Source organism: Electrophorus electricus, chromosome 15 (assembly GCF_041902795.1).
Source record: "Electrophorus electricus isolate QZ-2024a chromosome 15, ASM4190279v1, whole genome shotgun sequence".
Classification (NCBI taxonomy): domain Eukaryota; kingdom Metazoa; phylum Chordata; class Actinopteri; order Gymnotiformes; family Gymnotidae; genus Electrophorus; species Electrophorus electricus.
This window is the reverse complement of record NC_137511.1, coordinates 22920646-23064824: the sequence shown is the minus strand read 5'-3', so window position 1 is coordinate 23064824 and position 144179 is coordinate 22920646.

The window sequence follows — 144179 nt, the reverse complement described above, 5'->3', positions numbered from 1 at the left end:
GCAGGGCAAGAGATTGTGTTTTAGACTAAAAGGGAATGCATTATAAGAAGAATCTTTACTTTGAAACTATGTTCTTTACCTTTTTGACACTATGAAACAGCTTTGTATTCACCTTAAACACTGTTGCAGGGCAAGAGATTGTGTTTTAGACTAAAAGGGAATGCATTATAAGAAGAATCTTTACTTTGAAACTCTGTTCTTTACCTTTTTAACACTATGAAACAGCTTTGTATTCACCTTAAACACTGTTTCAGGGCAAGAGATTGTGTTTTAGACTAAAAGGGAATGCATAATAAGAAGAATCTTTACTTTGAAACTCTTTTCTTTACCTTTTAAACACTATGAAGCAGCTTTGTATTCACCTTAAACACTGTTTCAGGGCAAGAGATTGTGTTTTAGACTAAAAGGGAATGCATTATAAGAAGAATCTTTACTTTGAAACTCTGTTCTTTACCTTTTTAACACTATGAAACAGCTTTGTATTCACCTTAAACACTGTTTCAGGGCAAGAGATTGTGTTTTAGACTAAAAGGGAATGCATTATAAGAAGAATCTTTACTTTGAAACTCTGTTCTTTACCTTTTTAACACTATGAAACAGCTTTGTATTCACCTTAAACACTGTTTCAGGGCAAGAGATTGTGTTTTAGACTAAAAGGGAATGCATTATAAGAAGAATCTTTACTTTGAAACTATGTTCTTTACCTTTTTCACACTATGAAACAGCTTTGTATTCACCATAAACACTATTGCAGGGCAAGAGATTGTGTTTTAGACTAAAAGGGAATGCATTATAAGAAGAATCTTTACTTTGAAACTCTGTTCTTTACCTTTTTAACACTATGAAACAGCTTTGTATTCACCTTAAACACTGTTTCAGGGCAAGAGATTGTGTTTTAGACAAAGGGAATGCATTATAAGAAGAATCTTTACTTTGAAACTATGTTCTTTACATTTTTCACACTATGAAACAGCTTTGTATTCACCTTAAACACTGTTTCAGGGCAAGAGATTGTGTTTTAGACTAAAAGGGAATGCATTATAAGAAGAATCTTTACTTTGAAACTATGTTCTTTACCTTTTTCACACTATGAAACAGCTTTGTATTCACCTTAAACACTGTTGCAGGGCAAGAGATTGTGTTTTAGACTAAAAGGGAATGCATTATAAGAAGAATCTTTACTTTGAAACTATGTTCTTTACCTTTTTGACACTATGAAACAGCTTTGTATTCACCTTAAACACTGTTTCAGGGCAAGACATCTTGTTTTTAACCAAACTGAATAACTTACAATATCCTAAGAAAACACATATTTCAAGTGAAAAGAGTTTATCCAGGGGAGAACAAGTTGTTTTAACATGGTTCTAATGTGACCCTTGAAAGTAATTGCAAGTCTTTTTTTACACCTCTAACCACAAGGAGGCAGCGTTTCCACGCATTATAATAGGCTTATACATAGTTTCAGAGCAAGAAATATTGTTTTTAACCAAACTGAACAACTTACAATATCCTAAGAAAACACATATTTCAAGTGAAAAGAGTTTATACAGGGGAGAAACAAGGTGTTTGTTATATGACAATTTAAAGTAATTGCAACTCTGTTTGTACACCTCTAACCACAAAGAAACAGGGCTTCTATGCATTGTAATCAGCTTATACACTGTTTCAGAGCAAGACATCTTGTTTTTAACCAAATTGAATAGCTTAAACACTGTTTCAGGGCAAGAGATTGTGTTTTAGACTAAAAGGGAATGCATAATAAGAAGAATCTTTACTTTGAAACTCTGTTCTTTACCTTTTTAACACTATGAAGCAGTTTTGTATTCACCTTAAACACTGTTTCAGGGCAAGAGATTGTGTTTTAGACTAAAAGGGAATGCATTATAAGAAGAATCTTTACTTTGAAACTATGTTCTTTACCTTTTTGACACTATGAAACAGCTTTGTATTCACCTTAAACACTGTTGCAGGGCAAGAGATTGTGTTTTAGACTAAAAGGGAATGCATTATAAGAAGAATCTTTACTTTGAAACTATGTTCTTTACCTTTTTGACACTATGAAACAGCTTTGTATTCACCTTAAACACTGTTGCAGGGCAAGAGATTGTGTTTTAGACTAAAAGGGAATGCATTATAAGAAGAATCTTTACTTTGAAACTCTGTTCTTTACCTTTTTAACACTATGAAACAGCTTTGTATTCACCTTAAACACTGTTTCAGGGCAAGAGATTGTGTTTTAGACTAAAAGGGAATGCATAATAAGAAGAATCTTTACTTTGAAACTCTTTTCTTTACCTTTTTAACACTATGAAGCAGCTTTGTATTCACCTTAAACACTGTTTCAGGGCAAGAGATTGTGTTTTAGACTAAAAGGGAATGCATTATAAGAAGAATCTTTACTTTGAAACTCTGTTCTTTACCTTTTTAACACTATGAAACAGCTTTGTATTCACCTTAAACACTGTTTCAGGGCAAGAGATTGTGTTTTAGACTAAAAGGGAATGCATTATAAGAAGAATCTTTACTTTGAAACTCTGTTCTTTACCTTTTTAACACTATGAAACAGCTTTGTATTCACCTTAAACACTGTTTCAGGGCAAGAGATTGTGTTTTAGACTAAAAGGGAATGCATTATAAGAAGAATCTTTACTTTGAAACTATGTTCTTTACCTTTTTCACACTATGAAACAGCTTTGTATTCACCATAAACACTATTGCAGGGCAAGAGATTGTGTTTTAGACTAAAAGGGAATGCATTATAAGAAGAATCTTTACTTTGAAACTCTGTTCTTTACCTTTTTAACACTATGAAACAGCTTTGTATTCACCTTAAACACTGTTTCAGGGCAAGAGATTGTGTTTTAGACAAAGGGAATGCATTATAAGAAGAATCTTTACTTTGAAACTATGTTCTTTACATTTTTCACACTATGAAACAGCTTTGTATTCACCTTAAACACTGTTTCAGGGCAAGAGATTGTGTTTTAGACTAAAAGGGAATGCATTATAAGAAGAATCTTTACTTTGAAACTATGTTCTTTACCTTTTTCACACTATGAAACAGCTTTGTATTCACCTTAAACACTGTTGCAGGGCAAGAGATTGTGTTTTAGACTAAAAGGGAATGCATTATAAGAAGAATCTTTACTTTGAAACTATGTTCTTTACCTTTTTGACACTATGAAACAGCTTTGTATTCACCTTAAACACTGTTTCAGGGCAAGACATCTTGTTTTTAACCAAACTGAATAACTTACAATATCCTAAGAAAACACATATTTCAAGTGAAAAGAGTTTATCCAGGGGAGAACAAGTTGTTTTAACATGGTTCTAATGTGACCCTTGAAAGTAATTGCAAGTCTTTTTTTACACCTCTAACCACAAGGAGGCAGCGTTTCCACGCATTATAATAGGCTTATACATAGTTTCAGAGCAAGAAATATTGTTTTTAACCAAACTGAACAACTTACAATATCCTAAGAAAACACATATTTCAAGTGAAAAGAGTTTATACAGGGGAGAAACAAGGTGTTTGTTATATGACAATTTAAAGTAATTGCAACTCTGTTTGTACACCTCTAACCACAAAGAAACAGGGCTTCTATGCATTGTAATCAGCTTATACACTGTTTCAGAGCAAGACATCTTGTTTTTAACCAAATTGAATAGCTTAAACACTGTTTCAGGGCAAGAGATTGTGTTTTAGACTAAAAGGGAATGCATAATAAGAAGAATCTTTACTTTGAAACTCTGTTCTTTACCTTTTTAACACTATGAAGCAGCTTTGTATTCACCTTAAACACTGTTTCAGGGCACGAGATTGTGTTTTAGACTAAAAGGGAATGCATTATAAGAAGAATCTTTACTGTGAAACTCTGTTCTTTACCTTTTTAACACTATGAAGCAGCTTTGTATTCACCTTAAACACTGTTTCAGGGCAAGAGATTGTGTTTTAGACTAAAAGGGAATGCATTATAAGAAGAATCTTTACTTTGAAACTATGTTCTTTACCTTTTTGACACTATGAAACAGCTTTGTATTCACCTTAAACACTGTTGCAGGGCAAGAGATTGTGTTTTAGACTAAAAGGGAATGCATTATAAGAAGAATCTTTACTTTGAAACTATGTTCTTTACCTTTTTGACACTATGAAACAGCTTTGTATTCACCTTAAACACTGTTGCAGGGCAAGAGATTGTGTTTTAGACTAAAAGGGAATGCATTATAAGAAGAATCTTTACTTTGAAACTCTGTTCTTTACCTTTTTAACACTATGAAACAGCTTTGTATTCACCTTAAACACTGTTTCAGGGCAAGAGATTGTGTTTTAGACTAAAAGGGAATGCATAATAAGAAGAATCTTTACTTTGAAACTCTTTTCTTTACCTTTTTAACACTATGAAGCAGCTTTGTATTCACCTTAAACACTGTTTCAGGGCAAGAGATTGTGTTTTAGACTAAAAGGGAATGCATTATAAGAAGAATCTTTACTTTGAAACTCTGTTCTTTACCTTTTTAACACTATGAAACAGCTTTGTATTCACCTTAAACACTGTTTCAGGGCAAGAGATTGTGTTTTAGACTAAAAGGGAATGCATTATAAGAAGAATCTTTACTTTGAAACTCTGTTCTTTACCTTTTTAACACTATGAAACAGCTTTGTATTCACCTTAAACACTGTTTCAGGGCAAGAGATTGTGTTTTAGACTAAAAGGGAATGCATTATAAGAAGAATCTTTACTTTGAAACTATGTTCTTTACCTTTTTCACACTATGAAACAGCTTTGTATTCACCATAAACACTATTGCAGGGCAAGAGATTGTGTTTTAGACTAAAAGGGAATGCATTATAAGAAGAATCTTTACTTTGAAACTCTGTTCTTTACCTTTTTAACACTATGAAACAGCTTTGTATTCACCTTAAACACTGTTTCAGGGCAAGAGATTGTGTTTTAGACAAAGGGAATGCATTATAAGAAGAATCTTTACTTTGAAACTATGTTCTTTACATTTTTCACACTATGAAACAGCTTTGTATTCACCTTAAACACTGTTTCAGGGCAAGAGATTGTGTTTTAGACTAAAAGGGAATGCATTATAAGAAGAATCTTTACTTTGAAACTATGTTCTTTACCTTTTTCACACTATGAAACAGCTTTGTATTCACCTTAAACACTGTTGCAGGGCAAGAGATTGTGTTTTAGACTAAAAGGGAATGCATTATAAGAAGAATCTTTACTTTGAAACTATGTTCTTTACCTTTTTGACACTATGAAACAGCTTTGTATTCACCTTAAACACTGTTTCAGGGCAAGACATCTTGTTTTTAACCAAACTGAATAACTTACAATATCCTAAGAAAACACATATTTCAAGTGAAAAGAGTTTATCCAGGGGAGAACAAGTTGTTTTAACATGGTTCTAATGTGACCCTTGAAAGTAATTGCAAGTCTTTTTTTACACCTCTAACCACAAGGAGGCAGCGTTTCCACGCATTATAATAGGCTTATACATAGTTTCAGAGCAAGAAATATTGTTTTTAACCAAACTGAACAACTTACAATATCCTAAGAAAACACATATTTCAAGTGAAAAGAGTTTATACAGGGGAGAAACAAGGTGTTTGTTATATGACAATTTAAAGTAATTGCAACTCTGTTTGTACACCTCTAACCACAAAGAAACAGGGCTTCTATGCATTGTAATCAGCTTATACACTGTTTCAGAGCAAGACATCTTGTTTTTAACCAAATTGAATAGCTTAAACACTGTTTCAGGGCAAGAGATTGTGTTTTAGACTAAAAGGGAATGCATAATAAGAAGAATCTTTACTTTGAAACTCTGTTCTTTACCTTTTTAACACTATGAAGCAGTTTTGTATTCACCTTAAACACTGTTTCAGGGCAAGAGATTGTGTTTTAGACTAAAAGGGAATGCATTATAAGAAGAATCTTTACTTTGAAACTCTGTTCTTTACCTTTTTAACACTATGAAACAGCTTTGTATTCACCTTAAACACTGTTTCAGGGCAAGAGATTGTGTTTTAGAATAAAAGGGAATGCATCATAAGAAGAATCTTTACTTTGAAACTCTGTTCTTTACCTTTTTTACACTATGAAACAGCTTTGTATTCACCTTAAACACTGTTTCAGGGCAAGAGATTGTGTTTTAGACTAAAAGGGAATGCATTATAAGAAGAATCTTTACTTTGAAACTATGTTCTTTACCTTTTTCACACTATGAAACAGCTTTGTATTCACCTTAAACACTATTGCAGGGCAAGAGATTGTGTTTTAGACTAAAAGGGAATGCATTATAAGAAGAATCTTTACTTTGAAACTATGTTCTTTACCTTTTTGACACTATGAAACAGCTTTGTATTCACCTTAAACACTGTTGCAGGGCAAGAGATTGTGTTTTAGACTAAAAGGGAATGCATTATAAGAAGAATCTTTACTTTGAAACTATGTTCTTTACCTTTTTGACACTATGAAACAGCTTTGTATTCACCTTAAACACTGTTGCAGGGCAAGAGATTGTGTTTTAGACTAAAAGGGAATGCATTATAAGAAGAATCCTTACTTTGAAACTCTGTTCTTTACCTTTTTAACACTATGAAACAGCTTTGTATTCACCTTAAACACTGTTTCAGGGCAAGAGATTGTGTTTTAGACTAAAAGGGAATGCATAATAAGAAGAATCTTTACTTTGAAACTCTGTTCTTTACCTTTTTAACACTATGAAGCTGCTTTGTATTCACCTTAAACACTGTTTCAGGGCAAGAGATTGTGTTTTAGACTAAAAGGGAATGCATTATAAGAAGAATCTTTACTTTGAAACTCTGTTCTTTACCTTTTTAACACTATGAAACAGCTTTGTATTCACCTTAAACACTGTTTCAGGGCAAGACATCTTGTTTTTAACCAAACTGAATAACTTACAATATCCTAAGAAAACACATATTTCAAGTGAAAAGAGTTTATCCAGGGGAGAACAAGTTGTTTTAACATGGTTCTAATGTGACCCTTGAAAGTAATTGCAAGTCTTTTTTTACACCTCTAACCACAAGGAGGCAGCGTTTCCACGCATTATAATAGGCTTATACATAGTTTCAGAGCAAGAAATATTGTTTTTAACCAAACTGAACAACTTACAATATCCTAAGAAAACACATATTTCAAGTGAAAAGAGTTTATACAGGGGAGAAACAAGGTGTTTGTTATATGACAATTTAAAGTAATTGCAACTCTGTTTGTACACCTCTAACCACAAAGAAACAGGGCTTCTATGCATTGTAATCAGCTTATACACTGTTTCAGAGCAAGACATCTTGTTTTTAACCAAATTGAATAGCTTAAACACTGTTTCAGGGCAAGAGATTGTGTTTTAGACTAAAAGGGAATGCATAATAAGAAGAATCTTTACTTTGAAACTCTGTTCTTTACCTTTTTAACACTATGAAGCAGCTTTGTATTCACCTTAAACACTGTTTCAGGGCAAGAGATTGTGTTTTAGACTAAAAGGGAATGCATTATAAGAAGAATCTTTACTTTGAAACTCTGTTCTTTACCTTTTTAACACTATGAAACAGCTTTGTATTCACCTTAAACACTGTTTCTGGGCAAGACATCTTGTTTTTAACCAAACTGAATAACTTACAATATCCTAAGAAAACACATATTTCAAGTGAAAAGAGTTTATCCAGGGGAGAACAAGTTGTTTTAACATGGTTCTACTGTGACCCTTGAAAGTAATTGCAAGTCTGTTTTTACACCTCTAACCACAAGGAGGCAGCGTTTCCACGCATTATAATAGGCTTATACATAGTTTCAGAGCAAGAAATATTGTTTTTAACCAAACTGAACAACTTACAATATCCTAAGAAAACACATATTTCAAGTGAAAAGAGTTTATACAGGGGAGAAACAAGGTGTTTGTTATATGACAATTTAAAGTAATTGCAACTCTGTTTGTACACCTCTAACCACAAAGAAACAGGGCTTCTATGCATTGTAATCAGCTTATACACTGTTTCAGAGCAAGACATCTTGTTTTTAACCAAATTGAATAGCTTAAACACTGTTTCAGGGCAAGAGATTGTGTTTTAGACTAAAAGGGAATGCATAATAAGAAGAATCTTTACTTTGAAACTCTGTTCTTTACCTTTTTAACACTATGAAGCAGCTTTGTATTCACCTTAAACACTGTTTCAGGGCACGAGATTGTGTTTTAGACTAAAAGGGAATGCATTATAAGAAGAATCTTTACTGTGAAACTCTGTTCTTTACCTTTTTAACAATATGAAGCAGCTTTGTATTCACCTTAAACACTGTTTCAGGGCAAGAGATTGTGTTTTAGACTAAAAGGGAATGCATTATAAGAAGAATCTTTACTTTGAAACTCTGTTCTTTACCTTTTTAACACTATGAAACAGCTTTGTATTCACCTTAAACACTGTTTCAGGGCAAGAGATTGTGTTTTAGACTAAAAGGGAATGCATTATAAGAAGAATCTTTACTTTGAAACTATGTTCTTTACCTTTTTCACACTATGAAACAGCTTTGTATTCACCATAAACACTATTGCAGGGCAAGAGATTGTGTTTTAGACTAAAAGGGAATGCATTATAAGAAGAATCTTTACTTTGAAACTCTGTTCTTTACCTTTTTAACACTATGAAACAGCTTTGTATTCACCTTAAACACTGTTTCAGGGCAAGAGATTGTGTTTTAGACAAAGGGAATGCATTATAAGAAGAATCTTTACTTTGAAACTATGTTCTTTACATTTTTCACACTATGAAACAGCTTTGTATTCACCTTAAACACTGTTTCAGGGCAAGAGATTGTGTTTTAGACTAAAAGGGAATGCATTATAAGAAGAATCTTTACTTTGAAACTCTGTTCTTTACCTTTTTAACACTATGAAACAGCTTTGTATTCACCTTAAACACTGTTTCAGGGCAAGAGATTGTGTTTTAGAATAAAAGGGAATGCATTATAAGAAGAATCTTTACTTTGAAACTCTGTTCTTTACCTTTTTTTACACTATGAAACAGCTTTGTATTCACCTTAAACACTGTTTCAGGGCAAGAGATTGTGTTTTAGACTAAAAGGGAATGCATTATAAGAAGAATCTTTACTTTGAAACTATGTTCTTTACCTTTTTCACACTATGAAACAGCTTTGTATTCACCTTAAACACTATTGCAGGGCAAGAGATTGTGTTTTAGAATAAAAGGGAATGCATTATAAGAAGAATCTTTACTTTGAAACTATGTTCTTTACCTTTTTGACACTATGAAACAGCTTTGTATTCACCTTAAACACTGTTGCAGGGCAAGAGATTGTGTTTTAGACTAAAAGGGAATGCATTATAAGAAGAATCTTTACTTTGAAACTATGTTCTTTACCTTTTTGACACTATGAAACAGCTTTGTATTCACCTTAAACACTGTTGCAGGGCAAGAGATTGTGTTTTAGACTAAAAGGGAATGCATTATAAGAAGAATCCTTACTTTGAAACTCTGTTCTTTACCTTTTTAACACTATGAAACAGCTTTGTATTCACCTTAAACACTGTTTCAGGGCAAGAGATTGTGTTTTAGACTAAAAGGGAATGCATAATAAGAAGAATCTTTACTTTGAAACTCTGTTCTTTACCTTTTTAACACTATGAAGCTGCTTTGTATTCACCTTAAACACTGTTTCAGGGCAAGAGATTGTGTTTTAGACTAAAAGGGAATGCATTATAAGAAGAATCTTTACTTTGAAACTCTGTTCTTTACCTTTTTAACACTATGAAACAGCTTTGTATTCACCTTAAACACTGTTTCAGGGCAAGACATCTTGTTTTTAACCAAACTGAATAACTTACAATATCCTAAGAAAACACATATTTCAAGTGAAAAGAGTTTATCCAGGGGAGAACAAGTTGTTTTAACATGGTTCTAATGTGACCCTTGAAAGTAATTGCAAGTCTTTTTTTACACCTCTAACCACAAGGAGGCAGCGTTTCCACGCATTATAATAGGCTTATACATAGTTTCAGAGCAAGAAATATTGTTTTTAACCAAACTGAACAACTTACAATATCCTAAGAAAACACATATTTCAAGTGAAAAGAGTTTATACAGGGGAGAAACAAGGTGTTTGTTATATGACAATTTAAAGTAATTGCAACTCTGTTTGTACACCTCTAACCACAAAGAAACAGGGCTTCTATGCATTGTAATCAGCTTATACACTGTTTCAGAGCAAGACATCTTGTTTTTAACCAAATTGAATAGCTTAAACACTGTTTCAGGGCAAGAGATTGTGTTTTAGACTAAAAGGGAATGCATAATAAGAAGAATCTTTACTTTGAAACTCTGTTCTTTACCTTTTTAACACTATGAAGCAGCTTTGTATTCACCTAAAACACTGTTTCAGGGCAAGAGATTGTGTTTTAGACTAAAAGGGAATGCATTATAAGAAGAATCTTTACTTTGAAACTCTGTTCTTTACCTTTTTAACACTATGAAACAGCTTTGTATTCACCTTAAACACTGTTTCTGGGCAAGACATCTTGTTTTTAACCAAACTGAATAACTTACAATATCCTAAGAAAACACATATTTCAAGTGAAAAGAGTTTATCCAGGGGAGAACAAGTTGTTTTAACATGGTTCTACTGTGACCCTTGAAAGTAATTGCAAGTCTGTTTTTACACCTCTAACCACAAGGAGGCAGCGTTTCCACGCATTATAATAGGCTTATACATAGTTTCAGAGCAAGAAATATTGTTTTTAACCAAACTGAACAACTTACAATATCCTAAGAAAACACATATTTCAAGTGAAAAGAGTTTATACAGGGGAGAAACAAGGTGTTTGTTATATGACAATTTAAAGTAATTGCAACTCTGTTTGTACACCTCTAACCACAAAGAAACAGGGCTTCTATGCATTGTAATCAGCTTATACACTGTTTCAGAGCAAGACATCTTGTTTTTAACCAAATTGAATAGCTTAAACACTGTTTCAGGGCAAGAGATTGTGTTTTAGACTAAAAGGGAATGCATAATAAGAAGAATCTTTACTTTGAAACTCTGTTCTTTACCTTTTTAACACTATGAAGCAGCTTTGTATTCACCTTAAACACTGTTTCAGGGCACGAGATTGTGTTTTAGACTAAAAGGGAATGCATTATAAGAAGAATCTTTACTGTGAAACTCTGTTCTTTACCTTTTTAACACTATGAAGCAGCTTTGTATTCACCTTAAACACTGTTTCAGGGCAAGAGATTGTGTTTTAGACTAAAAGGGAATGCATTATAAGAAGAATCTTTACTTTGAAACTCTGTTCTTTACCTTTTTAACACTATGAAACAGCTTTGTATTCACCTTAAACACTGTTTCAGGGCAAGACATTGTGTTTTAGACTAAAAGGGAATGCATTATAAGAAGAATCTTTACTTTGAAACTCTGTTCTTTACCTTTTTAACACTATGAAACAGCTTTGTATTCACCTTAAACACTGTTTCAGGGCAAGAGATTGTGTTTTAGACTAAAAGGGAATGCATTATAAGAAGAATCTTTACTTTGAAACTATGTTCTTTACCTTTTTCACACTATGAAACAGCTTTGTATTCACCATAAACACTATTGCAGGGCAAGAGATTGTGTTTTAGACTAAAAGGGAATGCATTATAAGAAGAATCTTTACTTTGAAACTCTGTTCTTTACCTTTTTAACACTATGAAACAGCTTTGTATTCACCTTAAACACTGTTTCAGGGCAAGAGATTGTGTTTTAGACAAAGGGAATGCATTATAAGAAGAATCTTTACTTTGAAACTATGTTCTTTACATTTTTCACACTATGAAACAGCTTTGTATTCACCTTAAACACTGTTTCAGGGCAAGAGATTGTGTTTTAGACTAAAAGGGAATGCATTATAAGAAGAATCTTTACTTTGAAACTATGTTCTTTACCTTTTTGACACTATAAAACAGCTTTGTATTCACCTTAAACACTGTTTCAGGGCAAGAGATTGTGTTTTAGACTAAAAGGGAATGCATTATAAGAAGAATCTTTACTTTGAAACTCTGTTCTTTACCTTTTTAACACTATGAAACAGCTTTGTATTCACCTTAAACACTGTTTCAGGGCAAGAGATTGTGTTTTAGAATAAAAGGGAATGCATTATAAGAAGAATCTTTACTTTGAAACTCTGTTCTTTACCTTTTTTACACTATGAAACAGCTTTGTATTCACCTTAAACACTGTTTCAGGGCAAGAGATTGTGTTTTAGACTAAAAGGGAATGCATTATAAGAAGAATCTTTACTTTGAAACTATGTTCTTTACCTTTTTCACACTATGAAACAGCTTTGTATTCACCTTAAACACTATTGCAGGGCAAGAGATTGTGTTTTAGAATAAAAGGGAATGCATTATAAGAAGAATCTTTACTTTGAAACTATGTTCTTTACCTTTTTGACACTATGAAACAGCTTTGTATTCACCTTAAACACTGTTGCAGGGCAAGAGATTGTGTTTTAGACTAAAAGGGAATGCATTATAAGAAGAATCTTTACTTTGAAACTATGTTCTTTACCTTTTTGACACTATGAAACAGCTTTGTATTCACCTTAAACACTGTTGCAGGGCAAGAGATTGTGTTTTAGACTAAAAGGGAATGCATTATAAGAAGAATCCTTACTTTGAAACTCTGTTCTTTACCTTTTTAACACTATGAAACAGCTTTGTATTCACCTTAAACACTGTTTCAGGGCAAGAGATTGTGTTTTAGACTAAAAGGGAATGCATAATAAGAAGAATCTTTACTTTGAAACTCTGTTCTTTACCTTTTTAACACTATGAAGCTGCTTTGTATTCACCTTAAACACTGTTTCAGGGCAAGACATCTTGTTTTTAACCAAACTGAATAACTTACAATATCCTAAGAAAACACATATTTCAAGTGAAAAGAGTTTATCCAGGGGAGAACAAGTTGTTTTAACATGGTTCTAATGTGACCCTTGAAAGTAATTGCAAGTCTTTTTTTACACCTCTAACCACAAGGAGGCAGCGTTTCCACGCATTATAATAGGCTTATACATAGTTTCAGAGCAAGAAATATTGTTTTTAACCAAACTGAACAACTTACAATATCCTAAGAAAACACATATTTCAAGTGAAAAGAGTTTATACAGGGGAGAAACAAGGTGTTTGTTATATGACAATTTAAAGTAATTGCAACTCTGTTTGTACACCTCTAACCACAAAGAAACAGGGCTTCTATGCATTGTAATCAGCTTATACACTGTTTCAGAGCAAGACATCTTGTTTTTAACCAAATTGAATAGCTTAAACACTGTTTCAGGGCAAGAGATTGTGTTTTAGACTAAAAGGGAATGCATAATAAGAAGAATCTTTACTTTGAAACTCTGTTCTTTACCTTTTTAACACTATGAAGCAGCTTTGTATTCACCTTAAACACTGTTTCAGGGCACGAGATTGTGTTTTAGACTAAAAGGGAATGCATTATAAGAAGAATCTTTACTGTGAAACTCTGTTCTTTACCTTTTTAACACTATGAAGCAGCTTTGTATTCACCTTAAACACTGTTTCAGGGCAAGAGATTGTGTTTTAGACTAAAAGGGAATGCATAATAAGAAGAATCTTTACTTTGAAACTCTGTTCTTTACCTTTTTAACACTATGAAGCAGCTTTGTATTCACCTTAAACACTGTTTCAGGGCAAGAGATTGTGTTTTAGACTAAAAGGGAATGCATTATAAGAAGAATCTTTACTTTGAAACTCTGTTCTTTACCTTTTTAACACTATGAAACAGCTTTGTATTCACCTTAAACACTGTTTCAGGGCAAGAGATTGTGTTTTAGACTAAAAGGGAATGCATTATAAGAAGAATCTTTACTTTGAAACTATGTTCTTTACATTTTTCACACTATGAAACAGCTTTGTATTCACCTTAAACACTGTTTCAGGGCAAGAGATTGTGTTTTAGACTAAAAGGGAATGCATTATAAGAAGAATCTTTACTTTGAAACTATGTTCTTTACCTTTTTGACACTATGAAACAGCTTTGTATTCACCTTAAACACTGTTGCAGGGCAAGAGATTGTGTTTTAGACTAAAAGGGAATGCATAATAAGAAGAATCTTTACTTTGAAACTATGTTCTTTACCTTTTTGACACTATGAAACAGCTTTGTATTCACCTTAAACACTGTTGCAGGGCAAGAGATTGTGTTTTAGACTAAAAGGGAATGCATTATAAGAAGAATCTTTACTTTGAAACTCTGTTCTTTACCTTTTTAACACTATGAAACAGCTTTGTATTCACCTTAAACACTGTTTCAGGGCAAGATATTGTGTTTTAGACTAAAAGGGAATGCATAATAAGAAGAATCTTTACTTTGAAACTCTGTTCTTTACCTTTTTAACACTATGAAGCAGCTTTGTATTCACCTTAAACACTGTTTCAGGGCAAGAGATTGTGTTTTAGACTAAAAGGGAATGCATTATAAGAAGAATCTTTACTTTGAAACTATGTTCTTTACCTTTTTGACACTATGAAACAGCTTTGTATTCACCTTAAACACTGTTGCAGGGCAAGAGATTGTGTTTTAGACTAAAAGGGAATGCATAATAAGAAGAATCTTTACTTTGAAACTCTGTTCTTTACCTTTTTAACACTATGAAGCAGCTTTGTATTCACCTTAAACACTGTTTCAGGGCAAGAGATTGTGTTTTAGACTAAAAGGGAATGCATTATAAGAAGAATCTTTACTTTGAAACTCTGTTCTTTACCTTTTTAACACTATGAAACAGCTTTGTATTCACCTTAAACACTGTTTCTGGGCAAGACATCTTGTTTTTAACCAAACTGAATAACTTACAATATCCTAAGAAAACACATATTTCAAGTGAAAAGAGTTTATCCAGGGGAGAACAAGTTGTTTTAACATGGTTCTACTGTGACCCTTGAAAGTAATTGCAAGTCTGTTTTTACACCTCTAACCACAAGGAGGCAGCGTTTCCACGCATTATAATAGGCTTATACATAGTTTCAGAGCAAGAAATATTGTTTTTAACCAAACTGAACAACTTACAATATCCTAAGAAAACACATATTTCAAGTGAAAAGAGTTTATACAGGGGAGAAACAAGGTGTTTGTTATATGACAATTTAAAGTAATTGCAACTCTGTTTGTACACCTCTAACCACAAAGAAACAGGGCTTCTATGCATTGTAATCAGCTTATACACTGTTTCAGAGCAAGACATCTTGTTTTTAACCAAATTGAATAGCTTAAACACTGTTTCAGGGCAAGAGATTGTGTTTTAGACTAAAAGGGAATGCATAATAAGAAGAATCTTTACTTTGAAACTCTGTTCTTTACCTTTTTAACACTATGAAGCAGCTTTGTATTCACCTTAAACACTGTTTCAGGGCACGAGATTGTGTTTTAGACTAAAAGGGAATGCATTATAAGAAGAATCTTTACTGTGAAACTCTGTTCTTTACCTTTTTAACACTATGAAGCAGCTTTGTATTCACCTTAAACACTGTTTCAGGGCAAGAGATTGTGTTTTAGACTAAAAGGGAATGCATTATAAGAAGAATCTTTACTTTGAAACTCTGTTCTTTACCTTTTTAACACTATGAAACAGCTTTGTATTCACCTTAAACACTGTTTCAGGGCAAGACATCTTGTTTTTAACCAAACTGAATAACTTACAATATCCTAAGAAAACACATATTTCAAGTGAAAAGAGTTTATCCAGGGGAGAACAAGTTGTTTTAACATGGTTCTAATGTGACCCTTGAAAGTAATTGCAAGTCTTTTTTTACACCTCTAACCACAAGGAGGCAGCGTTTCCACGCATTATAATAGGCTTATACATAGTTTCAGAGCAAGAAATATTGTTTTTAACCAAACTGAACAACTTACAATATCCTAAGAAAACACATATTTCAAGTGAAAAGAGTTTATACAGGGGAGAAACAAGGTGTTTGTTATATGACAATTTAAAGTAATTGCAACTCTGTTTGTACACCTCTAACCACAAAGAAACAGGGCTTCTATGCATTGTAATCAGCTTATACACTGTTTCAGAGCAAGACATCTTGTTTTTAACCAAATTGAATAGCTTAAACACTGTTTCAGGGCAAGAGATTGTGTTTTAGACTAAAAGGGAATGCATAATAAGAAGAATCTTTACTTTGAAACTCTGTTCTTTACCTTTTTAACACTATGAAGCAGCTTTGTATTCACCTTAAACACTGTTTCAGGGCACGAGATTGTGTTTTAGACTAAAAGGGAATGCATTATAAGAAGAATCTTTACTGTGAAACTCTGTTCTTTACCTTTTTAACACTATGAAGCAGCTTTGTATTCACCTTAAACACTGTTTCAGGGCAAGAGATTGTGTTTTAGACTAAAAGGGAATGCATTATAAGAAGAATCTTTACTTTGAAACTCTGTTCTTTACCTTTTTAACACTATGAAACAGCTTTGTATTCACCTTAAACACTGTTTCAGGGCAAGACATCTTGTTTTTAACCAAACTGAATAACTTACAATATCCTAAGAAAACACATATTTCAAGTGAAAAGAGTTTATCCAGGGGAGAACAAGTTGTTTTAACATGGTTCTAATGTGACCCTTGAAAGTAATTGCAAGTCTTTTTTTACACCTCTAACCACAAGGAGGCAGCGTTTCCACGCATTATAATAGGCTTATACATAGTTTCAGAGCAAGAAATATTGTTTTTAACCAAACTGAACAACTTACAATATCCTAAGAAAACACATATTTCAAGTGAAAAGAGTTTATACAGGGGAGAAACAAGGTGTTTGTTATATGACAATTTAAAGTAATTGCAACTCTGTTTGTACACCTCTAACCACAAAGAAACAGGGCTTCTATGCATTGTAATCAGCTTATACACTGTTTCAGAGCAAGACATCTTGTTTTTAACCAAATTGAATAGCTTAAACTCTGTTTCAGGGCAAGAGATTGTGTTTTAGACTAAAAGGGAATGCATAATAAGAAGAATCTTTACTTTGAAACTCTGTTCTTTACCTTTTTAACACTATGAAGCAGCTTTGTATTCACCTTAAACACTGTTTCAGGGCAAGAGATTGTGTTTTAGACTAAAAGGGAATGCATTATAAGAAGAATCTTTACTTTGAAACTCTGTTCTTTACCTTTTTAACACTATGAAACAGCTTTGTATTCACCTTAAACACTGTTTCTGGGCAAGACATCTTGTTTTTAACCAAACTGAATAACTTACAATATCCTAAGAAAACACATATTTCAAGTGAAAAGAGTTTATCCAGGGGAGAACAAGTTGTTTTAACATGGTTCTACTGTGACCCTTGAAAGTAATTGCAAGTCTGTTTTTACACCTCTAACCACAAGGAGGCAGCGTTTCCACGCATTATAATAGGCTTATACATAGTTTCAGAGCAAGAAATATTGTTTTTAACCAAACTGAACAACTTACAATATCCTAAGAAAACACATATTTCAAGTGAAAAGAGTTTATACAGGGGAGAAACAAGGTGTTTGTTATATGACAATTTAAAGTAATTGCAACTCTGTTTGTACACCTCTAACCACAAAGAAACAGGGCTTCTATGCATTGTAATCAGCTTATACACTGTTTCAGAGCAAGACATCTTGTTTTTAACCAAATTGAATAGCTTAAACACTGTTTCAGGGCAAGAGATTGTGTTTTAGACTAAAAGGGAATGCATAATAAGAAGAATCTTTACTTTGAAACTCTGTTCTTTACCTTTTTAACACTATGAAGCAGCTTTGTATTCACCTTAAACACTGTTTCAGGGCACGAGATTGTGTTTTAGACTAAAAGGGAATGCATTATAAGAAGAATCTTTACTGTGAAACTCTGTTCTTTACCTTTTTAACACTATGAAGCAGCTTTGTATTCACCTTAAACACTGTTTCAGGGCAAGAGATTGTGTTTTAGACTAAAAGGGAATGCATTATAAGAAGAATCTTTACTTTGAAACTCTGTTCTTTACCTTTTTAACACTATGAAACAGCTTTGTATTCACCTTAAACACTGTTTCAGGGCAAGACATCTTGTTTTTAACCAAACTGAATAACTTACAATATCCTAAGAAAACACATATTTCAAGTGAAAAGAGTTTATCCAGGGGAGAACAAGTTGTTTTAACATGGTTCTAATGTGACCCTTGAAAGTAATTGCAAGTCTTTTTTTACACCTCTAACCACAAGGAGGCAGCGTTTCCACGCATTATAATAGGCTTATACATAGTTTCAGAGCAAGAAATATTGTTTTTAACCAAACTGAACAACTTACAATATCCTAAGAAAACACATATTTCAAGTGAAAAGAGTTTATACAGGGGAGAAACAAGGTGTTTGTTATATGACAATTTAAAGTAATTGCAACTCTGTTTGTACATCTCTAACCACAAAGAAACAGGGCTTCTATGCATTGTAATCAGCTTATACACTGTTTCAGAGCAAGACATCTTGTTTTTAACCAAATTGAATAGCTTAAACACTGTTTCAGGGCAAGAGATTGTGTTTTAGACTAAAAGGGAATGCATAATAAGAAGAATCTTTACTTTGAAACTCTGTTCTTTACCTTTTTAACACTATGAAGCAGCTTTGTATTCACCTTAAACACTGTTTCAGGGCAAGAGATTGTGTTTTAGACTAAAAGGGAATGCATTATAAGAAGAATCTTTACTTTGAAACTCTGTTCTTTACCTTTTTAACACTATGAAACAGCTTTGTATTCACCTTAAACACTGTTTCTGGGCAAGACATCTTGTTTTTAACCAAACTGAATAACTTACAATATCCTAAGAAAACACATATTTCAAGTGAAAAGAGTTTATCCAGGGGAGAACAAGTTGTTTTAACATGGTTCTACTGTGACCCTTGAAAGTAATTGCAAGTCTGTTTTTACACCTCTAACCACAAGGAGGCAGCGTTTCCACGCATTATAATAGGCTTATACATAGTTTCAGAGCAAGAAATATTGTTTTTAACCAAACTGAACAACTTACAATATCCTAAGAAAACACATATTTCAAGTGAAAAGAGTTTATACAGGGGAGAAACAAGGTGTTTGTTATATGACAATTTAAAGTAATTGCAACTCTGTTTGTACACCTCTAACCACAAAGAAACAGGGCTTCTATGCATTGTAATCAGCTTATACACTGTTTCAGAGCAAGACATCTTGTTTTTAACCAAATTGAATAGCTTAAACACTGTTTCAGGGCAAGAGATTGTGTTTTAGACTAAAAGGGAATGCATAATAAGAAGAATCTTTACTTTGAAACTCTGTTCTTTACCTTTTTAACACTATGAAGCAGCTTTGTATTCACCTTAAACACTGTTTCAGGGCACGAGATTGTGTTTTAGACTAAAAGGGAATGCATTATAAGAAGAATCTTTACTGTGAAACTCTGTTCTTTACCTTTTTAACACTATGAAGCAGCTTTGTATTCACCTTAAACACTGTTTCAGGGCAAGAGATTGTGTTTTAGACTAAAAGGGAATGCATTATAAGAAGAATCTTTACTTTGAAACTCTGTTCTTTACCTTTTTAACACTATGAAACAGCTTTGTATTCACCTTAAACACTGTTTCAGGGCAAGAGATTGTGTTTTAGACTAAAAGGGAATGCATTATAAGAAGAATCTTTACTTTGAAACTCTGTTCTTTACCTTTTTAACACTATGAAACAGCTTTGTATTCACCTTAAACACTGTTTCAGGGCAAGAGATTGTGTTTTAGACTAAAAGGGAATGCATTATAAGAAGAATCTTTACTTTGAAACTATGTTCTTTACCTTTTTCACACTATGAAACAGCTTTGTATTCACCATAAACACTATTGCAGGGCAAGAGATTGTGTTTTAGACTAAAAGGGAATGCATTATAAGAAGAATCTTTACTTTGAAACTCTGTTCTTTACCTTTTTAACACTATGAAACAGCTTTGTATTCACCTTAAACACTGTTTCAGGGCAAGAGATTGTGTTTTAGACAAAGGGAATGCATTATAAGAAGAATCTTTACTTTGAAACTATGTTCTTTACATTTTTCACACTATGAAACAGCTTTGTATTCACCTTAAACACTGTTTCAGGGCAAGAGATTGTGTTTTAGACTAAAAGGGAATGCATTATAAGAAGAATCTTTACTTTGAAACTATGTTCTTTACCTTTTTGACACTATGAAACAGCTTTGTATTCACCTTAAACACTGTTGCAGGGCAAGAGATTGTGTTTTAGACTAAAAGGGAATGCATTATAAGAAGAATCTTTACTTTGAAACTTTGTTCTTTACCTTTTTAACACTATGAAGCAGTTTTGTATTCACCTTAAACACTGTTTCAGTGCAAGAGATTGTGTTTTAGACTAAAAGGGAATGCATTATAAGAAGAAGCTTTACTTTGAAACTCTGTTCTTTACCTTTTTAACACTATGAAACAGCTTTGTATTCACCTTAAACACTGTTTCAGGGCAAGAGATTGTGTTTTAGAATAAAAGGGAATGCATTATAAGAAGAATCTTTACTTTGAAACTCTGTTCTTTACCTTTTTAACACTATGAAACAGCTTTGTATTCACCTTAAACACTGTTTCAGGGCAAGAGATTGTGTTTTAGACTAAAAGGGAATGCATTATAAGAAGAATCTTTACTTTGAAACTATGTTCTTTACCTTTTTCACACTATGAAACAGCTTTGTATTCACCATAAACACTATTGCAGGGCAAGAGATTGTGTTTTAGACTAAAAGGGAATGCATTATAAGAAGAATCTTTACTTTGAAACTCTGTTCTTTACCTTTTTCACACTATGAAACAGCTTTGTATTCACCTTAAACACTGTTTCAGGGCAAGAGATTGTGTTTTAGACTAAAAGGGAATGCATTATAAGAAGAATCTTTACTTTGAAACTATGTTCTTTACCTTTTTGGCACTATGAAACAGCTTTGTATTCACCTTAAACACTGTTGCAGGGCAAGAGATTGTGTTTTAGACTAAAAGGGAATGCATTATAAGAAGAATCTTTACTTTGAAACTATGTTCTTTACCTTTTTGACACTATGAAACAGCTTTGTATTCACCTTAAACACTGTTGCAGGGCAAGAGATTGTGTTTTAGACTAAAAGGGAATGCATTATAAGAAGAATCTTTACTTTGAAACTCTGTTCTTTACCTTTTTAACACTATGAAACAGCTTTGTATTCACCTTAAACACTGTTTCAGGGCAAGAGATTGTGTTTTAGACTAAAAGGGAATGCATAATAAGAAGAATCTTTACTTTGAAACTCTGTTCTTTACCTTTTTAACACTATGAAGCAGCTTTGTATTCACCTTAAACACTGTTTCAGGGCAAGAGATTGTGTTTTAGACTAAAAGGGAATGCATTATAAGAAGAATCTTTACTTTGAAACTCTGTTCTTTACCTTTTTAACACTATGAAACAGCTTTGTATTCACCTTAAACACTGTTTCAGGGCAAGAGATTGTGTTTTAGACTAAAAGGGAATGCATTATAAGAAGAATCTTTACTTTGAAACTATGTTCTTTACATTTTTCACACTATGAAACAGCTTTGTATTCACCTTAAACACTGTTTCAGGGCAAGAGATTGTGTTTTAGACTAAAAGGGAATGCATTATAAGAAGAATCTTTACTTTGAAACTATGTTCTTTACCTTTTTGACACTATGAAACAGCTTTGTATTCACCTTAAACACTGTTGCAGGGCAAGAGATTGTGTTTTAGACTAAAAGGGAATGCATAATAAGAAGAATCTTTACTTTGAAACTATGTTCTTTACCTTTTTGACACTATGAAACAGCTTTGTATTCACCTTAAACACTGTTGCAGGGCAAGAGATTGTGTTTTAGACTAAAAGGGAATGCATTATAAGAAGAATCTTTACTTTGAAACTCTGTTCTTTACCTTTTTAACACTATGAAACAGCTTTGTATTCACCTTAAACACTGTTTCAGGGCAAGATATTGTGTTTTAGACTAAAAGGGAATGCATAATAAGAAGAATCTTTACTTTGAAACTCTGTTCTTTACCTTTTTAACACTATGAAGCAGCTTTGTATTCACCTTAAACACTGTTTCAGGGCAAGAGATTGTGTTTTAGACTAAAAGGGAATGCATTATAAGAAGAATCTTTACTTTGAAACTATGTTCTTTACCTTTTTGACACTATGAAACAGCTTTGTATTCACCTTAAACACTGTTGCAGGGCAAGAGATTGTGTTTTAGACTAAAAGGGAATGCATTATAAGAAGAATCTTTACTTTGAAACTCTGTTCTTTACCTTTTTAACACTATGAAGCAGTTTTGTATTCACCTTAAACACTGTTTCAGGGCAAGAGATTGTGTTTTAGACTAAAAGGGAATGCATTATAAGAAGAATCTTTACTTTGAAACTCTGTTCTTTACCTTTTTAACACTATGAAACAGCTTTGTATTCACCTTAAACACTGTTTCAGGGCAAGAGATTGTGTTTTAGAATAAAAGGGAATGCATTATAAGAAGAATCTTTACTTTGAAACTCTGTTCTTTACCTTTTTAACACTATGAAACAGCTTTGTATTCACCTTAAACACTGTTTCAGGGCAAGAGATTGTGTTTTAGACTAAAAGGGAATGCATTATAAGAAGAATCTTTACTTTGAAACTATGTTCTTTACCTTTTTCACACTATGAAACAGCTTTGTATTCACCATAAACACTATTGCAGGGCAAGAGATTGTGTTTTAGACTAAAAGGGAATGCATTATAAGAAGAATCTTTACTTTGAAACTCTGTTCTTTACCTTTTTAACACTATGAAACAGCTTTGTATTCACCTTAAACACTGTTTCAGGGCAAGAGATTGTGTTTTAGACAAAGGGAATGCATTATAAGAAGAATCTTTACTTTGAAACTATGTTCTTTACATTTTTCACACTATGAAACAGCTTTGTATTCACCTTAAACACTGTTTCAGGGCAAGAGATTGTGTTTTAGACTAAAAGGGAATGCATTATAAGAAGAATCTTTACTTTGAAACTATGTTCTTTACCTTTTTGACACTATGAAACAGCTTTGTATTCACCTTAAACACTGTTGCAGGGCAAGAGATTGTGTTTTAGACTAAAAGGGAATGCATTATAAGAAGAATCTTTACTTTGAAACTATGTTCTTTACCTTTTTCACACTATGAAACAGCTTTGTATTCACCATAAACACTATTGCAGGGCAAGAGATTGTGTTTTAGACTAAAAGGGAATGCATTATAAGAAGAATCTTTACTTTGAAACTCTGTTCTTTACCTTTTTAACACTATGAAACAGCTTTGTATTGACCTTAAACACTGTTTCAGGGCAAGAGATTGTGTTTTAGACAAAGGGAATGCATTATAAGAAGAATCTTTACTTTGAAACTATGTTCTTTACATTTTTCACACTATGAAACAGCTTTGTATTCACCTTAAACACTGTTTCAGGGCAAGAGATTGTGTTTTAGACTAAAAGGGAATGCATTATAAGAAGAATCTTTACTTTGAAACTATGTTCTTTACCTTTTTGACACTATGAAACAGCTTTGTATTCACCTTAAACACTGTTGCAGGGCAAGAGATTGTGTTTTAGACTAAAAGGGAATGCATTATAAGAAGAATCTTTACTTTGAAACTATGTTCTTTACCTTTTTGACACTATGAAACAGCTTTGTATTCACCTTAAACACTGTTGCAGGGCAAGAGATTGTGTTTTAGACTAAAAGGGAATGCATTATAAGAAGAATCTTTACTTTGAAACTCTGTTCTTTACCTTTTTAACACTATGAAACAGCTTTGTATTCACCTTAAACACTGTTTCAGGGCAAGAGATTGTGTTTTAGACTAAAAGGGAATGCATAATAAGAAGAATCTTTACTTTGAAACTCTGTTCTTTACCTTTTTAACACTATGAAGCAGCTTTGTATTCACCTTAAACACTGTTTCAGGGCAAGAGATTGTGTTTTAGACTAAAAGGGAATGCATTATAAGAAGAATCTTTACTTTGAAACTCTGTTCTTTACCTTTTTAACACTATGAAACAGCTTTGTATTCACCTTAAACACTGTTTCAGGGCAAGAGATTGTGTTTTAGACAAAGGGAATGCATTATAAGAAGAATCTTTACTTTGAAACTATGTTCTTTACATTTTTCACACTATGAAACAGCTTTGTATTCACCTTAAACACTGTTTCAGGGCAAGAGATTGTGTTTTAGACTAAAAGGGAATGCATTATAAGAAGAATCTTTACTTTGAAACTATGTTCTTTACCTTTTTGACACTATGAAACAGCTTTGTATTCACCTTAAACACTGTTGCAGGGCAAGAGATTGTGTTTTAGACTAAAAGGGAATGCATTATAAGAAGAATCTTTACTTTGAAACTATGTTCTTTACCTTTTTGACACTATGAAACAGCTTTGTATTCACCTTAAACACTGTTGCAGGGCAAGAGATTGTGTTTTAGACTAAAAGGGAATGCATTATAAGAAGAATCTTTACTTTGAAACTCTGTTCTTTACCTTTTTAACACTATGAAACAGCTTTGTATTCACCTTAAACACTGTTTCAGGGCAAGATATTGTGTTTTAGACTAAAAGGGAATGCATAATAAGAAGAATCTTTACTTTGAAACTCTGTTCTTTACCTTTTTAACACTATGAAGCAGCTTTGTATTCACCTTAAACACTGTTTCAGGGCAAGAGATTGTGTTTTAGACTAAAAGGGAATGCATTATAAGAAGAATCTTTACTTTGAAACTATGTTCTTTACCTTTTTGACACTATGAAACAGCTTTGTATTCACCTTAAACACTGTTGCAGGGCAAGAGATTGTGTTTTAGACTAAAAGGGAATGCATTATAAGAAGAATCTTTACTTTGAAACTCTGTTCTTTACCTTTTTAACACTATGAAGCAGTTTTGTATTCACCTTAAACACTGTTTCAGGGCAAGAGATTGTGTTTTAGACTAAAAGGGAATGCATTATAAGAAGAATCTTTACTTTGAAACTCTGTTCTTTACCTTTTTAACACTATGAAACAGCTTTGTATTCACCTTAAACACTGTTTCAGGGCAAGAGATTGTGTTTTAGACTAAAAGGGAATGCATTATAAGAAGAATCTTTACTTTGAAACTATGTTCTTTACCTTTTTCACACTATGAAACAGCTTTGTATTCACCATAAACACTATTGCAGGGCAAGAGATTGTGTTTTAGACTAAAAGGGAATGCATTATAAGAAGAATCTTTACTTTGAAACTCTGTTCTTTACCTTTTTAACACTATGAAACAGCTTTGTATTCACCTTAAACACTGTTTCAGGGCAAGAGATTGTGTTTTAGACAAAGGGAATGCATTATAAGAAGAATCTTTACTTTGAAACTATGTTCTTTACATTTTTCACACTATGAAACAGCTTAGTATTCACCTTAAACACTGTTTCAGGGCAAGAGATTGTGTTTTAGACTAAAAGGGAATGCATTATAAGAAGAATCTTTACTTTGAAACTATGTTCTTTACCTTTTTGACACTATGAAACAGCTTTGTATTCACCTTAAACACTGTTGCAGGGCAAGAGATTGTGTTTTAGACTAAAAGGGAATGCATTATAAGAAGAATCTTTACTTTGAAACTTTGTTCTTTACCTTTTTAACACTATGAAGCAGTTTTGTATTCACCTTAAACACTGTTTCAGTGCAAGAGATTGTGTTTTAGACTAAAAGGGAATGCATTATAAGAAGAATCTTTACTTTGAAACTGTTCTTTACCTTTTTAACACTATGAAACAGCTTTGTATTCACCTTAAACACTGTTTCAGGGCAAGAGATTGTGTTTTAGAATAAAAGGGAATGCATTATAAGAAGAATCTTTACTTTGAAACTCTGTTCTTTACCTTTTTAACACTATGAAACAGCTTTGTATTCACCTTAAACACTGTTTCAGGGCAAGAGATTGTGTTTTAGACTAAAAGGGAATGCATTATAAGAAGAATCTTTACTTTGAAACTATGTTCTTTACCTTTTTCACACTATGAAACAGCTTTGTATTCACCATAAACACTATTGCAGGGCAAGAGATTGTGTTTTAGACTAAAAGGGAATGCATTATAAGAAGAATCTTTACTTTGAAACTCTGTTCTTTACCTTTTTCACACTATGAAACAGCTTTGTATTCACCTTAAACACTGTTTCAGGGCAAGAGATTGTGTTTTAGACTAAAAGGGAATGCATTATAAGAAGAATCTTTACTTTGAAACTATGTTCTTTACCTTTTTGGCACTATGAAACAGCTTTGTATTCACCTTAAACACTGTTGCAGGGCAAGAGATTGTGTTTTAGACTAAAAGGGAATGCATTATAAGAAGAATCTTTACTTTGAAACTCTGTTCTTTACCTTTTTAACACTATGAAACAGCTTTGTATTCACCTTAAACACTGTTTCAGGGCAAGAGATTGTGTTTTAGACTAAAAGGGAATGCATAATAAGAAGAATCTTTACTTTGAAACTCTGTTCTTTACCTTTTTAACACTATGAAGCAGCTTTGTATTCACCTTAAACACTGTTTCAGGGCAAGAGATTGTGTTTTAGACTAAAAGGGAATGCATTATAAGAAGAATCTTTACTTTGAAACTCTGTTCTTTACCTTTTTAACACTATGAAACAGCTTTGTATTCACCTTAAACACTGTTTCAGGGCAAGAGATTGTGTTTTAGACTAAAAGGGAATGCATTATAAGAAGAATCTTTACTTTGAAACTATGTTCTTTACATTTTTCACACTATGAAACAGCTTTGTATTCACCTTAAACACTGTTTCAGGGCAAGAGATTGTGTTTTAGACTAAAAGGGAATGCATTATAAGAAGAATCTTTACTTTGAAACTATGTTCTTTACCTTTTTGACACTATGAAACAGCTTTGTATTCACCTTAAACACTGTTGCAGGGCAAGAGATTGTGTTTTAGACTAAAAGGGAATGCATTATAAGAAGAATCTTTACTTTGAAACTCTGTTCTTTACCTTTTTAACACTATGAAACAGCTTTGTATTCACCTTAAACACTGTTTCAGGGCAAGAGATTGTGTTTTAGACTAAAAGGGAATGCATAATAAGAAGAATCTTTACTTTGAAACTCTGTTCTTTACCTTTTTAACACTATGAAGCAGCTTTGTATTCACCTTAAACACTGTTTCAGGGCAAGAGATTGTGTTTTAGACTAAAAGGGAATGCATTATAAGAAGAATCTTTACTTTGAAACTCTGTTCTTTACCTTTTTAACACTATGAAACAGCTTTGTATTCACCTTAAACACTGTTTCAGGGCAAGAGATTGTGTTTTAGACAAAGGGAATGCATTATAAGAAGAATCTTTACTTTGAAACTATGTTCTTTACATTTTTCACACTATGAAACAGCTTTGTATTCACCTTAAACACTGTTTCAGGGCAAGAGATTGTGTTTTAGACTAAAAGGGAATGCATTATAAGAAGAATCTTTACTTTGAAACTATGTTCTTTACCTTTTTGACACTATGAAACAGCTTTGTATTCACCTTAAACACTGTTGCAGGGCAAGAGATTGTGTTTTAGACTAAAAGGGAATGCATTATAAGAAGAATCTTTACTTTGAAACTATGTTCTTTACCTTTTTGACACTATGAAACAGCTTTGTATTCACCTTAAACACTGTTGCAGGGCAAGAGATTGTGTTTTAGACTAAAAGGGAATGCATTATAAGAAGAATCTTTACTTTGAAACTCTGTTCTTTACCTTTTTAACACTATGAAACAGCTTTGTATTCACCTTAAACACTGTTTCAGGGCAAGATATTGTGTTTTAGACTAAAAGGGAATGCATAATAAGAAGAATCTTTACTTTGAAACTCTGTTCTTTACCTTTTTAACACTATGAAGCAGCTTTGTATTCACCTTAAACACTGTTTCAGGGCAAGAGATTGTGTTTTAGACTAAAAGGGAATGCATTATAAGAAGAATCTTTACTTTGAAACTATGTTCTTTACCTTTTTGACACTATGAAACAGCTTTGTATTCACCTTAAACACTGTTGCAGGGCAAGAGATTGTGTTTTAGACTAAAAGGGAATGCATTATAAGAAGAATCTTTACTTTGAAACTCTGTTCTTTACCTTTTTAACACTATGAAGCAGTTTTGTATTCACCTTAAACACTGTTTCAGGGCAAGAGATTGTGTTTTAGACTAAAAGGGAATGCATTATAAGAAGAATCTTTACTTTGAAACTCTGTTCTTTACCTTTTTAACACTATGAAACAGCTTTGTATTCACCTTAAACACTGTTTCAGGGCAAGAGATTGTGTTTTAGACTAAAAGGGAATGCATTATAAGAAGAATCTTTACTTTGAAACTATGTTCTTTACCTTTTTCACACTATGAAACAGCTTTGTATTCACCATAAACACTATTGCAGGGCAAGAGATTGTGTTTTAGACTAAAAGGGAATGCATTATAAGAAGAATCTTTACTTTGAAACTCTGTTCTTTACCTTTTTAACACTATGAAACAGCTTTGTATTCACCTTAAACACTGTTTCAGGGCAAGAGATTGTGTTTTAGACAAAGGGAATGCATTATAAGAAGAATCTTTACTTTGAAACTATGTTCTTTACATTTTTCACACTATGAAACAGCTTAGTATTCACCTTAAACACTGTTTCAGGGCAAGAGATTGTGTTTTAGACTAAAAGGGAATGCATTATAAGAAGAATCTTTACTTTGAAACTATGTTCTTTACCTTTTTGACACTATGAAACAGCTTTGTATTCACCTTAAACACTGTTGCAGGGCAAGAGATTGTGTTTTAGACTAAAAGGGAATGCATTATAAGAAGAATCTTTACTTTGAAACTTTGTTCTTTACCTTTTTAACACTATGAAGCAGTTTTGTATTCACCTTAAACACTGTTTCAGTGCAAGAGATTGTGTTTTAGACTAAAAGGGAATGCATTATAAGAAGAATCTTTACTTTGAAACTGTTCTTTACCTTTTTAACACTATGAAACAGCTTTGTATTCACCTTAAACACTGTTTCAGGGCAAGAGATTGTGTTTTAGAATAAAAGGGAATGCATTATAAGAAGAATCTTTACTTTGAAACTCTGTTCTTTACCTTTTTAACACTATGAAACAGCTTTGTATTCACCTTAAACACTGTTTCAGGGCAAGAGATTGTGTTTTAGACTAAAAGGGAATGCATTATAAGAAGAATCTTTACTTTGAAACTATGTTCTTTACCTTTTTCACACTATGAAACAGCTTTGTATTCACCATAAACACTATTGCAGGGCAAGAGATTGTGTTTTAGACTAAAAGGGAATGCATTATAAGAAGAATCTTTACTTTGAAACTCTGTTCTTTACCTTTTTCACACTATGAAACAGCTTTGTATTCACCTTAAACACTGTTTCAGGGCAAGAGATTGTGTTTTAGACTAAAAGGGAATGCATTATAAGAAGAATCTTTACTTTGAAACTATGTTCTTTACCTTTTTGGCACTATGAAACAGCTTTGTATTCACCTTAAACACTGTTGCAGGGCAAGAGATTGTGTTTTAGACTAAAAGGGAATGCATTATAAGAAGAATCTTTACTTTGAAACTCTGTTCTTTACCTTTTTAACACTATGAAACAGCTTTGTATTCACCTTAAACACTGTTTCAGGGCAAGAGATTGTGTTTTAGACTAAAAGGGAATGCATAATAAGAAGAATCTTTACTTTGAAACTCTGTTCTTTACCTTTTTAACACTATGAAGCAGCTTTGTATTCACCTTAAACACTGTTTCAGGGCAAGAGATTGTGTTTTAGACTAAAAGGGAATGCATTATAAGAAGAATCTTTACTTTGAAACTCTGTTCTTTACCTTTTTAACACTATGAAACAGCTTTGTATTCACCTTAAACACTGTTTCAGGGCAAGAGATTGTGTTTTAGACTAAAAGGGAATGCATTATAAGAAGAATCTTTACTTTGAAACTATGTTCTTTACATTTTTCACACTATGAAACAGCTTTGTATTCACCTTAAACACTGTTTCAGGGCAAGAGATTGTGTTTTAGACTAAAAGGGAATGCATTATAAGAAGAATCTTTACTTTGAAACTATGTTCTTTACCTTTTTGACACTATGAAACAGCTTTGTATTCACCTTAAACACTGTTGCAGGGCAAGAGATTGTGTTTTAGACTAAAAGGGAATGCATAATAAGAAGAATCTTTACTTTGAAACTATGTTCTTTACCTTTTTGACACTATGAAACAGCTTTGTATTCACCTTAAACACTGTTGCAGGGCAAGAGATTGTGTTTTAGACTAAAAGGGAATGCATTATAAGAAGAATCTTTACTTTGAAACTCTGTTCTTTACCTTTTTAACACTATGAAACAGCTTTGTATTCACCTTAAACACTGTTTCAGGGCAAGATATTGTGTTTTAGACTAAAAGGGAATGCATAATAAGAAGAATCTTTACTTTGAAACTCTGTTCTTTACCTTTTTAACACTATGAAGCAGCTTTGTATTCACCTTAAACACTGTTTCAGGGCAAGAGATTGTGTTTTAGACTAAAAGGGAATGCATTATAAGAAGAATCTTTACTTTGAAACTATGTTCTTTACCTTTTTGACACTATGAAACAGCTTTGTATTCACCTTAAACACTGTTGCAGGGCAAGAGATTGTGTTTTAGACTAAAAGGGAATGCATAATAAGAAGAATCTTTACTTTGAAACTCTGTTCTTTACCTTTTTAACACTATGAAGCAGCTTTGTATTCACCTTAAACACTGTTTCAGGGCAAGAGATTGTGTTTTAGACTAAAAGGGAATGCATTATAAGAAGAATCTTTACTTTGAAACTCTGTTCTTTACCTTTTTAACACTATGAAACAGCTTTGTATTCACCTTAAACACTGTTTCTGGGCAAGACATCTTGTTTTTAACCAAACTGAATAACTTACAATATCCTAAGAAAACACATATTTCAAGTGAAAAGAGTTTATCCAGGGGAGAACAAGTTGTTTTAACATGGTTCTACTGTGACCCTTGAAAGTAATTGCAAGTCTGTTTTTACACCTCTAACCACAAGGAGGCAGCGTTTCCACGCATTATAATAGGCTTATACATAGTTTCAGAGCAAGAAATATTGTTTTTAACCAAACTGAACAACTTACAATATCCTAAGAAAACACATATTTCAAGTGAAAAGAGTTTATACAGGGGAGAAACAAGGTGTTTGTTATATGACAATTTAAAGTAATTGCAACTCTGTTTGTACACCTCTAACCACAAAGAAACAGGGCTTCTATGCATTGTAATCAGCTTATACACTGTTTCAGAGCAAGACATCTTGTTTTTAACCAAATTGAATAGCTTAAACACTGTTTCAGGGCAAGAGATTGTGTTTTAGACTAAAAGGGAATGCATAATAAGAAGAATCTTTACTTTGAAACTCTGTTCTTTACCTTTTTAACACTATGAAGCAGCTTTGTATTCACCTTAAACACTGTTTCAGGGCACGAGATTGTGTTTTAGACTAAAAGGGAATGCATTATAAGAAGAATCTTTACTGTGAAACTCTGTTCTTTACCTTTTTAACACTATGAAGCAGCTTTGTATTCACCTTAAACACTGTTTCAGGGCAAGAGATTGTGTTTTAGACTAAAAGGGAATGCATTATAAGAAGAATCTTTACTTTGAAACTCTGTTCTTTACCTTTTTAACACTATGAAACAGCTTTGTATTCACCTTAAACACTGTTTCAGGGCAAGACATCTTGTTTTTAACCAAACTGAATAACTTACAATATCCTAAGAAAACACATATTTCAAGTGAAAAGAGTTTATCCAGGGGAGAACAAGTTGTTTTAACATGGTTCTAATGTGACCCTTGAAAGTAATTGCAAGTCTTTTTTTACACCTCTAACCACAAGGAGGCAGCGTTTCCACGCATTATAATAGGCTTATACATAGTTTCAGAGCAAGAAATATTGTTTTTAACCAAACTGAACAACTTACAATATCCTAAGAAAACACATATTTCAAGTGAAAAGAGTTTATACAGGGGAGAAACAAGGTGTTTGTTATATGACAATTTAAAGTAATTGCAACTCTGTTTGTACACCTCTAACCACAAAGAAACAGGGCTTCTATGCATTGTAATCAGCTTATACACTGTTTCAGAGCAAGACATCTTGTTTTTAACCAAATTGAATAGCTTAAACACTGTTTCAGGGCAAGAGATTGTGTTTTAGACTAAAAGGGAATGCATAATAAGAAGAATCTTTACTTTGAAACTCTGTTCTTTACCTTTTTAACACTATGAAGCAGCTTTGTATTCACCTTAAACACTGTTTCAGGGCACGAGATTGTGTTTTAGACTAAAAGGGAATGCATTATAAGAAGAATCTTTACTGTGAAACTCTGTTCTTTACCTTTTTAACACTATGAAGCAGCTTTGTATTCACCTTAAACACTGTTTCAGGGCAAGAGATTGTGTTTTAGACTAAAAGGGAATGCATTATAAGAAGAATCTTTACTTTGAAACTCTGTTCTTTACCTTTTTAACACTATGAAACAGCTTTGTATTCACCTTAAACACTGTTTCAGGGCAAGACATCTTGTTTTTAACCAAACTGAATAACTTACAATATCCTAAGAAAACACATATTTCAAGTGAAAAGAGTTTATCCAGGGGAGAACAAGTTGTTTTAACATGGTTCTAATGTGACCCTTGAAAGTAATTGCAAGTCTTTTTTTACACCTCTAACCACAAGGAGGCAGCGTTTCCACGCATTATAATAGGCTTATACATAGTTTCAGAGCAAGAAATATTGTTTTTAACCAAACTGAACAACTTACAATATCCTAAGAAAACACATATTTCAAGTGAAAAGAGTTTATACAGGGGAGAAACAAGGTGTTTGTTATATGACAATTTAAAGTAATTGCAACTCTGTTTGTACACCTCTAACCACAAAGAAACAGGGCTTCTATGCATTGTAATCAGCTTATACACTGTTTCAGAGCAAGACATCTTGTTTTTAACCAAATTGAATAGCTTAAACTCTGTTTCAGGGCAAGAGATTGTGTTTTAGACTAAAAGGGAATGCATAATAAGAAGAATCTTTACTTTGAAACTCTGTTCTTTACCTTTTTAACACTATGAAGCAGCTTTGTATTCACCTTAAACACTGTTTCAGGGCAAGAGATTGTGTTTTAGACTAAAAGGGAATGCATTATAAGAAGAATCTTTACTTTGAAACTCTGTTCTTTACCTTTTTAACACTATGAAACAGCTTTGTATTCACCTTAAACACTGTTTCTGGGCAAGACATCTTGTTTTTAACCAAACTGAATAACTTACAATATCCTAAGAAAACACATATTTCAAGTGAAAAGAGTTTATCCAGGGGAGAACAAGTTGTTTTAACATGGTTCTACTGTGACCCTTGAAAGTAATTGCAAGTCTGTTTTTACACCTCTAACCACAAGGAGGCAGCGTTTCCACGCATTATAATAGGCTTATACATAGTTTCAGAGCAAGAAATATTGTTTTTAACCAAACTGAACAACTTACAATATCCTAAGAAAACACATATTTCAAGTGAAAAGAGTTTATACAGGGGAGAAACAAGGTGTTTGTTATATGACAATTTAAAGTAATTGCAACTCTGTTTGTACACCTCTAACCACAAAGAAACAGGGCTTCTATGCATTGTAATCAGCTTATACACTGTTTCAGAGCAAGACATCTTGTTTTTAACCAAATTGAATAGCTTAAACACTGTTTCAGGGCAAGAGATTGTGTTTTAGACTAAAAGGGAATGCATAATAAGAAGAATCTTTACTTTGAAACTCTGTTCTTTACCTTTTTAACACTATGAAGCAGCTTTGTATTCACCTTAAACACTGTTTCAGGGCACGAGATTGTGTTTTAGACTAAAAGGGAATGCATTATAAGAAGAATCTTTACTGTGAAACTCTGTTCTTTACCTTTTTAACACTATGAAGCAGCTTTGTATTCACCTTAAACACTGTTTCAGGGCAAGAGATTGTGTTTTAGACTAAAAGGGAATGCATTATAAGAAGAATCTTTACTTTGAAACTCTGTTCTTTACCTTTTTAACACTATGAAACAGCTTTGTATTCACCTTAAACACTGTTTCAGGGCAAGACATCTTGTTTTTAACCAAACTGAATAACTTACAATATCCTAAGAAAACACATATTTCAAGTGAAAAGAGTTTATCCAGGGGAGAACAAGTTGTTTTAACATGGTTCTAATGTGACCCTTGAAAGTAATTGCAAGTCTTTTTTTACACCTCTAACCACAAGGAGGCAGCGTTTCCACGCATTATAATAGGCTTATACATAGTTTCAGAGCAAGAAATATTGTTTTTAACCAAACTGAACAACTTACAATATCCTAAGAAAACACATATTTCAAGTGAAAAGAGTTTATACAGGGGAGAAACAAGGTGTTTGTTATATGACAATTTAAAGTAATTGCAACTCTGTTTGTACATCTCTAACCACAAAGAAACAGGGCTTCTATGCATTGTAATCAGCTTATACACTGTTTCAGAGCAAGACATCTTGTTTTTAACCAAATTGAATAGCTTAAACACTGTTTCAGGGCAAGAGATTGTGTTTTAGACTAAAAGGGAATGCATAATAAGAAGAATCTTTACTTTGAAACTCTGTTCTTTACCTTTTTAACACTATGAAGCAGCTTTGTATTCACCTTAAACACTGTTTCAGGGCAAGAGATTGTGTTTTAGACTAAAAGGGAATGCATTATAAGAAGAATCTTTACTTTGAAACTCTGTTCTTTACCTTTTTAACACTATGAAACAGCTTTGTATTCACCTTAAACACTGTTTCTGGGCAAGACATCTTGTTTTTAACCAAACTGAATAACTTACAATATCCTAAGAAAACACATATTTCAAGTGAAAAGAGTTTATCCAGGGGAGAACAAGTTGTTTTAACATGGTTCTACTGTGACCCTTGAAAGTAATTGCAAGTCTGTTTTTACACCTCTAACCACAAGGAGGCAGCGTTTCCACGCATTATAATAGGCTTATACATAGTTTCAGAGCAAGAAATATTGTTTTTAACCAAACTGAACAACTTACAATATCCTAAGAAAACACATATTTCAAGTGAAAAGAGTTTATACAGGGGAGAAACAAGGTGTTTGTTATATGACAATTTAAAGTAATTGCAACTCTGTTTGTACACCTCTAACCACAAAGAAACAGGGCTTCTATGCATTGTAATCAGCTTATACACTGTTTCAGAGCAAGACATCTTGTTTTTAACCAAATTGAATAGCTTAAACACTGTTTCAGGGCAAGAGATTGTGTTTTAGACTAAAAGGGAATGCATAATAAGAAGAATCTTTACTTTGAAACTCTGTTCTTTACCTTTTTAACACTATGAAGCAGCTTTGTATTCACCTTAAACACTGTTTCAGGGCACGAGATTGTGTTTTAGACTAAAAGGGAATGCATTATAAGAAGAATCTTTACTGTGAAACTCTGTTCTTTACCTTTTTAACACTATGAAGCAGCTTTGTATTCACCTTAAACACTGTTTCAGGGCAAGAGATTGTGTTTTAGACTAAAAGGGAATGCATTATAAGAAGAATCTTTACTTTGAAACTCTGTTCTTTACCTTTTTAACACTATGAAACAGCTTTGTATTCACCTTAAACACTGTTTCAGGGCAAGAGATTGTGTTTTAGACTAAAAGGGAATGCATTATAAGAAGAATCTTTACTTTGAAACTCTGTTCTTTACCTTTTTAACACTATGAAACAGCTTTGTATTCACCTTAAACACTGTTTCAGGGCAAGAGATTGTGTTTTAGACTAAAAGGGAATGCATTATAAGAAGAATCTTTACTTTGAAACTATGTTCTTTACCTTTTTCACACTATGAAACAGCTTTGTATTCACCATAAACACTATTGCAGGGCAAGAGATTGTGTTTTAGACTAAAAGGGAATGCATTATAAGAAGAATCTTTACTTTGAAACTCTGTTCTTTACCTTTTTAACACTATGAAACAGCTTTGTATTCACCTTAAACACTGTTTCAGGGCAAGAGATTGTGTTTTAGACAAAGGGAATGCATTATAAGAAGAATCTTTACTTTGAAACTATGTTCTTTACATTTTTCACACTATGAAACAGCTTTGTATTCACCTTAAACACTGTTTCAGGGCAAGAGATTGTGTTTTAGACTAAAAGGGAATGCATTATAAGAAGAATCTTTACTTTGAAACTATGTTCTTTACCTTTTTGACACTATGAAACAGCTTTGTATTCACCTTAAACACTGTTGCAGGGCAAGAGATTGTGTTTTAGACTAAAAGGGAATGCATTATAAGAAGAATCTTTACTTTGAAACTTTGTTCTTTACCTTTTTAACACTATGAAGCAGTTTTGTATTCACCTTAAACACTGTTTCAGTGCAAGAGATTGTGTTTTAGACTAAAAGGGAATGCATTATAAGAAGAAGCTTTACTTTGAAACTCTGTTCTTTACCTTTTTAACACTATGAAACAGCTTTGTATTCACCTTAAACACTGTTTCAGGGCAAGAGATTGTGTTTTAGAATAAAAGGGAATGCATTATAAGAAGAATCTTTACTTTGAAACTCTGTTCTTTACCTTTTTAACACTATGAAACAGCTTTGTATTCACCTTAAACACTGTTTCAGGGCAAGAGATTGTGTTTTAGACTAAAAGGGAATGCATTATAAGAAGAATCTTTACTTTGAAACTATGTTCTTTACCTTTTTCACACTATGAAACAGCTTTGTATTCACCATAAACACTATTGCAGGGCAAGAGATTGTGTTTTAGACTAAAAGGGAATGCATTATAAGAAGAATCTTTACTTTGAAACTCTGTTCTTTACCTTTTTCACACTATGAAACAGCTTTGTATTCACCTTAAACACTGTTTCAGGGCAAGAGATTGTGTTTTAGACTAAAAGGGAATGCATTATAAGAAGAATCTTTACTTTGAAACTATGTTCTTTACCTTTTTGGCACTATGAAACAGCTTTGTATTCACCTTAAACACTGTTGCAGGGCAAGAGATTGTGTTTTAGACTAAAAGGGAATGCATTATAAGAAGAATCTTTACTTTGAAACTATGTTCTTTACCTTTTTGACACTATGAAACAGCTTTGTATTCACCTTAAACACTGTTGCAGGGCAAGAGATTGTGTTTTAGACTAAAAGGGAATGCATTATAAGAAGAATCTTTACTTTGAAACTCTGTTCTTTACCTTTTTAACACTATGAAACAGCTTTGTATTCACCTTAAACACTGTTTCAGGGCAAGAGATTGTGTTTTAGACTAAAAGGGAATGCATAATAAGAAGAATCTTTACTTTGAAACTCTGTTCTTTACCTTTTTAACACTATGAAGCAGCTTTGTATTCACCTTAAACACTGTTTCAGGGCAAGAGATTGTGTTTTAGACTAAAAGGGAATGCATTATAAGAAGAATCTTTACTTTGAAACTCTGTTCTTTACCTTTTTAACACTATGAAACAGCTTTGTATTCACCTTAAACACTGTTTCAGGGCAAGAGATTGTGTTTTAGACTAAAAGGGAATGCATTATAAGAAGAATCTTTACTTTGAAACTATGTTCTTTACATTTTTCACACTATGAAACAGCTTTGTATTCACCTTAAACACTGTTTCAGGGCAAGAGATTGTGTTTTAGACTAAAAGGGAATGCATTATAAGAAGAATCTTTACTTTGAAACTATGTTCTTTACCTTTTTGACACTATGAAACAGCTTTGTATTCACCTTAAACACTGTTGCAGGGCAAGAGATTGTGTTTTAGACTAAAAGGGAATGCATAATAAGAAGAATCTTTACTTTGAAACTATGTTCTTTACCTTTTTGACACTATGAAACAGCTTTGTATTCACCTTAAACACTGTTGCAGGGCAAGAGATTGTGTTTTAGACTAAAAGGGAATGCATTATAAGAAGAATCTTTACTTTGAAACTCTGTTCTTTACCTTTTTAACACTATGAAACAGCTTTGTATTCACCTTAAACACTGTTTCAGGGCAAGATATTGTGTTTTAGACTAAAAGGGAATGCATAATAAGAAGAATCTTTACTTTGAAACTCTGTTCTTTACCTTTTTAACACTATGAAGCAGCTTTGTATTCACCTTAAACACTGTTTCAGGGCAAGAGATTGTGTTTTAGACTAAAAGGGAATGCATTATAAGAAGAATCTTTACTTTGAAACTATGTTCTTTACCTTTTTGACACTATGAAACAGCTTTGTATTCACCTTAAACACTGTTGCAGGGCAAGAGATTGTGTTTTAGACTAAAAGGGAATGCATTATAAGAAGAATCTTTACTTTGAAACTCTGTTCTTTACCTTTTTAACACTATGAAGCAGTTTTGTATTCACCTTAAACACTGTTTCAGGGCAAGAGATTGTGTTTTAGACTAAAAGGGAATGCATTATAAGAAGAATCTTTACTTTGAAACTCTGTTCTTTACCTTTTTAACACTATGAAACAGCTTTGTATTCACCTTAAACACTGTTTCAGGGCAAGAGATTGTGTTTTAGAATAAAAGGGAATGCATTATAAGAAGAATCTTTACTTTGAAACTCTGTTCTTTACCTTTTTAACACTATGAAACAGCTTTGTATTCACCTTAAACACTGTTTCAGGGCAAGAGATTGTGTTTTAGACTAAAAGGGAATGCATTATAAGAAGAATCTTTACTTTGAAACTATGTTCTTTACCTTTTTCACACTATGAAACAGCTTTGTATTCACCATAAACACTATTGCAGGGCAAGAGATTGTGTTTTAGACTAAAAGGGAATGCATTATAAGAAGAATCTTTACTTTGAAACTCTGTTCTTTACCTTTTTAACACTATGAAACAGCTTTGTATTCACCTTAAACACTGTTTCAGGGCAAGAGATTGTGTTTTAGACAAAGGGAATGCATTATAAGAAGAATCTTTACTTTGAAACTATGTTCTTTACATTTTTCACACTATGAAACAGCTTTGTATTCACCTTAAACACTGTTTCAGGGCAAGAGATTGTGTTTTAGACTAAAAGGGAATGCATTATAAGAAGAATCTTTACTTTGAAACTATGTTCTTTACCTTTTTGACACTATGAAACAGCTTTGTATTCACCTTAAACACTGTTGCAGGGCAAGAGATTGTGTTTTAGACTAAAAGGGAATGCATTATAAGAAGAATCTTTACTTTGAAACTATGTTCTTTACCTTTTTCACACTATGAAACAGCTTTGTATTCACCATAAACACTATTGCAGGGCAAGAGATTGTGTTTTAGACTAAAAGGGAATGCATTATAAGAAGAATCTTTACTTTGAAACTCTGTTCTTTACCTTTTTAACACTATGAAACAGCTTTGTATTGACCTTAAACACTGTTTCAGGGCAAGAGATTGTGTTTTAGACAAAGGGAATGCATTATAAGAAGAATCTTTACTTTGAAACTATGTTCTTTACATTTTTCACACTATGAAACAGCTTTGTATTCACCTTAAACACTGTTTCAGGGCAAGAGATTGTGTTTTAGACTAAAAGGGAATGCATTATAAGAAGAATCTTTACTTTGAAACTATGTTCTTTACCTTTTTGACACTATGAAACAGCTTTGTATTCACCTTAAACACTGTTGCAGGGCAAGAGATTGTGTTTTAGACTAAAAGGGAATGCATTATAAGAAGAATCTTTACTTTGAAACTATGTTCTTTACCTTTTTGACACTATGAAACAGCTTTGTATTCACCTTAAACACTGTTGCAGGGCAAGAGATTGTGTTTTAGACTAAAAGGGAATGCATTATAAGAAGAATCTTTACTTTGAAACTCTGTTCTTTACCTTTTTAACACTATGAAACAGCTTTGTATTCACCTTAAACACTGTTTCAGGGCAAGAGATTGTGTTTTAGACTAAAAGGGAATGCATAATAAGAAGAATCTTTACTTTGAAACTCTGTTCTTTACCTTTTTAACACTATGAAGCAGCTTTGTATTCACCTTAAACACTGTTTCAGGGCAAGATATTGTGTTTTAGACTAAAAGGGAATGCATTATAAGAAGAATCTTTACTTTGAAACTCTGTTCTTTACCTTTTTAACACTATGAAACAGCTTTGTATTCACCTTAAACACTGTTTCAGGGCAAGAGATTGTGTTTTAGACAAAGGGAATGCATTATAAGAAGAATCTTTACTTTGAAACTATGTTCTTTACATTTTTCACACTATGAAACAGCTTTGTATTCACCTTAAACACTGTTTCAGGGCAAGAGATTGTGTTTTAGACTAAAAGGGAATGCATTATAAGAAGAATCTTTACTTTGAAACTATGTTCTTTACCTTTTTGACACTATGAAACAGCTTTGTATTCACCTTAAACACTGTTGCAGGGCAAGAGATTGTGTTTTAGACTAAAAGGGAATGCATTATAAGAAGAATCTTTACTTTGAAACTATGTTCTTTACCTTTTTGACACTATGAAACAGCTTTGTATTCACCTTAAACACTGTTGCAGGGCAAGAGATTGTGTTTTAGACTAAAAGGGAATGCATTATAAGAAGAATCTTTACTTTGAAACTCTGTTCTTTACCTTTTTAACACTATGAAACAGCTTTGTATTCACCTTAAACACTGTTTCAGGGCAAGATATTGTGTTTTAGACTAAAAGGGAATGCATAATAAGAAGAATCTTTACTTTGAAACTCTGTTCTTTACCTTTTTAACACTATGAAGCAGCTTTGTATTCACCTTAAACACTGTTTCAGGGCAAGAGATTGTGTTTTAGACTAAAAGGGAATGCATTATAAGAAGAATCTTTACTTTGAAACTATGTTCTTTACCTTTTTGACACTATGAAACAGCTTTGTATTCACCTTAAACACTGTTGCAGGGCAAGAGATTGTGTTTTAGACTAAAAGGGAATGCATTATAAGAAGAATCTTTACTTTGAAACTCTGTTCTTTACCTTTTTAACACTATGAAGCAGTTTTGTATTCACCTTAAACACTGTTTCAGGGCAAGAGATTGTGTTTTAGACTAAAAGGGAATGCATTATAAGAAGAATCTTTACTTTGAAACTCTGTTCTTTACCTTTTTAACACTATGAAACAGCTTTGTATTCACCTTAAACACTGTTTCAGGGCAAGAGATTGTGTTTTAGAATAAAAGGGAATGCATTATAAGAAGAATCTTTACTTTGAAACTCTGTTCTTTACCTTTTTAACACTATGAAACAGCTTTGTATTCACCTTAAACACTGTTTCAGGGCAAGAGATTGTGTTTTAGACTAAAAGGGAATGCATTATAAGAAGAATCTTTACTTTGAAACTATGTTCTTTACCTTTTTCACACTATGAAACAGCTTTGTATTCACCATAAACACTATTGCAGGGCAAGAGATTGTGTTTTAGACTAAAAGGGAATGCATTATAAGAAGAATCTTTACTTTGAAACTCTGTTCTTTACCTTTTTAACACTATGAAACAGCTTTGTATTCACCTTAAACACTGTTTCAGGGCAAGAGATTGTGTTTTAGACAAAGGGAATGCATTATAAGAAGAATCTTTACTTTGAAACTATGTTCTTTACATTTTTCACACTATGAAACAGCTTTGTATTCACCTTAAACACTGTTTCAGGGCAAGAGATTGTGTTTTAGACTAAAAGGGAATGCATTATAAGAAGAATCTTTACTTTGAAACTATGTTCTTTACCTTTTTGACACTATGAAACAGCTTTGTATTCACCTTAAACACTGTTGCAGGGCAAGAGATTGTGTTTTAGACTAAAAGGGAATGCATTATAAGAAGAATCTTTACTTTGAAACTATGTTCTTTACCTTTTTGACACTATGAAACAGCTTTGTATTCACCTTAAACACTGTTGCAGGGCAAGAGATTGTGTTTTAGACTAAAAGGGAATGCATTATAAGAAGAATCTTTACTTTGAAACTCTGTTCTTTACCTTTTTAACACTATGAAACAGCTTTGTATTCACCTTAAACACTGTTTCAGGGCAAGAGATTGTGTTTTAGACTAAAAGGGAATGCATAATAAGAAGAATCTTTACTTTGAAACTCTTTTCTTTACCTTTTTAACACTATGAAGCAGCTTTGTATTCACCTTAAACACTGTTTCAGGGCAAGAGATTGTGTTTTAGACTAAAAGGGAATGCATTATAAGAAGAATCTTTACTTTGAAACTCTGTTCTTTACCTTTTTAACACTATGAAACAGCTTTGTATTCACCTTAAACACTGTTTCAGGGCAAGAGATTGTGTTTTAGACTAAAAGGGAATGCATTATAAGAAGAATCTTTACTTTGAAACTCTGTTCTTTACCTTTTTAACACTATGAAACAGCTTTGTATTCACCTTAAACACTGTTTCAGGGCAAGAGATTGTGTTTTAGACTAAAAGGGAATGCATTATAAGAAGAATCTTTACTTTGAAACTATGTTCTTTACCTTTTTCACACTATGAAACAGCTTTGTATTCACCATAAACACTATTGCAGGGCAAGAGATTGTGTTTTAGACTAAAAGGGAATGCATTATAAGAAGAATCTTTACTTTGAAACTCTGTTCTTTACCTTTTTAACACTATGAAACAGCTTTGTATTCACCTTAAACACTGTTTCAGGGCAAGAGATTGTGTTTTAGACAAAGGGAATGCATTATAAGAAGAATCTTTACTTTGAAACTATGTTCTTTACCTTTTTCACACTATGAAACAGCTTTGTATTCACCTTAAACACTGTTGCAGGGCAAGAGATTGTGTTTTAGACTAAAAGGGAATGCATTATAAGAAGAATCTTTACTTTGAAACTATGTTCTTTACCTTTTTGACACTATGAAACAGCTTTGTATTCACCTTAAACACTGTTGCAGGGCAAGAGATTGTGTTTTAGACTAAAAGGGAATGCATTATAAGAAGAATCTTTACTTTGAAACTCTGTTCTTTACCTTTTTAACACTATGAAGCAGTTTTGTATTCACCTTAAACACTGTTTCAGGGCAAGAGATTGTGTTTTAGACTAAAAGGGAATGCATTATAAGAAGAATCTTTACTTTGAAACTCTGTTCTTTACCTTTTTAACACTATGAAACAGCTTTGTATTCACCTTAAACACTGTTTCAGGGCAAGAGATTGTGTTTTAGAATAAAAGGGAATGCATTATAAGAAGAATCTTTACTTTGAAACTCTGTTCTTTACCTTTTTTACACTATGAAACAGCTTTGTATTCACCTTAAACACTGTTTCAGGGCAAGAGATTGTGTTTTAGACTAAAAGGGAATGCATTATAAGAAGAATCTTTACTTTGAAACTATGTTCTTTACCTTTTTCACACTATGAAACAGCTTTGTATTCACCTTAAACACTATTGCAGGGCAAGAGATTGTGTTTTAGACTAAAAGGGAATGCATTATAAGAAGAATCTTTACTTTGAAACTATGTTCTTTACCTTTTTGACACTATGAAACAGCTTTGTATTCACCTTAAACACTGTTGCAGGGCAAGAGATTGTGTTTTAGACTAAAAGGGAATGCATTATAAGAAGAATCTTTACTTTGAAACTATGTTCTTTACCTTTTTGACACTATGAAACAGCTTTGTATTCACCTTAAACACTGTTGCAGGGCAAGAGATTGTGTTTTAGACTAAAAGGGAATGCATTATAAGAAGAATCCTTACTTTGAAACTCTGTTCTTTACCTTTTTAACACTATGAAACAGCTTTGTATTCACCTTAAACACTGTTTCAGGGCAAGAGATTGTGTTTTAGACTAAAAGGGAATGCATAATAAGAAGAATCTTTACTTTGAAACTCTGTTCTTTACCTTTTTAACACTATGAAGCTGCTTTGTATTCACCTTAAACACTGTTTCAGGGCAAGAGATTGTGTTTTAGACTAAAAGGGAATGCATTATAAGAAGAATCTTTACTTTGAAACTATGTTCTTTACCTTTTTGACACTATGAAACAGCTTTGTATTCACCTTAAACACTGTTGCAGTGCAAGAGATTGTGTTTTAGACTAAAAGGGAATGCATTATAAGAAGAATCTTTACTTTGAAACTATGTTCTTTACCTTTTTGACACTATGAAACAGCTTTGTATTCACCTTAAACACTATTGCAGGGCAAGAGATTGTGTTTTAGACTAAAAGGGAATGCATTATAAGAAGAATCTTTACTTTGAAACTCTGTTCTTTACCTTTTTAACACTATGAAACAGCTTTGTATTCACCTTAAACACTGTTTCAGGGCAAGAGATTGTGTTTTAGACAAAGGGAATGCATTATAAGAAGAATCTTTACTTTGAAACTATGTTCTTTACCTTTTTCACACTATGAAACAGCTTTGTATTCACCTTAAACACTGTTGCAGGGCAAGAGATTGTGTTTTAGACTAAAAGGGAATGCATTATAAGAAGAATCTTTACTTTGAAACTATGTTCTTTACCTTTTTGACACTATGAAACAGCTTTGTATTCACCTTAAACACTGTTGCAGGGCAAGAGATTGTGTTTTAGACTAAAAGGGAATGCATTATAAGAAGAATCTTTACTTTGAAACTCTGTTCTTTACCTTTTTAACACTATGAAGCAGTTTTGTATTCACCTTAAACACTGTTTCAGGGCAAGAGATTGTGTTTTAGACTAAAAGGGAATGCATTATAAGAAGAATCTTTACTTTGAAACTCTGTTCTTTACCTTTTTAACACTATGAAACAGCTTTGTATTCACCATAAACACTATTGCAGGGCAAGAGATTGTGTTTTAGACTAAAAGGGAATGCATTATAAGAAGAATCTTTACTTTGAAACTCTGTTCTTTACCTTTTTAACACTATGAAACAGCTTTGTATTCACCTTAAACACTGTTTCAGGGCAAGAGATTGTGTTTTAGACTAAAAGGGAATGCATTATAAGAAGAATCTTTACTTTGAAACTATGTTCTTTACCTTTTTCACACTATGAAACAGCTTTGTATTCACCATAAACACTATTGCAGGGCAAGAGATTGTGTTTTAGACTAAAAGGGAATGCATTATAAGAAGAATCTTTACTTTGAAACTCTGTTCTTTACCTTTTTAACACTATGAAACAGCTTTGTATTCACCTTAAACACTGTTTCAGGGCAAGAGATTGTGTTTTAGACAAAGGGAATGCATTATAAGAAGAATCTTTACTTTGAAACTATGTTCTTTACATTTTTCACACTATGAAACAGCTTTGTATTCACCTTAAACACTGTTTCAGGGCAAGAGATTGTGTTTTAGACTAAAAGGGAATGCATTATAAGAAGAATCTTTACTTTGAAACTATGTTCTTTACCTTTTTGACACTATGAAACAGCTTTGTATTCACCTTAAACACTGTTGCAGGGCAAGAGATTGTGTTTTAGACTAAAAGGGAATGCATTATAAGAAGAATCTTTACTTTGAAACTATGTTCTTTACCTTTTTGACACTATGAAACAGCTTTGTATTCACCTTAAACACTGTTGCAGGGCAAGAGATTGTGTTTTAGACTAAAAGGGAATGCATTATAAGAAGAATCTTTACTTTGAAACTCTGTTCTTTACCTTTTTAACACTATGAAACAGCTTTGTATTCACCTTAAACACTGTTTCAGGGCAAGAGATTGTGTTTTAGACTAAAAGGGAATGCATAATAAGAAGAATCTTTACTTTGAAACTCTTTTCTTTACCTTTTTAACACTATGAAGCAGCTTTGTATTCACCTTAAACACTGTTTCAGGGCAAGAGATTGTGTTTTAGACTAAAAGGGAATGCATTATAAGAAGAATCTTTACTTTGAAACTCTGTTCTTTACCTTTTTAACACTATGAAACAGCTTTGTATTCACCTTAAACACTGTTTCAGGGCAAGAGATTGTGTTTTAGACTAAAAGGGAATGCATTATAAGAAGAATCTTTACTTTGAAACTCTGTTCTTTACCTTTTTAACACTATGAAACAGCTTTGTATTCACCTTAAACACTGTTTCAGGGCAAGAGATTGTGTTTTAGACTAAAAGGGAATGCATTATAAGAAGAATCTTTACTTTGAAACTATGTTCTTTACCTTTTTCACACTATGAAACAGCTTTGTATTCACCATAAACACTATTGCAGGGCAAGAGATTGTGTTTTAGACTAAAAGGGAATGCATTATAAGAAGAATCTTTACTTTGAAACTCTGTTCTTTACCTTTTTAACACTATGAAACAGCTTTGTATTCACCTTAAACACTGTTTCAGGGCAAGAGATTGTGTTTTAGACAAAGGGAATGCATTATAAGAAGAATCTTTACTTTGAAACTATGTTCTTTACCTTTTTCACACTATGAAACAGCTTTGTATTCACCTTAAACACTGTTGCAGGGCAAGAGATTGTGTTTTAGACTAAAAGGGAATGCATTATAAGAAGAATCTTTACTTTGAAACTATGTTCTTTACCTTTTTGACACTATGAAACAGCTTTGTATTCACCTTAAACACTGTTGCAGGGCAAGAGATTGTGTTTTAGACTAAAAGGGAATGCATTATAAGAAGAATCTTTACTTTGAAACTCTGTTCTTTACCTTTTTAACACTATGAAGCAGTTTTGTATTCACCTTAAACACTGTTTCAGGGCAAGAGATTGTGTTTTAGACTAAAAGGGAATGCATTATAAGAAGAATCTTTACTTTGAAACTCTGTTCTTTACCTTTTTAACACTATGAAACAGCTTTGTATTCACCTTAAACACTGTTTCAGGGCAAGAGATTGTGTTTTAGAATAAAAGGGAATGCATTATAAGAAGAATCTTTACTTTGAAACTCTGTTCTTTACCTTTTTTACACTATGAAACAGCTTTGTATTCACCTTAAACACTGTTTCAGGGCAAGAGATTGTGTTTTAGACTAAAAGGGAATGCATTATAAGAAGAATCTTTACTTTGAAACTATGTTCTTTACCTTTTTCACACTATGAAACAGCTTTGTATTCACCTTAAACACTATTGCAGGGCAAGAGATTGTGTTTTAGACTAAAAGGGAATGCATTATAAGAAGAATCTTTACTTTGAAACTATGTTCTTTACCTTTTTGACACTATGAAACAGCTTTGTATTCACCTTAAACACTGTTGCAGGGCAAGAGATTGTGTTTTAGACTAAAAGGGAATGCATTATAAGAAGAATCTTTACTTTGAAACTATGTTCTTTACCTTTTTGACACTATGAAACAGCTTTGTATTCACCTTAAACACTGTTGCAGGGCAAGAGATTGTGTTTTAGACTAAAAGGGAATGCATTATAAGAAGAATCCTTACTTTGAAACTCTGTTCTTTACCTTTTTAACACTATGAAACAGCTTTGTATTCACCTTAAACACTGTTTCAGGGCAAGAGATTGTGTTTTAGACTGAAAGGGAATGCATAATAAGAAGAATCTTTACTTTGAAACTCTGTTCTTTACCTTTTTAACACTATGAAGCTGCTTTGTATTCACCTTAAACACTGTTTCAGGGCAAGAGATTGTGTTTTAGACTAAAAGGGAATGCATTATAAGAAGAATCTTTACTTTGAAACTATGTTCTTTACCTTTTTGACACTATGAAACAGCTTTGTATTCACCTTAAACACTGTTGCAGTGCAAGAGATTGTGTTTTAGACTAAAAGGGAATGCATTATAAGAAGAATCTTTACTTTGAAACTATGTTCTTTACCTTTTTGACACTATGAAACAGCTTTGTATTCACCTTAAACACTATTGCAGGGCAAGAGATTGTGTTTTAGACTAAAAGGGAATGCATTATAAGAAGAATCTTTACTTTGAAACTCTGTTCTTTACCTTTTTAACACTATGAAACAGCTTTGTATTCACCTTAAACACTGTTTCAGGGCAAGAGATTGTGTTTTAGACAAAGGGAATGCATTATAAGAAGAATCTTTACTTTGAAACTATGTTCTTTACCTTTTTCACACTATGAAACAGCTTTGTATTCACCTTAAACACTGTTGCAGGGCAAGAGATTGTGTTTTAGACTAAAAGGGAATGCATTATAAGAAGAATCTTTACTTTGAAACTATGTTCTTTACCTTTTTGACACTATGAAACAGCTTTGTATTCACCTTAAACACTGTTGCAGGGCAAGAGATTGTGTTTTAGACTAAAAGGGAATGCATTATAAGAAGAATCTTTACTTTGAAACTCTGTTCTTTACCTTTTTAACACTATGAAGCAGTTTTGTATTCACCTTAAACACTGTTTCAGGGCAAGAGATTGTGTTTTAGACTAAAAGGGAATGCATTATAAGAAGAATCTTTACTTTGAAACTCTGTTCTTTACCTTTTTAACACTATGAAACAGCTTTGTATTCACCTTAAACACTGTTTCAGGGCAAGAGATTGTGTTTTAGAATAAAAGGGAATGCATTATAAGAAGAATCTTTACTTTGAAACTCTGTTCTTTACCTTTTTTACACTATGAAACAGCTTTGTATTCACCTTAAACACTGTTTCAGGGCAAGAGATTGTGTTTTAGACTAAAAGGGAATGCATTATAAGAAGAATCTTTACTTTGAAACTATGTTCTTTACCTTTTTCACACTATGAAACAGCTTTGTATTCACCTTAAACACTATTGCAGGGCAAGAGATTGTGTTTTAGACTAAAAGGGAATGCATTATAAGAAGAATCTTTACTTTGAAACTATGTTCTTTACCTTTTTGACACTATGAAACAGCTTTGTATTCACCTTAAACACTGTTGCAGGGCAAGAGATTGTGTTTTAGACTAAAAGGGAATGCATTATAAGAAGAATCTTTACTTTGAAACTATGTTCTTTACCTTTTTGACACTATGAAACAGCTTTGTATTCACCTTAAACACTGTTGCAGGGCAAGAGATTGTGTTTTAGACTAAAAGGGAATGCATTATAAGAAGAATCCTTACTTTGAAACTCTGTTCTTTACCTTTTTAACACTATGAAACAGCTTTGTATTCACCTTAAACACTGTTTCAGGGCAAGAGATTGTGTTTTAGACTAAAAGGGAATGCATAATAAGAAGAATCTTTACTTTGAAACTCTGTTCTTTACCTTTTTAACACTATGAAGCTGCTTTGTATTCACCTTAAACACTGTTTCAGGGCAAGAGATTGTGTTTTAGACTAAAAGGGAATGCATTATAAGAAGAATCTTTACTTTGAAACTATGTTCTTTACCTTTTTGACACTATGAAACAGCTTTGTATTCACCTTAAACACTGTTGCAGTGCAAGAGATTGTGTTTTAGACTAAAAGGGAATGCATTATAAGAAGAATCTTTACTTTGAAACTATGTTCTTTACCTTTTTGACACTATGAAACAGCTTTGTATTCACCTTAAACACTATTGCAGGGCAAGAGATTGTGTTTTAGACTAAAAGGGAATGCATTATAAGAAGAATCTTTACTTTGAAACTATGTTCTTTACCTTTTTGACACTATGAAACAGCTTTGTATTCACCTTAAACACTGTTGCAGGGCAAGAGATTGTGTTTTAGACTAAAAGGGAATGCATTATAAGAAGAATCTTTACTTTGAAACTATGTTCTTTACCTTTTTGACACTATGAAACAGCTTTGTATTCACCTTAAACACTGTTGCAGGGCAAGAGATTGTGTTTTAGACTAAAAGGGAATGCATTATAAGAAGAATCTTTACTTTGAAACTATGTTCTTTACCTTTTTGACACTATGAAACAGCTTTGTATTCACCTTAAACACTGTTGCAGGGCAAGAGATTGTGTTTTAGACTAAAAGGGAATGCATTATAAGAAGAATCTTTACTTTGAAACTATGTTCTTTACCTTTTTGACACTATGAAACAGCTTTGTATTCACCTTAAACACTGTTTCAGGGCAAGAGATTGTGTTTTAGACTAAAAGGGAATGCATAATAAGAAGAATCTTTACTTTGAAACTCTTTTCTTTACCTTTTTAACACTATGAAGCAGCTTTGTATTCACCTTAAACACTGTTTCAGGGCAAGAGATTGTGTTTTAGACTAAAAGGGAATGCATTATAAGAAGAATCTTTACTTTGAAACTCTGTTCTTTACCTTTTTAACACTATGAAACAGCTTTGTATTCACCTTAAACACTGTTTCAGGGCAAGAGATTGTGTTTTAGACTAAAAGGGAATGCATTATAAGAAGAATCTTTACTTTGAAACTATGTTCTTTACCTTTTTCACACTATGAAACAGCTTTGTATTCACCATAAACACTATTGCAGGGCAAGAGATTGTGTTTTAGACTAAAAGGGAATGCATTATAAGAAGAATCTTTACTTTGAAACTCTGTTCTTTACCTTTTTAACACTATGAAACAGCTTTGTATTCACCTTAAACACTGTTTCAGGGCAAGAGATTGTGTTTTAGACAAAGGGAATGCATTATAAGAAGAATCTTTACTTTGAAACTATGTTCTTTACATTTTTCACACTATGAAACAGCTTTGTATTCACCTTAAACACTGTTTCAGGGCAAGAGATTGTGTTTTAGACTAAAAGGGAATGCATTATAAGAAGAATCTTTACTTTGAAACTATGTTCTTTACCTTTTTGACACTATGAAACAGCTTTGTATTCACCTTAAACACTGTTGCAGGGCAAGAGATTGTGTTTTAGACTAAAAGGGAATGCATTATAAGAAGAATCTTTACTTTGAAACTATGTTCTTTACCTTTTTGACACTATGAAACAGCTTTGTATTCACCTTAAACACTGTTGCAGGGCAAGAGATTGTGTTTTAGACTAAAAGGGAATGCATTATAAGAAGAATCTTTACTTTGAAACTCTGTTCTTTACCTTTTTAACACTATGAAACAGCTTTGTATTCACCTTAAACACTGTTTCAGGGCAAGAGATTGTGTTTTAGACTAAAAGGGAATGCATAATAAGAAGAATCTTTACTTTGAAACTCTTTTCTTTACCTTTTTAACACTATGAAGCAGCTTTGTATTCACCTTAAACACTGTTTCAGGGCAAGAGATTGTGTTTTAGACTAAAAGGGAATGCATTATAAGAAGAATCTTTACTTTGAAACTCTGTTCTTTACCTTTTTAACACTATGAAACAGCTTTGTATTCACCTTAAACACTGTTTCAGGGCAAGAGATTGTGTTTTAGACTAAAAGGGAATGCATTATAAGAAGAATCTTTACTTTGAAACTCTGTTCTTTACCTTTTTAACACTATGAAACAGCTTTGTATTCACCTTAAACACTGTTTCAGGGCAAGAGATTGTGTTTTAGACTAAAAGGGAATGCATTATAAGAAGAATCTTTACTTTGAAACTATGTTCTTTACCTTTTTCACACTATGAAACAGCTTTGTATTCACCATAAACACTATTGCAGGGCAAGAGATTGTGTTTTAGACTAAAAGGGAATGCATTATAAGAAGAATCTTTACTTTGAAACTCTGTTCTTTACCTTTTTAACACTATGAAACAGCTTTGTATTCACCTTAAACACTGTTTCAGGGCAAGAGATTGTGTTTTAGACAAAGGGAATGCATTATAAGAAGAATCTTTACTTTGAAACTATGTTCTTTACCTTTTTCACACTATGAAACAGCTTTGTATTCACCTTAAACACTGTTGCAGGGCAAGAGATTGTGTTTTAGACTAAAAGGGAATGCATTATAAGAAGAATCTTTACTTTGAAACTATGTTCTTTACCTTTTTGACACTATGAAACAGCTTTGTATTCACCTTAAACACTGTTGCAGGGCAAGAGATTGTGTTTTAGACTAAAAGGGAATGCATTATAAGAAGAATCTTTACTTTGAAACTCTGTTCTTTACCTTTTTAACACTATGAAGCAGTTTTGTATTCACCTTAAACACTGTTTCAGGGCAAGAGATTGTGTTTTAGACTAAAAGGGAATGCATTATAAGAAGAATCTTTACTTTGAAACTCTGTTCTTTACCTTTTTAACACTATGAAACAGCTTTGTATTCACCTTAAACACTGTTTCAGGGCAAGAGATTGTGTTTTAGAATAAAAGGGAATGCATTATAAGAAGAATCTTTACTTTGAAACTCTGTTCTTTACCTTTTTTACACTATGAAACAGCTTTGTATTCACCTTAAACACTGTTTCAGGGCAAGAGATTGTGTTTTAGACTAAAAGGGAATGCATTATAAGAAGAATCTTTACTTTGAAACTATGTTCTTTACCTTTTTCACACTATGAAACAGCTTTGTATTCACCTTAAACACTATTGCAGGGCAAGAGATTGTGTTTTAGACTAAAAGGGAATGCATTATAAGAAGAATCTTTACTTTGAAACTATGTTCTTTACCTTTTTGACACTATGAAACAGCTTTGTATTCACCTTAAACACTGTTGCAGGGCAAGAGATTGTGTTTTAGACTAAAAGGGAATGCATTATAAGAAGAATCTTTACTTTGAAACTATGTTCTTTACCTTTTTGACACTATGAAACAGCTTTGTATTCACCTTAAACACTGTTGCAGGGCAAGAGATTGTGTTTTAGACTAAAAGGGAATGCATTATAAGAAGAATCCTTACTTTGAAACTCTGTTCTTTACCTTTTTAACACTATGAAACAGCTTTGTATTCACCTTAAACACTGTTTCAGGGCAAGAGATTGTGTTTTAGACTGAAAGGGAATGCATAATAAGAAGAATCTTTACTTTGAAACTCTGTTCTTTACCTTTTTAACACTATGAAGCTGCTTTGTATTCACCTTAAACACTGTTTCAGGGCAAGAGATTGTGTTTTAGACTAAAAGGGAATGCATTATAAGAAGAATCTTTACTTTGAAACTATGTTCTTTACCTTTTTGACACTATGAAACAGCTTTGTATTCACCTTAAACACTGTTGCAGTGCAAGAGATTGTGTTTTAGACTAAAAGGGAATGCATTATAAGAAGAATCTTTACTTTGAAACTATGTTCTTTACCTTTTTGACACTATGAAACAGCTTTGTATTCACCTTAAACACTATTGCAGGGCAAGAGATTGTGTTTTAGACTAAAAGGGAATGCATTATAAGAAGAATCTTTACTTTGAAACTCTGTTCTTTACCTTTTTAACACTATGAAACAGCTTTGTATTCACCTTAAACACTGTTTCAGGGCAAGAGATTGTGTTTTAGACAAAGGGAATGCATTATAAGAAGAATCTTTACTTTGAAACTATGTTCTTTACCTTTTTCACACTATGAAACAGCTTTGTATTCACCTTAAACACTGTTGCAGGGCAAGAGATTGTGTTTTAGACTAAAAGGGAATGCATTATAAGAAGAATCTTTACTTTGAAACTATGTTCTTTACCTTTTTGACACTATGAAACAGCTTTGTATTCACCTTAAACACTGTTGCAGGGCAAGAGATTGTGTTTTAGACTAAAAGGGAATGCATTATAAGAAGAATCTTTACTTTGAAACTCTGTTCTTTACCTTTTTAACACTATGAAGCAGTTTTGTATTCACCTTAAACACTGTTTCAGGGCAAGAGATTGTGTTTTAGACTAAAAGGGAATGCATTATAAGAAGAATCTTTACTTTGAAACTCTGTTCTTTACCTTTTTAACACTATGAAACAGCTTTGTATTCACCTTAAACACTGTTTCAGGGCAAGAGATTGTGTTTTAGAATAAAAGGGAATGCATTATAAGAAGAATCTTTACTTTGAAACTCTGTTCTTTACCTTTTTTACACTATGAAACAGCTTTGTATTCACCTTAAACACTGTTTCAGGGCAAGAGATTGTGTTTTAGACTAAAAGGGAATGCATTATAAGAAGAATCTTTACTTTGAAACTATGTTCTTTACCTTTTTCACACTATGAAACAGCTTTGTATTCACCTTAAACACTATTGCAGGGCAAGAGATTGTGTTTTAGACTAAAAGGGAATGCATTATAAGAAGAATCTTTACTTTGAAACTATGTTCTTTACCTTTTTGACACTATGAAACAGCTTTGTATTCACCTTAAACACTGTTGCAGGGCAAGAGATTGTGTTTTAGACTAAAAGGGAATGCATTATAAGAAGAATCTTTACTTTGAAACTATGTTCTTTACCTTTTTGACACTATGAAACAGCTTTGTATTCACCTTAAACACTGTTGCAGGGCAAGAGATTGTGTTTTAGACTAAAAGGGAATGCATTATAAGAAGAATCCTTACTTTGAAACTCTGTTCTTTACCTTTTTAACACTATGAAACAGCTTTGTATTCACCTTAAACACTGTTTCAGGGCAAGAGATTGTGTTTTAGACTAAAAGGGAATGCATAATAAGAAGAATCTTTACTTTGAAACTCTGTTCTTTACCTTTTTAACACTATGAAGCTGCTTTGTATTCACCTTAAACACTGTTTCAGGGCAAGAGATTGTGTTTTAGACTAAAAGGGAATGCATTATAAGAAGAATCTTTACTTTGAAACTATGTTCTTTACCTTTTTGACACTATGAAACAGCTTTGTATTCACCTTAAACACTGTTGCAGTGCAAGAGATTGTGTTTTAGACTAAAAGGGAATGCATTATAAGAAGAATCTTTACTTTGAAACTATGTTCTTTACCTTTTTGACACTATGAAACAGCTTTGTATTCACCTTAAACACTATTGCAGGGCAAGAGATTGTGTTTTAGACTAAAAGGGAATGCATTATAAGAAGAATCTTTACTTTGAAACTATGTTCTTTACCTTTTTGACACTATGAAACAGCTTTGTATTCACCTTAAACACTGTTGCAGGGCAAGAGATTGTGTTTTAGACTAAAAGGGAATGCATTATAAGAAGAATCTTTACTTTGAAACTATGTTCTTTACCTTTTTGACACTATGAAACAGCTTTGTATTCACCTTAAACACTGTTGCAGGGCAAGAGATTGTGTTTTAGACTAAAAGGGAATGCATTATAAGAAGAATCTTTACTTTGAAACTATGTTCTTTACCTTTTTGACACTATGAAACAGCTTTGTATTCACCTTAAACACTGTTGCAGGGCAAGAGATTGTGTTTTAGACTAAAAGGGAATGCATTATAAGAAGAATCTTTACTTTGAAACTATGTTCTTTACCTTTTTGACACTATGAAACAGCTTTGTATTCACCTTAAACACTGTTTCAGGGCAAGAGATTGTGTTTTAGACTAAAAGGGAATGCATAATAAGAAGAATCTTTACTTTGAAACTCTTTTCTTTACCTTTTTAACACTATGAAGCAGCTTTGTATTCACCTTAAACACTGTTTCAGGGCAAGAGATTGTGTTTTAGACTAAAAGGGAATGCATTATAAGAAGAATCTTTACTTTGAAACTCTGTTCTTTACCTTTTTAACACTATGAAACAGCTTTGTATTCACCTTAAACACTGTTTCAGGGCAAGAGATTGTGTTTTAGACTAAAAGGGAATGCATTATAAGAAGAATCTTTACTTTGAAACTCTGTTCTTTACCTTTTTAACACTATGAAACAGCTTTGTATTCACCTTAAACACTGTTTCAGGGCAAGAGATTGTGTTTTAGACTAAAAGGGAATGCATTATAAGAAGAATCTTTACTTTGAAACTATGTTCTTTACCTTTTTCACACTATGAAACAGCTTTGTATTCACCATAAACACTATTGCAGGGCAAGAGATTGTGTTTTAGACTAAAAGGGAATGCATTATAAGAAGAATCTTTACTTTGAAACTCTGTTCTTTACATTTTTCACACTATGAAACAGCTTTGTATTCACCTTAAACACTGTTTCAGGGCAAGAGATTGTGTTTTAGACTAAAAGGGAATGCATTATAAGAAGAATCTTTACTTTGAAACTATGTTCTTTACCTTTTTCACACTATGAAACAGCTTTGTATTCACCTTAAACACTGTTGCAGGGCAAGAGATTGTGTTTTAGACTAAAAGGGAATGCATTATAAGAAGAATCTTTACTTTGAAACTATGTTCTTTACCTTTTTGACACTATGAAACAGCTTTGTATTCACCTTAAACACTGTTGCAGGGCAAGAGATTGTGTTTTAGACTAAAAGGGAATGCATTATAAGAAGAATCTTTACTTTGAAACTCTGTTCTTTACCTTTTTAACACTATGAAGCAGTTTTGTATTCACCTTAAACACTGTTTCAGGGCAAGAGATTGTGTTTTAGACTAAAAGGGAATGCATTATAAGAAGAATCTTTACTTTGAAACTCTGTTCTTTACCTTTTTAACACTATGAAACAGCTTTGTATTCACCTTAAACACTGTTTCAGGGCAAGAGATTGTGTTTTAGAATAAAAGGGAATGCATTATAAGAAGAATCTTTACTTTGAAACTCTGTTCTTTACCTTTTTTACACTATGAAACAGCTTTGTATTCACCTTAAACACTGTTTCAGGGCAAGAGATTGTGTTTTAGACTAAAAGGGAATGCATTATAAGAAGAATCTTTACTTTGAAACTATGTTCTTTACCTTTTTCACACTATGAAACAGCTTTGTATTCACCTTAAACACTATTGCAGGGCAAGAGATTGTGTTTTAGACTAAAAGGGAATGCATTATAAGAAGAATCTTTACTTTGAAACTATGTTCTTTACCTTTTTGACACTATGAAACAGCTTTGTATTCACCTTAAACACTGTTGCAGGGCAAGAGATTGTGTTTTAGACTAAAAGGGAATGCATTATAAGAAGAATCTTTACTTTGAAACTATGTTCTTTACCTTTTTGACACTATGAAACAGCTTTGTATTCACCTTAAACACTGTTGCAGGGCAAGAGATTGTGTTTTAGACTAAAAGGGAATGCATTATAAGAAGAATCCTTACTTTGAAACTCTGTTCTTTACCTTTTTAACACTATGAAACAGCTTTGTATTCACCTTAAACACTGTTTCAGGGCAAGAGATTGTGTTTTAGACTAAAAGGGAATGCATAATAAGAAGAATCTTTACTTTGAAACTCTGTTCTTTACCTTTTTAACACTATGAAGCTGCTTTGTATTCACCTTAAACACTGTTTCAGGGCAAGAGATTGTGTTTTAGACTAAAAGGGAATGCATTATAAGAAGAATCTTTACTTTGAAACTATGTTCTTTACCTTTTTGACACTATGAAACAGCTTTGTATTCACCTTAAACACTGTTGCAGTGCAAGAGATTGTGTTTTAGACTAAAAGGGAATGCATTATAAGAAGAATCTTTACTTTGAAACTATGTTCTTTACCTTTTTGACACTATGAAACAGCTTTGTATTCACCTTAAACACTATTGCAGGGCAAGAGATTGTGTTTTAGACTAAAAGGGAATGCATTATAAGAAGAATCTTTACTTTGAAACTATGTTCTTTACCTTTTTGACACTATGAAACAGCTTTGTATTCACCTTAAACACTGTTGCAGGGCAAGAGATTGTGTTTTAGACTAAAAGGGAATGCATTATAAGAAGAATCTTTACTTTGAAACTATGTTCTTTACCTTTTTGACACTATGAAACAGCTTTGTATTCACCTTAAACACTGTTGCAGGGCAAGAGATTGTGTTTTAGACTAAAAGGGAATGCATTATAAGAAGAATCTTTACTTTGAAACTATGTTCTTTACCTTTTTGACACTATGAAACAGCTTTGTATTCACCTTAAACACTGTTGCAGGGCAAGAGATTGTGTTTTAGACTAAAAGGGAATGCATTATAAGAAGAATCTTTACTTTGAAACTATGTTCTTTACCTTTTTGACACTATGAAACAGCTTTGTATTCACCTTAAACACTGTTGCAGGGCAAGAGATTGTGTTTTAGACTAAAAGGGAATGCATTATAAGAAGAATCCTTACTTTGAAACTCTGTTCTTTACCTTTTTAACACTATGAAACAGCTTTGTATTCACCTTAAACACTGTTTCAGGGCAAGAGATTGTGTTTTAGACTAAAAGGGAATGCATAATAAGAAGAATCTTTACTTTGAAACTCTGTTCTTTACCTTTTTAACACTATGAAGCTGCTTTGTATTCACCTTAAACACTGTTTCAGGGCAAGAGATTGTGTTTTAGACTAAAAGGGAATGCATTATAAGAAGAATCTTTACTTTGAAACTATGTTCTTTACCTTTTTGACACTATGAAACAGCTTTGTATTCACCTTAAACACTGTTGCAGGGCAAGAGATTGTGTTTTAGACTAAAAGGGAATGCATTATAAGAAGAATCTTTACTTTGAAACTATGTTCTTTACCTTTTTGACACTATGAAACAGCTTTGTATTCACCTTAAACACTGTTGCAGGGCAAGAGATTGTGTTTTAGACTAAAAGGGAATGCATTATAAGAAGAATCCTTACTTTGAAACTCTGTTCTTTACCTTTTTAACACTATGAAACAGCTTTGTATTCACCTTAAACACTGTTTCAGGGCAAGAGATTGTGTTTTAGACTAAAAGGGAATGCATAATAAGAAGAATCTTTACTTTGAAACTCTGTTCTTTACCTTTTTAACACTATGAAGCTGCTTTGTATTCACCTTAAACACTGTTTCAGGGCAAGAGATTGTGTTTTAGACTAAAAGGGAATGCATTATAAGAAGAATCTTTACTTTGAAACTCTGTTCTTTACCTTTTTAACACTATGAAACAGCTTTGTATTCACCTTAAACACTGTTGCAGGGCAAGAGATTGTGTTTTAGACTAAAAGGGAATGCATTATAAGAAGAATCTTTACTTTGAAACTATGTTCTTTACCTTTTTGACACTATGAAACAGCTTTGTATTCACCTTAAACACTGTTGCAGGGCAAGAGATTGTGTTTTAGACTAAAAGGGAATGCATTATAAGAAGAATCCTTACTTTGAAACTCTGTTCTTTACCTTTTTAACACTATGAAACAGCTTTGTATTCACCTTAAACACTGTTTCAGGGCAAGAGATTGTGTTTTAGACTAAAAGGGAATGCATAATAAGAAGAATCTTTACTTTGAAACTCTGTTCTTTACCTTTTTAACACTATGAAGCTGCTTTGTATTCACCTTAAACACTGTTTCAGGGCAAGAGATTGTGTTTTAGACTAAAAGGGAATGCATTATAAGAAGAATCTTTACTTTGAAACTCTGTTCTTTACCTTTTTAACACTATGAAACAGCTTTGTATTCACCTTAAACACTGTTTCAGGGCAAGAGATTGTGTTTTAGAATAAAAGGGAATGCATTATAAGAAGAATCTTTACTTTGAAACTCTGTTCTTTACCTTTTTTACACTATGAAACAGCTTTGTATTCACCTTAAACACTGTTTCAGGGCAAGAGATTGTGTTTTAGACTAAAAGGGAATGCATTATAAGAAGAATCTTTACTTTGAAACTATGTTCTTTACCTTTTTCACACTATGAAACAGCTTTGTATTCACCTTAAACACTATTGCAGGGCAAGAGATTGTGTTTTAGACTAAAAGGGAATGCATTATAAGAAGAATCTTTACTTTGAAACTATGTTCTTTACCTTTTTGACACTATGAAACAGCTTTGTATTCACCTTAAACACTGTTGCAGGGCAAGAGATTGTGTTTTAGACTAAAAGGGAATGCATTATAAGAAGAATCTTTACTTTGAAACTATGTTCTTTACCTTTTTGACACTATGAAACAGCTTTGTATTCACCTTAAACACTGTTGCAGGGCAAGAGATTGTGTTTTAGACTAAAAGGGAATGCATTATAAGAAGAATCCTTACTTTGAAACTCTGTTCTTTACCTTTTTAACACTATGAAACAGCTTTGTATTCACCTTAAACACTGTTTCAGGGCAAGAGATTGTGTTTTAGACTAAAAGGGAATGCATAATAAGAAGAATCTTTACTTTGAAACTCTGTTCTTTACCTTTTTAACACTATGAAGCTGCTTTGTATTCACCTTAAACACTGTTTCAGGGCAAGAGATTGTGTTTTAGACTAAAAGGGAATGCATTATAAGAAGAATCTTTACTTTGAAACTCTGTTCTTTACCTTTTTAACACTATGAAACAGCTTTGTATTCACCTTAAACACTGTTGCAGGGCAAGAGATTGTGTTTTAGACTAAAAGGGAATGCATTATAAGAAGAATCTTTACTTTGAAACTATGTTCTTTACCTTTTTGACACTATGAAACAGCTTTGTATTCACCTTAAACACTGTTGCAGGGCAAGAGATTGTGTTTTAGACTAAAAGGGAATGCATTATAAGAAGAATCCTTACTTTGAAACTCTGTTCTTTACCTTTTTAACACTATGAAACAGCTTTGTATTCACCTTAAACACTGTTTCAGGGCAAGAGATTGTGTTTTAGACTAAAAGGGAATGCATAATAAGAAGAATCTTTACTTTGAAACTCTGTTCTTTACCTTTTTAACACTATGAAGCTGCTTTGTATTCACCTTAAACACTGTTTCAGGGCAAGAGATTGTGTTTTAGACTAAAAGGGAATGCATTATAAGAAGAATCTTTACTTTGAAACTCTGTTCTTTACCTTTTTAACACTATGAAACAGCTTTGTATTCACCTTAAACACTGTTTCAGGGCAAGAGATTGTGTTTTAGAATAAAAGGGAATGCATTATAAGAAGAATCTTTACTTTGAAACTCTGTTCTTTACCTTTTTTACACTATGAAACAGCTTTGTATTCACCTTAAACACTGTTTCAGGGCAAGAGATTGTGTTTTAGACTAAAAGGGAATGCATTATAAGAAGAATCTTTACTTTGAAACTATGTTCTTTACCTTTTTCACACTATGAAACAGCTTTGTATTCACCTTAAACACTATTGCAGGGCAAGAGATTGTGTTTTAGACTAAAAGGGAATGCATTATAAGAAGAATCTTTACTTTGAAACTATGTTCTTTACCTTTTTGACACTATGAAACAGCTTTGTATTCACCTTAAACACTGTTGCAGGGCAAGAGATTGTGTTTTAGACTAAAAGGGAATGCATTATAAGAAGAATCTTTACTTTGAAACTATGTTCTTTACCTTTTTGACACTATGAAACAGCTTTGTATTCACCTTAAACACTGTTGCAGGGCAAGAGATTGTGTTTTAGACTAAAAGGGAATGCATTATAAGAAGAATCCTTACTTTGAAACTCTGTTCTTTACCTTTTTAACACTATGAAACAGCTTTGTATTCACCTTAAACACTGTTTCAGGGCAAGAGATTGTGTTTTAGACTAAAAGGGAATGCATAATAAGAAGAATCTTTACTTTGAAACTCTGTTCTTTACCTTTTTAACACTATGAAGCTGCTTTGTATTCACCTTAAACACTGTTTCAGGGCAAGAGATTGTGTTTTAGACTAAAAGGGAATGCATTATAAGAAGAATCTTTACTTTGAAACTCTGTTCTTTACCTTTTTAACACTATGAAACAGCTTTGTATTCACCTTAAACACTGTTTCAGGGCAAGACATCTTGTTTTTAACCAAACTGAATAACTTACAATATCCTAAGAAAACACATATTTCAAGTGAAAAGAGTTTATCCAGGGGAGAACAAGTTGTTTTAACATGGTTCTAATGTGACCCTTGAAAGTAATTGCAAGTCTTTTTTTACACCTCTAACCACAAGGAGGCAGCGTTTCCACGCATTATAATAGGCTTATACATAGTTTCAGAGCAAGAAATATTGTTTTTAACCAAACTGAACAACTTACAATATCCTAAGAAAACACATATTTCAAGTGAAAAGAGTTTATACAGGGGAGAAACAAGGTGTTTGTTATATGACAATTTAAAGTAATTGCAACTCTGTTTGTACACCTCTAACCACAAAGAAACAGGGCTTCTATGCATTGTAATCAGCTTATACACTGTTTCAGAGCAAGACATCTTGTTTTTAACCAAATTGAATAGCTTAAACACTGTTTCAGGGCAAGAGATTGTGTTTTAGACTAAAAGGGAATGCATTATAAGAAGAATCTTTACTTTGAAACTATGTTCTTTACCTTTTTGACACTATGAAACAGCTTTGTATTCACCTTAAACACTGTTGCAGGGCAAGAGATTGTGTTTTAGACTAAAAGGGAATGCATTATAAGAAGAATCTTTACTTTGAAACTCTGTTCTTTACCTTTTTAACACTATGAAGCAGTTTTGTATTCACCTTAAACACTGTTTCAGGGCAAGAGATTGTGTTTTAGACTAAAAGGGAATGCATTATAAGAAGAATCTTTACTTTGAAACTCTGTTCTTTACCTTTTTAACACTATGAAACAGCTTTGTATTCACCTTAAACACTGTTTCAGGGCAAGAGATTGTGTTTTAGAATAAAAGGGAATGCATTATAAGAAGAATCTTTACTTTGAAACTCTGTTCTTTACCTTTTTAACACTATGAAACAGCTTTGTATTCACCTTAAACACTGTTTCAGGGCAAGAGATTGTGTTTTAGACTAAAAGGGAATGCATTATAAGAAGAATCTTTACTTTGAAACTATGTTCTTTACCTTTTTCACACTATGAAACAGCTTTGTATTCACCATAAACACTATTGCAGGGCAAGAGATTGTGTTTTAGACTAAAAGGGAATGCATTATAAGAAGAATCTTTACTTTGAAACTCTGTTCTTTACCTTTTTAACACTATGAAACAGCTTTGTATTCACCTTAAACACTGTTTCAGGGCAAGAGATTGTGTTTTAGACAAAGGGAATGCATTATAAGAAGAATCTTTACTTTGAAACTATGTTCTTTACATTTTTCACACTATGAAACAGCTTTGTATTCACCTTAAACACTGTTTCAGGGCAAGAGATTGTGTTTTAGACTAAAAGGGAATGCATTATAAGAAGAATCTTTACTTTGAAACTATGTTCTTTACCTTTTTGACACTATGAAACAGCTTTGTATTCACCTTAAACACTGTTGCAGGGCAAGAGATTGTGTTTTAGACTAAAAGGGAATGCATTATAAGAAGAATCTTTACTTTGAAACTATGTTCTTTACCTTTTTGACACTATGAAACAGCTTTGTATTCACCTTAAACACTGTTGCAGGGCAAGAGATTGTGTTTTAGACTAAAAGGGAATGCATTATAAGAAGAATCTTTACTTTGAAACTCTGTTCTTTACCTTTTTAACACTATGAAACAGCTTTGTATTCACCTTAAACACTGTTTCAGGGCAAGAGATTGTGTTTTAGACTAAAAGGGAATGCATAATAAGAAGAATCTTTACTTTGAAACTCTTTTCTTTACCTTTTTAACACTATGAAGCAGCTTTGTATTCACCTTAAACACTGTTTCAGGGCAAGAGATTGTGTTTTAGACTAAAAGGGAATGCATTATAAGAAGAATCTTTACTTTGAAACTCTGTTCTTTACCTTTTTAACACTATGAAACAGCTTTGTATTCACCTTAAACACTGTTTCAGGGCAAGAGATTGTGTTTTAGACTAAAAGGGAATGCATTATAAGAAGAATCTTTACTTTGAAACTCTGTTCTTTACCTTTTTAACACTATGAAACAGCTTTGTATTCACCTTAAACACTGTTTCAGGGCAAGAGATTGTGTTTTAGACTAAAAGGGAATGCATTATAAGAAGAATCTTTACTTTGAAACTATGTTCTTTACCTTTTTCACACTATGAAACAGCTTTGTATTCACCATAAACACTATTGCAGGGCAAGAGATTGTGTTTTAGACTAAAAGGGAATGCATTATAAGAAGAATCTTTACTTTGAAACTCTGTTCTTTACCTTTTTAACACTATGAAACAGCTTTGTATTCACCTTAAACACTGTTTCAGGGCAAGAGATTGTGTTTTAGACAAAGGGAATGCATTATAAGAAGAATCTTTACTTTGAAACTATGTTCTTTACATTTTTCACACTATGAAACAGCTTTGTATTCACCTTAAACACTGTTTCAGGGCAAGAGATTGTGTTTTAGACTAAAAGGGAATGCATTATAAGAAGAATCTTTACTTTGAAACTATGTTCTTTACCTTTTTCACACTATGAAACAGCTTTGTATTCACCTTAAACACTGTTGCAGGGCAAGAGATTGTGTTTTAGACTAAAAGGGAATGCATTATAAGAAGAATCTTTACTTTGAAACTATGTTCTTTACCTTTTTGACACTATGAAACAGCTTTGTATTCACCTTAAACACTGTTTCAGGGCAAGACATCTTGTTTTTAACCAAACTGAATAACTTACAATATCCTAAGAAAACATATTTCAAGTGAAAAGAGTTTATCCAGGGGAGAACAAGTTGTTTTAACATGGTTCTAATGTGACCCTTGAAAGTAATTGCAAGTCTTTTTTTACACCTCTAACCACAAGGAGGCAGCGTTTCCACGCATTATAATAGGCTTATACATAGTTTCAGAGCAAGAAATATTGTTTTTAACCAAACTGAACAACTTACAATATCCTAAGAAAACACATATTTCAAGTGAAAAGAGTTTATACAGGGGAGAAACAAGGTGTTTGTTATATGACAATTTAAAGTAATTGCAACTCTGTTTGTACACCTCTAACCACAAAGAAACAGGGCTTCTATGCATTGTAATCAGCTTATACACTGTTTCAGAGCAAGACATCTTGTTTTTAACCAAATTGAATAGCTTAAACACTGTTTCAGGGCAAGAGATTGTGTTTTAGACTAAAAGGGAATGCATAATAAGAAGAATCTTTACTTTGAAACTCTGTTCTTTACCTTTTTAACACTATGAAGCAGTTTTGTATTCACCTTAAACACTGTTTCAGGGCAAGAGATTGTGTTTTAGACTAAAAGGGAATGCATTATAAGAAGAATCTTTACTTTGAAACTCTGTTCTTTACCTTTTTAACACTATGAAACAGCTTTGTATTCACCTTAAACACTGTTTCAGGGCAAGAGATTGTGTTTTAGAATAAAAGGGAATGCATTATAAGAAGAATCTTTACTTTGAAACTCTGTTCTTTACCTTTTTTACACTATGAAACAGCTTTGTATTCACCTTAAACACTGTTTCAGGGCAAGAGATTGTGTTTTAGACTAAAAGGGAATGCATTATAAGAAGAATCTTTACTTTGAAACTATGTTCTTTACCTTTTTCACACTATGAAACAGCTTTGTATTCACCTTAAACACTATTGCAGGGCAAGAGATTGTGTTTTAGACTAAAAGGGAATGCATTATAAGAAGAATCTTTACTTTGAAACTATGTTCTTTACCTTTTTGACACTATGAAACAGCTTTGTATTCACCTTAAACACTGTTGCAGGGCAAGAGATTGTGTTTTAGACTAAAAGGGAATGCATTATAAGAAGAATCTTTACTTTGAAACTATGTTCTTTACCTTTTTGACACTATGAAACAGCTTTGTATTCACCTTAAACACTGTTGCAGGGCAAGAGATTGTGTTTTAGACTAAAAGGGAATGCATTATAAGAAGAATCCTTACTTTGAAACTCTGTTCTTTACCTTTTTAACACTATGAAACAGCTTTGTATTCACCTTAAACACTGTTTCAGGGCAAGAGATTGTGTTTTAGACTAAAAGGGAATGCATAATAAGAAGAATCTTTACTTTGAAACTCTGTTCTTTACCTTTTTAACACTATGAAGCTGCTTTGTATTCACCTTAAACACTGTTTCAGGGCAAGAGATTGTGTTTTAGACTAAAAGGGAATGCATTATAAGAAGAATCTTTACTTTGAAACTCTGTTCTTTACCTTTTTAACACTATGAAACAGCTTTGTATTCACCTTAAACACTGTTTCAGGGCAAGACATCTTGTTTTTAACCAAACTGAATAACTTACAATATCCTAAGAAAACACATATTTCAAGTGAAAAGAGTTTATCCAGGGGAGAACAAGTTGTTTTAACATGGTTCTAATGTGACCCTTGAAAGTAATTGCAAGTCTTTTTTTACACCTCTAACCACAAGGAGGCAGCGTTTCCACGCATTATAATAGGCTTATACATAGTTTCAGAGCAAGAAATATTGTTTTTAACCAAACTGAACAACTTACAATATCCTAAGAAAACACATATTTCAAGTGAAAAGAGTTTATACAGGGGAGAAACAAGGTGTTTGTTATATGACAATTTAAAGTAATTGCAACTCTGTTTGTACACCTCTAACCACAAAGAAACAGGGCTTCTATGCATTGTAATCAGCTTATACACTGTTTCAGAGCAAGACATCTTGTTTTTAACCAAATTGAATAGCTTATACACTGTTTCAGGGCAAGAGATTGTGTTTTAGACTAAAAGGGAATGCATTATAAGAAGAATCTTTACTTTGAAACTATGTTCTTTACCTTTTTGACACTATGAAACAGCTTTGTATTCACCTTAAACACTGTTGCAGGGCAAGAGATTGTGTTTTAGACTAAAAGGGAATGCATTATAAGAAGAATCTTTACTTTGAAACTCTGTTCTTTACCTTTTTAACACTATGAAGCAGTTTTGTATTCACCTTAAACACTGTTTCAGGGCAAGAGATTGTGTTTTAGACTAAAAGGGAATGCATTATAAGAAGAATCTTTACTTTGAAACTCTGTTCTTTACCTTTTTAACACTATGAAGCTGCTTTGTATTCACCTTAAACACTGTTTCAGGGCAAGAGATTGTGTTTTAGACTAAAAGGGAATGCATTATAAGAAGAATCTTTACTTTGAAACTCTGTTCTTTACCTTTTTAACACTATGAAACAGCTTTGTATTCACCTTAAACACTGTTGCAGGGCAAGAGATTGTGTTTTAGACTAAAAGGGAATGCATTATAAGAAGAATCTTTACTTTGAAACTATGTTCTTTACCTTTTTGACACTATGAAACAGCTTTGTATTCACCTTAAACACTGTTGCAGGGCAAGAGATTGTGTTTTAGACTAAAAGGGAATGCATTATAAGAAGAATCCTTACTTTGAAACTCTGTTCTTTACCTTTTTAACACTATGAAACAGCTTTGTATTCACCTTAAACACTGTTTCAGGGCAAGAGATTGTGTTTTAGACTAAAAGGGAATGCATAATAAGAAGAATCTTTACTTTGAAACTCTGTTCTTTACCTTTTTAACACTATGAAGCTGCTTTGTATTCACCTTAAACACTGTTTCAGGGCAAGAGATTGTGTTTTAGACTAAAAGGGAATGCATTATAAGAAGAATCTTTACTTTGAAACTCTGTTCTTTACCTTTTTAACACTATGAAACAGCTTTGTATTCACCTTAAACACTGTTTCAGGGCAAGAGATTGTGTTTTAGAATAAAAGGGAATGCATTATAAGAAGAATCTTTACTTTGAAACTCTGTTCTTTACCTTTTTTACACTATGAAACAGCTTTGTATTCACCTTAAACACTGTTTCAGGGCAAGAGATTGTGTTTTAGACTAAAAGGGAATGCATTATAAGAAGAATCTTTACTTTGAAACTATGTTCTTTACCTTTTTCACACTATGAAACAGCTTTGTATTCACCTTAAACACTATTGCAGGGCAAGAGATTGTGTTTTAGACTAAAAGGGAATGCATTATAAGAAGAATCTTTACTTTGAAACTATGTTCTTTACCTTTTTGACACTATGAAACAGCTTTGTATTCACCTTAAACACTGTTGCAGGGCAAGAGATTGTGTTTTAGACTAAAAGGGAATGCATTATAAGAAGAATCTTTACTTTGAAACTATGTTCTTTACCTTTTTGACACTATGAAACAGCTTTGTATTCACCTTAAACACTGTTGCAGGGCAAGAGATTGTGTTTTAGACTAAAAGGGAATGCATTATAAGAAGAATCCTTACTTTGAAACTCTGTTCTTTACCTTTTTAACACTATGAAACAGCTTTGTATTCACCTTAAACACTGTTTCAGGGCAAGAGATTGTGTTTTAGACTAAAAGGGAATGCATAATAAGAAGAATCTTTACTTTGAAACTCTGTTCTTTACCTTTTTAACACTATGAAGCTGCTTTGTATTCACCTTAAACACTGTTTCAGGGCAAGAGATTGTGTTTTAGACTAAAAGGGAATGCATTATAAGAAGAATCTTTACTTTGAAACTCTGTTCTTTACCTTTTTAACACTATGAAACAGCTTTGTATTCACCTTAAACACTGTTGCAGGGCAAGAGATTGTGTTTTAGACTAAAAGGGAATGCATTATAAGAAGAATCTTTACTTTGAAACTATGTTCTTTACCTTTTTGACACTATGAAACAGCTTTGTATTCACCTTAAACACTGTTGCAGGGCAAGAGATTGTGTTTTAGACTAAAAGGGAATGCATTATAAGAAGAATCCTTACTTTGAAACTCTGTTCTTTACCTTTTTAACACTATGAAACAGCTTTGTATTCACCTTAAACACTGTTTCAGGGCAAGAGATTGTGTTTTAGACTAAAAGGGAATGCATAATAAGAAGAATCTTTACTTTGAAACTCTGTTCTTTACCTTTTTAACACTATGAAGCTGCTTTGTATTCACCTTAAACACTGTTTCAGGGCAAGAGATTGTGTTTTAGACTAAAAGGGAATGCATTATAAGAAGAATCTTTACTTTGAAACTCTGTTCTTTACCTTTTTAACACTATGAAACAGCTTTGTATTCACCTTAAACACTGTTTCAGGGCAAGAGATTGTGTTTTAGAATAAAAGGGAATGCATTATAAGAAGAATCTTTACTTTGAAACTCTGTTCTTTACCTTTTTTACACTATGAAACAGCTTTGTATTCACCTTAAACACTGTTTCAGGGCAAGAGATTGTGTTTTAGACTAAAAGGGAATGCATTATAAGAAGAATCTTTACTTTGAAACTATGTTCTTTACCTTTTTCACACTATGAAACAGCTTTGTATTCACCTTAAACACTATTGCAGGGCAAGAGATTGTGTTTTAGACTAAAAGGGAATGCATTATAAGAAGAATCTTTACTTTGAAACTATGTTCTTTACCTTTTTGACACTATGAAACAGCTTTGTATTCACCTTAAACACTGTTGCAGGGCAAGAGATTGTGTTTTAGACTAAAAGGGAATGCATTATAAGAAGAATCTTTACTTTGAAACTATGTTCTTTACCTTTTTGACACTATGAAACAGCTTTGTATTCACCTTAAACACTGTTGCAGGGCAAGAGATTGTGTTTTAGACTAAAAGGGAATGCATTATAAGAAGAATCCTTACTTTGAAACTCTGTTCTTTACCTTTTTAACACTATGAAACAGCTTTGTATTCACCTTAAACACTGTTTCAGGGCAAGAGATTGTGTTTTAGACTAAAAGGGAATGCATAATAAGAAGAATCTTTACTTTGAAACTCTGTTCTTTACCTTTTTAACACTATGAAGCTGCTTTGTATTCACCTTAAACACTGTTTCAGGGCAAGAGATTGTGTTTTAGACTAAAAGGGAATGCATTATAAGAAGAATCTTTACTTTGAAACTCTGTTCTTTACCTTTTTAACACTATGAAACAGCTTTGTATTCACCTTAAACACTGTTTCAGGGCAAGACATCTTGTTTTTAACCAAACTGAATAACTTACAATATCCTAAGAAAACACATATTTCAAGTGAAAAGAGTTTATCCAGGGGAGAACAAGTTGTTTTAACATGGTTCTAATGTGACCCTTGAAAGTAATTGCAAGTCTTTTTTTACACCTCTAACCACAAGGAGGCAGCGTTTCCACGCATTATAATAGGCTTATACATAGTTTCAGAGCAAGAAATATTGTTTTTAACCAAACTGAACAACTTACAATATCCTAAGAAAACACATATTTCAAGTGAAAAGAGTTTATACAGGGGAGAAACAAGGTGTTTGTTATATGACAATTTAAAGTAATTGCAACTCTGTTTGTACACCTCTAACCACAAAGAAACAGGGCTTCTATGCATTGTAATCAGCTTATACACTGTTTCAGAGCAAGACATCTTGTTTTTAACCAAATTGAATAGCTTAAACACTGTTTCAGGGCAAGAGATTGTGTTTTAGACTAAAAGGGAATGCATTATAAGAAGAATCTTTACTTTGAAACTATGTTCTTTACCTTTTTGACACTATGAAACAGCTTTGTATTCACCTTAAACACTGTTGCAGGGCAAGAGATTGTGTTTTAGACTAAAAGGGAATGCATTATAAGAAGAATCTTTACTTTGAAACTCTGTTCTTTACCTTTTTAACACTATGAAGCAGTTTTGTATTCACCTTAAACACTGTTTCAGGGCAAGAGATTGTGTTTTAGACTAAAAGGGAATGCATTATAAGAAGAATCTTTACTTTGAAACTCTGTTCTTTACCTTTTTAACACTATGAAACAGCTTTGTATTCACCTTAAACACTGTTTCAGGGCAAGAGATTGTGTTTTAGAATAAAAGGGAATGCATTATAAGAAGAATCTTTACTTTGAAACTCTGTTCTTTACCTTTTTAACACTATGAAACAGCTTTGTATTCACCTTAAACACTGTTTCAGGGCAAGAGATTGTGTTTTAGACTAAAAGGGAATGCATTATAAGAAGAATCTTTACTTTGAAACTATGTTCTTTACCTTTTTCACACTATGAAACAGCTTTGTATTCACCATAAACACTATTGCAGGGCAAGAGATTGTGTTTTAGACTAAAAGGGAATGCATTATAAGAAGAATCTTTACTTTGAAACTCTGTTCTTTACCTTTTTAACACTATGAAACAGCTTTGTATTCACCTTAAACACTGTTTCAGGGCAAGAGATTGTGTTTTAGACAAAGGGAATGCATTATAAGAAGAATCTTTACTTTGAAACTATGTTCTTTACATTTTTCACACTATGAAACAGCTTTGTATTCACCTTAAACACTGTTTCAGGGCAAGAGATTGTGTTTTAGACTAAAAGGGAATGCATTATAAGAAGAATCTTTACTTTGAAACTATGTTCTTTACCTTTTTGACACTATGAAACAGCTTTGTATTCACCTTAAACACTGTTGCAGGGCAAGAGATTGTGTTTTAGACTAAAAGGGAATGCATTATAAGAAGAATCTTTACTTTGAAACTATGTTCTTTACCTTTTTGACACTATGAAACAGCTTTGTATTCACCTTAAACACTGTTGCAGGGCAAGAGATTGTGTTTTAGACTAAAAGGGAATGCATTATAAGAAGAATCTTTACTTTGAAACTCTGTTCTTTACCTTTTTAACACTATGAAACAGCTTTGTATTCACCTTAAACACTGTTTCAGGGCAAGAGATTGTGTTTTAGACTAAAAGGGAATGCATAATAAGAAGAATCTTTACTTTGAAACTCTTTTCTTTACCTTTTTAACACTATGAAGCAGCTTTGTATTCACCTTAAACACTGTTTCAGGGCAAGAGATTGTGTTTTAGACTAAAAGGGAATGCATTATAAGAAGAATCTTTACTTTGAAACTCTGTTCTTTACCTTTTTAACACTATGAAACAGCTTTGTATTCACCTTAAACACTGTTTCAGGGCAAGAGATTGTGTTTTAGACTAAAAGGGAATGCATTATAAGAAGAATCTTTACTTTGAAACTCTGTTCTTTACCTTTTTAACACTATGAAACAGCTTTGTATTCACCTTAAACACTGTTTCAGGGCAAGAGATTGTGTTTTAGACTAAAAGGGAATGCATTATAAGAAGAATCTTTACTTTGAAACTATGTTCTTTACCTTTTTCACACTATGAAACAGCTTTGTATTCACCATAAACACTATTGCAGGGCAAGAGATTGTGTTTTAGACTAAAAGGGAATGCATTATAAGAAGAATCTTTACTTTGAAACTCTGTTCTTTACCTTTTTAACACTATGAAACAGCTTTGTATTCACCTTAAACACTGTTTCAGGGCAAGAGATTGTGTTTTAGACAAAGGGAATGCATTATAAGAAGAATCTTTACTTTGAAACTATGTTCTTTACATTTTTCACACTATGAAACAGCTTTGTATTCACCTTAAACACTGTTTCAGGGCAAGAGATTGTGTTTTAGACTAAAAGGGAATGCATTATAAGAAGAATCTTTACTTTGAAACTATGTTCTTTACCTTTTTCACACTATGAAACAGCTTTGTATTCACCTTAAACACTGTTGCAGGGCAAGAGATTGTGTTTTAGACTAAAAGGGAATGCATTATAAGAAGAATCTTTACTTTGAAACTATGTTCTTTACCTTTTTGACACTATGAAACAGCTTTGTATTCACCTTAAACACTGTTTCAGGGCAAGACATCTTGTTTTTAACCAAACTGAATAACTTACAATATCCTAAGAAAACATATTTCAAGTGAAAAGAGTTTATCCAGGGGAGAACAAGTTGTTTTAACATGGTTCTAATGTGACCCTTGAAAGTAATTGCAAGTCTTTTTTTACACCTCTAACCACAAGGAGGCAGCGTTTCCACGCATTATAATAGGCTTATACATAGTTTCAGAGCAAGAAATATTGTTTTTAACCAAACTGAACAACTTACAATATCCTAAGAAAACACATATTTCAAGTGAAAAGAGTTTATACAGGGGAGAAACAAGGTGTTTGTTATATGACAATTTAAAGTAATTGCAACTCTGTTTGTACACCTCTAACCACAAAGAAACAGGGCTTCTATGCATTGTAATCAGCTTATACACTGTTTCAGAGCAAGACATCTTGTTTTTAACCAAATTGAATAGCTTAAACACTGTTTCAGGGCAAGAGATTGTGTTTTAGACTAAAAGGGAATGCATAATAAGAAGAATCTTTACTTTGAAACTCTGTTCTTTACCTTTTTAACACTATGAAGCAGTTTTGTATTCACCTTAAACACTGTTTCAGGGCAAGACATCTTGTTTTTAACCAAACTGAATAACTTACAATATCCTAAGAAAACATATTTCAAGTGAAAAGAGTTTATCCAGGGGAGAACAAGTTGTTTTAACATGGTTCTAATGTGACCCTTGAAAGTAATTGCAAGTCTTTTTTTACACCTCTAACCACAAGGAGGCAGCGTTTCCACGCATTATAATAGGCTTATACATAGTTTCAGAGCAAGAAATATTGTTTTTAACCAAACTGAACAACTTACAATATCCTAAGAAAACACATATTTCAAGTGAAAAGAGTTTATACAGGGGAGAAACAAGGTGTTTGTTATATGACAATTTAAAGTAATTGCAACTCTGTTTGTACACCTCTAACCACAAAGAAACAGGGCTTCTATGCATTGTAATCAGCTTATACACTGTTTCAGAGCAAGACATCTTGTTTTTAACCAAATTGAATAGCTTAAACACTGTTTCAGGGCAAGAGATTGTGTTTTAGACTAAAAGGGAATGCATAATAAGAAGAATCTTTACTTTGAAACTCTGTTCTTTACCTTTTTAACACTATGAAGCAGTTTTGTATTCACCTTAAACACTGTTTCAGGGCAAGAGATTGTGTTTTAGACTAAAAGGGAATGCATTATAAGAAGAATCTTTACTTTGAAACTCTGTTCTTTACCTTTTTAACACTATGAAACAGCTTTGTATTCACCTTAAACACTGTTTCAGGGCAAGAGATTGTGTTTTAGAATAAAAGGGAATGCATTATAAGAAGAATCTTTACTTTGAAACTCTGTTCTTTACCTTTTTTACACTATGAAACAGCTTTGTATTCACCTTAAACACTGTTTCAGGGCAAGAGATTGTGTTTTAGACTAAAAGGGAATGCATTATAAGAAGAATCTTTACTTTGAAACTATGTTCTTTACCTTTTTCACACTATGAAACAGCTTTGTATTCACCTTAAACACTATTGCAGGGCAAGAGATTGTGTTTTAGACTAAAAGGGAATGCATTATAAGAAGAATCTTTACTTTGAAACTATGTTCTTTACCTTTTTGACACTATGAAACAGCTTTGTATTCACCTTAAACACTGTTGCAGGGCAAGAGATTGTGTTTTAGACTAAAAGGGAATGCATTATAAGAAGAATCTTTACTTTGAAACTATGTTCTTTACCTTTTTGACACTATGAAACAGCTTTGTATTCACCTTAAACACTGTTGCAGGGCAAGAGATTGTGTTTTAGACTAAAAGGGAATGCATTATAAGAAGAATCCTTACTTTGAAACTCTGTTCTTTACCTTTTTAACACTATGAAACAGCTTTGTATTCACCTTAAACACTGTTTCAGGGCAAGAGATTGTGTTTTAGACTAAAAGGGAATGCATAATAAGAAGAATCTTTACTTTGAAACTCTGTTCTTTACCTTTTTAACACTATGAAGCTGCTTTGTATTCACCTTAAACACTGTTTCAGGGCAAGAGATTGTGTTTTAGACTAAAAGGGAATGCATTATAAGAAGAATCTTTACTTTGAAACTCTGTTCTTTACCTTTTTAACACTATGAAACAGCTTTGTATTCACCTTAAACACTGTTTCAGGGCAAGACATCTTGTTTTTAACCAAACTGAATAACTTACAATATCCTAAGAAAACACATATTTCAAGTGAAAAGAGTTTATCCAGGGGAGAACAAGTTGTTTTAACATGGTTCTAATGTGACCCTTGAAAGTAATTGCAAGTCTTTTTTTACACCTCTAACCACAAGGAGGCAGCGTTTCCACGCATTATAATAGGCTTATACATAGTTTCAGAGCAAGAAATATTGTTTTTAACCAAACTGAACAACTTACAATATCCTAAGAAAACACATATTTCAAGTGAAAAGAGTTTATACAGGGGAGAAACAAGGTGTTTGTTATATGACAATTTAAAGTAATTGCAACTCTGTTTGTACACCTCTAACCACAAAGAAACAGGGCTTCTATGCATTGTAATCAGCTTATACACTGTTTCAGAGCAAGACATCTTGTTTTTAACCAAATTGAATAGCTTATACACTGTTTCAGGGCAAGAGATTGTGTTTTAGACTAAAAGGGAATGCATTATAAGAAGAATCTTTACTTTGAAACTATGTTCTTTACCTTTTTGACACTATGAAACAGCTTTGTATTCACCTTAAACACTGTTGCAGGGCAAGAGATTGTGTTTTAGACTAAAAGGGAATGCATTATAAGAAGAATCTTTACTTTGAAACTCTGTTCTTTACCTTTTTAACACTATGAAGCAGTTTTGTATTCACCTTAAACACTGTTTCAGGGCAAGAGATTGTGTTTTAGACTAAAAGGGAATGCATTATAAGAAGAATCTTTACTTTGAAACTCTGTTCTTTACCTTTTTAACACTATGAAACAGCTTTGTATTCACCTTAAACACTGTTTCAGGGCAAGAGATTGTGTTTTAGAATAAAAGGGAATGCATTATAAGAAGAATCTTTACTTTGAAACTCTGTTCTTTACCTTTTTAACACTATGAAACAGCTTTGTATTCACCTTAAACACTGTTTCAGGGCAAGAGATTGTGTTTTAGACTAAAAGGGAATGCATTATAAGAAGAATCTTTACTTTGAAACTATGTTCTTTACCTTTTTCACACTATGAAACAGCTTTGTATTCACCATAAACACTATTGCAGGGCAAGAGATTGTGTTTTAGACTAAAAGGGAATGCATTATAAGAAGAATCTTTACTTTGAAACTCTGTTCTTTACCTTTTTAACACTATGAAACAGCTTTGTATTCACCTTAAACACTGTTTCAGGGCAAGAGATTGTGTTTTAGACTAAAAGGGAATGCATTATAAGAAGAATCTTTACTTTGAAACTCTGTTCTTTACCTTTTTAACACTATGAAACAGCTTTGTATTCACCTTAAACACTGTTTCAGGGCAAGAGATTGTGTTTTAGACTAAAAGGGAATGCATTATAAGAAGAATCTTTACTTTGAAACTATGTTCTTTACATTTTTCACACTATGAAACAGCTTTGTATTCACCTTAAACACTGTTTCAGGGCAAGAGATTGTGTTTTAGACTAAAAGGGAATGCATTATAAGAAGAATCTTTACTTTGAAACTATGTTCTTTACCTTTTTGACACTATGAAACAGCTTTGTATTCACCTTAAACACTGTTGCAGGGCAAGAGATTGTGTTTTAGACTAAAAGGGAATGCATTATAAGAAGAATCTTTACTTTGAAACTCTGTTCTTTACCTTTTTAACACTATGAAACAGCTTTGTATTCACCTTAAACACTGTTTCAGGGCAAGAGATTGTGTTTTAGAATAAAAGGGAATGCATTATAAGAAGAATCTTTACTTTGAAACTCTGTTCTTTACCTTTTTAACACTATGAAACAGCTTTGTATTCACCTTAAACACTGTTTCAGGGCAAGAGATTGTGTTTTAGACTAAAAGGGAATGCATTATAAGAAGAATCTTTACTTTGAAACTCTGTTCTTTACCTTTTTAACACTATGAAACAGCTTTGTATTCACCTTAAACACTGTTTCAGGGCAAGAGATTGTGTTTTAGACTAAAAGGGAATGCATTATAAGAAGAATCTTTACTTTGAAACTCTGTTCTTTACCTTTTTAACACTATGAAACAGCTTTGTATTCACCTTAAACACTGTTTCAGGGCAAGAGATTGTGTTTTAGACTAAAAGGGAATGCATTATAAGAAGAATCTTTACTTTGAAACTATGTTCTTTACCTTTTTCACACTATGAAACAGCTTTGTATTCACCATAAACACTATTGCAGGGCAAGAGATTGTGTTTTAGACTAAAAGGGAATGCATTATAAGAAGAATCTTTACTTTGAAACTCTGTTCTTTACCTTTTTAACACTATGAAACAGCTTTGTATTCACCTTAAACACTGTTTCAGGGCAAGAGATTGTGTTTTAGACAAAGGGAATGCATTATAAGAAGAATCTTTACTTTGAAACTATGTTCTTTACATTTTTCACACTATGAAACAGCTTTGTATTCACCATAAACACTATTGCAGGGCAAGAGATTGTGTTTTAGACTAAAAGGGAATGCATTATAAGAAGAATCTTTACTTTGAAACTCTGTTCTTTACCTTTTTAACACTATGAAACAGCTTTGTATTCACCTTAAACACTGTTTCAGGGCAAGAGATTGTGTTTTAGACAAAGGGAATGCATTATAAGAAGAATCTTTACTTTGAAACTATGTTCTTTACATTTTTCACACTATGAAACAGCTTTGTATTCACCTTAAACACTGTTTCAGGGCAAGAGATTGTGTTTTAGACTAAAAGGGAATGCATTATAAGAAGAATCTTTACTTTGAAACTATGTTCTTTACCTTTTTCACACTATGAAACAGCTTTGTATTCACCTTAAACACTGTTGCAGGGCAAGAGATTGTGTTTTAGACTAAAAGGGAATGCATTATAAGAAGAATCTTTACTTTGAAACTATGTTCTTTACCTTTTTGACACTATGAAACAGCTTTGTATTCACCTTAAACACTGTTTCAGGGCAAGACATCTTGTTTTTAACCAAACTGAATAACTTACAATATCCTAAGAAAACATATTTCAAGTGAAAAGAGTTTATCCAGGGGAGAACAAGTTGTTTTAACATGGTTCTAATGTGACCCTTGAAAGTAATTGCAAGTCTTTTTTTACACCTCTAACCACAAGGAGGCAGCGTTTCCACGCATTATAATAGGCTTATACATAGTTTCAGAGCAAGAAATATTGTTTTTAACCAAACTGAACAACTTACAATATCCTAAGAAAACACATATTTCAAGTGAAAAGAGTTTATACAGGGGAGAAACAAGGTGTTTGTTATATGACAATTTAAAGTAATTGCAACTCTGTTTGTACACCTCTAACCACAAAGAAACAGGGCTTCTATGCATTGTAATCAGCTTATACACTGTTTCAGAGCAAGACATCTTGTTTTTAACCAAATTGAATAGCTTAAACACTGTTTCAGGGCAAGAGATTGTGTTTTAGACTAAAAGGGAATGCATAATAAGAAGAATCTTTACTTTGAAACTCTGTTCTTTACCTTTTTAACACTATGAAGCAGTTTTGTATTCACCTTAAACACTGTTTCAGGGCAAGAGATTGTGTTTTAGACTAAAAGGGAATGCATTATAAGAAGAATCTTTACTTTGAAACTCTGTTCTTTACCTTTTTAACACTATGAAGCTGCTTTGTATTCACCTTAAACACTGTTTCAGGGCAAGAGATTGTGTTTTAGACTAAAAGGGAATGCATTATAAGAAGAATCTTTACTTTGAAACTCTGTTCTTTACCTTTTTAACACTATGAAACAGCTTTGTATTCACCTTAAACACTGTTTCAGGGCAAGACATCTTGTTTTTAACCAAACTGAATAACTTACAATATCCTAAGAAAACACATATTTCAAGTGAAAAGAGTTTATCCAGGGGAGAACAAGTTGTTTTAACATGGTTCTAATGTGACCCTTGAAAGTAATTGCAAGTCTTTTTTTACACCTCTAACCACAAGGAGGCAGCGTTTCCACGCATTATAATAGGCTTATACATAGTTTCAGAGCAAGAAATATTGTTTTTAACCAAACTGAACAACTTACAATATCCTAAGAAAACACATATTTCAAGTGAAAAGAGTTTATACAGGGGAGAAACAAGGTGTTTGTTATATGACAATTTAAAGTAATTGCAACTCTGTTTGTACACCTCTAACCACAAAGAAACAGGGCTTCTATGCATTGTAATCAGCTTATACACTGTTTCAGAGCAAGACATCTTGTTTTTAACCAAATTGAATAGCTTATACACTGTTTCAGGGCAAGAGATTGTGTTTTAGACTAAAAGGGAATGCATTATAAGAAGAATCTTTACTTTGAAACTATGTTCTTTACCTTTTTGACACTATGAAACAGCTTTGTATTCACCTTAAACACTGTTGCAGGGCAAGAGATTGTGTTTTAGACTAAAAGGGAATGCATTATAAGAAGAATCTTTACTTTGAAACTCTGTTCTTTACCTTTTTAACACTATGAAGCAGTTTTGTATTCACCTTAAACACTGTTTCAGGGCAAGAGATTGTGTTTTAGACTAAAAGGGAATGCATTATAAGAAGAATCTTTACTTTGAAACTCTGTTCTTTACCTTTTTAACACTATGAAACAGCTTTGTATTCACCTTAAACACTGTTTCAGGGCAAGAGATTGTGTTTTAGAATAAAAGGGAATGCATTATAAGAAGAATCTTTACTTTGAAACTCTGTTCTTTACCTTTTTAACACTATGAAACAGCTTTGTATTCACCTTAAACACTGTTTCAGGGCAAGAGATTGTGTTTTAGACTAAAAGGGAATGCATTATAAGAAGAATCTTTACTTTGAAACTATGTTCTTTACCTTTTTCACACTATGAAACAGCTTTGTATTCACCATAAACACTATTGCAGGGCAAGAGATTGTGTTTTAGACTAAAAGGAAATGCATTATAAGAAGAATCTTTACTTTGAAACTCTGTTCTTTACCTTTTTAACACTATGAAACAGCTTTGTATTCACCTTAAACACTGTTTCAGGGCAAGAGATTGTGTTTTAGACAAAGGGAATGCATTATAAGAAGAATCTTTACTTTGAAACTATGTTCTTTACATTTTTCACACTATGAAACAGCTTTGTATTCACCTTAAACACTGTTTCAGGGCAAGAGATTGTGTTTTAGACTAAAAGGGAATGCATTATAAGAAGAATCTTTACTTTGAAACTATGTTCTTTACCTTTTTGACACTATGAAACAGCTTTGTATTCACCTTAAACACTGTTGCAGGGCAAGAGATTGTGTTTTAGACTAAAAGGGAATGCATTATAAGAAGAATCTTTACTTTGAAACTATGTTCTTTACCTTTTTGACACTATGAAACAGCTTTGTATTCACCTTAAACACTGTTGCAGGGCAAGAGATTGTGTTTTAGACTAAAAGGGAATGCATTATAAGAAGAATCTTTACTTTGAAACTCTGTTCTTTACCTTTTTAACACTATGAAACAGCTTTGTATTCACCTTAAACACTGTTTCAGGGCAAGAGATTGTGTTTTAGACTAAAAGGGAATGCATAATAAGAAGAATCTTTACTTTGAAACTCTTTTCTTTACCTTTTTAACACTATGAAGCAGCTTTGTATTCACCTTAAACACTGTTTCAGGGCAAGAGATTGTGTTTTAGACTAAAAGGGAATGCATTATAAGAAGAATCTTTACTTTGAAACTCTGTTCTTTACCTTTTTAACACTATGAAACAGCTTTGTATTCACCTTAAACACTGTTTCAGGGCAAGAGATTGTGTTTTAGACTAAAAGGGAATGCATTATAAGAAGAATCTTTACTTTGAAACTCTGTTCTTTACCTTTTTAACACTATGAAACAGCTTTGTATTCACCTTAAACACTGTTTCAGGGCAAGAGATTGTGTTTTAGACTAAAAGGGAATGCATTATAAGAAGAATCTTTACTTTGAAACTATGTTCTTTACCTTTTTCACACTATGAAACAGCTTTGTATTCACCATAAACACTATTGCAGGGCAAGAGATTGTGTTTTAGACTAAAAGGGAATGCATTATAAGAAGAATCTTTACTTTGAAACTCTGTTCTTTACCTTTTTAACACTATGAAACAGCTTTGTATTCACCTTAAACACTGTTTCAGGGCAAGAGATTGTGTTTTAGACAAAGGGAATGCATTATAAGAAGAATCTTTACTTTGAAACTATGTTCTTTACATTTTTCACACTATGAAACAGCTTTGTATTCACCTTAAACACTGTTTCAGGGCAAGAGATTGTGTTTTAGACTAAAAGGGAATGCATTATAAGAAGAATCTTTACTTTGAAACTATGTTCTTTACCTTTTTCACACTATGAAACAGCTTTGTATTCACCTTAAACACTGTTGCAGGGCAAGAGATTGTGTTTTAGACTAAAAGGGAATGCATTATAAGAAGAATCTTTACTTTGAAACTATGTTCTTTACCTTTTTGACACTATGAAACAGCTTTGTATTCACCTTAAACACTGTTTCAGGGCAAGACATCTTGTTTTTAACCAAACTGAATAACTTACAATATCCTAAGAAAACATATTTCAAGTGAAAAGAGTTTATCCAGGGGAGAACAAGTTGTTTTAACATGGTTCTAATGTGACCCTTGAAAGTAATTGCAAGTCTTTTTTTACACCTCTAACCACAAGGAGGCAGCGTTTCCACGCATTATAATAGGCTTATACATAGTTTCAGAGCAAGAAATATTGTTTTTAACCAAACTGAACAACTTACAATATCCTAAGAAAACACATATTTCAAGTGAAAAGAGTTTATACAGGGGAGAAACAAGGTGTTTGTTATATGACAATTTAAAGTAATTGCAACTCTGTTTGTACACCTCTAACCACAAAGAAACAGGGCTTCTATGCATTGTAATCAGCTTATACACTGTTTCAGAGCAAGACATCTTGTTTTTAACCAAATTGAATAGCTTAAACACTGTTTCAGGGCAAGAGATTGTGTTTTAGACTAAAAGGGAATGCATAATAAGAAGAATCTTTACTTTGAAACTCTGTTCTTTACCTTTTTAACACTATGAAGCAGTTTTGTATTCACCTTAAACACTGTTTCAGGGCAAGAGATTGTGTTTTAGACTAAAAGGGAATGCATTATAAGAAGAATCTTTACTTTGAAACTCTGTTCTTTACCTTTTTAACACTATGAAACAGCTTTGTATTCACCTTAAACACTGTTTCAGGGCAAGAGATTGTGTTTTAGAATAAAAGGGAATGCATTATAAGAAGAATCTTTACTTTGAAACTCTGTTCTTTACCTTTTTTACACTATGAAACAGCTTTGTATTCACCTTAAACACTGTTTCAGGGCAAGAGATTGTGTTTTAGACTAAAAGGGAATGCATTATAAGAAGAATCTTTACTTTGAAACTATGTTCTTTACCTTTTTCACACTATGAAACAGCTTTGTATTCACCTTAAACACTATTGCAGGGCAAGAGATTGTGTTTTAGACTAAAAGGGAATGCATTATAAGAAGAATCTTTACTTTGAAACTATGTTCTTTACCTTTTTGACACTATGAAACAGCTTTGTATTCACCTTAAACACTGTTGCAGGGCAAGAGATTGTGTTTTAGACTAAAAGGGAATGCATTATAAGAAGAATCTTTACTTTGAAACTATGTTCTTTACCTTTTTGACACTATGAAACAGCTTTGTATTCACCTTAAACACTGTTGCAGGGCAAGAGATTGTGTTTTAGACTAAAAGGGAATGCATTATAAGAAGAATCCTTACTTTGAAACTCTGTTCTTTACCTTTTTAACACTATGAAACAGCTTTGTATTCACCTTAAACACTGTTTCAGGGCAAGAGATTGTGTTTTAGACTAAAAGGGAATGCATAATAAGAAGAATCTTTACTTTGAAACTCTGTTCTTTACCTTTTTAACACTATGAAGCTGCTTTGTATTCACCTTAAACACTGTTTCAGGGCAAGAGATTGTGTTTTAGACTAAAAGGGAATGCATTATAAGAAGAATCTTTACTTTGAAACTCTGTTCTTTACCTTTTTAACACTATGAAACAGCTTTGTATTCACCTTAAACACTGTTTCAGGGCAAGACATCTTGTTTTTAACCAAACTGAATAACTTACAATATCCTAAGAAAACACATATTTCAAGTGAAAAGAGTTTATCCAGGGGAGAACAAGTTGTTTTAACATGGTTCTAATGTGACCCTTGAAAGTAATTGCAAGTCTTTTTTTACACCTCTAACCACAAGGAGGCAGCGTTTCCACGCATTATAATAGGCTTATACATAGTTTCAGAGCAAGAAATATTGTTTTTAACCAAACTGAACAACTTACAATATCCTAAGAAAACACATATTTCAAGTGAAAAGAGTTTATACAGGGGAGAAACAAGGTGTTTGTTATATGACAATTTAAAGTAATTGCAACTCTGTTTGTACACCTCTAACCACAAAGAAACAGGGCTTCTATGCATTGTAATCAGCTTATACACTGTTTCAGAGCAAGACATCTTGTTTTTAACCAAATTGAATAGCTTAAACACTGTTTCAGGGCAAGAGATTGTGTTTTAGACTAAAAGGGAATGCATAATAAGAAGAATCTTTACTTTGAAACTCTGTTCTTTACCTTTTTAACACTATGAAGCAGCTTTGTATTCACCTTAAACACTGTTTCAGGGCACGAGATTGTGTTTTAGACTAAAAGGGAATGCATAATAAGAAGAATCTTTACTTTGAAACTCTTTTCTTTACCTTTTTAACACTATGAAGCAGCTTTGTATTCACCTTAAACACTGTTTCAGGGCAAGAGATTGTGTTTTAGATTAAAAGGGAATGCATTATAAGAAGAATCTTTACTTTGAAACTCTGTTCTTTACCTTTTTAACACTATGAAACAGCTTTGTATTCACCTTAAACACTGTTTCAGGGCAAGAGATTGTGTTTTAGACTAAAAGGGAATGCATTATAAGAAGAATCTTTACTTTGAAACTATGTTCTTTACCTTTTTCACACTATGAAACAGCTTTGTATTCACCATAAACACTATTGCAGGGCAAGAGATTGTGTTTTAGACTAAAAGGGAATGCATTATAAGAAGAATCTTTACTTTGAAACACTGTTCTTTACCTTTTTAACACTATGAAACAGCTTTGTATTCACCTTAAACACTGTTTCAGGGCAAGAGATTGTGTTTTAGACAAAGGGAATGCATTATAAGAAGAATCTTTACTTTGAAACTATGTTCTTTACCTTTTTCACACTATGAAACAGCTTTGTATTCACCTTAAACACTGTTTCAGGGCAAGAGATTGTGTTTTAGACAAAGGGAATGCATTATAAGAAGAATCTTTACTTTGAAACTATGTTCTTTACATTTTTCACACTATGAAACAGCTTTGTATTCACCTTAAACACTGTTTCAGGGCAAGAGATTGTGTTTTAGACTAAAAGGGAATGCATTATAAGAAGAATCTTTACTTTGAAACTATGTTCTTTACCTTTTTCACACTATGAAACAGCTTTGTATTCACCTTAAACACTGTTGCAGGGCAAGAGATTGTGTTTTAGACTAAAAGGGAATGCATTATAAGAAGAATCTTTACTTTGAAACTATGTTCTTTACCTTTTTGACACTATGAAACAGCTTTGTATTCACCTTAAACACTGTTTCAGGGCAAGACATCTTGTTTTTAACCAAACTGAATAACTTACAATATCCTAAGAAAACATATTTCAAGTGAAAAGAGTTTATCCAGGGGAGAACAAGTTGTTTTAACATGGTTCTAATGTGACCCTTGAAAGTAATTGCAAGTCTTTTTTTACACCTCTAACCACAAGGAGGCAGCGTTTCCACGCATTATAATAGGCTTATACATAGTTTCAGAGCAAGAAATATTGTTTTTAACCAAACTGAACAACTTACAATATCCTAAGAAAACACATATTTCAAGTGAAAAGAGTTTATACAGGGGAGAAACAAGGTGTTTGTTATATGACAATTTAAAGTAATTGCAACTCTGTTTGTACACCTCTAACCACAAAGAAACAGGGCTTCTATGCATTGTAATCAGCTTATACACTGTTTCAGAGCAAGACATCTTGTTTTTAACCAAATTGAATAGCTTAAACACTGTTTCAGGGCAAGAGATTGTGTTTTAGACTAAAAGGGAATGCATAATAAGAAGAATCTTTACTTTGAAACTCTGTTCTTTACCTTTTTAACACTATGAAGCAGTTTTGTATTCACCTTAAACACTGTTTCAGGGCAAGAGATTGTGTTTTAGACTAAAAGGGAATGCATTATAAGAAGAATCTTTACTTTGAAACTCTGTTCTTTACCTTTTTAACACTATGAAACAGCTTTGTATTCACCTTAAACACTGTTTCAGGGCAAGAGATTGTGTTTTAGAATAAAAGGGAATGCATTATAAGAAGAATCTTTACTTTGAAACTCTGTTCTTTACCTTTTTTACACTATGAAACAGCTTTGTATTCACCTTAAACACTGTTTCAGGGCAAGAGATTGTGTTTTAGACTAAAAGGGAATGCATTATAAGAAGAATCTTTACTTTGAAACTATGTTCTTTACCTTTTTCACACTATGAAACAGCTTTGTATTCACCTTAAACACTATTGCAGGGCAAGAGATTGTGTTTTAGACTAAAAGGGAATGCATTATAAGAAGAATCTTTACTTTGAAACTATGTTCTTTACCTTTTTGACACTATGAAACAGCTTTGTATTCACCTTAAACACTGTTGCAGGGCAAGAGATTGTGTTTTAGACTAAAAGGGAATGCATTATAAGAAGAATCTTTACTTTGAAACTATGTTCTTTACCTTTTTGACACTATGAAACAGCTTTGTATTCACCTTAAACACTGTTGCAGGGCAAGAGATTGTGTTTTAGACTAAAAGGGAATGCATTATAAGAAGAATCCTTACTTTGAAACTCTGTTCTTTACCTTTTTAACACTATGAAACAGCTTTGTATTCACCTTAAACACTGTTTCAGGGCAAGAGATTGTGTTTTAGACTAAAAGGGAATGCATAATAAGAAGAATCTTTACTTTGAAACTCTGTTCTTTACCTTTTTAACACTATGAAGCTGCTTTGTATTCACCTTAAACACTGTTTCAGGGCAAGAGATTGTGTTTTAGACTAAAAGGGAATGCATTATAAGAAGAATCTTTACTTTGAAACTCTGTTCTTTACCTTTTTAACACTATGAAACAGCTTTGTATTCACCTTAAACACTGTTTCAGGGCAAGACATCTTGTTTTTAACCAAACTGAATAACTTACAATATCCTAAGAAAACACATATTTCAAGTGAAAAGAGTTTATCCAGGGGAGAACAAGTTGTTTTAACATGGTTCTAATGTGACCCTTGAAAGTAATTGCAAGTCTTTTTTTACACCTCTAACCACAAGGAGGCAGCGTTTCCACGCATTATAATAGGCTTATACATAGTTTCAGAGCAAGAAATATTGTTTTTAACCAAACTGAACAACTTACAATATCCTAAGAAAACACATATTTCAAGTGAAAAGAGTTTATACAGGGGAGAAACAAGGTGTTTGTTATATGACAATTTAAAGTAATTGCAACTCTGTTTGTACACCTCTAACCACAAAGAAACAGGGCTTCTATGCATTGTAATCAGCTTATACACTGTTTCAGAGCAAGACATCTTGTTTTTAACCAAATTGAATAGCTTAAACACTGTTTCAGGGCAAGAGATTGTGTTTTAGACTAAAAGGGAATGCATAATAAGAAGAATCTTTACTTTGAAACTCTGTTCTTTACCTTTTTAACACTATGAAGCAGCTTTGTATTCACCTTAAACACTGTTTCAGGGCACGAGATTGTGTTTTAGACTAAAAGGGAATGCATAATAAGAAGAATCTTTACTTTGAAACTCTTTTCTTTACCTTTTTAACACTATGAAGCAGCTTTGTATTCACCTTAAACACTGTTTCAGGGCAAGAGATTGTGTTTTAGATTAAAAGGGAATGCATTATAAGAAGAATCTTTACTTTGAAACTCTGTTCTTTACCTTTTTAACACTATGAAACAGCTTTGTATTCACCTTAAACACTGTTTCAGGGCAAGAGATTGTGTTTTAGACTAAAAGGGAATGCATTATAAGAAGAATCTTTACTTTGAAACTATGTTCTTTACCTTTTTCACACTATGAAACAGCTTTGTATTCACCATAAACACTATTGCAGGGCAAGAGATTGTGTTTTAGACTAAAAGGGAATGCATTATAAGAAGAATCTTTACTTTGAAACACTGTTCTTTACCTTTTTAACACTATGAAACAGCTTTGTATTCACCTTAAACACTGTTTCAGGGCAAGAGATTGTGTTTTAGACAAAGGGAATGCATTATAAGAAGAATCTTTACTTTGAAACTATGTTCTTTACATTTTTCACACTATGAAACAGCTTTGTATTCACCTTAAACACTGTTTCAGGGCAAGAGATTGTGTTTTAGACTAAAAGGGAATGCATTATAAGAAGAATCTTTACTTTGAAACTATGTTCTTTACCTTTTTCACACTATGAAACAGCTTTGTATTCACCTTAAACACTGTTGCAGGGCAAGAGATTGTGTTTTAGACTAAAAGGGAATGCATTATAAGAAGAATCTTTACTTTGAAACTATGTTCTTTACCTTTTTGACACTATGAAACAGCTTTGTATTCACCTTAAACACTGTTGCAGGGCAAGAGATTGTGTTTTAGACTAAAAGGGAATGCATTATAAGAAGAATCTTTACTTTGAAACTCTGTTCTTTACCTTTTTAACACTATGAAGCAGTTTTGTATTCACCTTAAACACTGTTTCAGGGCAAGAGATTGTGTTTTAGACTAAAAGGGAATGCATTATAAGAAGAATCTTTACTTTGAAACTCTGTTCTTTACCTTTTTAACACTATGAAACAGCTTTGTATTCACCTTAAACACTGTTTCAGGGCAAGAGATTGTGTTTTAGAATAAAAGGGAATGCATTATAAGAAGAATCTTTACTTTGAAACTCTGTTCTTTACCTTTTTTACACTATGAAACAGCTTTGTATTCACCTTAAACACTGTTTCAGGGCAAGAGATTGTGTTTTAGACAAAGGGAATGCATTATAAGAAGAATCTTTACTTTGAAACTATGTTCTTTACCTTTTTGACACTATGAAACAGCTTTGTATTCACCTTAAACACTGTTGCAGGGCAAGAGATTGTGTTTTAGACTAAAAGGGAATGCATTATAAGAAGAATCTTTACTTTGAAACTATGTTCTTTACCTTTTTGACACTATGAAACAGCTTTGTATTCACCTTAAACACTGTTGCAGGGCAAGAGATTGTGTTTTAGACTAAAAGGGAATGCATTATAAGAAGAATCTTTACTTTGAAACTCTGTTCTTTACCTTTTTAACACTATGAAACAGCTTTGTATTCACCTTAAACACTGTTTCAGGGCAAGATATTGTGTTTTAGACTAAAAGGGAATGCATAATAAGAAGAATCTTTACTTTGAAACTCTGTTCTTTACCTTTTTAACACTATGAAGCAGCTTTGTATTCACCTTAAACACTGTTTCAGGGCAAGAGATTGTGTTTTAGACTAAAAGGGAATGCATTATAAGAAGAATCTTTACTTTGAAACTATGTTCTTTACCTTTTTGACCCTATGAAACAGCTTTGTATTCACCTTAAACACTGTTGCAGGGCAAGAGATTGTGTTTTAGACTAAAAGGGAATGCATTATAAGAAGAATCTTTACTTTGAAACTCTGTTCTTTACCTTTTTAACACTATGAAGCAGTTTTGTATTCACCTTAAACACTGTTTCAGGGCAAGAGATTGTGTTTTAGACTAAAAGGGAATGCATTATAAGAAGAATCTTTACTTTGAAACTCTGTTCTTTACCTTTTTAACACTATGAAACAGCTTTGTATTCACCTTAAACACTGTTTCAGGGCAAGAGATTGTGTTTTAGAATAAAAGGGAATGCATTATAAGAAGAATCTTTACTTTGAAACTCTGTTCTTTACCTTTTTAACACTATGAAACAGCTTTGTATTCACCTTAAACACTGTTTCAGGGCAAGAGATTGTGTTTTAGACTAAAAGGGAATGCATTATAAGAAGAATCTTTACTTTGAAACTATGTTCTTTACCTTTTTCACACTATGAAACAGCTTTGTATTCACCATAAACACTATTGCAGGGCAAGAGATTGTGTTTTAGACTAAAAGGGAATGCATTATAAGAAGAATCTTTACTTTGAAACTCTGTTCTTTACCTTTTTAACACTATGAAGCTGCTTTGTATTCACCTTAAACACTGTTTCAGGGCAAGAGATTGTGTTTTAGACTAAAAGGGAATGCATTATAAGAAGAATCTTTACTTTGAAACTCTGTTCTTTACCTTTTTAACACTATGAAACAGCTTTGTATTCACCTTAAACACTGTTTCAGGGCAAGACATCTTGTTTTTAACCAAACTGAATAACTTACAATATCCTAAGAAAACACATATTTCAAGTGAAAAGAGTTTATCCAGGGGAGAACAAGTTGTTTTAACATGGTTCTAATGTGACCCTTGAAAGTAATTGCAAGTCTTTTTTTACACCTCTAACCACAAGGAGGCAGCGTTTCCACGCATTATAATAGGCTTATACATAGTTTCAGAGCAAGAAATATTGTTTTTAACCAAACTGAACAACTTACAATATCCTAAGAAAACACATATTTCAAGTGAAAAGAGTTTATACAGGGGAGAAACAAGGTGTTTGTTATATGACAATTTAAAGTAATTGCAACTCTGTTTGTACACCTCTAACCACAAAGAAACAGGGCTTCTATGCATTGTAATCAGCTTATACACTGTTTCAGAGCAAGACATCTTGTTTTTAACCAAATTGAATAGCTTAAACACTGTTTCAGGGCAAGAGATTGTGTTTTAGACTAAAAGGGAATGCATAATAAGAAGAATCTTTACTTTGAAACTCTGTTCTTTACCTTTTTAACACTATGAAGCAGCTTTGTATTCACCTTAAACACTGTTTCAGGGCACGAGATTGTGTTTTAGACTAAAAGGGAATGCATAATAAGAAGAATCTTTACTTTGAAACTCTTTTCTTTACCTTTTTAACACTATGAAGCAGCTTTGTATTCACCTTAAACACTGTTTCAGGGCAAGAGATTGTGTTTTAGATTAAAAGGGAATGCATTATAAGAAGAATCTTTACTTTGAAACTCTGTTCTTTACCTTTTTAACACTATGAAACAGCTTTGTATTCACCTTAAACACTGTTTCAGGGCAAGAGATTGTGTTTTAGACTAAAAGGGAATGCATTATAAGAAGAATCTTTACTTTGAAACTATGTTCTTTACCTTTTTCACACTATGAAACAGCTTTGTATTCACCATAAACACTATTGCAGGGCAAGAGATTGTGTTTTAGACTAAAAGGGAATGCATTATAAGAAGAATCTTTACTTTGAAACACTGTTCTTTACCTTTTTAACACTATGAAACAGCTTTGTATTCACCTTAAACACTGTTTCAGGGCAAGAGATTGTGTTTTAGACAAAGGGAATGCATTATAAGAAGAATCTTTACTTTGAAACTATGTTCTTTACATTTTTCACACTATGAAACAGCTTTGTATTCACCTTAAACACTGTTTCAGGGCAAGAGATTGTGTTTTAGACTAAAAGGGAATGCATTATAAGAAGAATCTTTACTTTGAAACTATGTTCTTTACCTTTTTCACACTATGAAACAGCTTTGTATTCACCTTAAACACTGTTGCAGGGCAAGAGATTGTGTTTTAGACTAAAAGGGAATGCATTATAAGAAGAATCTTTACTTTGAAACTATGTTCTTTACCTTTTTGACACTATGAAACAGCTTTGTATTCACCTTAAACACTGTTGCAGGGCAAGAGATTGTGTTTTAGACTAAAAGGGAATGCATTATAAGAAGAATCTTTACTTTGAAACTCTGTTCTTTACCTTTTTAACACTATGAAGCAGTTTTGTATTCACCTTAAACACTGTTTCAGGGCAAGAGATTGTGTTTTAGACTAAAAGGGAATGCATTATAAGAAGAATCTTTACTTTGAAACTCTGTTCTTTACCTTTTTAACACTATGAAACAGCTTTGTATTCACCTTAAACACTGTTTCAGGGCAAGAGATTGTGTTTTAGAATAAAAGGGAATGCATTATAAGAAGAATCTTTACTTTGAAACTCTGTTCTTTACCTTTTTTACACTATGAAACAGCTTTGTATTCACCTTAAACACTGTTTCAGGGCAAGAGATTGTGTTTTAGACAAAGGGAATGCATTATAAGAAGAATCTTTACTTTGAAACTATGTTCTTTACCTTTTTGACACTATGAAACAGCTTTGTATTCACCTTAAACACTGTTGCAGGGCAAGAGATTGTGTTTTAGACTAAAAGGGAATGCATTATAAGAAGAATCTTTACTTTGAAACTATGTTCTTTACCTTTTTGACACTATGAAACAGCTTTGTATTCACCTTAAACACTGTTGCAGGGCAAGAGATTGTGTTTTAGACTAAAAGGGAATGCATTATAAGAAGAATCTTTACTTTGAAACTCTGTTCTTTACCTTTTTAACACTATGAAACAGCTTTGTATTCACCTTAAACACTGTTTCAGGGCAAGATATTGTGTTTTAGACTAAAAGGGAATGCATAATAAGAAGAATCTTTACTTTGAAACTCTGTTCTTTACCTTTTTAACACTATGAAGCAGCTTTGTATTCACCTTAAACACTGTTTCAGGGCAAGAGATTGTGTTTTAGACTAAAAGGGAATGCATTATAAGAAGAATCTTTACTTTGAAACTATGTTCTTTACCTTTTTGACCCTATGAAACAGCTTTGTATTCACCTTAAACACTGTTGCAGGGCAAGAGATTGTGTTTTAGACTAAAAGGGAATGCATTATAAGAAGAATCTTTACTTTGAAACTCTGTTCTTTACCTTTTTAACACTATGAAGCAGTTTTGTATTCACCTTAAACACTGTTTCAGGGCAAGAGATTGTGTTTTAGACTAAAAGGGAATGCATTATAAGAAGAATCTTTACTTTGAAACTCTGTTCTTTACCTTTTTAACACTATGAAACAGCTTTGTATTCACCTTAAACACTGTTTCAGGGCAAGAGATTGTGTTTTAGAATAAAAGGGAATGCATTATAAGAAGAATCTTTACTTTGAAACTCTGTTCTTTACCTTTTTAACACTATGAAACAGCTTTGTATTCACCTTAAACACTGTTTCAGGGCAAGAGATTGTGTTTTAGACTAAAAGGGAATGCATTATAAGAAGAATCTTTACTTTGAAACTATGTTCTTTACCTTTTTCACACTATGAAACAGCTTTGTATTCACCATAAACACTATTGCAGGGCAAGAGATTGTGTTTTAGACTAAAAGGGAATGCATTATAAGAAGAATCTTTACTTTGAAACTCTGTTCTTTACCTTTTTAACACTATGAAACAGCTTTGTATTCACCTTAAACACTGTTTCAGGGCAAGAGATTGTGTTTTAGACAAAGGGAATGCATTATAAGAAGAATCTTTACTTTGAAACTATGTTCTTTACATTTTTCACACTATGAAACAGCTTTGTATTCACCTTAAACACTGTTTCAGGGCAAGAGATTGTGTTTTAGACTAAAAGGGAATGCATTATAAGAAGAATCTTTACTTTGAAACTATGTTCTTTACCTTTTTGACACTATGAAACAGCTTTGTATTCACCTTAAACACTGTTGCAGGGCAAGAGATTGTGTTTTAGACTAAAAGAGAATGCATTATAAGAAGAATCTTTACTTTGAAACTATGTTCTTTACCTTTTTGACACTATGAAACAGCTTTGTATTCACCTTAAACACTGTTTCAGGGCAAGAGATTGTGTTTTAGACTAAAAGGGAATGCATTATAAGAAGAATCTTTACTTTGAAACTATGTTCTTTACCTTTTTGACACTATGAAACAGCTTTGTATTCACCTTAAACACTGTTTCAGGGCAAGATATTGTGTTTTAGACTAAAAGGGAATGCTTAATAAGAAGAATCTTTACTTTGAAACTCTGTTCTTTACCTTTTTAACACTATGAAGCAGCTTTGTATTCACCTTAAACACTGTTTCAGGGCAAGAGATTGTGTTTTAGACTAAAAGGGAATGCATTATAAGAAGAATCTTTACTTTGAAACTATGTTCTTTACCTTTTTGACACTATGAAACAGCTTTGTATTCACCTTAAACACTGTTGCAGGGCAAGAGATTGTGTTTTAGACTAAAAGGGAATGCATTATAAGAAGAATCTTTACTTTGAAACTCTGTTCTTTACCTTTTTAACACTATGAAGCAGTTTTGTATTCACCTTAAACACTGTTTCAGGGCAAGAGATTGTGTTTTAGACTAAAAGGGAATGCATTATAAGAAGAATCTTTACTTTGAAACTCTGTTCTTTACCTTTTTAACACTATGAAACAGCTTTGTATTCACCTTAAACACTGTTTCAGGGCAAGAGATTGTGTTTTAGAATAAAAGGGAATGCATTATAAGAAGAATCTTTACTTTGAAACTCTGTTCTTTACCTTTTTAACACTATGAAACAGCTTTGTATTCACCTTAAACACTGTTTCAGGGCAAGAGATTGTGTTTTAGACTAAAAGGGAATGCATTATAAGAAGAATCTTTACTTTGAAACTATGTTCTTTACCTTTTTCACACTATGAAACAGCTTTGTATTCACCATAAACACTATTGCAGGGCAAGAGATTGTGTTTTAGACTAAAAGGGAATGCATTATAAGAAGAATCTTTACTTTGAAACTCTGTTCTTTACCTTTTTAACACTATGAAACAGCTTTGTATTCACCTTAAACACTGTTTCAGGGCAAGAGATTGTGTTTTAGACAAAGGGAATGCATTATAAGAAGAATCTTTACTTTGAAACTATGTTCTTTACATTTTTCACACTATGAAACAGCTTTGTATTCACCTTAAACACTGTTTCAGGGCAAGAGATTGTGTTTTAGACTAAAAGGGAATGCATTATAAGAAGAATCTTTACTTTGAAACTATGTTCTTTACCTTTTTGACACTATGAAACAGCTTTGTATTCACCTTAAACACTGTTGCAGGGCAAGAGATTGTGTTTTAGACTAAAAGGGAATGCATTATAAGAAGAATCTTTACTTTGAAACTATGTTCTTTACCTTTTTGACACTATGAAACAGCTTTGTATTCACCTTAAACACTGTTGCAGGGCAAGAGATTGTGTTTTAGACTAAAAGGGAATGCATTATAAGAAGAATCTTTACTTTGAAACTCTGTTCTTTACCTTTTTAACACTATGAAACAGCTTTGTATTCACCTTAAACACTGTTTTAGGGCAAGAGATTGTGTTTTAGACTAAAAGGGAATGCATAATAAGAAGAATCTTTACTTTGAAACTCTTTTCTTTACCTTTTTAACACTATGAAGCAGCTTTGTATTCACCTTAAACACTGTTTCAGGGCAAGAGATTGTGTTTTAGACTAAAAGGGAATGCATTATAAGAAGAATCTTTACTTTGAAACTCTGTTCTTTACCTTTTTAACACTATGAAACAGCTTTGTATTCACCTTAAACACTGTTTCAGGGCAAGACATCTTGTTTTTAACCAAACTGAATAACTTACAATATCCTAAGAAAACACATATTTCAAGTGAAAAGAGTTTATCCAGGGGAGAACAAGTTGTTTTAACATGGTTCTAATGTGACCCTTGAAAGTAATTGCAAGTCTTTTTTTACACCTCTAACCACAAGGAGGCAGCGTTTCCACGCATTATAATAGGCTTATACATAGTTTCAGAGCAAGAAATATTGTTTTTAACCAAACTGAACAACTTACAATATCCTAAGAAAACACATATTTCAAGTGAAAAGAGTTTATACAGGGGAGAAACAAGGTGTTTGTTATATGACAATTTAAAGTAATTGCAACTCTGTTTGTACACCTCTAACCACAAAGAAACAGGGCTTCTATGCATTGTAATCAGCTTATACACTGTTTCAGAGCAAGACATCTTGTTTTTAACCAAATTGAATAGCTTAAACACTGTTTCAGGGCAAGAGATTGTGTTTTAGACTAAAAGGGAATGCATAATAAGAAGAATCTTTACTTTGAAACTCTGTTCTTTACCTTTTTAACACTATGAAGCAGCTTTGTATTCACCTTAAACACTGTTTCAGGGCACGAGATTGTGTTTTAGACTAAAAGGGAATGCATTATAAGAAGAATCTTTACTGTGAAACTATGTTCTTTACCTTTTTAACACTATGAAGCAGCTTTGTATTCACCTTAAACACTGTTTCAGGGCAAGAGATTGTGTTTTAGACTAAAAGGGAATGCATTATAAGAAGAATCTTTACTTTGAAACTCTGTTCTTTACCTTTTTAACACTATGAAACAGCTTTGTATTCACCTTAAACACTGTTTCAGGGCAAGAGATTGTGTTTTAGACTAAAAGGGAATGCATTATAAGAAGAATCTTTACTTTGAAACTCTGTTCTTTACCTTTTTAACACTATGAAACAGCTTTGTATTCACCTTAAACACTGTTTCAGGGCAAGAGATTGTGTTTTAGACAAAGGGAATGCATTATAAGAAGAATCTTTACTTTGAAACTATGTTCTTTACATTTTTCACACTATGAAACAGCTTTGTATTCACCTTAAACACTGTTTCAGGGCAAGAGATTGTGTTTTAGACTAAAAGGGAATGCATTATAAGAAGAATCTTTACTTTGAAACTATGTTCTTTACCTTTTTGACACTATGAAACAGCTTTGTATTCACCTTAAACACTGTTGCAGGGCAAGAGATTGTGTTTTAGACTAAAAGGGAATGCATTATAAGAAGAATCTTTACTTTGAAACTATGTTCTTTACCTTTTTGACACTATGAAACAGCTTTGTATTCACCTTAAACACTGTTGCAGGGCAAGAGATTGTGTTTTAGACTAAAAGGGAATGCATTATAAGAAGAATCTTTACTTTGAAACTCTGTTCTTTACCTTTTTAACACTATGAAACAGCTTTGTATTCACCTTAAACACTGTTTTAGGGCAAGAGATTGTGTTTTAGACTAAAAGGGAATGCATAATAAGAAGAATCTTTACTTTGAAACTCTTTTCTTTACCTTTTTAACACTATGAAGCAGCTTTGTATTCACCTTAAACACTGTTTCAGGGCAAGAGATTGTGTTTTAGACTAAAAGGGAATGCATTATAAGAAGAATCTTTACTTTGAAACTCTGTTCTTTACCTTTTTAACACTATGAAACAGCTTTGTATTCACCTTAAACACTGTTTCAGGGCAAGACATCTTGTTTTTAACCAAACTGAATAACTTACAATATCCTAAGAAAACACATATTTCAAGTGAAAAGAGTTTATCCAGGGGAGAACAAGTTGTTTTAACATGGTTCTAATGTGACCCTTGAAAGTAATTGCAAGTCTTTTTTTACACCTCTAACCACAAGGAGGCAGCGTTTCCACGCATTATAATAGGCTTATACATAGTTTCAGAGCAAGAAATATTGTTTTTAACCAAACTGAACAACTTACAATATCCTAAGAAAACACATATTTCAAGTGAAAAGAGTTTATACAGGGGAGAAACAAGGTGTTTGTTATATGACAATTTAAAGTAATTGCAACTCTGTTTGTACACCTCTAACCACAAAGAAACAGGGCTTCTATGCATTGTAATCAGCTTATACACTGTTTCAGAGCAAGACATCTTGTTTTTAACCAAATTGAATAGCTTAAACACTGTTTCAGGGCAAGAGATTGTGTTTTAGACTAAAAGGGAATGCATAATAAGAAGAATCTTTACTTTGAAACTCTGTTCTTTACCTTTTTAACACTATGAAGCAGCTTTGTATTCACCTTAAACACTGTTTCAGGGCACGAGATTGTGTTTTAGACTAAAAGGGAATGCATTATAAGAAGAATCTTTACTGTGAAACTATGTTCTTTACCTTTTTAACACTATGAAGCAGCTTTGTATTCACCTTAAACACTGTTTCAGGGCAAGAGATTGTGTTTTAGACTAAAAGGGAATGCATTATAAGAAGAATCTTTACTTTGAAACTCTGTTCTTTACCTTTTTAACACTATGAAACAGCTTTGTATTCACCTTAAACACTGTTTCAGGGCAAGAGATTGTGTTTTAGACTAAAAGGGAATGCATTATAAGAAGAATCTTTACTTTGAAACTCTGTTCTTTACCTTTTTAACACTATGAAACAGCTTTGTATTCACCTTAAACACTTTTTCAGGGCAAGAGATTGTGTTTTAGACTAAAAGGGAATGCATTATAAGAAGAATCTTTACTTTGAAACTCTGTTCTTTACCTTTTTAACACTATGAAACAGCTTTGTATTCACCTTAAACACTGTTTCAGGGCAAGAGATTGTGTTTTAGACTAAAAGGGAATGCATAATAAGAAGAATCTTTACTTTGAAACTCTTTTCTTTACCTTTTTAACACTATGAAGCAGCTTTGTATTCACCTTAAACACTGTTTCAGGGCAAGAGATTGTGTTTTAGACTAAAAGGGAATGCATTATAAGAAGAATCTTTACTTTGAAACTCTGTTCTTTACCTTTTTAACACTATGAAACAGCTTTGTATTCACCTTAAACACTGTTTCAGGGCAAGAGATTGTGTTTTAGAATAAAAGGGAATGCATTATAAGAAGAATCTTTACTTTGAAACTCTGTTCTTTACCTTTTTAACACTATGAAACAGCTTTGTATTCACCTTAAACACTGTTTCAGGGCAAGAGATTGTGTTTTAGACTAAAAGGGAATGCATTATAAGAAGAATCTTTACTTTGAAACTATGTTCTTTACATTTTTCACACTATGAAACAGCTTTGTATTCACCTTAAACACTGTTTCAGGGCAAGAGATTGTGTTTTAGACTAAAAGGGAATGCATTATAAGAAGAATCTTTACTTTGAAACTATGTTCTTTACCTTTTTGACACTATGAAACAGCTTTGTATTCACCTTAAACACTGTTGCAGGGCAAGAGATTGTGTTTTAGACTAAAAGGGAATGCATTATAAGAAGAATCTTTACTTTGAAACTCTGTTCTTTACCTTTTTAACACTATGAAACAGCTTTGTATTCACCTTAAACACTGTTTCAGGGCAAGAGATTGTGTTTTAGAATAAAAGGGAATGCATTATAAGAAGAATCTTTACTTTGAAACTCTGTTCTTTACCTTTTTAACACTATGAAACAGCTTTGTATTCACCTTAAACACTGTTTCAGGGCAAGAGATTGTGTTTTAGACTAAAAGGGAATGCATTATAAGAAGAATCTTTACTTTGAAACTATGTTCTTTACCTTTTTAACACTATGAAACAGCTTTGTATTCACCTTAAACACTGTTTCAGGGCAAGAGATTGTGTTTTAGACTAAAAGGGAATGCATTATAAGAAGAATCTTTACTTTGAAACTCTGTTCTTTACCTTTTTAACACTATGAAACAGCTTTGTATTCACCTTAAACACTGTTTCAGGGCAAGAGATTGTGTTTTAGACTAAAAGGGAATGCATTATAAGAAGAATCTTTACTTTGAAACTATGTTCTTTACCTTTTTCACACTATGAAACAGCTTTGTATTCACCATAAACACTATTGCAGGGCAAGAGATTGTGTTTTAGACTAAAAGGGAATGCATTATAAGAAGAATCTTTACTTTGAAACTCTGTTCTTTACCTTTTTAACACTATGAAACAGCTTTGTATTCACCTTAAACACTGTTTCAGGGCAAGAGATTGTGTTTTAGACAAAGGGAATGCATTATAAGAAGAATCTTTACTTTGAAACTATGTTCTTTACATTTTTCACACTATGAAACAGCTTTGTATTCACCTTAAACACTGTTTCAGGGCAAGAGATTGTGTTTTAGACTAAAAGGGAATGCATTATAAGAAGAATCTTTACTTTGAAACTATGTTCTTTACCTTTTTAACACTATGAAGCAGCTTTGTATTCACCTTAAACACTGTTTCAGGGCAAGAGATTGTGTTTTAGACTAAAAGGGAATGCATTATAAGAAGAATCTTTACTTTGAAACTATGTTCTTTACCTTTTTGACACTATGAAACAGCTTTGTATTCACCTTAAACACTGTTGCAGGGCAAGAGATTGTGTTTTAGACTAAAAGGGAATGCATTATAAGAAGAATCTTTACTTTGAAACTCTGTTCTTTACCTTTTTAACACTATGAAGCAGTTTTGTATTCACCTTAAACACTGTTTCAGGGCAAGAGATTGTGTTTTAGACTAAAAGGGAATGCATTATAAGAAGAATCTTTACTTTGAAACTCTGTTCTTTACCTTTTTAACACTATGAAACAGCTTTGTATTCACCTTAAACACTGTTTCAGGGCAAGAGATTGTGTTTTAGAATAAAAGGGAATGCATTATAAGAAGAATCTTTACTTTGAAACTCTGTTCTTTACCTTTTTAACACTATGAAACAGCTTTGTATTCACCTTAAACACTGTTTCAGGGCAAGAGATTGTGTTTTAGACTAAAAGGGAATGCATTATAAGAAGAATCTTTACTTTGAAACTATGTTCTTTACCTTTTTCACACTATGAAACAGCTTTGTATTCACCATAAACACTATTGCAGGGCAAGAGATTGTGTTTTAGACTAAAAGGGAATGCATTATAAGAAGAATCTTTACTTTGAAACTCTGTTCTTTACCTTTTTAACACTATGAAACAGCTTTGTATTCACCTTAAACACTGTTTCAGGGCAAGAGATTGTGTTTTAGACAAAGGGAATGCATTATAAGAAGAATCTTTACTTTGAAACTATGTTCTTTACATTTTTCACACTATGAAACAGCTTTGTATTCACCTTAAACACTGTTTCAGGGCAAGAGATTGTGTTTTAGACTAAAAGGGAATGCATTATAAGAAGAATCTTTACTTTGAAACTATGTTCTTTACCTTTTTGACACTATGAAACAGCTTTGTATTCACCTTAAACACTGTTGCAGGGCAAGAGATTGTGTTTTAGACTAAAAGGGAATGCATTATAAGAAGAATCTTTACTTTGAAACTATGTTCTTTACCTTTTTGACACTATGAAACAGCTTTGTATTCACCTTAAACACTGTTGCAGGGCAAGAGATTGTGTTTTAGACTAAAAGGGAATGCATTATAAGAAGAATCTTTACTTTGAAACTCTGTTCTTTACCTTTTTAACACTATGAAACAGCTTTGTATTCACCTTAAACACTGTTTTAGGGCAAGAGATTGTGTTTTAGACTAAAAGGGAATGCATAATAAGAAGAATCTTTACTTTGAAACTCTTTTCTTTACCTTTTTAACACTATGAAGCAGCTTTGTATTCACCTTAAACACTGTTTCAGGGCAAGAGATTGTGTTTTAGACTAAAAGGGAATGCATTATAAGAAGAATCTTTACTTTGAAACTCTGTTCTTTACCTTTTTAACACTATGAAACAGCTTTGTATTCACCTTAAACACTGTTTCAGGGCAAGACATCTTGTTTTTAACCAAACTGAATAACTTACAATATCCTAAGAAAACACATATTTCAAGTGAAAAGAGTTTATCCAGGGGAGAACAAGTTGTTTTAACATGGTTCTAATGTGACCCTTGAAAGTAATTGCAAGTCTTTTTTTACACCTCTAACCACAAGGAGGCAGCGTTTCCACGCATTATAATAGGCTTATACATAGTTTCAGAGCAAGAAATATTGTTTTTAACCAAACTGAACAACTTACAATATCCTAAGAAAACACATATTTCAAGTGAAAAGAGTTTATACAGGGGAGAAACAAGGTGTTTGTTATATGACAATTTAAAGTAATTGCAACTCTGTTTGTACACCTCTAACCACAAAGAAACAGGGCTTCTATGCATTGTAATCAGCTTATACACTGTTTCAGAGCAAGACATCTTGTTTTTAACCAAATTGAATAGCTTAAACACTGTTTCAGGGCAAGAGATTGTGTTTTAGACTAAAAGGGAATGCATAATAAGAAGAATCTTTACTTTGAAACTCTGTTCTTTACCTTTTTAACACTATGAAGCAGCTTTGTATTCACCTTAAACACTGTTTCAGGGCACGAGATTGTGTTTTAGACTAAAAGGGAATGCATTATAAGAAGAATCTTTACTGTGAAACTATGTTCTTTACCTTTTTAACACTATGAAGCAGCTTTGTATTCACCTTAAACACTGTTTCAGGGCAAGAGATTGTGTTTTAGACTAAAAGGGAATGCATTATAAGAAGAATCTTTACTTTGAAACTCTGTTCTTTACCTTTTTAACACTATGAAACAGCTTTGTATTCACCTTAAACACTGTTTCAGGGCAAGAGATTGTGTTTTAGACTAAAAGGGAATGCATTATAAGAAGAATCTTTACTTTGAAACTCTGTTCTTTACCTTTTTAACACTATGAAACAGCTTTGTATTCACCTTAAACACTGTTTCAGGGCAAGAGATTGTGTTTTAGACTAAAAGGGAATGCATTATAAGAAGAATCTTTACTTTGAAACTCTGTTCTTTACCTTTTTAACACTATGAAACAGCTTTGTATTCACCTTAAACACTGTTTCAGGGCAAGAGATTGTGTTTTAGACTAAAAGGGAATGCATAATAAGAAGAATCTTTACTTTGAAACTCTTTTCTTTACCTTTTTAACACTATGAAGCAGCTTTGTATTCACCTTAAACACTGTTTCAGGGCAAGAGATTGTGTTTTAGACTAAAAGGGAATGCATTATAAGAAGAATCTTTACTTTGAAACTCTGTTCTTTACCTTTTTAACACTATGAAACAGCTTTGTATTCACCTTAAACACTGTTTCAGGGCAAGAGATTGTGTTTTAGAATAAAAGGGAATGCATTATAAGAAGAATCTTTACTTTGAAACTCTGTTCTTTACCTTTTTAACACTATGAAACAGCTTTGTATTCACCTTAAACACTGTTTCAGGGCAAGAGATTGTGTTTTAGACTAAAAGGGAATGCATTATAAGAAGAATCTTTACTTTGAAACTATGTTCTTTACCTTTTTCACACTATGAAACAGCTTTGTATTCACCATAAACACTATTGCAGGGCAAGAGATTGTGTTTTAGACTAAAAGGGAATGCATTATAAGAAGAATCTTTACTTTGAAACTCTGTTCTTTACCTTTTTAACACTATGAAACAGCTTTGTATTCACCTTAAACACTGTTTCAGGGCAAGAGATTGTGTTTTAGACAAAGGGAATGCATTATAAGAAGAATCTTTACTTTGAAACTATGTTCTTTACATTTTTCACACTATGAAACAGCTTTGTATTCACCTTAAACACTGTTTCAGGGCAAGAGATTGTGTTTTAGACTAAAAGGGAATGCATTATAAGAAGAATCTTTACTTTGAAACTATGTTCTTTACCTTTTTGACACTATGAAACAGCTTTGTATTCACCTTAAACACTGTTGCAGGGCAAGAGATTGTGTTTTAGACTAAAAGGGAATGCATTATAAGAAGAATCTTTACTTTGAAACTCTGTTCTTTACCTTTTTAACACTATGAAACAGCTTTGTATTCACCTTAAACACTGTTTCAGGGCAAGAGATTGTGTTTTAGAATAAAAGGGAATGCATTATAAGAAGAATCTTTACTTTGAAACTCTGTTCTTTACCTTTTTAACACTATGAAACAGCTTTGTATTCACCTTAAACACTGTTTCAGGGCAAGAGATTGTGTTTTAGACTAAAAGGGAATGCATTATAAGAAGAATCTTTACTTTGAAACTATGTTCTTTACCTTTTTAACACTATGAAACAGCTTTGTATTCACCTTAAACACTGTTTCAGGGCAAGAGATTGTGTTTTAGACTAAAAGGGAATGCATTATAAGAAGAATCTTTACTTTGAAACTCTGTTCTTTACCTTTTTAACACTATGAAACAGCTTTGTATTCACCTTAAACACTGTTTCAGGGCAAGAGATTGTGTTTTAGACTAAAAGGGAATGCATTATAAGAAGAATCTTTACTTTGAAACTATGTTCTTTACCTTTTTCACACTATGAAACAGCTTTGTATTCACCATAAACACTATTGCAGGGCAAGAGATTGTGTTTTAGACTAAAAGGGAATGCATTATAAGAAGAATCTTTACTTTGAAACTCTGTTCTTTACCTTTTTAACACTATGAAACAGCTTTGTATTCACCTTAAACACTGTTTCAGGGCAAGAGATTGTGTTTTAGACAAAGGGAATGCATTATAAGAAGAATCTTTACTTTGAAACTATGTTCTTTACATTTTTCACACTATGAAACAGCTTTGTATTCACCTTAAACACTGTTTCAGGGCAAGAGATTGTGTTTTAGACTAAAAGGGAATGCATTATAAGAAGAATCTTTACTTTGAAACTATGTTCTTTACCTTTTTAACACTATGAAGCAGCTTTGTATTCACCTTAAACACTGTTTCAGGGCAAGAGATTGTGTTTTAGACTAAAAGGGAATGCATTATAAGAAGAATCTTTACTTTGAAACTATGTTCTTTACCTTTTTGACACTATGAAACAGCTTTGTATTCACCTTAAACACTGTTGCAGGGCAAGAGATTGTGTTTTAGACTAAAAGGGAATGCATTATAAGAAGAATCTTTACTTTGAAACTCTGTTCTTTACCTTTTTAACACTATGAAGCAGTTTTGTATTCACCTTAAACACTGTTTCAGGGCAAGAGATTGTGTTTTAGACTAAAAGGGAATGCATTATAAGAAGAATCTTTACTTTGAAACTCTGTTCTTTACCTTTTTAACACTATGAAACAGCTTTGTATTCACCTTAAACACTGTTTCAGGGCAAGAGATTGTGTTTTAGAATAAAAGGGAATGCATTATAAGAAGAATCTTTACTTTGAAACTCTGTTCTTTACCTTTTTAACACTATGAAACAGCTTTGTATTCACCTTAAACACTGTTTCAGGGCAAGAGATTGTGTTTTAGACTAAAAGGGAATGCATTATAAGAAGAATCTTTACTTTGAAACTATGTTCTTTACCTTTTTCACACTATGAAACAGCTTTGTATTCACCATAAACACTATTGCAGGGCAAGAGATTGTGTTTTAGACTAAAAGGGAATGCATTATAAGAAGAATCTTTACTTTGAAACTCTGTTCTTTACCTTTTTAACACTATGAAACAGCTTTGTATTCACCTTAAACACTGTTTCAGGGCAAGAGATTGTGTTTTAGACAAAGGGAATGCATTATAAGAAGAATCTTTACTTTGAAACTATGTTCTTTACATTTTTCACACTATGAAACAGCTTTGTATTCACCTTAAACACTGTTTCAGGGCAAGAGATTGTGTTTTAGACTAAAAGGGAATGCATTATAAGAAGAATCTTTACTTTGAAACTATGTTCTTTACCTTTTTGACACTATGAAACAGCTTTGTATTCACCTTAAACACTGTTGCAGGGCAAGAGATTGTGTTTTAGACTAAAAGGGAATGCATTATAAGAAGAATCTTTACTTTGAAACTATGTTCTTTACCTTTTTGACACTATGAAACAGCTTTGTATTCACCTTAAACACTGTTGCAGGGCAAGAGATTGTGTTTTAGACTAAAAGGGAATGCATTATAAGAAGAATCTTTACTTTGAAACTCTGTTCTTTACCTTTTTAACACTATGAAACAGCTTTGTATTCACCTTAAACACTGTTTTAGGGCAAGAGATTGTGTTTTAGACTAAAAGGGAATGCATAATAAGAAGAATCTTTACTTTGAAACTCTTTTCTTTACCTTTTTAACACTATGAAGCAGCTTTGTATTCACCTTAAACACTGTTTCAGGGCAAGAGATTGTGTTTTAGACTAAAAGGGAATGCATTATAAGAAGAATCTTTACTTTGAAACTCTGTTCTTTACCTTTTTAACACTATGAAACAGCTTTGTATTCACCTTAAACACTGTTTCAGGGCAAGACATCTTGTTTTTAACCAAACTGAATAACTTACAATATCCTAAGAAAACACATATTTCAAGTGAAAAGAGTTTATCCAGGGGAGAACAAGTTGTTTTAACATGGTTCTAATGTGACCCTTGAAAGTAATTGCAAGTCTTTTTTTACACCTCTAACCACAAGGAGGCAGCGTTTCCACGCATTATAATAGGCTTATACATAGTTTCAGAGCAAGAAATATTGTTTTTAACCAAACTGAACAACTTACAATATCCTAAGAAAACACATATTTCAAGTGAAAAGAGTTTATACAGGGGAGAAACAAGGTGTTTGTTATATGACAATTTAAAGTAATTGCAACTCTGTTTGTACACCTCTAACCACAAAGAAACAGGGCTTCTATGCATTGTAATCAGCTTATACACTGTTTCAGAGCAAGACATCTTGTTTTTAACCAAATTGAATAGCTTAAACACTGTTTCAGGGCAAGAGATTGTGTTTTAGACTAAAAGGGAATGCATTATAAGAAGAATCTTTACTTTGAAACTCTGTTCTTTACCTTTTTAACACTATGAAACAGCTTTGTATTCACCTTAAACACTGTTTCAGGGCAAGAGATTGTGTTTTAGACTAAAAGGGAATGCATAATAAGAAGAATCTTTACTTTGAAACTCTTTTCTTTACCTTTTTAACACTATGAAGCAGCTTTGTATTCACCTTAAACACTGTTTCAGGGCAAGAGATTGTGTTTTAGACTAAAAGGGAATGCATTATAAGAAGAATCTTTACTTTGAAACTCTGTTCTTTACCTTTTTAACACTATGAAACAGCTTTGTATTCACCTTAAACACTGTTTCAGGGCAAGAGATTGTGTTTTAGAATAAAAGGGAATGCATTATAAGAAGAATCTTTACTTTGAAACTCTGTTCTTTACCTTTTTAACACTATGAAACAGCTTTGTATTCACTTTAAACACTGTTTCAGGGCAAGAGATTGTGTTTTAGACTAAAAGGGAATGCATTATAAGAAGAATCTTTACTTTGAAACTATGTTCTTTACCTTTTTCACACTATGAAACAGCTTTGTATTCACCATAAACACTATTGCAGGGCAAGAGATTGTGTTTTAGACTAAAAGGGAATGCATTATAAGAAGAATCTTTACTTTGAAACTCTGTTCTTTACCTTTTTAACACTATGAAACAGCTTTGTATTCACCTTAAACACTGTTTCAGGGCAAGAGATTGTGTTTTAGACAAAGGGAATGCATTATAAGAAGAATCTTTACTTTGAAACTATGTTCTTTACATTTTTCACACTATGAAACAGCTTTGTATTCACCTTAAACACTGTTTCAGGGCAAGAGATTGTGTTTTAGACTAAAAGGGAATGCATTATAAGAAGAATCTTTACTTTGAAACTATGTTCTTTACCTTTTTGACACTATGAAACAGCTTTGTATTCACCTTAAACACTGTTGCAGGGCAAGAGATTGTGTTTTAGACTAAAAGGGAATGCATTATAAGAAGAATCTTTACTTTGAAACTATGTTCTTTACCTTTTTGACACTATGAAACAGCTTTGTATTCACCTTAAACACTGTTGCAGGGCAAGAGATTGTGTTTTAGACTAAAAGGGAATGCATTATAAGAAGAATCTTTACTTTGAAACTCTGTTCTTTACCTTTTTAACACTATGAAACAGCTTTGTATTCACCTTAAACACTGTTTTAGGGCAAGAGATTGTGTTTTAGACTAAAAGGGAATGCATAATAAGAAGAATCTTTACTTTGAAACTCTTTTCTTTACCTTTTTAACACTATGAAGCAGCTTTGTATTCACCTTAAACACTGTTTCAGGGCAAGAGATTGTGTTTTAGACTAAAAGGGAATGCATTATAAGAAGAATCTTTACTTTGAAACTCTGTTCTTTACCTTTTTAACACTATGAAACAGCTTTGTATTCACCTTAAACACTGTTTCAGGGCAAGACATCTTGTTTTTAACCAAACTGAATAACTTACAATATCCTAAGAAAACACATATTTCAAGTGAAAAGAGTTTATCCAGGGGAGAACAAGTTGTTTTAACATGGTTCTAATGTGACCCTTGAAAGTAATTGCAAGTCTTTTTTTACACCTCTAACCACAAGGAGGCAGCGTTTCCACGCATTATAATAGGCTTATACATAGTTTCAGAGCAAGAAATATTGTTTTTAACCAAACTGAACAACTTACAATATCCTAAGAAAACACATATTTCAAGTGAAAAGAGTTTATACAGGGGAGAAACAAGGTGTTTGTTATATGACAATTTAAAGTAATTGCAACTCTGTTTGTACACCTCTAACCACAAAGAAACAGGGCTTCTATGCATTGTAATCAGCTTATACACTGTTTCAGAGCAAGACATCTTGTTTTTAACCAAATTGAATAGCTTAAACACTGTTTCAGGGCAAGAGATTGTGTTTTAGACTAAAAGGGAATGCATAATAAGAAGAATCTTTACTTTGAAACTCTGTTCTTTACCTTTTTAACACTATGAAGCAGCTTTGTATTCACCTTAAACACTGTTTCAGGGCACGAGATTGTGTTTTAGACTAAAAGGGAATGCATTATAAGAAGAATCTTTACTGTGAAACTATGTTCTTTACCTTTTTAACACTATGAAGCAGCTTTGTATTCACCTTAAACACTGTTTCAGGGCAAGAGATTGTGTTTTAGACTAAAAGGGAATGCATTATAAGAAGAATCTTTACTTTGAAACTCTGTTCTTTACCTTTTTAACACTATGAAACAGCTTTGTATTCACCTTAAACACTGTTTCAGGGCAAGAGATTGTGTTTTAGACTAAAAGGGAATGCATTATAAGAAGAATCTTTACTTTGAAACTCTGTTCTTTACCTTTTTAACACTATGAAACAGCTTTGTATTCACCTTAAACACTGTTTCAGGGCAAGAGATTGTGTTTTAGACTAAAAGGGAATGCATTATAAGAAGAATCTTTACTTTGAAACTCTGTTCTTTACCTTTTTAACACTATGAAACAGCTTTGTATTCACCTTAAACACTGTTTCAGGGCAAGAGATTGTGTTTTAGACTAAAAGGGAATGCATAATAAGAAGAATCTTTACTTTGAAACTCTTTTCTTTACCTTTTTAACACTATGAAGCAGCTTTGTATTCACCTTAAACACTGTTTCAGGGCAAGAGATTGTGTTTTAGACTAAAAGGGAATGCATTATAAGAAGAATCTTTACTTTGAAACTCTGTTCTTTACCTTTTTAACACTATGAAACAGCTTTGTATTCACCTTAAACACTGTTTCAGGGCAAGAGATTGTGTTTTAGAATAAAAGGGAATGCATTATAAGAAGAATCTTTACTTTGAAACTCTGTTCTTTACCTTTTTAACACTATGAAACAGCTTTGTATTCACTTTAAACACTGTTTCAGGGCAAGAGATTGTGTTTTAGACTAAAAGGGAATGCATTATAAGAAGAATCTTTACTTTGAAACTATGTTCTTTACCTTTTTCACACTATGAAACAGCTTTGTATTCACCATAAACACTATTGCAGGGCAAGAGATTGTGTTTTAGACTAAAAGGGAATGCATTATAAGAAGAATCTTTACTTTGAAACTATGTTCTTTACATTTTTCACACTATGAAACAGCTTTGTATTCACCTTAAACACTGTTTCAGGGCAAGAGATTGTGTTTTAGACAAAGGGAATGCATTATAAGAAGAATCTTTACTTTGAAACTATGTTCTTTACATTTTTCACACTATGAAACAGCTTTGTATTCACCTTAAACACTGTTTCAGGGCAAGAGATTGTGTTTTAGACTAAAAGGGAATGCATTATAAGAAGAATCTTTACTTTGAAACTATGTTCTTTACCTTTTTGACACTATGAAACAGCTTTGTATTCACCTTAAACACTGTTGCAGGGCAAGAGATTGTGTTTTAGACTAAAAGGGAATGCATTATAAGAAGAATCTTTACTTTGAAACTCTGTTCTTTACCTTTTTGACACTATGAAACAGCTTTGTATTCACCTTAAACACTGTTGCAGGGCAAGAGATTGTGTTTTAGACTAAAAGGGAATGCATTATAAGAAGAATCTTTACTTTGAAACTCTGTTCTTTACCTTTTTAACACTATGAAACAGCTTTGTATTCACCTTAAACACTGTTTCAGGGCAAGAGATTGTGTTTTAGACTAAAAGGGAATGCATAATAAGAAGAATCTTTACTTTGAAACTCTTTTCTTTACCTTTTTAACACTATGAAGCAGCTTTGTATTCACCTTAAACACTGTTTCAGGGCAAGAGATTGTGTTTTAGACTAAAAGGGAATGCATTATCAGAAGAATCTTTACTTTGAAACTCTGTTCTTTACCTTTTTAACACTATGAAACAGCTTTGTATTCACCTTAAACACTGTTTCAGGGCAAGACATCTTGTTTTTAACCAAACTGAATAACTTACAATATCCTAAGAAAACACATATTTCAAGTGAAAAGAGTTTATCCAGGGGAGAACAAGTTGTTTTAACATGGTTCTAATGTGACCCTTGAAAGTAATTGCAAGTCTTTTTTTACACCTCTAACCACAAGGAGGCAGCGTTTCCACGCATTATAATAGGCTTATACATAGTTTCAGAGCAAGAAATATTGTTTTTAACCAAACTGAACAACTTACAATATCCTAAGAAAACACATATTTCAAGTGAAAAGAGTTTATACAGGGGAGAAACAAGGTGTTTGTTATATGACAATTTAAAGTAATTGCAACTCTGTTTGTACACCTCTAACCACAAAGAAACAGGGCTTCTATGCATTGTAATCAGCTTATACACTGTTTCAGAGCAAGACATCTTGTTTTTAACCAAATTGAATAGCTTAAACACTGTTTCAGGGCAAGAGATTGTGTTTTAGACTAAAAGGGAATGCATAATAAGAAGAATCTTTACTTTGAAACTCTGTTCTTTACCTTTTTAACACTATGAAGCAGCTTTGTATTCACCTTAAACACTGTTTCAGGGCACGAGATTGTGTTTTAGACTAAAAGGGAATGCATTATAAGAAGAATCTTTACTGTGAAACTCTGTTCTTTACCTTTTTAACACTATGAAGCAGCTTTGTATTCACCTTAAACACTGTTTCAGGGCAAGAGATTGTGTTTTAGACTAAAAGGGAATGCATTATAAGAAGAATCTTTACTTTGAAACTCTGTTCTTTACCTTTTTAACACTATGAAACAGCTTTGTATTCACCTTAAACACTGTTTCAGGGCAAGAGATTGTGTTTTAGACTAAAAGGGAATGCATTATAAGAAGAATCTTTACTTTGAAACTCTGTTCTTTACCTTTTTAACACTATGAAACAGCTTTGTATTCACCTTAAACACTGTTTCAGGGCAAGAGATTGTGTTTTAGACTAAAAGGGAATGCATAATAAGAAGAATCTTTACTTTGAAACTCTTTTCTTTACCTTTTTAACACTATGAAGCAGCTTTGTATTCACCTTAAACACTGTTTCAGGGCAAGAGATTGTGTTTTAGACTAAAAGGGAATGCATTATAAGAAGAATCTTTACTTTGAAACTCTGTTCTTTACCTTTTTAACACTATGAAGCAGTTTTGTATTCACCTTAAACACTGTTTCAGGGCAAGAGATTGTGTTTTAGACTAAAAGGGAATGCATTATAAGAAGAATCTTTACTTTGAAACTCTGTTCTTTACCTTTTTAACACTATGAAACAGCTTTGTATTCACCTTAAACACTGTTTCAGGGCAAGAGATTGTGTTTTAGAATAAAAGGGAATGCATTATAAGAAGAATCTTTACTTTGAAACTCTGTTCTTTACCTTTTTTACACTATGAAACAGCTTTGTATTCACCTTAAACACTGTTTCAGGGCAAGAGATTGTGTTTTAGACTAAAAGGGAATGCATTATAAGAAGAATCTTTACTTTGAAACTATGTTCTTTACCTTTTTCACACTATGAAACAGCTTTGTATTCACCTTAAACACTATTGCAGGGCAAGAGATTGTGTTTTAGACTAAAAGGGAATGCATTATAAGAAGAATCTTTACTTTGAAACTATGTTCTTTACCTTTTTCACACTATGAAACAGCTTTGTATTCACCTTAAACACTGTTGCAGGGCAAGAGATTGTGTTTTAGACTAAAAGGGAATGCATTATAAGAAGAATCTTTACTTTGAAACTATGTTCTTTACCTTTTTGACACTATGAAACAGCTTTGTATTCACCTTAAACACTGTTGCAGGGCAAGAGATTGTGTTTTAGACTAAAAGGGAATGCATTATAAGAAGAATCCTTACTTTGAAACTCTGTTCTTTACCTTTTTAACACTATGAAACAGCTTTGTATTCACCTTAAACACTGTTTCAGGGCAAGAGATTGTGTTTTAGACTAAAAGGGAATGCATAATAAGAAGAATCTTTACTTTGAAACTCTGTTCTTTACCTTTTTAACACTATGAAGCTGCTTTGTATTCACCTTAAACACTGTTTCAGGGCAAGAGATTGTGTTTTAGACTAAAAGGGAATGCATTATAAGAAGAATCTTTACTTTGAAACTCTGTTCTTTACCTTTTTAACACTATGAAACAGCTTTGTATTCACCTTAAACACTGTTTCAGGGCAAGACATCTTGTTTTTAACCAAACTGAATAACTTACAATATCCTAAGAAAACACATATTTCAAGTGAAAAGAGTTTATCCAGGGGAGAACAAGTTGTTTTAACATGGTTCTAATGTGACCCTTGAAAGTAATTGCAAGTCTTTTTTTACACCTCTAACCACAAGGAGGCAGCGTTTCCACGCATTATAATAGGCTTATACATAGTTTCAGAGCAAGAAATATTGTTTTTAACCAAACTGAACAACTTACAATATCCTAAGAAAACACATATTTCAAGTGAAAAGAGTTTATACAGGGGAGAAACAAGGTGTTTGTTATATGACAATTTAAAGTAATTGCAACTCTGTTTGTACACCTCTAACCACAAAGAAACAGGGCTTCTATGCATTGTAATCAGCTTATACACTGTTTCAGAGCAAGACATCTTGTTTTTAACCAAATTGAATAGCTTAAACACTGTTTCAGGGCAAGAGATTGTGTTTTAGACTAAAAGGGAATGCATAATAAGAAGAATCTTTACTTTGAAACTCTGTTCTTTACCTTTTTAACACTATGAAGCAGCTTTGTATTCACCTTAAACACTGTTTCAGGGCACGAGATTGTGTTTTAGACTAAAAGGGAATGCATTATAAGAAGAATCTTTACTGTGAAACTCTGTTCTTTACCTTTTTAACACTATGAAGCAGCTTTGTATTCACCTTAAACACTGTTTCAGGGCAAGAGATTGTGTTTTAGACTAAAAGGGAATGCATTATAAGAAGAATCTTTACTTTGAAACTCTGTTCTTTACCTTTTTAACACTATGAAACAGCTTTGTATTCACCTTAAACACTGTTTCAGGGCAAGAGATTGTGTTTTAGACTAAAAGGGAATGCATTATAAGAAGAATCTTTACTTTGAAACTCTGTTCTTTACCTTTTTAACACTATGAAACAGCTTTGTATTCACCTTAAACACTGTTTCAGGGCAAGAGATTGTGTTTTAGACTAAAAGGGAATGCATTATAAGAAGAATCTTTACTTTGAAACTATGTTCTTTACCTTTTTCACACTATGAAACAGCTTTGTATTCACCATAAACACTATTGCAGGGCAAGAGATTGTGTTTTAGACTAAAAGGGAATGCATTATAAGAAGAATCTTTACTTTGAAACTCTGTTCTTTACCTTTTTAACACTATGAAACAGCTTTGTATTCACCTTAAACACTGTTTCAGGGCAAGAGATTGTGTTTTAGACAAAGGGAATGCATTATAAGAAGAATCTTTACTTTGAAACTATGTTCTTTACATTTTTCACACTATGAAACAGCTTTGTATTCACCTTAAACACTGTTTCAGGGCAAGAGATTGTGTTTTAGACTAAAAGGGAATGCATTATAAGAAGAATCTTTACTTTGAAATTATGTTCTTTACCTTTTTCACACTATGAAACAGCTTTGTATTCACCTTAAACACTGTTGCAGGGCAAGAGATTGTGTTTTAGACTAAAAGGGAATGCATTATAAGAAGAATCTTTACTTTGAAACTATGTTCTTTACCTTTTTGACACTATGAAACAGCTTTGTATTCACCTTAAACACTGTTGCAGGGCAAGAGATTGTGTTTTAGACTAAAAGGGAATGCATTATAAGAAGAATCCTTACTTTGAAACTCTGTTCTTTACCTTTTTAACACTATGAAACAGCTTTGTATTCACCTTAAACACTGTTTCAGGGCAAGAGATTGTGTTTTAGACTAAAAGGGAATGCATAATAAGAAGAATCTTTACTTTGAAACTCTGTTCTTTACCTTTTTAACACTATGAAGCTGCTTTGTATTCACCTTAAACACTGTTTCAGGGCAAGAGATTGTGTTTTAGACTAAAAGGGAATGCATTATAAGAAGAATCTTTACTTTGAAACTCTGTTCTTTACCTTTTTAACACTATGAAACAGCTTTGTATTCACCTTAAACACTGTTTCAGGGCAAGACATCTTGTTTTTAACCAAACTGAATAACTTACAATATCCTAAGAAAACACATATTTCAAGTGAAAAGAGTTTATCCAGGGGAGAACAAGTTGTTTTAACATGGTTCTAATGTGACCCTTGAAAGTAATTGCAAGTCTTTTTTTACACCTCTAACCACAAGGAGGCAGCGTTTCCACGCATTATAATAGGCTTATACATAGTTTCAGAGCAAGAAATATTGTTTTTAACCAAACTGAACAACTTACAATATCCTAAGAAAACACATATTTCAAGTGAAAAGAGTTTATACAGGGGAGAAACAAGGTGTTTGTTATATGACAATTTAAAGTAATTGCAACTCTGTTTGTACACCTCTAACCACAAAGAAACAGGGCTTCTATGCATTGTAATCAGCTTATACACTGTTTCAGAGCAAGACATCTTGTTTTTAACCAAATTGAATAGCTTAAACACTGTTTCAGGGCAAGAGATTGTGTTTTAGACTAAAAGGGAATGCATAATAAGAAGAATCTTTACTTTGAAACTCTGTTCTTTACCTTTTTAACACTATGAAGCAGCTTTGTATTCACCTTAAACACTGTTTCAGGGCACGAGATTGTGTTTTAGACTAAAAGGGAATGCATTATAAGAAGAATCTTTACTGTGAAACTCTGTTCTTTACCTTTTTAACACTATGAAGCAGCTTTGTATTCACCTTAAACACTGTTTCAGGGCAAGAGATTGTGTTTTAGACTAAAAGGGAATGCATTATAAGAAGAATCTTTACTTTGAAACTCTGTTCTTTACCTTTTTAACACTATGAAACAGCTTTGTATTCACCTTAAACACTGTTTCAGGGCAAGAGATTGTGTTTTAGACTAAAAGGGAATGCATTATAAGAAGAATCTTTACTTTGAAACTCTGTTCTTTACCTTTTTAACACTATGAAACAGCTTTGTATTCACCTTAAACACTGTTTCAGGGCAAGAGATTGTGTTTTAGACAAAGGGAATGCATTATAAGAAGAATCTTTACTTTGAAACTATGTTCTTTACATTTTTCACACTATGAAACAGCTTTGTATTCACCTTAAACACTGTTTCAGGGCAAGAGATTGTGTTTTAGACTAAAAGGGAATGCATTATAAGAAGAATCTTTACTTTGAAATTATGTTCTTTACCTTTTTCACACTATGAAACAGCTTTGTATTCACCTTAAACACTGTTGCAGGGCAAGAGATTGTGTTTTAGACTAAAAGGGAATGCATTATAAGAAGAATCTTTACTTTGAAACTATGTTCTTTACCTTTTTGACACTATGAAACAGCTTTGTATTCACCTTAAACACTGTTGCAGGGCAAGAGATTGTGTTTTAGACTAAAAGGGAATGCATTATAAGAAGAATCTTTACTTTGAAACTCTGCTCTTTACCTTTTTGACACTATGAAACAGCTTTGTATTCACCTTAAACACTGTTGCAGGGCAAGAGATTGTGTTTTAGACTAAAAGGGAATGCATTATAAGAAGAATCCTTACTTTGAAACTCTGTTCTTTACCTTTTTAACACTATGAAACAGCTTTGTATTCACCTTAAACACTGTTTCAGGGCAAGAGATTGTGTTTTAGACTAAAAGGGAATGCATAATAAGAAGAATCTTTACTTTGAAACTCTGTTCTTTACCTTTTTAACACTATGAAGCTGCTTTGTATTCACCTTAAACACTGTTTCAGGGCAAGACATCTTGTTTTTAACCAAACTGAATAACTTACAATATCCTAAGAAAACACATATTTCAAGTGAAAAGAGTTTATCCAGGGGAGAACAAGTTGTTTTAACATGGTTCTAATGTGACCCTTGAAAGTAATTGCAAGTCTTTTTTTACACCTCTAACCACAAGGAGGCAGCGTTTCCACGCATTATAATAGGCTTATACATAGTTTCAGAGCAAGAAATATTGTTTTTAACCAAACTGAACAACTTACAATATCCTAAGAAAACACATATTTCAAGTGAAAAGAGTTTATACAGGGGAGAAACAAGGTGTTTGTTATATGACAATTTAAAGTAATTGCAACTCTGTTTGTACACCTCTAACCACAAAGAAACAGGGCTTCTATGCATTGTAATCAGCTTATACACTGTTTCAGAGCAAGACATCTTGTTTTTAACCAAATTGAATAGCTTAAACACTGTTTCAGGGCAAGAGATTGTGTTTTAGACTAAAAGGGAATGCATAATAAGAAGAATCTTTACTTTGAAACTCTGTTCTTTACCTTTTTAACACTATGAAGCAGCTTTGTATTCACCTTAAACACTGTTTCAGGGCACGAGATTGTGTTTTAGACTAAAAGGGAATGCATTATAAGAAGAATCTTTACTTTGAAACTCTGTTCTTTACCTTTTTAACACTATGAAACAGCTTTGTATTCACCTTAAACACTGTTTCAGGGCAAGAGATTGTGTTTTAGAATAAAAGGGAATGCATTATAAGAAGAATCTTTACCTTGAAACTCTGTTCTTTACCTTTTTTACACTATGAAACAGCTTTGTATTCACCTTAAACACTGTTTCAGGGCAAGAGATTGTGTTTTAGACTAAAAGGGAATGCATTATAAGAAGAATCTTTACTTTGAAACTATGTTCTTTACCTTTTTCACACTATGAAACAGCTTTGTATTCACCTTAAACACTATTGCAGGGCAAGAGATTGTGTTTTAGACTAAAAGGGAATGCATTATAAGAAGAATCTTTACTTTGAAACTATGTTCTTTACCTTTTTGACACTATGAAACAGCTTTGTATTCACCTTAAACACTGTTGCAGGGCAAGAGATTGTGTTTTAGACTAAAAGGGAATGCATTATAAGAAGAATCTTTACTTTGAAACTATGTTCTTTACCTTTTTCACACTATGAAACAGCTTTGTATTCACCTTAAACACTGTTGCAGGGCAAGAGATTGTGTTTTAGACTAAAAGGGAATGCATTATAAGAAGAATCTTTACTGTGAAACTCTGTTCTTTACCTTTTTAACACTATGAAGCAGCTTTGTATTCACCTTAAACACTGTTTCAGGGCAAGAGATTGTGTTTTAGACTAAAAGGGAATGCATTATAAGAAGAATCTTTACTTTGAAACTATGTTCTTTACCTTTTTGACACTATGAAACAGCTTTGTATTCACCTTAAACACTGTTGCAGGGCAAGAGATTGTGTTTTAGACTAAAAGGGAATGCATTATAAGAAGAATCTTTACTTTGAAACTATGTTCTTTACCTTTTTGACACTATGAAACAGCTTTGTATTCACCTTAAACACTGTTGCAGGGCAAGAGATTGTGTTTTAGACTAAAAGGGAATGCATTATAAGAAGAATCCTTACTTTGAAACTCTGTTCTTTACCTTTTTAACACTATGAAACAGCTTTGTATTCACCTTAAACACTGTTTCAGGGCAAGAGATTGTGTTTTAGACTAAAAGGGAATGCATAATAAGAAGAATCTTTACTTTGAAACTCTGTTCTTTACCTTTTTAACACTATGAAGCTGCTTTGTATTCACCTTAAACACTGTTTCAGGGCAAGAGATTGTGTTTTAGACTAAAAGGGAATGCATTATAAGAAGAATCTTTACTTTGAAACTCTGTTTTTTACCTTTTTAACACTATGAAACAGCTTTGTATTCACCTTAAACACTGTTTCAGGGCAAGACATCTTGTTTTTAACCAAACTGAATAACTTACAATATCCTAAGAAAACACATATTTCAAGTGAAAAGAGTTTATCCAGGGGAGAACAAGTTGTTTTAACATGGTTCTAATGTGACCCTTGAAAGTAATTGCAAGTCTTTTTTTACACCTCTAACCACAAGGAGGCAGCGTTTCCACGCATTATAATAGGCTTATACATAGTTTCAGAGCAAGAAATATTGTTTTTAACCAAACTGAACAACTTACAATATCCTAAGAAAACACATATTTCAAGTGAAAAGAGTTTATACAGGGGAGAAACAAGGTGTTTGTTATATGACAATTTAAAGTAATTGCAACTCTGTTTGTACACCTCTAACCACAAAGAAACAGGGCTTCTATGCATTGTAATCAGCTTATACACTGTTTCAGAGCAAGACATCTTGTTTTTAACCAAATTGAATAGCTTAAACACTGTTTCAGGGCAAGAGATTGTGTTTTAGACTAAAAGGGAATGCATAATAAGAAGAATCTTTACTTTGAAACTCTGTTCTTTACCTTTTTAACACTATGAAGCAGCTTTGTATTCACCTTAAACACTGTTTCAGGGCACGAGATTGTGTTTTAGACTAAAAGGGAATGCATTATAAGAAGAATCTTTACTGTGAAACTCTGTTCTTTACCTTTTTAACACTATGAAGCAGCTTTGTATTCACCTTAAACACTGTTTCAGGGCAAGAGATTGTGTTTTAGACTAAAAGGGAATGCATTATAAGAAGAATCTTTACTTTGAAACTCTGTTCTTTACCTTTTTAACACTATGAAACAGCTTTGTATTCACCTTAAACACTGTTTCAGGGCAAGAGATTGTGTTTTAGACTAAAAGGGAATGCATTATAAGAAGAATCTTTACTTTGAAACTCTGTTCTTTACCTTTTTAACACTATGAAACAGCTTTGTATTCACCTTAAACACTGTTTCAGGGCAAGAGATTGTGTTTTAGACTAAAAGGGAATGCATTATAAGAAGAATCTTTACTTTGAAACTATGTTCTTTACCTTTTTCACACTATGAAACAGCTTTGTATTCACCATAAACACTATTGCAGGGCAAGAGATTGTGTTTTAGACTAAAAGGGAATGCATTATAAGAAGAATCTTTACTTTGAAACTCTGTTCTTTACCTTTTTAACACTATGAAACAGCTTTGTATTCACCTTAAACACTGTTTCAGGGCAAGAGATTGTGTTTTAGACAAAGGGAATGCATTATAAGAAGAATCTTTACTTTGAAACTATGTTCTTTACATTTTTCACACTATGAAACAGCTTTGTATTCACCTTAAACACTGTTGCAGGGCAAGAGATTGTGTTTTAGACTAAAAGGGAATGCATTATAAGAAGAATCTTTACTTTGAAACTATGTTCTTTACCTTTTTGACACTATGAAACAGCTTTGTATTCACCTTAAACACTGTTGCAGGGCAAGAGATTGTGTTTTAGACTAAAAGGGAATGCATTATAAGAAGAATCTTTACTTTGAAACTCTGTTCTTTACCTTTTTAACACTATGAATCAGCTTTGTATTCACCTTAAACACTGTTTCAGGGCAAGACATCTTGTTTTTAACCAAACTGAATAACTTACAATATCCTAAGAAAACACATATTTCAAGTGAAAAGAGTTTATCCAGGGGAGAACAAGTTGTTTTAACATGGTTCTAATGTGACCCTTGAAAGTAATTGCAAGTCTTTTTTTACACCTCTAACCACAAGGAGGCAGCGTTTCCACGCATTATAATAGGCTTATACATAGTTTCAGAGCAAGAAATATTGTTTTTAACCAAACTGAACAACTTACAATATCCTAAGAAAACACATATTTCAAGTGAAAAGAGTTTATACAGGGGAGAAACAAGGTGTTTGTTATATGACAATTTAAAGTAATTGCAACTCTGTTTGTACACCTCTAACCACAAAGAAACAGGGCTTCTATGCATTGTAATCAGCTTATACACTGTTTCAGAGCAAGACATCTTGTTTTTAACCAAATTGAATAGCTTAAACACTGTTTCAGGGCAAGAGATTGTGTTTTAGACTAAAAGGGAATGCATAATAAGAAGAATCTTTACTTTGAAACTCTGTTCTTTACCTTTTTAACACTATGAAGCTGCTTTGTATTCACCTTAAACACTGTTTCAGGGCAAGACATCTTGTTTTTAACCAAACTGAATAACTTACAATATCCTAAGAAAACACATATTTCAAGTGAAAAGAGTTTATCCAGGGGAGAACAAGTTGTTTTAACATGGTTCTAATGTGACCCTTGAAAGTAATTGCAAGTCTTTTTTTACACCTCTAACCACAAGGAGGCAGCGTTTCCACGCATTATAATAGGCTTATACATAGTTTCAGAGCAAGAAATATTGTTTTTAACCAAACTGAACAACTTACAATATCCTAAGAAAACACATATTTCAAGTGAAAAGAGTTTATACAGGGGAGAAACAAGGTGTTTGTTATATGACAATTTAAAGTAATTGCAACTCTGTTTGTACACCTCTAACCACAAAGAAACAGGGCTTCTATGCATTGTAATCAGCTTATACACTGTTTCAGAGCAAGACATCTTGTTTTTAACCAAATTGAATAGCTTAAACACTGTTTCAGGGCAAGAGATTGTGTTTTAGACTAAAAGGGAATGCATAATAAGAAGAATCTTTACTTTGAAACTCTGTTCTTTACCTTTTTAACACTATGAAGCAGCTTTGTATTCACCTTAAACACTGTTTCAGGGCACGAGATTGTGTTTTAGACTAAAAGGGAATGCATTATAAGAAGAATCTTTACTTTGAAACTCTGTTCTTTACCTTTTTAACACTATGAAACAGCTTTGTATTCACCTTAAACACTGTTTCAGGGCAAGAGATTGTGTTTTAGAATAAAAGGGAATGCATTATAAGAAGAATCTTTACCTTGAAACTCTGTTCTTTACCTTTTTTACACTATGAAACAGCTTTGTATTCACCTTAAACACTGTTTCAGGGCAAGAGATTGTGTTTTAGACTAAAAGGGAATGCATTATAAGAAGAATCTTTACTTTGAAACTATGTTCTTTACCTTTTTCACACTATGAAACAGCTTTGTATTCACCTTAAACACTATTGCAGGGCAAGAGATTGTGTTTTAGACTAAAAGGGAATGCATTATAAGAAGAATCTTTACTTTGAAACTATGTTCTTTACCTTTTTGACACTATGAAACAGCTTTGTATTCACCTTAAACACTGTTGCAGGGCAAGAGATTGTGTTTTAGACTAAAAGGGAATGCATTATAAGAAGAATCTTTACTTTGAAACTATGTTCTTTACCTTTTTCACACTATGAAACAGCTTTGTATTCACCTTAAACACTGTTGCAGGGCAAGAGATTGTGTTTTAGACTAAAAGGGAATGCATTATAAGAAGAATCTTTACTGTGAAACTCTGTTCTTTACCTTTTTAACACTATGAAGCAGCTTTGTATTCACCTTAAACACTGTTTCAGGGCAAGAGATTGTGTTTTAGACTAAAAGGGAATGCATTATAAGAAGAATCTTTACTTTGAAACTATGTTCTTTACCTTTTTGACACTATGAAACAGCTTTGTATTCACCTTAAACACTGTTGCAGGGCAAGAGATTGTGTTTTAGACTAAAAGGGAATGCATTATAAGAAGAATCTTTACTTTGAAACTCTGTTCTTTACCTTTTTAACACTATGAAACAGCTTTGTATTCACCTTAAACACTGTTTCAGGGCAAGAGATTGTGTTTTAGACTAAAAGGGAATGCATTATAAGAAGAATCTTTACTTTGAAACTCTGTTCTTTACCTTTTTAACACTATGAAACAGCTTTGTATTCACCTTAAACACTGTTTCAGGGCAAGAGATTGTGTTTTAGACTAAAAGGGAATGCATTATAAGAAGAATCTTTACTTTGAAACTATGTTCTTTACCTTTTTCACACTATGAAACAGCTTTGTATTCACCATAAACACTATTGCAGGGCAAGAGATTGTGTTTTAGACTAAAAGGGAATGCATTATAAGAAGAATCTTTACTTTGAAACTCTGTTCTTTACCTTTTTAACACTATGAAACAGCTTTGTATTCACCTTAAACACTGTTTCAGGGCAAGAGATTGTGTTTTAGACAAAGGGAATGCATTATAAGAAGAATCTTTACTTTGAAACTATGTTCTTTACATTTTTCACACTATGAAACAGCTTTGTATTCACCTTAAACACTGTTGCAGGGCAAGAGATTGTGTTTTAGACTAAAAGGGAATGCATTATAAGAAGAATCTTTACTTTGAAACTATGTTCTTTACCTTTTTGACACTATGAAACAGCTTTGTATTCACCTTAAACACTGTTGCAGGGCAAGAGATTGTGTTTTAGACTAAAAGGGAATGCATTATAAGAAGAATCTTTACTTTGAAACTCTGTTCTTTACCTTTTTAACACTATGAATCAGCTTTGTATTCACCTTAAACACTGTTTCAGGGCAAGACATCTTGTTTTTAACCAAACTGAATAACTTACAATATCCTAAGAAAACACATATTTCAAGTGAAAAGAGTTTATCCAGGGGAGAACAAGTTGTTTTAACATGGTTCTAATGTGACCCTTGAAAGTAATTGCAAGTCTTTTTTTACACCTCTAACCACAAGGAGGCAGCGTTTCCACGCATTATAATAGGCTTATACATAGTTTCAGAGCAAGAAATATTGTTTTTAACCAAACTGAACAACTTACAATATCCTAAGAAAACACATATTTCAAGTGAAAAGAGTTTATACAGGGGAGAAACAAGGTGTTTGTTATATGACAATTTAAAGTAATTGCAACTCTGTTTGTACACCTCTAACCACAAAGAAACAGGGCTTCTATGCATTGTAATCAGCTTATACACTGTTTCAGAGCAAGACATCTTGTTTTTAACCAAATTGAATAGCTTAAACACTGTTTCAGGGCAAGAGATTGTGTTTTAGACTAAAAGGGAATGCATAATAAGAAGAATCTTTACTTTGAAACTCTGTTCTTTACCTTTTTAACACTATGAAGCTGCTTTGTATTCACCTTAAACACTGTTTCAGGGCAAGACATCTTGTTTTTAACCAAACTGAATAACTTACAATATCCTAAGAAAACACATATTTCAAGTGAAAAGAGTTTATCCAGGGGAGAACAAGTTGTTTTAACATGGTTCTAATGTGACCCTTGAAAGTAATTGCAAGTCTTTTTTTACACCTCTAACCACAAGGAGGCAGCGTTTCCACGCATTATAATAGGCTTATACATAGTTTCAGAGCAAGAAATATTGTTTTTAACCAAACTGAACAACTTACAATATCCTAAGAAAACACATATTTCAAGTGAAAAGAGTTTATACAGGGGAGAAACAAGGTGTTTGTTATATGACAATTTAAAGTAATTGCAACTCTGTTTGTACACCTCTAACCACAAAGAAACAGGGCTTCTATGCATTGTAATCAGCTTATACACTGTTTCAGAGCAAGACATCTTGTTTTTAACCAAATTGAATAGCTTAAACACTGTTTCAGGGCAAGAGATTGTGTTTTAGACTAAAAGGGAATGCATAATAAGAAGAATCTTTACTTTGAAACTCTGTTCTTTACCTTTTTAACACTATGAAGCAGCTTTGTATTCACCTTAAACACTGTTTCAGGGCACGAGATTGTGTTTTAGACTAAAAGGGAATGCATTATAAGAAGAATCTTTACTTTGAAACTCTGTTCTTTACCTTTTTAACACTATGAAACAGCTTTGTATTCACCTTAAACACTGTTTCAGGGCAAGAGATTGTGTTTTAGAATAAAAGGGAATGCATTATAAGAAGAATCTTTACCTTGAAACTCTGTTCTTTACCTTTTTTACACTATGAAACAGCTTTGTATTCACCTTAAACACTGTTTCAGGGCAAGAGATTGTGTTTTAGACTAAAAGGGAATGCATTATAAGAAGAATCTTTACTTTGAAACTATGTTCTTTACCTTTTTCACACTATGAAACAGCTTTGTATTCACCTTAAACACTATTGCAGGGCAAGAGATTGTGTTTTAGACTAAAAGGGAATGCATTATAAGAAGAATCTTTACTTTGAAACTATGTTCTTTACCTTTTTGACACTATGAAACAGCTTTGTATTCACCTTAAACACTGTTGCAGGGCAAGAGATTGTGTTTTAGACTAAAAGGGAATGCATTATAAGAAGAATCTTTACTTTGAAACTATGTTCTTTACCTTTTTCACACTATGAAACAGCTTTGTATTCACCTTAAACACTGTTGCAGGGCAAGAGATTGTGTTTTAGACTAAAAGGGAATGCATTATAAGAAGAATCTTTACTGTGAAACTCTGTTCTTTACCTTTTTAACACTATGAAGCAGCTTTGTATTCACCTTAAACACTGTTTCAGGGCAAGAGATTGTGTTTTAGACTAAAAGGGAATGCATTATAAGAAGAATCTTTACTTTGAAACTATGTTCTTTACCTTTTTGACACTATGAAACAGCTTTGTATTCACCTTAAACACTGTTGCAGGGCAAGAGATTGTGTTTTAGACTAAAAGGGAATGCATTATAAGAAGAATCTTTACTTTGAAACTATGTTCTTTACCTTTTTGACACTATGAAACAGCTTTGTATTCACCTTAAACACTGTTGCAGGGCAAGAGATTGTGTTTTAGACTAAAAGGGAATGCATTATAAGAAGAATCCTTACTTTGAAACTCTGTTCTTTACCTTTTTAACACTATGAAACAGCTTTGTATTCACCTTAAACACTGTTTCAGGGCAAGAGATTGTGTTTTAGACTAAAAGGGAATGCATAATAAGAAGAATCTTTACTTTGAAACTCTGTTCTTTACCTTTTTAACACTATGAAGCTGCTTTGTATTCACCTTAAACACTGTTTCAGGGCAAGAGATTGTGTTTTAGACTAAAAGGGAATGCATTATAAGAAGAATCTTTACTTTGAAACTCTGTTTTTTACCTTTTTAACACTATGAAACAGCTTTGTATTCACCTTAAACACTGTTTCAGGGCAAGACATCTTGTTTTTAACCAAACTGAATAACTTACAATATCCTAAGAAAACACATATTTCAAGTGAAAAGAGTTTATCCAGGGGAGAACAAGTTGTTTTAACATGGTTCTAATGTGACCCTTGAAAGTAATTGCAAGTCTTTTTTTACACCTCTAACCACAAGGAGGCAGCGTTTCCACGCATTATAATAGGCTTATACATAGTTTCAGAGCAAGAAATATTGTTTTTAACCAAACTGAACAACTTACAATATCCTAAGAAAACACATATTTCAAGTGAAAAGAGTTTATACAGGGGAGAAACAAGGTGTTTGTTATATGACAATTTAAAGTAATTGCAACTCTGTTTGTACACCTCTAACCACAAAGAAACAGGGCTTCTATGCATTGTAATCAGCTTATACACTGTTTCAGAGCAAGACATCTTGTTTTTAACCAAATTGAATAGCTTAAACACTGTTTCAGGGCAAGAGATTGTGTTTTAGACTAAAAGGGAATGCATAATAAGAAGAATCTTTACTTTGAAACTCTGTTCTTTACCTTTTTAACACTATGAAGCAGCTTTGTATTCACCTTAAACACTGTTTCAGGGCACGAGATTGTGTTTTAGACTAAAAGGGAATGCATTATAAGAAGAATCTTTACTGTGAAACTCTGTTCTTTACCTTTTTAACACTATGAAGCAGCTTTGTATTCACCTTAAACACTGTTTCAGGGCAAGAGATTGTGTTTTAGACTAAAAGGGAATGCATTATAAGAAGAATCTTTACTTTGAAACTCTGTTCTTTACCTTTTTAACACTATGAAACAGCTTTGTATTCACCTTAAACACTGTTTCAGGGCAAGAGATTGTGTTTTAGACTAAAAGGGAATGCATTATAAGAAGAATCTTTACTTTGAAACTCTGTTCTTTACCTTTTTAACACTATGAAACAGCTTTGTATTCACCTTAAACACTGTTTCAGGGCAAGAGATTGTGTTTTAGACTAAAAGGGAATGCATTATAAGAAGAATCTTTACTTTGAAACTATGTTCTTTACCTTTTTCACACTATGAAACAGCTTTGTATTCACCATAAACACTATTGCAGGGCAAGAGATTGTGTTTTAGACTAAAAGGGAATGCATTATAAGAAGAATCTTTACTTTGAAACTCTGTTCTTTACCTTTTTAACACTATGAAACAGCTTTGTATTCACCTTAAACACTGTTTCAGGGCAAGAGATTGTGTTTTAGACAAAGGGAATGCATTATAAGAAGAATCTTTACTTTGAAACTATGTTCTTTACATTTTTCACACTATGAAACAGCTTTGTATTCACCTTAAACACTGTTTCAGGGCAAGAGATTGTGTTTTAGACTAAAAGGGAATGCATTATAAGAAGAATCTTTACTTTGAAACTATGTTCTTTACCTTTTTCACACTATGAAACAGCTTTGTATTCACCTTAAACACTGTTGCAGGGCAAGAGATTGTGTTTTAGACTAAAAGGGAATGCATTATAAGAAGAATCTTTACTTTGAAACTCTGTTCTTTACCTTTTTAACACTATGAATCAGCTTTGTATTCACCTTAAACACTGTTTCAGGGCAAGACATCTTGTTTTTAACCAAACTGAATAACTTACAATATCCTAAGAAAACACATATTTCAAGTGAAAAGAGTTTATCCAGGGGAGAACAAGTTGTTTTAACATGGTTCTAATGTGACCCTTGAAAGTAATTGCAAGTCTTTTTTTACACCTCTAACCACAAGGAGGCAGCGTTTCCACGCATTATAATAGGCTTATACATAGTTTCAGAGCAAGAAATATTGTTTTTAACCAAACTGAACAACTTACAATATCCTAAGAAAACACATATTTCAAGTGAAAAGAGTTTATACAGGGGAGAAACAAGGTGTTTGTTATATGACAATTTAAAGTAATTGCAACTCTGTTTGTACACCTCTAACCACAAAGAAACAGGGCTTCTATGCATTGTAATCAGCTTATACACTGTTTCAGAGCAAGACATCTTGTTTTTAACCAAATTGAATAGCTTAAACACTGTTTCAGGGCAAGAGATTGTGTTTTAGACTAAAAGGGAATGCATAATAAGAAGAATCTTTACTTTGAAACTCTGTTCTTTACCTTTTTAACACTATGAAGCAGCTTTGTATTCACCTTAAACACTGTTTCAGGGCACGAGATTGTGTTTTAGACTAAAAGGGAATGCATTATAAGAAGAATCTTTACTGTGAAACTCTGTTCTTTACCTTTTTAACACTATGAAGCAGCTTTGTATTCACCTTAAACACTGTTTCAGGGCAAGAGATTGTGTTTTAGACTAAAAGGGAATGCATTATAAGAAGAATCTTTACTTTGAAACTATGTTCTTTACCTTTTTGACACTATGAAACAGCTTTGTATTCACCTTAAACACTGTTGCAGGGCAAGAGATTGTGTTTTAGACTAAAAGGGAATGCATTATAAGAAGAATCTTTACTTTGAAACTATGTTCTTTACCTTTTTGACACTATGAAACAGCTTTGTATTCACCTTAAACACTGTTGCAGGGCAAGAGATTGTGTTTTAGACTAAAAGGGAATGCATTATAAGAAGAATCCTTACTTTGAAACTCTGTTCTTTACCTTTTTAACACTATGAAACAGCTTTGTATTCACCTTAAACACTGTTTCAGGGCAAGAGATTGTGTTTTAGACTAAAAGGGAATGCATAATAAGAAGAATCTTTACTTTGAAACTCTGTTCTTTACCTTTTTAACACTATGAAGCTGCTTTGTATTCACCTTAAACACTGTTTCAGGGCAAGAGATTGTGTTTTAGACTAAAAGGGAATGCATTATAAGAAGAATCTTTACTTTGAAACTCTGTTTTTTACCTTTTTAACACTATGAAACAGCTTTGTATTCACCTTAAACACTGTTTCAGGGCAAGACATCTTGTTTTTAACCAAACTGAATAACTTACAATATCCTAAGAAAACACATATTTCAAGTGAAAAGAGTTTATCCAGGGGAGAACAAGTTGTTTTAACATGGTTCTAATGTGACCCTTGAAAGTAATTGCAAGTCTTTTTTTACACCTCTAACCACAAGGAGGCAGCGTTTCCACGCATTATAATAGGCTTATACATAGTTTCAGAGCAAGAAATATTGTTTTTAACCAAACTGAACAACTTACAATATCCTAAGAAAACACATATTTCAAGTGAAAAGAGTTTATACAGGGGAGAAACAAGGTGTTTGTTATATGACAATTTAAAGTAATTGCAACTCTGTTTGTACACCTCTAACCACAAAGAAACAGGGCTTCTATGCATTGTAATCAGCTTATACACTGTTTCAGAGCAAGACATCTTGTTTTTAACCAAATTGAATAGCTTAAACACTGTTTCAGGGCAAGAGATTGTGTTTTAGACTAAAAGGGAATGCATAATAAGAAGAATCTTTACTTTGAAACTCTGTTCTTTACCTTTTTAACACTATGAAGCAGCTTTGTATTCACCTTAAACACTGTTTCAGGGCACGAGATTGTGTTTTAGACTAAAAGGGAATGCATTATAAGAAGAATCTTTACTGTGAAACTCTGTTCTTTACCTTTTTAACACTATGAAGCAGCTTTGTATTCACCTTAAACACTGTTTCAGGGCAAGAGATTGTGTTTTAGACTAAAAGGGAATGCATTATAAGAAGAATCTTTACTTTGAAACTCTGTTCTTTACCTTTTTAACACTATGAAACAGCTTTGTATTCACCTTAAACACTGTTTCAGGGCAAGAGATTGTGTTTTAGACTAAAAGGGAATGCATTATAAGAAGAATCTTTACTTTGAAACTCTGTTCTTTACCTTTTTAACACTATGAAACAGCTTTGTATTCACCTTAAACACTGTTTCAGGGCAAGAGATTGTGTTTTAGACTAAAAGGGAATGCATTATAAGAAGAATCTTTACTTTGAAACTATGTTCTTTACCTTTTTCACACTATGAAACAGCTTTGTATTCACCATAAACACTATTGCAGGGCAAGAGATTGTGTTTTAGACTAAAAGGGAATGCATTATAAGAAGAATCTTTACTTTGAAACTCTGTTCTTTACCTTTTTAACACTATGAAACAGCTTTGTATTCACCTTAAACACTGTTTCAGGGCAAGAGATTGTGTTTTAGACAAAGGGAATGCATTATAAGAAGAATCTTTACTTTGAAACTATGTTCTTTACATTTTTCACACTATGAAACAGCTTTGTATTCACCTTAAACACTGTTTCAGGGCAAGAGATTGTGTTTTAGACTAAAAGGGAATGCATTATAAGAAGAATCTTTACTTTGAAACTATGTTCTTTACCTTTTTCACACTATGAAACAGCTTTGTATTCACCTTAAACACTGTTGCAGGGCAAGAGATTGTGTTTTAGACTAAAAGGGAATGCATTATAAGAAGAATCTTTACTTTGAAACTCTGTTCTTTACCTTTTTAACACTATGAAACAGCTTTGTATTCACCTTAAACACTGTTTCAGGGCAAGACATCTTGTTTTTAACCAAACTGAATAACTTACAATATCCTAAGAAAACACATATTTCAAGTGAAAAGAGTTTATCCAGGGGAGAACAAGTTGTTTTAACATGGTTCTAATGTGACCCTTGAAAGTAATTGCAAGTCTTTTTTTACACCTCTAACCACAAGGAGGCAGCGTTTCCACGCATTATAATAGGCTTATACATAGTTTCAGAGCAAGAAATATTGTTTTTAACCAAACTGAACAACTTACAATATCCTAAGAAAACACATATTTCAAGTGAAAAGAGTTTATACAGGGGAGAAACAAGGTGTTTGTTATATGACAATTTAAAGTAATTGCAACTCTGTTTGTACACCTCTAACCACAAAGAAACAGGGCTTCTATGCATTGTAATCAGCTTATACACTGTTTCAGAGCAAGACATCTTGTTTTTAACCAAATTGAATAGCTTAAACACTGTTTCAGGGCAAGAGATTGTGTTTTAGACTAAAAGGGAATGCATAATAAGAAGAATCTTTACTTTGAAACTCTGTTCTTTACCTTTTTAACACTATGAAGCAGCTTTGTATTCACCTTAAACACTGTTTCAGGGCACGAGATTGTGTTTTAGACTAAAAGGGAATGCATTATAAGAAGAATCTTTACTGTGAAACTCTGTTCTTTACCTTTTTAACACTATGAAGCAGCTTTGTATTCACCTTAAACACTGTTTCAGGGCAAGAGATTGTGTTTTAGACTAAAAGGGAATGCATTATAAGAAGAATCTTTACTTTGAAACTATGTTCTTTACCTTTTTGACACTATGAAACAGCTTTGTATTCACCTTAAACACTGTTGCAGGGCAAGAGATTGTGTTTTAGACTAAAAGGGAATGCATTATAAGAAGAATCTTTACTTTGAAACTATGTTCTTTACCTTTTTGACACTATGAAACAGCTTTGTATTCACCTTAAACACTGTTGCAGGGCAAGAGATTGTGTTTTAGACTAAAAGGGAATGCATTATAAGAAGAATCCTTACTTTGAAACTCTGTTCTTTACCTTTTTAACACTATGAAACAGCTTTGTATTCACCTTAAACACTGTTTCAGGGCAAGAGATTGTGTTTTAGACTAAAAGGGAATGCATAATAAGAAGAATCTTTACTTTGAAACTCTGTTCTTTACCTTTTTAACACTATGAAGCTGCTTTGTATTCACCTTAAACACTGTTTCAGGGCAAGAGATTGTGTTTTAGACTAAAAGGGAATGCATTATAAGAAGAATCTTTACTTTGAAACTCTGTTTTTTACCTTTTTAACACTATGAAACAGCTTTGTATTCACCTTAAACACTGTTTCAGGGCAAGACATCTTGTTTTTAACCAAACTGAATAACTTACAATATCCTAAGAAAACACATATTTCAAGTGAAAAGAGTTTATCCAGGGGAGAACAAGTTGTTTTAACATGGTTCTAATGTGACCCTTGAAAGTAATTGCAAGTCTTTTTTTACACCTCTAACCACAAGGAGGCAGCGTTTCCACGCATTATAATAGGCTTATACATAGTTTCAGAGCAAGAAATATTGTTTTTAACCAAACTGAACAACTTACAATATCCTAAGAAAACACATATTTCAAGTGAAAAGAGTTTATACAGGGGAGAAACAAGGTGTTTGTTATATGACAATTTAAAGTAATTGCAACTCTGTTTGTACACCTCTAACCACAAAGAAACAGGGCTTCTATGCATTGTAATCAGCTTATACACTGTTTCAGAGCAAGACATCTTGTTTTTAACCAAATTGAATAGCTTAAACACTGTTTCAGGGCAAGAGATTGTGTTTTAGACTAAAAGGGAATGCATAATAAGAAGAATCTTTACTTTGAAACTATGTTCTTTACCTTTTTGACACTATGAAACAGCTTTGTATTCACCTTAAACACTGTTGCAGGGCAAGAGATTGTGTTTTAGACTAAAAGGGAATGCATTATAAGAAGAATCCTTACTTTGAAACTCTGTTCTTTACCTTTTTAACACTATGAAACAGCTTTGTATTCACCTTAAACACTGTTTCAGGGCAAGAGATTGTGTTTTAGACTAAAAGGGAATGCATAATAAGAAGAATCTTTACTTTGAAACTCTGTTCTTTACCTTTTTAACACTATGAAGCTGCTTTGTATTCACCTTAAACACTGTTTCAGGGCAAGAGATTGTGTTTTAGACTAAAAGGGAATGCATTATAAGAAGAATCTTTACTTTGAAACTCTGTTTTTTACCTTTTTAACACTATGAAACAGCTTTGTATTCACCTTAAACACTGTTTCAGGGCAAGACATCTTGTTTTTAACCAAACTGAATAACTTACAATATCCTAAGAAAACACATATTTCAAGTGAAAAGAGTTTATCCAGGGGAGAACAAGTTGTTTTAACATGGTTCTAATGTGACCCTTGAAAGTAATTGCAAGTCTTTTTTTACACCTCTAACCACAAGGAGGCAGCGTTTCCACGCATTATAATAGGCTTATACATAGTTTCAGAGCAAGAAATATTGTTTTTAACCAAACTGAACAACTTACAATATCCTAAGAAAACACATATTTCAAGTGAAAAGAGTTTATACAGGGGAGAAACAAGGTGTTTGTTATATGACAATTTAAAGTAATTGCAACTCTGTTTGTACACCTCTAACCACAAAGAAACAGGGCTTCTATGCATTGTAATCAGCTTATACACTGTTTCAGAGCAAGACATCTTGTTTTTAACCAAATTGAATAGCTTAAACACTGTTTCAGGGCAAGAGATTGTGTTTTAGACTAAAAGGGAATGCATAATAAGAAGAATCTTTACTTTGAAACTCTGTTCTTTACATTTTTCACACTATGAAACAGCTTTGTATTCACCTTAAACACTGTTTCAGGGCAAGAGATTGTGTTTTAGACTAAAAGGGAATGCATTATAAGAAGAATCTTTACTTTGAAACTATGTTCTTTACCTTTTTCACACTATGAAACAGCTTTGTATTCACCTTAAACACTGTTGCAGGGCAAGAGATTGTGTTTTAGACTAAAAGGGAATGCATTATAAGAAGAATCTTTACTTTGAAACTATGTTCTTTACCTTTTTGACACTATGAAACAGCTTTGTATTCACCTTAAACACTGTTGCAGGGCAAGAGATTGTGTTTTAGACTAAAAGGGAATGCATTATAAGAAGAATCTTTACTTTGAAACTCTTTTCTTTACCTTTTTAACACTATGAAACAGCTTTGTATTCACCTTAAACACTGTTTCAGGGCAAGACATCTTGTTTTTAACCAAACTGAATAACTTACAATATCCTAAGAAAACACATATTTCAAGTGAAAAGAGTTTATCCAGGGGAGAACAAGTTGTTTTAACATGGTTCTAATGTGACCCTTGAAAGTAATTGCAAGTCTTTTTTTACACCTCTAACCACAAGGAGGCAGCGTTTCCACGCATTATAATAGGCTTATACATAGTTTCAGAGCAAGAAATATTGTTTTTAACCAAACTGAACAACTTACAATATCCTAAGAAAACACATATTTCAAGTGAAAAGAGTTTATACAGGGGAGAAACAAGGTGTTTGTTATATGACAATTTAAAGTAATTGCAACTCTGTTTGTACACCTCTAACCACAAAGAAACAGGGCTTCTATGCATTGTAATCAGCTTATACACTGTTTCAGAGCAAGACATCTTGTTTTTAACCAAATTGAATAGCTTAAACACTGTTTCAGGGCAAGAGATTGTGTTTTAGACTAAAAGGGAATGCATAATAAGAAGAATCTTTACTTTGAAACTCTGTTCTTTACCTTTTTAACACTATGAAGCAGCTTTGTATTCACCTTAAACACTGTTTCAGGGCACGAGATTGTGTTTTAGACTAAAAGGGAATGCATTATAAGAAGAATCTTTACTGTGAAACTCTGTTCTTTACCTTTTTAACACTATGAAGCAGCTTTGTATTCACCTTAAACACTGTTTCAGGGCAAGAGATTGTGTTTTAGACTAAAAGGGAATGCATTATAAGAAGAATCTTTACTTTGAAACTATGTTCTTTACCTTTTTGACACTATGAAACAGCTTTGTATTCACCTTAAACACTGTTGCAGGGCAAGAGATTGTGTTTTAGACTAAAAGGGAATGCATTATAAGAAGAATCTTTACTTTGAAACTATGTTCTTTACCTTTTTGACACTATGAAACAGCTTTGTATTCACCTTAAACACTGTTTCAGGGCAAGAGATTGTGTTTTAGACTAAAAGGGAATGCATTATAAGAAGAATCCTTACTTTGAAACTCTGTTCTTTACCTTTTTAACACTATGAAACAGCTTTGTATTCACCTTAAACACTGTTTCAGGGCAAGAGATTGTGTTTTAGACTAAAAGGGAATGCATAATAAGAAGAATCTTTACTTTGAAACTCTGTTCTTTACCTTTTTAACACTATGAAGCTGCTTTGTATTCACCTTAAACACTGTTTCAGGGCAAGAGATTGTGTTTTAGACTAAAAGGGAATGCATTATAAGAAGAATCTTTACTTTGAAACTCTGTTTTTTACCTTTTTAACACTATGAAACAGCTTTGTATTCACCTTAAACACTGTTTCAGGGCAAGACATCTTGTTTTTAACCAAACTGAATAACTTACAATATCCTAAGAAAACACATATTTCAAGTGAAAAGAGTTTATCCAGGGGAGAACAAGTTGTTTTAACATGGTTCTAATGTGACCCTTGAAAGTAATTGCAAGTCTTTTTTTACACCTCTAACCACAAGGAGGCAGCGTTTCCACGCATTATAATAGGCTTATACATAGTTTCAGAGCAAGAAATATTGTTTTTAACCAAACTGAACAACTTACAATATCCTAAGAAAACACATATTTCAAGTGAAAAGAGTTTATACAGGGGAGAAACAAGGTGTTTGTTATATGACAATTTAAAGTAATTGCAACTCTGTTTGTACACCTCTAACCACAAAGAAACAGGGCTTCTATGCATTGTAATCAGCTTATACACTGTTTCAGAGCAAGACATCTTGTTTTTAACCAAATTGAATAGCTTAAACACTGTTTCAGGGCAAGAGATTGTGTTTTAGACTAAAAGGGAATGCATAATAAGAAGAATCTTTACTTTGAAACTCTGTTCTTTACCTTTTTAACACTATGAAGCAGCTTTGTATTCACCTTAAACACTGTTTCAGGGCACGAGATTGTGTTTTAGACTAAAAGGGAATGCATTATAAGAAGAATCTTTACTGTGAAACTCTGTTCTTTACCTTTTTAACACTATGAAGCAGCTTTGTATTCACCTTAAACACTGTTTCAGGGCAAGAGATTGTGTTTTAGACTAAAAGGGAATGCATTATAAGAAGAATCTTTACTTTGAAACTATGTTCTTTACCTTTTTGACACTATGAAACAGCTTTGTATTCACCTTAAACACTGTTGCAGGGCAAGAGATTGTGTTTTAGACTAAAAGGGAATGCATTATAAGAAGAATCTTTACTTTGAAACTATGTTCTTTACCTTTTTGACACTATGAAACAGCTTTGTATTCACCTTAAACACTGTTGCAGGGCAAGAGATTGTGTTTTAGACTAAAAGGGAATGCATTATAAGAAGAATCCTTACTTTGAAACTCTGTTCTTTACCTTTTTAACACTATGAAACAGCTTTGTATTCACCTTAAACACTGTTTCAGGGCAAGAGATTGTGTTTTAGACTAAAAGGGAATGCATAATAAGAAGAATCTTTACTTTGAAACTCTGTTCTTTACCTTTTTAACACTATGAAGCTGCTTTGTATTCACCTTAAACACTGTTTCAGGGCAAGAGATTGTGTTTTAGACTAAAAGGGAATGCATTATAAGAAGAATCTTTACTTTGAAACTCTGTTTTTTACCTTTTTAACACTATGAAACAGCTTTGTATTCACCTTAAACACTGTTTCAGGGCAAGACATCTTGTTTTTAACCAAACTGAATAACTTACAATATCCTAAGAAAACACATATTTCAAGTGAAAAGAGTTTATCCAGGGGAGAACAAGTTGTTTTAACATGGTTCTAATGTGACCCTTGAAAGTAATTGCAAGTCTTTTTTTACACCTCTAACCACAAGGAGGCAGCGTTTCCACGCATTATAATAGGCTTATACATAGTTTCAGAGCAAGAAATATTGTTTTTAACCAAACTGAACAACTTACAATATCCTAAGAAAACACATATTTCAAGTGAAAAGAGTTTATACAGGGGAGAAACAAGGTGTTTGTTATATGACAATTTAAAGTAATTGCAACTCTGTTTGTACACCTCTAACCACAAAGAAACAGGGCTTCTATGCATTGTAATCAGCTTATACACTGTTTCAGAGCAAGACATCTTGTTTTTAACCAAATTGAATAGCTTAAACACTGTTTCAGGGCAAGAGATTGTGTTTTAGACTAAAAGGGAATGCATAATAAGAAGAATCTTTACTTTGAAACTCTGTTCTTTACCTTTTTAACACTATGAAGCAGCTTTGTATTCACCTTAAACACTGTTTCAGGGCACGAGATTGTGTTTTAGACTAAAAGGGAATGCATTATAAGAAGAATCTTTACTGTGAAACTCTGTTCTTTACCTTTTTAACACTATGAAGCAGCTTTGTATTCACCTTAAACACTGTTTCAGGGCAAGAGATTGTGTTTTAGACTAAAAGGGAATGCATTATAAGAAGAATCTTTACTTTGAAACTATGTTCTTTACCTTTTTGACACTATGAAACAGCTTTGTATTCACCTTAAACACTGTTGCAGGGCAAGAGATTGTGTTTTAGACTAAAAGGGAATGCATTATAAGAAGAATCTTTACTTTGAAACTATGTTCTTTACCTTTTTGACACTATGAAACAGCTTTGTATTCACCTTAAACACTGTTTCAGGGCAAGAGATTGTGTTTTAGACTAAAAGGGAATGCATTATAAGAAGAATCCTTACTTTGAAACTCTGTTCTTTACCTTTTTAACACTATGAAACAGCTTTGTATTCACCTTAAACACTGTTTCAGGGCAAGAGATTGTGTTTTAGACTAAAAGGGAATGCATAATAAGAAGAATCTTTACTTTGAAACTCTGTTCTTTACCTTTTTAACACTATGAAGCTGCTTTGTATTCACCTTAAACACTGTTTCAGGGCAAGAGATTGTGTTTTAGACTAAAAGGGAATGCATTATAAGAAGAATCTTTACTTTGAAACTCTGTTTTTTACCTTTTTAACACTATGAAACAGCTTTGTATTCACCTTAAACACTGTTTCAGGGCAAGACATCTTGTTTTTAACCAAACTGAATAACTTACAATATCCTAAGAAAACACATATTTCAAGTGAAAAGAGTTTATCCAGGGGAGAACAAGTTGTTTTAACATGGTTCTAATGTGACCCTTGAAAGTAATTGCAAGTCTTTTTTTACACCTCTAACCACAAGGAGGCAGCGTTTCCACGCATTATAATAGGCTTATACATAGTTTCAGAGCAAGAAATATTGTTTTTAACCAAACTGAACAACTTACAATATCCTAAGAAAACACATATTTCAAGTGAAAAGAGTTTATACAGGGGAGAAACAAGGTGTTTGTTATATGACAATTTAAAGTAATTGCAACTCTGTTTGTACACCTCTAACCACAAAGAAACAGGGCTTCTATGCATTGTAATCAGCTTATACACTGTTTCAGAGCAAGACATCTTGTTTTTAACCAAATTGAATAGCTTAAACACTGTTTCAGGGCAAGAGATTGTGTTTTAGACTAAAAGGGAATGCATAATAAGAAGAATCTTTACTTTGAAACTCTGTTCTTTACATTTTTCACACTATGAAACAGCTTTGTATTCACCTTAAACACTGTTTCAGGGCAAGAGATTGTGTTTTAGACTAAAAGGGAATGCATTATAAGAAGAATCTTTACTTTGAAACTATGTTCTTTACCTTTTTCACACTATGAAACAGCTTTGTATTCACCTTAAACACTGTTGCAGGGCAAGAGATTGTGTTTTAGACTAAAAGGGAATGCATTATAAGAAGAATCTTTACTTTGAAACTATGTTCTTTACCTTTTTGACACTATGAAACAGCTTTGTATTCACCTTAAACACTGTTGCAGGGCAAGAGATTGTGTTTTAGACTAAAAGGGAATGCATTATAAGAAGAATCTTTACTTTGAAACTCTGTTCTTTACCTTTTTGACACTATGAAACAGCTTTGTATTCACCTTAAACACTGTTGCAGGGCAAGAGATTGTGTTTTAGACTAAAAGGGAATGCATTATAAGAAGAATCCTTACTTTGAAACTCTGTTCTTTACCTTTTTAACACTATGAAACAGCTTTGTATTCACCTTAAACACTGTTTCAGGGCAAGAGATTGTGTTTTAGACTAAAAGGGAATGCATAATAAGAAGAATCTTTACTTTGAAACTCTGTTCTTTACCTTTTTAACACTATGAAGCTGCTTTGTATTCACCTTAAACACTGTTTCAGGGCAAGAGATTGTGTTTTAGACTAAAAGGGAATGCATTATAAGAAGAATCTTTACTTTGAAACTCTGTTCTTTACCTTTTTAACACTATGAAACAGCTTTGTATTCACCTTAAACACTGTTTCAGGGCAAGACATCTTGTTTTTAACCAAACTGAATAACTTACAATATCCTAAGAAAACACATATTTCAAGTGAAAAGAGTTTATCCAGGGGAGAACAAGTTGTTTTAACATGGTTCTAATGTGACCCTTGAAAGTAATTGCAAGTCTTTTTTTACACCTCTAACCACAAGGAGGCAGCGTTTCCACGCATTATAATAGGCTTATACATAGTTTCAGAGCAAGAAATATTGTTTTTAACCAAACTGAACAACTTACAATATCCTAAGAAAACACATATTTCAAGTGAAAAGAGTTTATACAGGGGAGAAACAAGGTGTTTGTTATATGACAATTTAAAGTAATTGCAACTCTGTTTGTACACCTCTAACCACAAAGAAACAGGGCTTCTATGCATTGTAATCAGCTTATACACTGTTTCAGAGCAAGACATCTTGTTTTTAACCAAATTGAATAGCTTAAACACTGTTTCAGGGCAAGAGATTGTGTTTTAGACTAAAAGGGAATGCATAATAAGAAGAATCTTTACTTTGAAACTCTGTTCTTTACATTTTTCACACTATGAAACAGCTTTGTATTCACCTTAAACACTGTTTCAGGGCAAGAGATTGTGTTTTAGACTAAAAGGGAATGCATTATAAGAAGAATCTTTACTTTGAAACTATGTTCTTTACCTTTTTCACACTATGAAACAGCTTTGTATTCACCTTAAACACTGTTGCAGGGCAAGAGATTGTGTTTTAGACTAAAAGGGAATGCATTATAAGAAGAATCTTTACTTTGAAACTATGTTCTTTACCTTTTTGACACTATGAAACAGCTTTGTATTCACCTTAAACACTGTTGCAGGGCAAGAGATTGTGTTTTAGACTAAAAGGGAATGCATTATAAGAAGAATCTTTACTTTGAAACTCTTTTCTTTACCTTTTTAACACTATGAAACAGCTTTGTATTCACCTTAAACACTGTTTCAGGGCAAGACATCTTGTTTTTAACCAAACTGAATAACTTACAATATCCTAAGAAAACACATATTTCAAGTGAAAAGAGTTTATCCAGGGGAGAACAAGTTGTTTTAACATGGTTCTAATGTGACCCTTGAAAGTAATTGCAAGTCTTTTTTTACACCTCTAACCACAAGGAGGCAGCGTTTCCACGCATTATAATAGGCTTATACATAGTTTCAGAGCAAGAAATATTGTTTTTAACCAAACTGAACAACTTACAATATCCTAAGAAAACACATATTTCAAGTGAAAAGAGTTTATACAGGGGAGAAACAAGGTGTTTGTTATATGACAATTTAAAGTAATTGCAACTCTGTTTGTACACCTCTAACCACAAAGAAACAGGGCTTCTATGCATTGTAATCAGCTTATACACTGTTTCAGAGCAAGACATCTTGTTTTTAACCAAATTGAATAGCTTAAACACTGTTTCAGGGCAAGAGATTGTGTTTTAGACTAAAAGGGAATGCATAATAAGAAGAATCTTTACTTTGAAACTCTGTTCTTTACCTTTTTAACACTATGAAGCAGCTTTGTATTCACCTTAAACACTGTTTCAGGGCACGAGATTGTGTTTTAGACTAAAAGGGAATGCATTATAAGAAGAATCTTTACTGTGAAACTCTGTTCTTTACCTTTTTAACACTATGAAGCAGCTTTGTATTCACCTTAAACACTGTTTCAGGGCAAGAGATTGTGTTTTAGACTAAAAGGGAATGCATTATAAGAAGAATCTTTACTTTGAAACTATGTTCTTTACCTTTTTGACACTATGAAACAGCTTTGTATTCACCTTAAACACTGTTGCAGGGCAAGAGATTGTGTTTTAGACTAAAAGGGAATGCATTATAAGAAGAATCTTTACTTTGAAACTATGTTCTTTACCTTTTTGACACTATGAAACAGCTTTGTATTCACCTTAAACACTGTTTCAGGGCAAGAGATTGTGTTTTAGACTAAAAGGGAATGCATTATAAGAAGAATCCTTACTTTGAAACTCTGTTCTTTACCTTTTTAACACTATGAAACAGCTTTGTATTCACCTTAAACACTGTTTCAGGGCAAGAGATTGTGTTTTAGACTAAAAGGGAATGCATAATAAGAAGAATCTTTACTTTGAAACTCTGTTCTTTACCTTTTTAACACTATGAAGCTGCTTTGTATTCACCTTAAACACTGTTTCAGGGCAAGAGATTGTGTTTTAGACTAAAAGGGAATGCATTATAAGAAGAATCTTTACTTTGAAACTCTGTTTTTTACCTTTTTAACACTATGAAACAGCTTTGTATTCACCTTAAACACTGTTTCAGGGCAAGACATCTTGTTTTTAACCAAACTGAATAACTTACAATATCCTAAGAAAACACATATTTCAAGTGAAAAGAGTTTATCCAGGGGAGAACAAGTTGTTTTAACATGGTTCTAATGTGACCCTTGAAAGTAATTGCAAGTCTTTTTTTACACCTCTAACCACAAGGAGGCAGCGTTTCCACGCATTATAATAGGCTTATACATAGTTTCAGAGCAAGAAATATTGTTTTTAACCAAACTGAACAACTTACAATATCCTAAGAAAACACATATTTCAAGTGAAAAGAGTTTATACAGGGGAGAAACAAGGTGTTTGTTATATGACAATTTAAAGTAATTGCAACTCTGTTTGTACACCTCTAACCACAAAGAAACAGGGCTTCTATGCATTGTAATCAGCTTATACACTGTTTCAGAGCAAGACATCTTGTTTTTAACCAAATTGAATAGCTTAAACACTGTTTCAGGGCAAGAGATTGTGTTTTAGACTAAAAGGGAATGCATAATAAGAAGAATCTTTACTTTGAAACTCTGTTCTTTACATTTTTCACACTATGAAACAGCTTTGTATTCACCTTAAACACTGTTTCAGGGCAAGAGATTGTGTTTTAGACTAAAAGGGAATGCATTATAAGAAGAATCTTTACTTTGAAACTATGTTCTTTACCTTTTTCACACTATGAAACAGCTTTGTATTCACCTTAAACACTGTTGCAGGGCAAGAGATTGTGTTTTAGACTAAAAGGGAATGCATTATAAGAAGAATCTTTACTTTGAAACTATGTTCTTTACCTTTTTGACACTATGAAACAGCTTTGTATTCACCTTAAACACTGTTGCAGGGCAAGAGATTGTGTTTTAGACTAAAAGGGAATGCATTATAAGAAGAATCTTTACTTTGAAACTCTGTTCTTTACCTTTTTGACACTATGAAACAGCTTTGTATTCACCTTAAACACTGTTGCAGGGCAAGAGATTGTGTTTTAGACTAAAAGGGAATGCATTATAAGAAGAATCCTTACTTTGAAACTCTGTTCTTTACCTTTTTAACACTATGAAACAGCTTTGTATTCACCTTAAACACTGTTTCAGGGCAAGAGATTGTGTTTTAGACTAAAAGGGAATGCATAATAAGAAGAATCTTTACTTTGAAACTCTGTTCTTTACCTTTTTAACACTATGAAGCTGCTTTGTATTCACCTTAAACACTGTTTCAGGGCAAGAGATTGTGTTTTAGACTAAAAGGGAATGCATTATAAGAAGAATCTTTACTTTGAAACTCTGTTCTTTACCTTTTTAACACTATGAAACAGCTTTGTATTCACCTTAAACACTGTTTCAGGGCAAGACATCTTGTTTTTAACCAAACTGAATAACTTACAATATCCTAAGAAAACACATATTTCAAGTGAAAAGAGTTTATCCAGGGGAGAACAAGTTGTTTTAACATGGTTCTAATGTGACCCTTGAAAGTAATTGCAAGTCTTTTTTTACACCTCTAACCACAAGGAGGCAGCGTTTCCACGCATTATAATAGGCTTATACATAGTTTCAGAGCAAGAAATATTGTTTTTAACCAAACTGAACAACTTACAATATCCTAAGAAAACACATATTTCAAGTGAAAAGAGTTTATACAGGGGAGAAACAAGGTGTTTGTTATATGACAATTTAAAGTAATTGCAACTCTGTTTGTACACCTCTAACCACAAAGAAACAGGGCTTCTATGCATTGTAATCAGCTTATACACTGTTTCAGAGCAAGACATCTTGTTTTTAACCAAATTGAATAGCTTAAACACTGTTTCAGGGCAAGAGATTGTGTTTTAGACTAAAAGGGAATGCATAATAAGAAGAATCTTTACTTTGAAACTCTGTTCTTTACCTTTTTAACACTATGAAGCAGCTTTGTATTCACCTTAAACACTGTTTCAGGGCACGAGATTGTGTTTTAGACTAAAAGGGAATGCATTATAAGAAGAATCTTTACTGTGAAACTCTGTTCTTTACCTTTTTAACACTATGAAGCAGCTTTGTATTCACCTTAAACACTGTTTCAGGGCAAGAGATTGTGTTTTAGACTAAAAGGGAATGCATTATAAGAAGAATCTTTACTTTGAAACTCTGTTCTTTACCTTTTTAACACTATGAAACAGCTTTGTATTCACCTTAAACACTGTTTCAGGGCAAGAGATTGTGTTTTAGACTAAAAGGGAATGCATTATAAGAAGAATCTTTACTTTGAAACTCTGTTCTTTACCTTTTTAACACTATGAAACAGCTTTGTATTCACCTTAAACACTGTTTCAGGGCAAGAGATTGTGTTTTAGACTAAAAGGGAATGCATTATAAGAAGAATCTTTACTTTGAAACTATGTTCTTTACCTTTTTCACACTATGAAACAGCTTTGTATTCACCATAAACACTATTGCAGGGCAAGAGATTGTGTTTTAGACTAAAAGGGAATGCATTATAAGAAGAATCTTTACTTTGAAACTCTGTTCTTTACCTTTTTAACACTATGAAACAGCTTTGTATTCACCTTAAACACTGTTTCAGGGCAAGAGATTGTGTTTTAGACAAAGGGAATGCATTATAAAAAGAATCTTTACTTTGAAACTATGTTCTTTACATTTTTCACACTATGAAACAGCTTTGTATTCACCTTAAACACTGTTTCAGGGCAAGAGATTGTGTTTTAGACTAAAAGGGAATGCATTATAAGAAGAATCTTTACTTTGAAACTATGTTCTTTACCTTTTTCACACTATGAAACAGCTTTGTATTCACCTTAAACACTGTTGCAGGGCAAGAGATTGTGTTTTAGACTAAAAGGGAATGCATTATAAGAAGAATCTTTACTTTGAAACTATGTTCTTTACCTTTTTGACACTATGAAACAGCTTTGTATTCACCTTAAACACTGTTGCAGGGCAAGAGATTGTGTTTTAGACTAAAAGGGAATGCATTATAAGAAGAATCTTTACTTTGAAACTCTGTTCTTTACCTTTTTAACACTATGAAGCAGTTTTGTATTCACCTTAAACACTGTTTCAGGGCAAGAGATTGTGTTTTAGACTAAAAGGGAATGCATAATAAGAAGAATCTTTACTTTGAAACTCTGTTCTTTACCTTTTTAACACTATGAAGCAGCTTTGTATTCACCTTAAACACTGTTTCAGGGCACGAGATTGTGTTTTAGACTAAAAGGGAATGCATTATAAGAAGAATCTTTACTGTGAAACTCTGTTCTTTACCTTTTTAACACTATGAAGCAGCTTTGTATTCACCTTAAACACTGTTTCAGGGCAAGAGATTGTGTTTTAGACTAAAAGGGAATGCATTATAAGAAGAATCTTTACTTTGAAACTATGTTCTTTACCTTTTTGACACTATGAAACAGCTTTGTATTCACCTTAAACACTGTTGCAGGGCAAGAGATTGTGTTTTAGACTAAAAGGGAATGCATTATAAGAAGAATCTTTACTTTGAAACTATGTTCTTTACCTTTTTGACACTATGAAACAGCTTTGTATTCACCTTAAACACTGTTGCAGGGCAAGAGATTGTGTTTTAGACTAAAAGGGAATGCATTATAAGAAGAATCCTTACTTTGAAACTCTGTTCTTTACCTTTTTAACACTATGAAACAGCTTTGTATTCACCTTAAACACTGTTTCAGGGCAAGAGATTGTGTTTTAGACTAAAAGGGAATGCATAATAAGAAGAATCTTTACTTTGAAACTCTGTTCTTTACCTTTTTAACACTATGAAGCTGCTTTGTATTCACCTTAAACACTGTTTCAGGGCAAGAGATTGTGTTTTAGACTAAAAGGGAATGCATTATAAGAAGAATCTTTACTTTGAAACTCTGTTTTTTACCTTTTTAACACTATGAAACAGCTTTGTATTCACCTTAAACACTGTTTCAGGGCAAGACATCTTGTTTTTAACCAAACTGAATAACTTACAATATCCTAAGAAAACACATATTTCAAGTGAAAAGAGTTTATCCAGGGGAGAACAAGTTGTTTTAACATGGTTCTAATGTGACCCTTGAAAGTAATTGCAAGTCTTTTTTTACACCTCTAACCACAAGGAGGCAGCGTTTCCACGCATTATAATAGGCTTATACATAGTTTCAGAGCAAGAAATATTGTTTTTAACCAAACTGAACAACTTACAATATCCTAAGAAAACACATATTTCAAGTGAAAAGAGTTTATACAGGGGAGAAACAAGGTGTTTGTTATATGACAATTTAAAGTAATTGCAACTCTGTTTGTACACCTCTAACCACAAAGAAACAGGGCTTCTATGCATTGTAATCAGCTTATACACTGTTTCAGAGCAAGACATCTTGTTTTTAACCAAATTGAATAGCTTAAACACTGTTTCAGGGCAAGAGATTGTGTTTTAGACTAAAAGGGAATGCATAATAAGAAGAATCTTTACTTTGAAACTCTGTTCTTTACATTTTTCACACTATGAAACAGCTTTGTATTCACCTTAAACACTGTTTCAGGGCAAGAGATTGTGTTTTAGACTAAAAGGGAATGCATTATAAGAAGAATCTTTACTTTGAAACTATGTTCTTTACCTTTTTCACACTATGAAACAGCTTTGTATTCACCTTAAACACTGTTGCAGGGCAAGAGATTGTGTTTTAGACTAAAAGGGAATGCATTATAAGAAGAATCTTTACTTTGAAACTATGT